At 40.8% G+C, this 144,179-nt stretch overlaps 2 protein-coding genes and 3 long non-coding RNA genes across 10 annotated transcripts in view; all 5 read right to left on the bottom strand.

The window, feature by feature from the left end:
* The window catches only part of myot (myotilin), a 56,318-nt gene extending 6,031 nt beyond the window's left edge, over positions 1-50,287 (bottom strand). For 2 of the 4 annotated variants that reach the window (XM_041797313.1, XM_041797316.1), the window contains exons 1-17: positions 50,129-50,287; positions 36,378-36,428; positions 36,119-36,293; positions 35,967-36,029; positions 35,158-35,299; positions 34,893-34,916; positions 34,672-34,791; positions 34,385-34,589; positions 17,732-17,930; positions 15,222-16,144; positions 12,019-12,169; positions 11,634-11,735; positions 9,244-9,281; positions 5,533-5,671; positions 3,550-3,757; positions 3,279-3,444; positions 2,611-2,744 (exon numbers count right to left, since the gene is read on the bottom strand). In XM_041797313.1, the coding sequence (XP_041653247.1) occupies positions 2,611-2,744; positions 3,279-3,444; positions 3,550-3,757; positions 5,533-5,671; positions 9,244-9,281; positions 11,634-11,735; positions 12,019-12,169; positions 15,222-16,144; positions 17,732-17,930; positions 34,385-34,589; positions 34,672-34,791; positions 34,893-34,916; positions 35,158-35,299; positions 35,967-36,029; positions 36,119-36,293; positions 36,378-36,385 (2,797 nt within the window). In that variant the 5' untranslated portion in view covers positions 36,386-36,428; positions 50,129-50,287. Of the gene's footprint in view, positions 1-2,610; positions 2,745-3,278; positions 3,445-3,549; positions 3,758-5,532; positions 5,672-9,243; positions 9,282-11,633; positions 11,736-12,018; positions 12,170-15,221; positions 16,145-17,731; positions 17,931-34,384; positions 34,590-34,671; positions 34,792-34,892; positions 34,917-35,157; positions 35,300-35,966; positions 36,030-36,118; positions 36,294-36,377; positions 36,429-36,554; positions 36,643-50,128 lie in introns of those variants that run through there. The other 2 variants (XM_041797315.1, XM_041797317.1) reach the window with 2 other exon arrangements.
* An 8,347-nt stretch (positions 50,288-58,634) lies between these two features.
* On the bottom strand, positions 58,635-121,403 carry si:zfos-2326c3.2 (misshapen-like kinase 1). 3 transcript variants are annotated; one of them, XM_041797311.1, is made up of 34 exons: positions 121,112-121,403; positions 118,786-118,851; positions 108,892-108,948; positions 105,261-105,386; positions 105,002-105,112; positions 103,188-103,278; positions 102,908-103,038; positions 100,669-100,723; positions 100,418-100,496; positions 98,503-98,675; positions 90,912-90,984; positions 90,435-90,558; positions 90,085-90,189; positions 89,658-89,792; positions 88,149-88,214; positions 86,036-86,374; positions 85,594-85,728; positions 85,321-85,455; positions 78,463-78,533; positions 77,679-77,758; positions 76,386-76,462; positions 76,214-76,308; positions 75,871-75,955; positions 75,534-75,698; positions 73,373-73,481; positions 73,052-73,207; positions 72,120-72,263; positions 71,720-71,854; positions 71,493-71,593; positions 69,735-69,884; positions 61,445-61,604; positions 61,084-61,223; positions 59,737-59,816; positions 58,635-59,489 (listed from the first exon to the last, which is right to left on the bottom strand). In XM_041797311.1, coding segments are annotated over exons 1-34 (3,807 nt in total). In that variant the 5' UTR covers positions 121,169-121,403; the 3' UTR covers positions 58,635-59,488. The 3 variants fall into 3 exon arrangements, with proteins under 3 accessions (XP_041653245.1, XP_041653244.1, XP_041653246.1); XM_041797310.1 differs by having other exon boundaries at positions 58,635-59,816; XM_041797312.1 differs by lacking the exon at positions 86,036-86,374 and having other exon boundaries at positions 58,635-59,816; positions 121,112-121,399.
* Positions 121,404-134,993: 13,590 nt separating this feature from the next.
* Positions 134,994-138,819, bottom strand: LOC121516676. Its single transcript, XR_005992503.1, has 4 exons — positions 138,735-138,819; positions 136,981-137,346; positions 136,010-136,082; positions 134,994-135,918 (listed from the first exon to the last, which is right to left on the bottom strand). It is a non-coding gene; the product is annotated as an uncharacterized LOC121516676 (long non-coding RNA).
* A 1,002-nt stretch (positions 138,820-139,821) lies between these two features.
* On the bottom strand, positions 139,822-143,037 carry LOC121516675. The gene is made up of 5 exons (XR_005992502.1): positions 142,928-143,037; positions 142,677-142,812; positions 141,589-141,673; positions 141,184-141,460; positions 139,822-139,907 (listed from the first exon to the last, which is right to left on the bottom strand). It is a non-coding gene; the product is annotated as an uncharacterized LOC121516675 (long non-coding RNA).
* Positions 143,038-143,118: 81 nt separating this feature from the next.
* Positions 143,119-144,179, bottom strand: part of LOC121515926 — a 3,617-nt gene continuing 2,556 nt past the window's right edge. The window contains exons 2-3 of the long non-coding RNA XR_005992427.1: positions 143,508-143,592; positions 143,119-143,271 (exon numbers count right to left, since the gene is read on the bottom strand). This is a non-coding gene — a long non-coding RNA (uncharacterized LOC121515926). The remainder of the gene's footprint in view (positions 143,272-143,507; positions 143,593-144,179) is intronic.

Below are 144,179 nucleotides of genomic sequence, written 5' to 3'. Positions count from 1 at the left end.
TGTTTGTGAGATCATCCACCATAAGGTAAAAATATGACCTTTTAAGACCATCCACTGACATGGAGAACACATTTTAAGGGATAAAGCTGCTTCTGTGACCTGTTGAATCCTGACTGTATGATGATGAACTTTGACCTACTTAGTCTCTGTCACTGTCTGTGGCAATAAGGTGTTTCTGTTTAATTGGTGTCAATTCATTATCAATGTAAGTCTTATCAAATCATTCAGGATGCTTAACATTTTGAAAAATACGCTGCAATCAAGACGTCAGAATTTTAGATAATTTATAATTCAATGTATAACGTGCACACGGAAAAGAGAGAGCGAGGGAGAGAGAGCGAGGGAAAGCACCAAAACAGGATTTGAATCGTGAAGCCTGATGGTGTTTTGTGAAACCATCGGGTCAATCAGAGAAGTTTATGAAATTCCCTGAAGTCTGCAGACACAAACTGAGCGCTGCGAGTCAAACAGACAGCGCGTGAACCCAGAGATCTGCGTTTACAGGTGCAGGCGTAGTGCCGTATCTGCTATAAAGCCGCCGCCAGTGGCTGCGTAAAAACGCAGGACGAGTGCCTGTAAACATCACTGCTTCTCTTTCTCTTTCTCTCGTATCATGCATGTTAAGTTGTAGTAACAGCGAAAACAAGGGCATTGTGCCACATAAATAGCTGTCCGTACGAAACACAGCACGCCACACAACACACGACATGGTGTCCAGGCTACAGCGTGGCCATATATGGATACAGGGCCGATTTAAACGACGCAGCGAGGCAGATAATTTGCCTCGAGGAATTTTTTTAATCGAATTACCCGGATAATTCGAGGAATCGTTTCAGCCCTAATCTTCAGTCTGAAATTGAATTATTTTGCAAACCTTCCTGGCCCTATGTGAAAAGCCATTGCCTTCGCTTGTGAAACCATAAATTTACTGTGATTAAACTGATTACTGCCAGACCTGTTGGGTAAATAAATCCCTTCAATAGAACCTGTCTGACAAAGTGAAGTAGGCTAAAAGATCTCCAACACATCATGGAGCCATCTAAAGAAGAACAGATGAGAAACAAAGTCACTGACATCTATCAGCCTGAAAGGGTTACAGAGACATTTCTAAGGCTTTGGGGCTCAGTGAGAGCCATTACCCACAAATGGGGAAAACTGTGAACAGTGGTGAACCTTCCCAGGAGTGGCCGGCCTACCAACATGACTCCAAGAGAAGATGGACGACTCATCCAGGAGGTCTCAGAAGAACCCAGAACAACATCTAAAGACCTGCAGGCCTCACTGACTCAGTTAAGGTCAGAGTTCATGATTCACCAATCAGAAAGAGACTGGGCAACAATGGCATCATGGGAGAGTTCCAAGACCAAAACCACTGCTGAGCAAAAAGAACACAAAGGCTCGTCTCACATTTGACTAAAAACATCCTGATGATCCTTAAGACTTCTGGGAAATTATCCTCAGGACTGATGAGACAGAAGGGGAACTTTTTAGAACCCTAAACCTGCTCCACGACAGTCCCACCCACTGTTCCAAAAGTTTCCAACTATGACCGACTGTTTGGAAAAATGGAGAGAAAAAACGTCACCATGGAACAGGACATCATCTACCTTTGATGATGTCATCGTTTGAAGCCTTTCATGCTTTTTAAAAGAATGACATCATCTTCAAAGGATGATGTCATCTTTGGCATCACCTTCAAAGGATTACATAATCTTCAAAGGATGACATCATCCTTGGCATCATCTTTAAAGGATGATATCATCTACAAAGAATGACATCATCTTTGGCATCATCTTCAAAGGATGATGTCATCTTTGGCATTAAGTTCAAAGGATGACATCACCTTCAAAGGATTACATAATCTTCAAAGGATGACATCATCCTTGGCATCATCTTTAAAGGATGATGTCATCTTTGGCATCACCTTTAAAGGATTACATCATCTTCAAAGGATGACATCATCCTTGGCATCATCTTTAAAGGATGGCATCATCTTCAAATAATGACATCATCTTTGGCATCATCTTATAAGGATGACATCATCTTATAAGGATGATGTTATTGTGGCAAATGCAATGTTTACCATGTTGAATATTTAGAAGTTTGTAGAGGTGCATGAACAAACTGTAGTCTAACTGTCTCTCAGGTTTGCTGATGTGGTCTGAGGTCCAGCTCAGGTGTAGGAGGTGCAGGAGGTCTTCTTTGTTGGAGCTGTCACTCAGCTCCATCCCCACTCAGCAGATGGTGTGTGATGTGATCGTGCAGAAATCTAATAGCTGTGCTGTATTTTCCTCCAGTGAGCTCTCCCTCTCCAGGGGCTGGACCACGTACTTATCGGTGTGATTATGCAGCGGTCCTTAGAGATACCGAGCTGCTCCATGCCTCCTACATTCATCAAGTTTCTGCTCGATCATATAACAGCATTTGTCAGTCGTGTTCTAGGTCACAAAGCTAGATTCACTAGAGCTGAATGGACCACACTCTCCATCTGCTGTTTTTGAGTTTTCCGTGCAACCATGGCAACTACCAGTTAGCTCCCATACTACAGATATCTGAGATAACCCTTCAAAGTAAATCTGCATTACAAAGAAGAACACTCAGCACACTTACTTCCTACATCCAGCCTTGCGTTGCATGTGGACATGCCGGCTTCATTGATGGCAGAGAGAGTATACCAACCCGCATCAGACTTGGTCACCCTCTCTATTAAGAGGCACTGACGGCCCGAACCGTCCTGGTACAGACTGTAGAGAGACAAAGACAGACCGTCAGAGACTAGTTCACAGATTCAACACTGGACATCAGAGGTACAGCTCAAAATACAGAATAAAATGATAGCATAGGAATAGAAATCAAGCAATATGTAACCAATCTAATATAACGCATGTCTGAATCTAAATCAAACCCAAAATTATTTCATTAAAGTTTGTAGATATTTAAAATAGTCAGTTTAGTCATTTATTATTCAGACCAAAGGATGACCTAGTGCTCCTTTTCTCAGGTTACAGTGCCCCCTGCAGGAAGCCCCAGTAGACTACAAAGGTAAGTAGACAGACCATCCGCTAAGCCAGACATTTAATTTAAAAAACACCAAACATGATCGGTTTTAGCCGATCTGACTTGGAGATGAGTGTCAGTATAGGTATCGTCAGTGCAAAATATCATGGGGAATCTCAAGTTTTAATAACTCTAGACATCTTATAATGACATGAGCTATGGGTGCTGAGAGGCGCCATATTGAAGTGCACTATTGGGAGGGTTGGGGTGAAATTCCGTACCTCATTCTGTTCGGGTCGATACGCAGCATGTCCTTGTCTTTCTTCCAGAAGAGCTGTGGTGGAGGGGAGGCATCCACTTTACACTCTAACCTGACAGTGTCGCCCTCTAGAGCTCTGGAGTTCAACATCTTCTGGACAAATGTGGGAGGGCGGAGAACTTCCTGGGCTACAGAGAGGAAAAGAAGGAGGTTTCACAACAACAATGCACCGTGTACACTGACTGAGTCATGATGAAGGATCCCAGCATCTACAGGAAGTTAAGAGGTCTTACCCAGAACGTCAAGCCTCATGGTAAATCTGCTTTCTCCTGCTCTGTTTCTGGCCACACACTCGTACACTCCTGCATGGTGCACCGTCACAATCTCAATGATGAACGAGTGCATCCCCTTTTCACACACCAGCATCTTATGGTAGTCATCAGGACGGATGGCTTTACCGTCCAGGTACCAGCACACATCTGGAGCAGGGAGGCCTCCCACCTGGTTCAAGAGAACACTCAAATTTTATTCCCTGTATAATTTAGAGAAATGACCTCAATACAAGTGCAATGTTTGGTAAAGTTCTACAAGAGATATCTGGACCTTCTAGTTTCGGCTGTTTGATGATGCTTACATGTCAGTGTCACCACAGGTAAAGGTCTAGACCAGGGAAGACAGACTCAATCACAGCAGGGGCCGGATTGTGAATTTGGGTCTAACCTGAGGGCCTAACAGGGTCAAAATTTCCCATAAAGTGTCAACTTCATCTTCACCAGTAACAAACTATAGGGAAAAAAAGACTAAAAAAGTCAAAAATAAGAAAATCATGACTTCTAACCGTTAAAATGCTGGATAAAATTCAAAGTTGAGAGCCTTAAATGTCAAAAGAGTTTAAAAGGTCAACAGATAAGATAAAAATGTAGAATTTTGAATCTAAAAGGTCAACATTTGGGATTAGTCAAAGTTAGGAGTTGAAAAGGTCAAAATATGACAGATAAAACAAGATAATGAGTTAAAAAGGTGAAAATATTAGATAAATTTCAAAACAAGAGTTTTAAAGGTCAAAATATAAGATACAACTCTAAATCATTCATTTTAAATTTCAAGTTGTGAGAAAAAAACTTAAATTAGGAGTTTTAAAGTTCAAGATATGAGATACAGTTTTTAGATTTTAAATAAAAAATGTAAATATTTGGGATTTAAAGTCAGAGTTAGAAGTTGAAAATGTGAATAAAATCGTGACTCTAAACGGTCAAAGTCACATTTATGATTTGAAAAATGTCAAAGCCATCATTTTCAGTCTTAACTGTGAGATGCAAAAATGAAAATATGAAATGAAAATAGAGATTTCTTTTCCAACATTCCTGACTTTTTATCAAATTATCAAAAATCTTTACTCTTTTTAATTCTTATGACTTAAAAATGATATTTTCAATCATTAAGTTTACATTTTTATACGGGAGGAAATGTGCAGACCTCATGCTTGAGGGCCATATATAACTGTACCAAGGGCCGGATTTGGCCCTAGGGCCTTGAGTTTGACAACCCTGGTCTATACAGATGAGGGGAGTCCAGAGTCTAGAGGAGTCTAGGGCCGAGCTAAGAGGCTAGCTGAGCCTCTTTAACAGCTTTTCACCCTAAATAAAACTTGTGAGGGAACACACGGAGCAATGATTTGTTGTTCAAAATGGAGCCAACTCTTGAATATGAATCTCTTATTTAAGAGCCAGTTTTCTTTCTTCTATTTTTGTCATTTAATTCACACTTAAAAAGCCAAACTGGTGCCAAATAAAGAGCCATATAAGAGGGAAAAATACAGACTCTTACTATTTCTTACGATTTCCCATCATAATGATTCAGTTAACACAGACATCAGCTGCAAGATCAGCGTTTACTGGGACAAACTGTGCTCAACCAAACCAGACTGCTTGGTGGAAAAGCGCCATAAAAGAGCCTCGCCCGACACCACCCATCCAGATTTGAGGTGGAAGTTTTCAATCCATGTTTGACACCGTTTTCCACAAAGTTTTTTCCTTAATGAGACAAAAGACTTCCCACAAGTCTTTCCTCATTCTGATGCTTGGCCCAGCTGCAAACAGCACAATACTAAGACATCTGATAGCGTTTCTCCATGCAAAAATCCCTCCCTGCCCCCCATCATCCCTAATACTTTGTTGCGATATTATCTGCATATATATCGAATAAATGGATTGATAAAGTAATGCATGTGAATGCATGGTTGATAATGAACATGAGTGTGATACTAGAAGATTCACCTTAAAGTCAATCCTACAGAAGCGACCCTCCTCTACTGTGAGGTCTTGAGGGATCTGCAGGAAGCGAGGAGCGTAGCATTTCTCCTGGATAGCTGAGCCCTCGTTGCTCCTCTCATCTGTCCCTGAGTGGTGCCTCCCCCTGCAGAGAGACACATTATCTATTCATGACCTCATTTCACCTCATTTTAAATGACTGAATTGGAGCTTTCACAAGCGACAGCACAAACACAAGACACCATATCAGCCCAGTATCTGTCCAAAGCATGCTGACAGCAAGAACAAGGCCAGAGCAATTTCTATCCTGACAGTTGGCATACTGACTCCATACGTCTGAGGAGTCACTGCTGTTGGAAAGCTAAAGAGTGCCTTGTAATGTTTTCAGATCATGAATTCTTGATTTTGGTCTCAGATTTTCCTTCAAACTTTCCATTAAAACCCTCTTTTGTGCTCTTAACGGCCTCCCTGTTCTTAAATTTCCATTGATTGTCCTCTAAATGTCTTCACACCCTTCTCCTCTCAGTCAGGTTGATTCTGCTTGTTTCTGAAACAGCCACTCTGATATTTATCTGTGCAAAAAAATTCTCTGCACTAGCAAAAGACTTTCTCTGTAAGTTGGATGTGTATAGATCTCAACAGTGTGGTTCCAGAAGATCCCGTTCATTTTCTCCACAGCAGATTTGATCGTTGGAATATTGTCAGAAGTATTCTAGCTAGGCTGACCTGAGTGAAACGATGGTTTATGCTCCTGTAGAAGACAAAATCTCCTAACAGGGTTACTCAACCCTGCACAACCAAAGAGCCAAATTGTTGAAACATACCTTTGCAAGAGCCATAATCTATGTGATGAAAACGGCAAAAATGGGTTAAAAAGTAAATAAAAATAAGTTAAAGGGGACAAAATGGTCAAAAAGCAGCAAAAAAAAAGGCAAAAAGGGCAAAATGTGCATAAAATGCCTAATACTGGGTAAAACGTGATAAAAATGAGGAAGAAAAAGTGGGAAAAATTTGGGTGAGAAGTGAAGTGTGTTGCAGGTGGCAAAAATGGTCAAAGAGTGGTAAAAACATGACAAAAAATGAGTGGAAAGTGACTTAAATGGGCAAAAGGCAGAAAAGGTGGGATAATGGGCAAAAAAACAGCAAAGAGTGGCAACAATTTGGGAAAAAAAGTGAAATTTAATGGAAAAGGCAGCTTAGATGGGTGAAAAGTGGTAAAAATGGGGAAAAAATTGCAAATAGTAAAAAGCAGGATAAAAGAGGCGAGAGAAATGGACTTAAAGCAGTAAAAATGGATTAAAAGTGGCAAAAAATTGCAAATAAGGGCAATGGAAATATACAGACAAATTTATAAGATGACAATTAAAACCAACTGTTTTAGCGTGGGAAACAAACTGATTAGTGTGACTTGCACTAATCTAAGGTTTTCTACGGTTTTCTGGGGGAATAATACTTTAAATTAAGACATGAAAGAGCCACAAATCATCACCAAAGAGCCACATGTGGCTCACGAGCCACACGTTGAGTATCACTGTCCTAAGATATCAACTTCTCTTAAACAAAGACAGTTTATTTTACATTAGCCAAAAAATACTACAATACCCATAATCCTTAGTGTCACACTAACGTCTCTGATTGATGGGGTCTTCAGTAACCATGGAAACATCTACCATCCCTGCAAACAAAGACTAGAGTGTCCACTGTGGATGATGAGAGCAAAATATATAAAAACTTCCATATATTACATCATTATCATTCATCTTGTACAGACCTTAATATAGATAGCTGTAGAAAAAGATACATATGCAGTTTGAAAGCTTGAAAAGTATCCTTAATAATACATCGAATGAATCCCAATGGATTGTGGGATATGGAGTTCCTTCATCCTTATAAAGACATGTGAACAGCCTTGTATCTTTGCTTTTTTCTCTATTTCTAAATGCCATTCCTGCACTGACTCAAATGTGTTGTCCAGTGTTCCAGTAGCTATTTGGTTCATTCATTCAAAATACTGAAAAAACGATTTTACAAAAATGTCTCCGCAGGGTTTGAACTGAGAATTTCACTTTTGGAACCAGAGCTAAAAAAGTTGGCGGCACTGTTGAGCTCTACACCCGCTCTTTGAGTTTTTGATAAACCAGCCAATAGGAAACAGGCACAGGACGGACCAATCATGTCTGCTGTGCCCGTTATGCTGTTCTCCAGGACTCAAAGCCATAAAACTCCAACTCAGTTCCTCCTACAGACTTCATTCAGCTTTAGAAAGTAGACTAATCTTCAGCTATAGAGTATGCACTGACATCACTATAAGCAATGCTGAGTTGGCCTGAAACCCTGCCGGCTGCTCTAACAGACTCTTCTCTGCTTCAGTTAGAGATATGTGAACTCCACAGGGATCCATCCCTTTCCCTTCAGACATGGTGGATCACGCACAATTACCATTAATGTACAATAACATCAATGGGGATTCCTGACTTTTATTATGGACCTGATCTCAAGTAAACAAGGCAGAGCCTGAAGGCTCACATCGGCCGGTTCTTCGGTCTGTATGTGAAAGTGAATTAACTTAGAAAAGTTTAGTTATTACAAGCTTTACATCAGTATATCAGTATATCCCTATTATCTGTAATGCAGCAGGCCACAAGGAGCCTGACAACAAAATTAGCTGGACCCCTGAAAATCCTAGAGAACAGGCCCTCTACAATTATGATTTAGTGCTAGTATGAGTTCATTTTTGACAACTTTAATCACTTTTTGCCTCTCTAACCAAATTTTTTCAAGATTTTAACCCTTTTGAAGCCAATTTTCTTGCATGCTTTACCCCTTTGTGCCAATTTTATCAATTTTTGCCACTTATCTTCTATTTTTGCCACTTTTGAACCATTTTTCGTTACATTTTTTTCAACAATTTTTGCAACTTTAAAACCAATTTTTGCCACCTTTAACAGTTTTGCTGCTTTTGCCTCTGTAACACATTTTTTGCCATTCTTTAAAGCATTTAAACCACTTTTCCTGCATGTTTATCTCCTTTGTACCACTCTGTAATCCATTTTGCCACTTTTCTTCTATTTTTGCCACTTTTGAACCCCTTTTCGTTACTTTTTTTGCACTATTTTTTTCATTTGTAACCAATTTTTGATACTCTTTGCCCCTTTTTTCTCTTTCACCATTTTTGCCACATTTTAACCTCTTTTCCCCACTTTTTCTGCCAATTTTTTGTCCCTTTTTGCCACTCCAAAACGCATTTCGCCACTCATCACCTACTTTGCTACTCTCTAACACCTTTTCACTACTTTAACTGGTCATTTTTGCAGTACTTCTGCCAACCATAACCCTTTTTTAAAATATCTACATAGTATGACGGTAAATTTCAGCAAAAAAGATCAAATATTAAGTCATTCTAAAGTTATTTCAGGGATTGATTTAACAGCTGCAGACATTTAAAGCCAAGGGACACTCTTAAAACCACAACATCTATTTTTCCTCCTTTCTGATCTTCTGGGGGCCGGACAGGAAGCTTTGGGGGCCTGATATGGCCCCCGGGCCACCAGTTGATGATCAGTGCTCTATAGAGATTGATCTGTAGTTTTAAATCCGTTGAACTTCAGGGAGAATGTTGGGGTGTATTTTAAAACCATGTCTCTGCAGTGTTAGTGATCTGAAATAAAACCTGGGTTCTCAGTTTAACAGCAAAGCTGAAGCAGGAACTGTATTTACCAGAGTCCGCCCGTGTGCCGTCCTTCTGGTGATTCTGGCTAAAACAGAAAACAGAGGATTATGAACAGAGGTGATCGGTGTTAAACTGAAACCAACAATGACAAACTGCATGATGTCCCGCTGTTGCCGTCCGTGCTCCTGTGTCTGCTGGGACACAAAGGTCCTGTTGTCACCAGTGAAACGGCCTTGTTCTCAGAAAGCAGGCTAGAAATAGCCTCGGAATAATCTGGTAGGCTTCAGAGGACGAGCGCCGTGTGTGCGTGCACGTGTTGTGTGTTTGTGTTTATGAGAGGGAGAGAATAGATGGTGCAAAGCCCTGTGGGTAACGGAGGCTGAAGACAGAACATCCTGCACAGACACAGACACACACACACACACTCAAACTGTGTAACCGGCCATAATGACAGCAGGACAGAGCTCACTGGGGCTGCTGGAGATACTGGCAGGATTTTCAGCTCAGGTCTGGGAGGCCCGTGGAGGGAAACGAGCTCCCAGTCTAACCATTCAAACCCAAAAGACGGCAATAATGAGACGTTTTTACTACCAGCTGAAGGTTTAGACCAGATCATTAATGTCTGTACAGTCAGCACTGCAACACACCTCTGTTAGATCTGAAACACACGGTTAGAGAGGAGAGACTAGGGCTGGGCGATATGGACCAGAAATCACAGCTCAAGAGTTTGAACTGGATTGTGATGTATGTGATAAATGTTTTCACAAAACCAGAATTAACTATGCTGATATGATTGTAGGAAAATTTAAATCAGACTGAAACCTGCAGCAAACATAGAAGTCCTAGACACTGGATACTGGTATTTTAACTTTTTTATTTAGGGATGTACAACATTGGATTTATATTATTATGATACTCTACAGAGCTTATTCACTGCTTCACCCTCAGGCTCACCTGTAACACCTCTGCTCCCCTCACAGCTTCTCCTGCTGCCCCCTCCTCCTCCTCCTCCTCCTCCTCCTCATGATGTAGCTGTATATTGATCAGCGGGACTGCAGAGTCTTTGACCCTTTGTCAGCATCTTGATTCACCTTTTTATAAATTTGACGTTTTTGGGCTTAAGGTTCTTTTTTTCCGAACACTTTCCGTTTCAAGCAGGAGCTAAGTGGGGATGGGGGGGGAAACGGACCTTTAGGAGATGTGAATATATATATATATATATATATATATACACACAGTGCTTAACAAATGTATTAGACCACCCTAACCCTAACCACAGTCAGGTTTCTGCCACAGCTGCCCTAAATTAACAGCACTGGTAATTACCAAAATCATTTGTGATGTTTCTGCAATGGTTAATACACCAATATGTAGAAGCTCTTTAACCCAAATGATATTTTTAATGCTAAAATAGAATTATTTTTGTTATCCATGAATTTTCAAATGTACTGATTTACAAAAAAACTGAAAAATACTACAGCACATTAATATTTCTTGAAAGAGTCTGCATTAAAGCACTTCATGATGCTGGATGGTCTCTGAGACAAATATGACAAGTTGCACTGTCTACGATTTGAAAAGTGCATTATGCCATGTTGCGATTTAATCTCATTTGTGATTGAATGTCCAGCCCTACATTTGAGCCACGGGGTTGTTAATGTTGCTACTTTCGCTTCGTTGTCTTACAGCTGATCTAATAATGGCTCTGATCCGATACATGCGATGGGGATCGGGACACCCCTGGTAAATATCTTCAGAAATTTTCAAAACTGCTGACACAGATATTGTACATCCCTATTTTTATTCAGCAAAAACTCTAAACCCATACACAGTCTAAAATGTAAAAAAAAAAAAAAAAACGTACTAAATATTAGATTAAAATATATTTATATATATATTTAAATACACAGTTTTTCATGCTGTCTATAAAGTGCAGAACCTTAATGATCTTCAGTCGTATTTTTCACAGAGAGCGTTGTCTAAATTGCACAAAAACACTGGCAACATCAGTAAAGTGAGTGGAATGGAGGAAGCTCCTCCCACTCATTTTAATGATAAAAATACTAAATTGACTGGTATTGGGTGTCTTGGGCTTCTATTTTTGTTGCTGTGGTATAAAATAAGTATTCACATTATTTGATTTTTACTAATAATCCAAATGCTTCTGAAATAAATAAAATAGTTTAAATAAAACAAGAGTTCTACATGTAGAATGAACATTTAAGATGAATTCTTTCTGTCAGTGGATCTTTTTAGAGCTGACATCTCTTTTTTTAATCAACATAAACTTTATCGACATTAACACTGTCTTCTATATAATTCATTATATATCATAAACTATGGGTAGTTTTGATATATTGCCCAGTCCTAGCTGAGGCTGAAGGACCTTTAGAGGAAGTGAAGCGTCCCATGGCGGGGTAAAGGTTTGTGGTCGTACCTGGTCTGGCTGTGAGTCTGACAGACTGTCTTGGTCAAACATGTAGTTGGCGTTGTCTGGACCCAGCAGCCTACGGGCCATACGCTCCTCGTAGGACAGTTTCTGTCGAGATTGAAGCTTTAAACCGTTAAAGTGTGTTTCCACACACACAGACAGTGTGCTGTTATTGGTTTAGAAAACAGAGACGTTTTCTGTTAGCTTCAAGCAGGCACAGACTGTGAGGGTGAAGGTGGAGATGTGTGGGGTAGTAGAGGGGAGGTGGTCTTTATTTAGGGGGGAGGATGGAAGGGATGTGGGTTTCCTGCTCTCTCTATGGTTTACACTCACACCTACACACTCTCTCACTCCTTAACACACTGAACAGAAGCACCACACATCCACACACCTGGTTGTTTCTCCTTCTGGCCTCTTTAGAGCGCAGCTTCTTCTCCAGATCCTGGATCAGGGCGTCCTTGGAGCCCTGAATGTCCTCGTCCGTGGACCGAGAGGAGGAGGGACGAGGAGCTATGGACTTCTTCAGGATAGGCTTGGGAAGGCTGTAGGATAGAGGGGAGTAAAGTTTATTAAAAACACAAGAAGAAGACAGAGGAGAAAGATCCAAAGAAAAGAAATCCTATCAAAAAACTAGGTGAACTTTTCAGGAATTTAACTTCACTCCTCAGTCAATGGCTTTATTTCATTTACAACTGTGAAAGGATTTCTTCAATCCTTTTACAGTTTTAGAACTTTTGAGTTACCAACCTGCAGTTTTTAATGAAATATTTTCAAGTTAGAGCTAAACAGTTTGAAACACTGCTGCACCTCTAAAATTGTATGTTTTAATCTATACTGTCACTTCTTTGTAACTGTTCTTATGACATGTCCTGCTGACCTCTTGGCCAGGTCACCCTCGTGAAAGAGATCCTGATTTCAATTGGTTTTTATCTGGTTAAATAAAGGTTAATAAAAATATCTAACTGCAATTATTTTTGCTAATACTGCAAACTCAATAGGAATTGTAATAAGGAGAATGATGATTTTCATGTCACTCATCTTTAATTAGCACTATAAACAAAAATAAAGCAGGGTTTTTGAAAACTACTAAAACATGGACACTTTAATATTTTCATGATGTGTAGAGCATCATCAACACCTTTACCTTGCTACTAAAAAAGTATTAAACTGTTATTTTGACTCAGATTTCAGGTTAAAGAAATATTACACCTTCTGCATTTTAAAAAAGTGGCAGTGGACCATATTGTGCTGTCTGTCTGTGCGGATTTGCACGCCACACCTTTGCTCCGACTGTCCTTGATTCCTCTCAGAAGACTTTTTGGGTGTACTGGTTCAAGACTGGAACCACAACAAAATCATAAATATATGTACAGATTTTCAATAAAATCCCAAAGTGATGCACCGAATCATCATCCTGGGACTTCTGCTGCTTCCCATTAACCTTGGAAGTCTAATGGCAGAGCTGGGAATAATGTCACATCCATGTGAATGTGTTTCATTTGCTATGAGCTCATAAGAAAAAGGGACAGAGTCGGAAAACAACCAGACGTTGTAGAAACACGCCCACAGGGAAACGTATTTGGATTAGACGATAGAACTGCTCCACAATCCCCGATCAAATTTAGGTCTGTTCAAAGCACTTCTCCATGCTCATGTTAAACAATATACACAGGAAATGTGTAAATAAGTCAAAATGCACAGCTTTAATCATCTCTTATTGTTTTGTTGGCCTTTCATTGCACATGTGCACCGGTGTGCAGAGAGGCTGAGCCATTGTGCCGTTATTTAGGAAAAAAAATAAAACCTTTCCATGCAAAACGGAAGCATCTAATGATGAAGAAGGTAACAGCACCGCCTTAATAGAATAAAGATTAGTCTACTGCACTGATCATCAACTGGTGGCCCGGGGGCCATATCAGGCCCCCCAAAGCTTTCTGTCCGGCCCCCAGAAGATCATTAAATTCAGAAAAGGAGGAAAAGGAGATGTTGTTGGCTTTAGCCTAAATGTCTGCAGCTTTTGAATCCAACCCAAAAACCATTAATATTGAAATAATTTTAGAATGACTCAATATTTGATCGTATTTAATAGAAATTTACATGCCAGCCATAAATAGTAAAAAATAAAAAATAAAATAGGGTTAAAGTTGGCAGAAATGTTGCAAAAATGGACAGATAAAGTGGTGAAAAGGGGTTAGAGAGTGGCAAAAATTGGTGTTAAGTGGCACAAAGGGACAAAAAATGGACAGGAAAAGTGGTGAAATAGGTTAAAATGAGGTAAAAGGAGATAAAGAAGTATTTAAAATGGTTTAAAAGTAGCAAAAATACAAGAGAGTTGCAAAAAAGGATAAAAGAGTGGCGCAAAGGAGATAAAACATACAGGAAAAGTGATTTGAAAGGGGTTAAAGAACGGCAGAATTTTGGTTGAAGAATCAAAAAGAGGCAAACATATAGCAAAAACAGCCTGGCAAAGTAGTGAAAAGCGTTTAAAGAGTGGAACCCAGGGGCAATAATTAGCAAGAAAGTTTCAAAAAAGGGTTTAAAGAGCGGCAAAATGGGTGAAAAGTGGCAAAAATTGGTTAAAACTGGCAAAAAATATGGGAAAAGTGGAAAAAAATGAATAAAAGAGTGACGCCAAGAGGATAAAACAGGCAGGAAAAGTGGCTCAAAAGGGGTTAAATAATGTCAAAAAATGGGTTAAAGAGGTAGAAAGTATCTAAAAGAGGTTAAAATATTTATCTAATTTTTGTTTATTTGAAAGTTCGGCCCCCAGAGTTTCTGCCGAGACTAAATCTGGCCCTTGTGCAAGACCTTGATGACCCCTGGTCGACTGTCTCCAAGAACTGATGGAAGTGTGCTTCAGTTTTTATGACATATAAACTTTCCAGAGATCAGGAAACAATTCCACCTCTGTAGACCGTAAAATAAGTGATGATAAATTATATGTAAATATGGTCAGCTCTGGCATTTTCTTATTGTTGTAGCACATTAAGGGCCAAGCTTGTGGAATGTATGAAACTTGGACAAAGGGCCCTTGAAGACCTGGTGCAAAGCATCTTGGTGACTTTCCTGTTTTAAAGTGGGACTTCACACTTTGCATGAACAACGCATCTTTATACATGTTTTGAGATCAGAAATATCTGCCTTGCATCACATGCAAATAAATGCCTGCTGGTTTGAAAAGACTGAATCGATCTAGTTTACAGGCAGCTTCAGGTGCCTTTAGATGTCTATTTAAAGAAAACATGCCAATGATTTTGTCTATAAGCAAATATGGAGGCCATCCAACTCAATGATGAGTTATATGGGTTTTAGATTTGTTATAATTAATGTGAGGCGTACAGTGCCACGATAAAAGTATTCATACCAGCAATCAAAAGTGCACAGGAGTGCTTTCAGGAGTTCAAAGATTTAGTTCTTAGCTAAAAACTCCAGATAATGAAACTTTGGAAGTTCTACTTAAAACCAGAGAGCATGGGTTTAAGAACACATCTCTGTGTAGGATGGTTGGTGAATGGACCCCACTGTTTAAAGGGAGTAAAACTCTCCATCTCCCTTTCTTCCTGTGAGTATGTGCTGACGTGTGGCTGAACTCACGTGTGTGGCGTTCCCTTGTAGCTGGCGGGCAGAGAGACCACGGCAGGCTGGACCCTGCTCGGACTGCTGGGAGCGTTGGGCTGTGGGACAGAAGACGGGGAGAGCGGGGAGCGAGGGAGGGAAGGGGACACTGGCAGAGGCTGCTGAGGCGGGGAGGAAGGAGAGGAGGAGGCCCTGATGGGGAGGAGGGGGCTGGAGGGGAGGAGGGGGGAGCGAGAGGGGGAGATAGAGGGGTAGGGGTGGTTGGAGGTAGGAGACAGCTTGGTGAAGGAGGAGTTAGAGGGCAGCACGGAGCAGAGGTAGGCGGCAGACGCTGACAGGCTGTCCTGATTGGCTGGTAGGGTGGCGCTGCCGAGGCCAGTAGCACTGGGAACACTGGGAGTGAGGGTGATGGTGGAGCGCATGGTGGTGCGGGGGAGAGAGGATGAGGAGTCTGGGAAAAGGGAGGAAGGACTGAGTAAGGGAACAGAAGAAGAAAGAGTGGGTGGGGCAGAGAAGGCTGGGGTGGACATGGGGGAGCTGAGACTGGACGAGGAGGGAGAGGACTTGACTGTCCCGTTGGTCTGGGTCTGAGCAGCAGACTGGACCTGGCTCTGGTCCAAGCTCATGGTCTGAAACTGGGTCTGGGTTTGCGACACAGACTTTGACACTGACTGAGTTTGAGAAAAAGACTCGTTCTGTGACATCTTTGTTTGAGTCTCTGTGACAGTGGGACTACTTAGGGGGCTGCTGAAGTTCTGGGAGTTGTTCTGGTTCTCCTTGGCCTCCCTCATTACGCTCTCATAGCTGGGAGCCTGGAAGGCAGCCTGAGACTGAATAAAATGCCTCGGTCGCTCATAGTTGAAGGCACTGGGAGGGAAAGTGCTGGGAGTGAAGGTTGGCAGGTCCGAGAGGTTCATGTTGTTCCCTCCTGACTGGGAGGACTGGAGGAGAAAAACACATAGATGAACTAAACCGATAAAAACACAGATAAATGTAATAAAGAACAAGCATTCAGAAACGTATAACCCTGTCCATCAATGGCATAAAGTCTACTGCTAGACATCAAATGTCCAAAGGGGTAAAGGTTTTCCCTTAAATAATTAGATTTTTAATGTTATCAAACATGCCTAGTAGGGGTGGGAATCACTAGTGGCCCCATGATACGATATTATCGTGATTTTAAACATTTTGCAATACAGAGAGTATTGCCATACCACATATTGAAATATATTGTGATTTATAACATTTTTTCAACTGTTTAGCTGTTTAAGCATTAGTCTTGCCCTCATGTTTGTCGTATTTCTGCAGTATTTTATTTTCATGTAGCACTACTTGCAAATCTCACGTGTCATGTCCATCTAATTAATGCCCTGCTTGCGTTCCTAACGTCCTTCCCCTGGTGCTGCCATGTTTGTTGTACTCACTATCTCCTGCTCAATGACTGTCACCTCTAACAACCTCACTGGACAAACAACTGATTTTATTTTTCCATTATTATAGACTTCAGTTCATATTGGCAATTAATTTGAAAAAATAAATACTTGGTGGACAAGACAATATGATACATCACCAGACAAAATATTGCGATGCTATGCTGTATCGATTTTTTCTCCCACCCCTAGTACCTAGGTTGACCTAAAAACCAGCCGCCTCCCTTAACTGATTTTCTACGTTGTACATCCTTACTAAAGAATCAGCTTTCAGTGTCCTACAGCATTGTTGTTCTCCTAGGTGAGCTCTACTGTAACTTATGTACCACTGTATAAAAAAACAAAAAGATAGCGCTTAAGGGGGCCGATATAGAAAAAACATTATATCACAATTTTTTAATGGCCATATCAAAATCTCCATTTTACCACCATGATTTTCATTCTAATTTTTGAGACCAATTTGTGAGTTTCAAAATAAAAAAACAAACCTATTTGTCATATTAATGTATAAATGCATAGATACAGAGACACAGGTCAATTCTGGTAAAATCCATGCATGCACTCTGATGACAACTCAGCAGGACTGTAATTGCACAGCTTGGCTCATATATTTAAATGCCATTACTTTCAATATCATAGGCCTGTATTTAAAATCGTGTAGTGGTCATTATAGTATGTAAACTGATATACAACTACTAAACAACTATTTCCATGTAGTCTGATGTATTCTATGGAACACACTGTTTATTTCAGCACCACTTAAAATCATTATTTACTTTAAAATCCATTGTCGTGATCAGCAGACACGTTTTAACACACTGATATTTACTTAAAACTAGGGTCCACAATTAGCACGCTCATTTTTAAATTCTAGACTAATCTCATGTTTATTGTCCTTTTCGTTGGTTAATCTGTGTCTCTCTGCAGCCACAGTGAAGTAAATAAGTCCTCCACTTCTCCTTTATGTCTCATTTAAAACCTCAGACAGCTCAGAGGACAGCTCAGAAATCAGTTACCCTTAGTTTGAGACAGGACAAGAACCCCAAATGAAACAAACCCTTACTCTAATATAAAGCACAGTGATTTTCAGGGTCTTACAGTGAAGCTGAGCTTGCTCGGGGTGAACAGCTTGGTTTTCTTGGGTGTCTCTTGGACTTCAGTGGGTGACTCTGGTGGAGTGGGGGGAGGAGAAGGCGTGGACGAGCAGGCTGTGACGGTGACCTCTGGTGACTTTTGGCTCTCTGGGCTGAGGACCCTCTCTTCCTCGCTGTGGTTATCCTGCTGAGGCTCTGGGAAACTGACGGACAAAAACAGATGCAACATTTTTAAAATACACCCTCAGAGATTAAATCAGGAACTCACAAGGAAGGACCCCCATGTAGACCCGCGATCTCTGGCTGGGACCATCCTATTGAGAAATTATCAGAAATAAACCTGGAGCTTATTCATTCAAATCTTTTTATTTTTAAATATCTAATTTCTGTCTGAAAAGATTGCATAAAACACCAAAATGAAAGCCAAGCAGACATTCATATCACTTCCTCTAATTTTTTGTAGAAACTAGGCTTAAATGTAGTTTTGGTCAGCGTGGTCAGTGGAAAAGACAAGAAGCAACTTAATACAAATACAGAAATAACCTCTATTCATCTGATCATGCCGTTTAGATACTGGCATTTATTCCAGTCTTTCCTCTACAGAGAGAATGTTTGTGTCCTTCTGTAGGATGCATGTAACCATTTAAAACAGGTGAAAGTATGGTGTCTGTTTAGCTAAAGAGACTCAGGCGGAGCAGTTAATGGCTAATTGTTATATTCCTGTTGTGCAGAAATGGACTGTTCCTCTGATGAGACTAACACACATGGCTCTGCTTCCATCAGTATTTTTGCTCCTGTAAGACCAAGCCTGGCTGCTTCTCTACTTTTCTAACAGGAAAGAATGTTGTTCCCATGACAACCACGTACGTCCTGGACCACGTAGGAGTATAATGACAATAGCAGTGCCTCTTTTTATTCATTCATATACTTCGACCCACTAACTTGCTGGGTTTCCTGCATTTATATGCCTCTCCTGATAACACACAGCAGTCAGAACCAACAGGCCTCAGCATGAAATCTGAACTGAATCATAGACCTAGAGTTAACCTCTCTTAGACCCTGCCTCAGATTGGACATGGCCTTTATGAATGGACTGAGGTGAGGTTAAGGTTGGTGAACACAGCTGCTGAGATAGCTGCTCTTCCTCATATCCTAGTCGTCCTAACTTTAACCACACTTTAGCTACAGCTCTGGCCAAAATAGATTATCTTAAGACCTAAAACCTCAGAACTCAAACACACATTGAAGTTTATGGCAAGAAACATGAAAAACACAACACTTAAGCTGATGTACAGTAGATCTGTTGATCCTGTTAAAAATCATACGGCAGATTTTTACAGCCGACACAGGCAAATATTTGCTATCAATATGGACTGATATCCAAAGCTAATATAGGACAATATTTACAGCCAATATACACTAAAATCTACAGCTAATATAGGACAATATTTACAGCCAATATACACTAAAATCTACAGCTAATATAGGACAATATTTACAGCCAATATACACTAAAATCTACAGCTAATATAGGACAATATTTACAGCCAATATACACTAAAATCTACAGCTAATATAGGACAATATTTACAGTCAATATACACTAATATCTACAGCTATTACAGGACAATATTTACAGCCAATATACACTAAAATCTACAGCTAATATAGGACAATATTTACAGTCAATATACACTAAAATCTACAGCTAATATAGGACAATATTTACAGTCAATATACACTAATATCTACAGCTATTATAGGACAATATTTACAGCCAATATACACTAAAATCTACAGCTATTATAGGACAATATTTACAGCCAATATACACTAAAATCTACAGCTAATATAGGACAATATTTACAGTCAATATAGACCAATATCAACAGCTTATATAGGACAATATTACCGGTAAATATAGATCAATATCTATAGCTAATATAGCACAATATTTACAGCCAATGTAGACCAATTTTACAGCCAATGTAGACCAATATCTACAGCTATGATAGGACAATATTTACAGTTAATATAGATCAATATCTACAGCTAATATAGGACATTATTAACAGTCAATATAGACCAATTCTACAGCTTAAATATGACAATATTTACAGCCAATAAAGACCAATATCTACAGCTATTATAGGACAATATTTACAGTCAATATAGATCAATATCTACAGCTAATATAGGACAATATTACCGGTAAATATAGATCAATATCTATAGCTAATATAGCACAATATTTACAGCCAATGTAGACCAATTTTACAGCCAATGTAGACCAATATCTACAGCTATGATAGGACAATATTTACAGTTAATATAGATCAATATCTACAGCTAATATAGGACATTATTAACAGTCAATATAGACCAATTCTACAGCTTAAATATGACAATATTTACAGCCAATAAAGACCAATATCTACAGCTATTATAGGACAATATTTACAGTCAATATAGATCAATATCTACAGCTAATATAGGTCAATATTAACAGCTGATCCAGGCTAATATCTAAAGCTTATATAGCAAAATATTTACAGCCAATGTAGACCAATATCTACAGCTAATATAGGACAATATTTACAGTTAATTTGATGAATATCTACAGCTAATATAGGACAGTTTTTACAGTGGATCTAGGCTATTATCTACAGCTAATATAGGAAAATATTTATATCCAATACAGTCTGACATTTAAGAAAGGGATAACATATTTACAGCTGAGATATGGTTGTACAAATCAGCAGACATTTTAAATATGTCGATACGATAATTAACTTTTTAAGCTAATATATGTCAGAACAGATATCATGATGATAACACGGTGCATCCCTAGTCCAAGGCTGTGCTTCACCTCCATCTACATTACAGTTGCCTTTTTTTAAATGGTCATCTCGTCTGAAATGGCTCTCAGGTTTTCAAGAATAACACCATCTGTAGCAAAATACAGATGTAGTGTTACTCATTAACACATATAAGAGAAAACCACAGAGTTTCACATAATGTGCATCAGCAATACCGTTTATATCCTATATTATTCTACACATTCTTAATATTGGGATGCTACATATATGTTATACTTTGATACGGTTATTGTAGTATATATTGATTTATTTTCTCCAGATGTATAAATCTAGTGAGTTTCTTTGTTTAACACACATGTAAATGACACTAACGTCTTAGTATGAAGTGTTCCTTCTAAAGTCCTGTACATGTTAATATCAGATAAAGTACCTGTCTCTACAGAGAGCAGCCATTAACGGAGATCTATCAGAGTTAAACATGTAATCCTCCTGTGTCTGAGTCTCAGTAGGAGCGTTAGCATGTGCATTCATGTTTGCATCACTAAGTGGGCACAGCTATATCGGTCTTGGAATTCGGACAACAGCCGGCAGGTGCAGACACTCTACTGGCACCCAGACCCTTTAACACACACACACACACACACACACACACACACCCAGACCCTGAAACACACCGACACACACACCCAGACCCTGAAACACACCGACACACACACCCAGACCCTGAAACACACCGACACACACACCCAGACCCTGAAACACACCGACACACACACCCAGAACCTGAAACACACTGACACACACATGAAGACAACGCCGGCTTCCTACGTCTTCACAAGAACAACACTGAGGGTGGTTGTAAAATCCAGTTCTGTGCAGAACCACAACACCGGGGTTACACTCACACCATAAATACAGAATAATTTCAGCAGCAAGTCCTTGTGGGTAAATCTCAGCCTCTTCATCGGTTTGTCAGTTTAGAGCTTTTTGAGTGACAAAACTCAACCGGGATCCTTTTAGAACAGATCTGATGGCCCCTGACGTTCCTGAGGACCTTTCCTCTGTCAACAACACCGTCCAGTGGAGCCGCTCCATTCTGGCTAAAATAAATGAAATAAGGATGAAGAACTTCTCCCCTCCTTTCAAATATAAGAAAATCCCTGACACTCTTGTACTGCGCTCTCTTCTTTATTTTTATATTGTGTAACATTATTTTGATTTTTCTACATTTTTGTATGACTGATGTTTCTTTTTTATATTCAAAATGAATTTCAAATCAAATAAATGAATAAATTAAATTAAGAATAATGGTGATTTTTAGGTAATGATTATGTTCTCTTATGTTTAAAATAAAAAATATTTTCTACACAAGCCAAACCCTCAGGACAAAGCGAGAATAACGCGACCATGACAAAGTAACTATTGATTAGGGCTGAACGATTTATGTGATCTGCGATTGCGATTATTTAGGTTCCTCATTTTGTTTTTTGTTTTTTTTAACAAACATAAGCAAGAAATCATTCTATATTATAACAAGCACAATATTAGATAAGCTAAACTCAGGATAAACAATTTAGAAAAAAATATCTGTGATTCTGGCTCTTATAGCCAATTTAATATCAACTGCTATATTGAAGGGATGATTATTTCTCATATTATTCTCATTGTGATGAAGAAAAAAAAATACATGAGAAAAAAAAGATTTTTGTAAAAAAAAATAAATAAATAAAAGACACTTGAATGTTGTAATAATGTGTAAAGCATAAAAAAGAAAACACTTTTATGATTTAATCTAATTTAAAGATTAATTTCCCAGCCCTACTATTAATCTCATCATCTTGATTTCTTGATGCTGTGAGACAAAATCCTGACTGAAACTGATCCTGATTAATCACACAGAACTTTTTACTCTCTTTTTAGAAACTAGAGAGTTAAAAATTAAAATTATTTCTCTTTACAGAGCAGTTTGTTCTGAAGACAGCCCGCCTGAGTCAAAGAGAGACGAGAGTCTCGGCTGATGAGCTGAGTAACTATACTTTTAGTTGATACTGAAGGAAACGGCAGCTGAATGTTTCGGTCCATTATCTGAGGTTTGTGGGGAACTCTGCTATCACGGTCACATGTGTTTGAATGGAACTAAAGATTTAGTGAAGGCAGAGAGAAAGTCCAAGACCAGGAACGTCCTGGACCATGACCATCAGACACTCTAGAACAGTAGTTTTCAAACTTTCTTCACCCGAGGCACACCTAAGGTTAAGCCAAAATCTCAAGGCACACCATATTCATATCAATACGAAATAGACTTTATAAAGAATATAACAGTCAAGGTGGCCCATAAGGGAGGGAGGGGGTGGCAAAGAGGGGAAAAGGTGCCTGAAAGGTGGCAAAAATTGGTTAAAGTGATGATGAAACATGGCAAAATTGGGTAAAAAGTGGCAAGACAAAGTCAAAAATGGTTAACAACTGGCATAAGGGGCCAAAAATTGGTTAACAGTGGCAAGACATGTTGAAAGTGTCAAAAAGGTGGCAAAAATGGGTTAATAGTGGCCAAAAGGGTTAAATGTTATAAAAAGGAGGCTAAAATGTTATAAAAGTGATTAAAAAATGGGCAAAATTCGGCAAAAAAGTGGCTAGACAAAGTGAGTGAAAATTAGCAAGAAGGTGGCAAAAATGGGTTAGTGTGGCAGAAAAGTGGCAAAAAGGGTTAAAGTTGCTAAAACGTGGTAAAAAGTGATTAAATAATTGGTAAAAAATGTCCAAATAATAGCAAAATTAGGCAAAAACAATCAAAAGGTAGCAAAAATGGGTTAAATGTCGCAAAAGGTTCCAATAAAGTTGCAAAAAATGGGTCAAAAGTATTTATAAAAAGTTGCAAAATTGCAAAAAGCAGCAAAAATGGTTTAAGTTGACAAAATTAGTGGCAAAATGGGTAGAACGATTGGTTAACTGGATTAAAAGAAGCATGAATAATGATCATTTCAACACCAATTTCAACTCAATAATAGCTTGCCAATGAGGTAACTGTTAGCCAGGATGCTAGCACCAATGCTACTGATCCAACACACACACTCATCAATAAATCACGACTGGGGAGGGTCCATTCTCTGGGGGTTTTTCAGGGGTCCAACCAGATCCCCAAGGAACACCTAGACTTGTCTCAAGCTGCACTAGTGTGTCTTGAGACACCATTTGAGGACCACTGATTTAGAAAATTCAACAACCTGAACAAACGTCTGGAAATGATCGACCTCTCGGGATCAGAATGAGAGCAGGCATGGTCCCCACTGATAAAGGGACAGTTCGGTTATTTAGCATAAAAACCTGACCAGGACTGAAGTGTGCTGAAGTTGTCCCTAAACTTCTGAAAAGAAAAAAAAAAAAAAAAAAGCACAACAGAGGAGACGTTCTGAAAGAAACTGAAGGAAACTCACATTTTTAGAAGGAGAGATTACATGAATGAAACTTGGACCTTCAATACGATTAGGCCTGGGAACTTAAAATGGCCAGCTGCACTTTTCAAATCGCAAAAGGTGCAATATTCTTTCACCTGGCGTTTGTGTCAAAACACCAGTTTAAACTAGTTTTTAGCAGCAGAGATGTTATGCATGACATATCATGAAATCATTCAAGTGCTTATTTTTTAGAATAGTTGACAAAAAGTCCTACCTTCTTCATTTTTGTACTTTTTTCTTATTAAATAAACAAAACAAAACAAAACAAACAAACAAAAAAAAAACTCCACAACAACGTATATTTTAGGTACTCTGCCTTAAACTCTACATGGCAGCACTTGCGTCCAATTGGACCTGAAGCACTTGATGGCACTTACTGATGTTGTTTCTTCTTGTCTAGATCGTTGCTTGTGTTTTTCTTGCTCTCAAATGTACGTCGCTTTGGAGAAAAGCGTCTGCTAAATGACATTGTAACATTGTAACATTGTAAATATAAGGATGACAAAAACCCAAAACCCCAAAAATTGCAATCAGATTATATTCCCAAATTGTTCCGCCTTAAATCCTGATACAAAACGTCAGTCAGTGCATGAAAGCAGCATCATCACCCAGGAGGGGGAAAGGTCCACAACGACAGTCCAGATCCAAGACTATGTTGGTGGTTCTGGTTCTGGAGGAGAGGGTGAATCAGCACTATTACAGACAGGTTCTAGAAAAACTGAGAGAAAGTCTGGAGAAAGAGAGCACAGATGAGGAGAAATGGTTCCATTCTTCATCAGGACAACGCTCCAGCTCTCACTGAGCTCTGAGTAAAGACATTCCAGTGACGATCACCTCCCGCTTCTCCTGATCTAGCACCGTGGGACTTCCTCCTTTTTCTTCAGACCAGATCTGAGCTCAGAGGAACGTTTAGAGTCTGAAGTTCAGAACCACAGAGTTTCAGAAGAAGACCGACGGCGCTGATCTGATCAGTGAAGACCTGAATGCAGCGGGAGATCGATGCAGGAGAGGAGACTGAAGAATATTTATGTTTATTAGTCCATTAGTCATGAATTCATGCTCCTCGTATGAATTCATGCATTTTTATGCTGTGTTTGGCTTGTGTGAACATCTGCTGCAAATGAAGTTTCCCCTCAGGGAAAATAAAAACTTTTCTAAAATAACTGAATTTTTCTAAACTGTTCAGCCTTAGTTTAATCTAATACATGTTGTGTTGAATGATTTATTGATATTCACTGAGTTATATATAAGACTAGAGCCCTGCACAGGACTCTTTTCTTAATCCCGCTCCCACTGCACCAGCATCCACTCCAGTCCACACCCACAGCAGGTACCTGCACAAATTCTGACACCCCATGTTAAATATTCAGAATAACAGAGAGTGGGTTTAATTACTGGAACGGCTTATTTAACCCTTACAGGTCCACTGGCTATTTGGCATTTTCACAATTTTCTTTTGACAAAACAAATTGAAAATGTTGACCATGCTCACGTTTGTTATGTTTTTCTGGCACTACCTCAACTTAAAATGAAAACTATAACTTTGTAAGTTTAATTTACCATATTAGATATATGACCTCCAAAAAACACAACACCCGAGAAAAATGGATTTTTAAAAACTGTTATTTAAAATGATATTTTGTCATTTTTAAAAACGATTTACAAAATGCTGAAATTATGAAAAATACCAGTGTTGCTGTACAGCATGGTTTATTGTCCCCTATGTGCAACATTATTTTATACCAAATTAAAATGATCTTATTTCCTGTTTTACTTGGCCTACTGGCATCAAACAAAAACTGAAAGAAAGCTTAAAGATCATTCTTTCCACGAGAAGTGACTGCAGTGCAAATGTAGCTTTGTTTTCATGCTGTCATATGACAATAGTAGCGTATGATGAAATCACGCTGGCGTGATCGTGGACCCCTAAGAGTTAAAGGAACAGTAATATCTATTGTCACTTCAGCGCCACCCTGATTCCTCTCTGAATGAAGGAAACGCGAAGAAAACCACATCCCTATCATAACAGTGCCACATGTGATTTCACTCCTAGTTATGGGTAGCAATAGCAGTGTCACAGTAATATTTACCAACTTTGTTTACACATTAATATCATTATGTTGAAATGCTGAGGCATTCTTCTTCTTCTTCCGTACATTTTTTGGCACTTTTCACAGTTTCCACAGTTAGTCCGATTTTCACCGTTCAACTTTTATCATGTTCAGCATGTTCAGGAGAAGTGTGCTTGTATTTTTCACATTTCTAACCCTTTTACTTTTTACAAAATTTGACATTTTTCACAGTTTTTGGCCCCATTAAAATGAATGGAAGATTTTTGCAGTTCTGCCTAAAACTGTGTCAACTTTGAGATTCAACAGATTCTGCATACTTTCACTTACAGACTTCATTTTTGCTTTAAAACGTAGACAAACTCTTCAGCAATTCAACATACATTCAGCTTTTAGCTTTCTTCTACAGTTTTTGAGATTTCACAGTTTAAGCAACACAAACTTTTGGGGTTTTACACAAAAAAGTCAGACCTTAGAGTGGATGACATCATCAGTCAGAGTGGAGCAACCTGCTGTTCAGACAGAAGACACATCCCGAACAAACATCTATAAAATCCAGTAACTTCACTCCACAGACATAAAAAAGACATCAAAACGGAGGCAAACTTGTCCCGCTACTGTCAAATCAAGAACCAAAGCCATATCATGCACAATTTTGGCTTGAGAGGACCAAATGTCCCAAGTATGGGGAGCTCTCGCTCCATCTGCTGCAATGTTACAGATATTGACACTCTGCTCATCTGAGTCAGAAAGAAGCCCTTTTTTATCGTACTCTTGTAGCATGATTTTTTGCTTCCCAAACATAAAAAACATATCACCATGTTCGTCAGCTTCTGCTGATTCTCACGATACCTTTGGTTTTCTGCTAGGTTTTACAAGTACATTGTAAATTGAGGTTGTCTGAGTGCATGTTCTGAGCTCTCAAAATTGTTTTCTGAGCCCACTTTAACAGAAACTAACAGGTGTGGCTAATTTCCTTTGATCTCAGCTGTGACTTAATTAACGATGATGTAATGCAGGCGCTCGTTACCATAGCAACCTAGGAGCCCTACACAGACACACAAATGAATTCATCAACACTCCTGTTAACTACCACATACATGTGGCTTTTACTATAATGGATTTTAAACTGTAAACCAGTGATATTTAACATGTGACTCTTGAGGGTCTTTTATGTCTTAAATTTAAATATCATTCCCCCAGAAAACCTTAAAAAAGGGAAACTTCTTTGCCCCTTTTTCACAATTTTTCCCACTTTTCATCATTTAAGCTACTTTTTGCCATTAAATAACATTTTTTCCTACTTTTAAACCCTTTTCATTTTAAAGGCTACTTTGAGCTATTTCAGGCTACTTTCGGCCAATCTTATGCTATTTTCAGCTATTTTAGGCTACTTTACGCTGTTCTTATGCTATTTACAGCTATTCTAGGCTACTTTAAGCTATTCTTATGCTATTTTGAGCTATTCTAGGCGACTTAAAGCTATTCTTATGCTATTGTCAGCTATTTCAGGCTACTTTCAGCCAATCTTATGCTATTTTCAGCTATTTTAGGCTACTTTGAGCTATTCTTATGCTACTTTGAGCTATTTTAGGCTACTTTACGCTATTCTTATGCTACTTTGAGCTATTTCAGGCTACTTTACGCTATTCTTATGCTATTTTCAGCTATTCTAGGCTACTTTGAGCTGTTCTTATGCCATTTCAGCTATTTTTTTATTCAATTTAGCTATTTTATGCTATTTTCAGCTATTTTTATGCAATTTAGCTATTTTATGCTATTTTACTGGGATGTTTTTAATGCTACTTTCAGCAAATTTTTTGCTTTTTCACTGATTTTCAGCAGTTCTTTGACAATTTAGCTCTCAGCATCCCCACGCAATTTTAGCTGAAATTGCAATTTTGATCTAGTTATGCCTTCTTATTTTCAGCTTTGTTTCATGCTTTTAGCAGTTTGCTTTCACATTTTCTAATTTTCTGCATTCAGCCTCAGCATTTCAACACATTTGCTGCAAGGAAATGCAATTTCTCTAGTTTATTTTAAAGTCATACAGAGGTTGAATTGTTTCCTGATCTCTGGAAAGTTTGGGTTTCTTAAAAACTGCAGCTCACTTCCATCAGCTCTCACAGACAGTAGACTCATCTCTACTCTATTTATGCCATAATGTGACCGTCCTCATCATTAGATTCTTAATGCAAAAACTTACATGGAAACTAGGGATGGAAGTTTGGAAGAAACCTGCCAACTCAAGCATCTATAATGTAAACCATCAATTAATTTATGAATCCTTATGTATGTATAAAAACATACATGGGCATGCACATATATATATAGCCTATATATTTCCCTGTATAACAAAAACAGGTAACTAATGAGTGTGTTTCTCAATGATTTATTCATTTTCACCCTTCGAAAGCCTAGGGCTCTTAAACATTAACAAGGATGTCATGATGATTAATTGTTCCCATCCCTAATGGAAACGTCTGTTTTTCCCCACATAACTGCACAATGTCTCAGCGTCTCTGCGCTGGTGCACGTGTGCAGTGATTGGACTACAACTCAGTAAGGGGAGCATTAAAGTGGGGACTTTTGACTTAATAGTGAAGTTTTAGTGCACACACACTATTTTTTATGACGCTTTCCCAAAGCATCACACAGGCCACTGCAAAAACCACACTTTCCTTATTTTTGTAATTTTTCTAAATCGAAATGAGAATGCTCATTAACGAACAATTCATATCAAAATTGCAACAATTGCAATCAGATATTTTTTTTAAATCGTCCATCCCTAGTATTAGATCGACTCAGAAACTACAATTTAAAGGTGGAAAAATGACAAAGTTGGTTTAAGTGAATGAAGAAAATCCTCAGATGAAGTTAAAGAGAGTCAGATGACCTCAGCGTGACCTTATACCACCGCCAGCAGCTCCACAACAACTGTTGTTGTCTGTAGCACTGAGGAATAGATTTAGTGAAGGACACAGACGCCATGTCTGAGCTTCATATTAAGGATGAGCTCATAGCACTGGACACTGATACACAGTGGACACATAGCTGAGCCCTCAGCCAGACATACTTCACACAGATCCCAGTGGATTTACACGCCTGACTCTACCAGGACCAGGGTAGAGACGCTGCTGCAGACTAGGAAGGCTCTGTAGACATCTGTGTAGAAATAAAACTGCTTTGTATGAGTCCAGGTTAAAGGTTAAAGGTGAAGGCTGAAGGACCTGGAGCTCGGTTCCTGCCTGTCTACAGATGAGCTAAAGGGAATCAGGCAGAGGAGCTCAGCTTCACACTGATGAAGCTGCTAAAGCAGAGGAACTAAAACACAACAGCATACTGTAGTTTTTAAACCACGCTGTCCTGTTAACGGCATAAATCTCGCGTGATTTCCTCACTGATATTTAACAAAGAACCCACCCTGATGACACTAAAGCCTAAAATAGACGAAGAGCTCCAAACATGGTTGACCTTTCAGAGAGGACAGAGCATTAGCATTAGCATTATTCAGGTGTAAAATAAAGGAGAATGAAGTTTAACCGCTCACATCAGTGTAGGAGAGAGTTAAAGGTTAAAACTGAGGCTCAGAAAGTTCCAGCTTAGAACCACAAACTGACGTTTTTAAGGTAAATATCCGACGGAAGTGACGTTCTTACCTGCTTTTAGAGTCTCTGTCCTCTGTTATCAGCCCTAAACTTTTACTCTGACTGAGTCAAAGTGGACTTTCTCTGCCTGAAGAGGGAATCCGGACTCCGATGAGGAGCAGCGGGAGAAGGCGGGACAGCAACAGGTGACACCGCGCGTTCACGGCGGGTATGTCGCACGGGAGCGCGCAGCGTCCAGCTGATTGGTATAACTGAAGCTCTCCATCAGCATCATAAAAACAGACTAGGGCTGGGCAACGAGGACCAGGAAGCACAGCGCCATATTTCTGAGCTGGAGGGGTCTGTGAGGTAGGAGATAGTTTTATTCTGTCACTAAATGACGAAAACAGTCATTAGTTATTAATCTGGCTTTACTATTTCTGTACATTTTAAAACTCCGCTATTACGGATTTAAAACTGCTTTAGTTTAATTTTGGATTTTTGTACTGTCTTAATGTAAGAGTAAATGACTTCCTGTTTGGATGCTACGACGGAGTATTAGGGCCACACGAAGAGAGAAAAAAAATATATATTTTGACATTAGGAGAATAAAGTCGTAATATTACGAGAAAGAAATATTACAAGAAAGACAGTCTGACGTGGTTTTTTTCTCGTAATATCACAACTAAATTCTCGTAATATTACATTTTTTTCTTGTAATATTACGACTTTATTCTCATACTGTCAAAAAAATATATATATTTTTTTCCTCTTCATGTGGCCCTAATACTCAGTCGTAAGATACACATCTGCTTTTATTTTGAAAGAAAATAAGAAAACTCAGGTGGACTGAAGATTGTGAATTTAAGCAGTGAAAATGAGCTCGGTGTGAATTGAAAATGTGGAGTAAAAAGGTAAATCTCTCCTGACTGTCTGAGGTTTAAAGGTAAATGAGACATGAAGGAGCAGAGGTGGATTTATTCTGCAGGGAGACCCAGTGAATAAAGTGTGTAATAAAAAATGTAATGCACTAATTCTTGACCTTAATTAACCACAATTAATGCATTAACTCTAACTCTATGTAAAAAAGTGCATACTACAGCTGGGAGGAAAAAATATTACAAATTAAAGGACCCTGCTGATTGATATTTTATTTTTCAAGCCAAATTGTAAAAAATTAAGAAAATAATAAAGAAATTAAGGCTGGTGGGTGAACCCTAACCCTCATGAGGGACAGTTTCTCCTGTTGAAAAGCAGGAAGTCCTCTCAGTGCACAAAATTTGACTCTTTTTGGTATAAGTGCCTGTGACCACATATGGTAGTAAAATACAATAACCCTATATGGCAGAGAAATATGATCCGCATCACTAATGACTGAGTCCTGCAGACCTCCTGGTGTCGTCTATCCAGATGAAGGGGGACCAGAGTCTAGAGGAGTCCAGTAAGAGGCTAGCCGAAACCCTTTAACCCTTGTTTTGTTACAAACATACATTTCATGGAGTAGTTATGACATGGAGTCTGGACGATCCATCGGCCCTGCGAGGTTAGCGAAGTTTGGCCCCAGTCTGGGATATTTAACACTTTTGGCTCCGCCCCCTCTGAGTCAAGTCCACATGGAGCGAATGGCAAATGTCTAGTGGCTAAGTGTAAACTGCTAGGTAGGTAAAATGTCATGGCAACAAAGTGACATCCAAATAAACTGGGTAGTTTTGTTTACATTTTTCCCAAATATTTAAATTTAAATCAATTTTTACCTTAATATTAGTAAATCTAAACTAGAAAAGCACTCGGGGAGCATAGACCTCCGCCATTAGCCCTACCTCCCAATAGTAAAGAATCCTTTAAAAATTCCTGGATCCATACGGTGATCCGGATCAGTCCCAAAATCTAGTCAGTTCTTCCTTATGCCATTTCTGACATTTCCTGAAAATTTCATCAAAATCCATCCTTAACTTTTTGAGTTATGTTGCTGACAAACAAACAAACTTACTAACAAACTAGCAAACCCACCTGATCACATGACCTCCTTGGCGGAGGTAATAATTCATTTACCACATAGTAAAAATAATTAAAATTTCCCTTGATTATTATGAAATGTTAATTACTTTTTTACTTGAAAATTAAAATCAGTTATCTTTTTTAGTTAATGTAAATACTTTTTAAAAAATGTAGTTAAATTTACTGAATATTTTATTTTTTAAAACTCGTCTTTTGTGAACTTATGACATAAAAACAAACCTTAAACCTGTTTGTCATTGACATGTACTCTTTTTCTTGTTTAAACTTAATTGAACACATTAATACATTTAAATTAACTTACAGTCTACTCAGTTATATTAAGTGTCTCTTTGTTGCCTTCATTTTATTGAGAACTCGTCAGACTTTTTACAGTGCAGGTACTTCAGTTAACATCCAGCTGCAAAACATTAAAATGACAAAAAAATAAACGGTATCCCCTCTCTTGTTTGAAAATATAATGGTATTCCTTAAAATCTCAATGTCATAAAAACAGAAACAGATCGCATCAACGACTGATAAATAGACTCAGCAGTTCAATAATCTACCAAACTAAAGGGTTAAAGGCTAACAGCCTGAATAAAGATAATTCTACATTCATACACTCAGTGTGAAGTCTTTAAATCCTCTCATAGGCATGGATCTCCTTTTTATCAGTAGGTTTCAGGGTTTCTGGTAGAATAGGACACCTTAGAAAAATGTCCTCTCAGCTTTATAGATTTTTATAAACGTGAACTCCTATACAGAGGAAAATATGAAGACAAATCAAACTCAGAATCAAGGCCTGAATCTCAAACATATCCTGTCCTGAGAGCTTTTAAACAGACGTGAGCAGTAAAACAGGACGGCTTCAGTCAGAATGAGACACGGTAGATTATGTATGAAAAACTGATGACTGATAATAACTCTAACACCAGATGACATGATCAATGATCAATAATCAATCAACATCATGACTGCTACTGTCCAGATCACCAACTATCATCATTTTTATAACCAGCATCTCTCTTATTTTGAAAGTCTGAAAAAGGGGACTTGAGTTTTTTACTTTGTCTTGCATTTTCAGAGTAAGTCAACAGCGACCTCGTGTGGAAGAACACGTCAACTACATCAGCGTTAATATTTCTTTAAATACATTTGGACTGTAGAGGAATTCACTCAGAAAAAGAGTCAGAACAAGAACAAATAAACATATTAGGGGACTGAGTCACTGAGAGTGAATGAGTCAGATAAATAAATGAGTCTCTTTTGGCTGAAATTAAAAACCATCTTTACTAAACATTTAAAATGCTTCAACTGAAAATAACATATCAGGGTTCTATTAAATGTTTTTATTGATTTAAAGCTAAAACTACAAGCATCTATGATAAATATATTTTTAAATATAAATCGTAAAACTCTCAGTTTCTGAAAGTAACAAAAATATATATATATATTGTTGCCTTTTTTTAGAATATAAAGCCTCTCCTCTGATGGTGATATGAGCTGGTGTTTGTGTTAAATTCAAGCTTCAGAAATCTTAGAGAATGTGCAGAAATACAGACGATGCATGAATGCATTAACATTTTTAACGTAGAGCAGTGTAACTCAACCCTGCTCAACCAAACAGCCAAGATGCTGAAAGATGCCAAGAGCCACTAAATGGTAAAAAGAGGCAAAAATGGGTCAAAGTGGCAAAGAAAATAAGTGAAAAGTGGCAAATATGGGGGGGAAGGGCCAAAATAGGCATACAATGGACAAAACTTGGTGAGAAGTGGAAAAATGGGTGCAAAGTCACAAAAAAATGAGTAACTGATCATCTAAGGCATCAAAAAATGAGTAAAAAGTGACTAAAATGGGCAAAAAAGCTGTAAAAAAGTGGGAAAATGGAGAAAAAGAGGCATTTAATGGCAAAAGACAGCTTAAATTGGGGAAAAGTGGCAAAAAATGGGGAAAATTTGCAACAAAGCAGGATAAAAGTGGCTAAAATGGGCAAAAAGTGGCTAAAAGGAGTGGTGAAAATGGGCTAAAAACAGCAGAAATTGATTAAAGTGTCAGAAAATGTTAAAAAAGGGACAGAAAATTGCAAATAAGGGCAATGGATCTTATACAGAGAAAAAAAATAAAGGTTGATAATTAAGTCAGACCGATAAACCTACTGTCTAACCGTGGGAAACAAACGGATTGATGTGAGTTGCAATGGATGGATTTTAAGGTCAAAGTTTCCATTTTTAAGGTTTTATTTATACAATAATAATTCAAATTAAGACGTGAAAGAGCCACAAACCATCACAAAGGAGCCACATGAGACCAGGATCACTGGCATAGAGCATAAATAAGCCTTCAGGACCCTCCAACCCTTTGATTGAAGGGGGCCGAGACCACCTCTACTAGTCAGGGTCCTTGTTTGTGGTTTTCACAGGAACAAACCACTAAAATGAAGAACTGTCCACTTATTTTAGAACAACTTTCCCAAACATCCATCCAGGAAAACACCTCACCTGTACCTCAAGCATAATCACCTGTCTTGTTTCCTATAGGATGAACTGAGCTGGTTATAACTGCCCCTTGTTACAGTTGTCCCCAGTCTCCCCTACATAAATACAAGTGCAGATGTTAACAGCTGCCCTGCTTTACATTGAGAGTGCATGCACAAACATCAGGATATGTTGTAAACGTCTGCAGACTGAACGAGGTTGCAGCACTTGTTTGCTGTATGTTTACACTCCACTCACTTTGCACTGGGAAGGCTATCCTCACGCGGGCTGTCAGGCCACTCAGGAGCGGGGAGGGTCTTAGAGCCGGGCAGGTCAGGGGGAAAGTCCTCTGTGCTCTTTCTGGAGGAAACCATCTCCTCTTGGAACACAGCATGTTCCTCCCGTCTCAGAGACGCTGCCTCCTGCTGACGGATGGCCTCCATCTCCAGCGTCTCCTCCACGTCTGCAACAAAGATTCCCCCTAAAGGTAAGACTCATCATTTTAACTGGTTTCAGGAGTATTTTATAGTGGTTTTACGTCTAACCATCGTAAACTTCCAGGATTGCAGAACAGGAGACGGTCCCGAAGGAGTTGAGGGCCACACATTTAAAAAGACCAGAGTCTTCAGGGAAGGCCTCGGTGATCACTAGGGTGCACAGCTCCTCTGCAGAATGAAAACAGGACACAGGCATGAAAAATACTCCTCAGATTTGATTTGTGTACCTCAGTAACACCACTGTTAGAGAAGCGGCTATCTGAACTCACCGGGCACCGACACAGAGCTGGCCTCTGGAAAGAAGAGAAAGAAGGATCAGCTAGAGTCACTGGAACAAGGAATGACATGTTGAACATGCAGCTTTAATTCTGTCTACACAATAAAGGGAGAAAATCATCTCTGATATCTAGTCCAGGAGGTGAAGAGGGCTGGACTCATGGTGTCCTGTCATACAGGTCAGTTTTTAGTGACTGCACATGAGTTAAAGCTTTCACTGAATCCCGTCAATAATCCCTGATAAAGTCAGACGCTCACTCTTTCGTAGTATCCTGAAGTCATCAGAGTCCAGAATCTGTTCCTCCTCCCGGTACCACATGACCTGGAGCGGAGGAGTTCCCCTCAGTCTGCACTCCAGGACCACCAACTGGCCTTTCTCTGTGGACACGTCATGGAGGCACTGAAGGGGGGGAAGACGGAGAGATGGACCCAGATAAGATCATAAATATTCATTTTAGCTGATTTCTGAAGCAGTTTGTTCCTCAGCTCTGAATAAATACCTGCACAGGTAAGTCAAAGCACTCATAATTTGACCTTTTAAACTCATGCTTTTGTCTTTCTCCCTCATATGTTTACTTATAAAAACATTATTTTGATTTTAATAATGTGTGTTTACCTTTTGAAGTCATTCATTTAATTTTTTAATCTCAGAGTTTGAGCTCTTAAATTTATCAGTTTGACTTTTTTGATCTCTAAAGTTTTTGTTGCCCATAATTCATCGCTGATGAAAATGTTTAGACAGTTCCTGGCTAAATCTTGACCCTGTTAGGCCCCAAGGTTAGACCTAAATTCAGAATCCGGCCCCTGCTGTGAGTTAGTTTTAGCTAAAGCTAATGAAGCTAATGAAGCTAAACAGGTCCATACATAGGCGGGAAATACAACAGGCAAATTACAGCACTTTCTGAGAAAGACAGCGTCTCTGCAGCCAGACCCCTCTCAGAATCTGGTCTAGTCCGATTCCAGTCAGACTCAAAAGTTTTTATGTAAAGTAGAAGTTAATATCAAGTAGGACTGACTCCATGATTCAGCATTTCTGATGTCATGTAAACATACTGAATGTGAGTTACCTTGACAAAAGAAGGAGCCACCCCGTTTCCTGAATACTGCTGAGTGTAGATGGGACTCTGAGTCTGGAACAGACAACAGTACATTTAAATTAACCTGTTTATCATTTTAGTTAAGCATTTAGATGGACATCAGAAGAGTTAGATATGATTACCCTCTGAGGGCTGACACACAGAGGCTGCACCAGGCTGGAGTGCCTCTGAGCGATGAAGGCGGAGGAAGAGGAAGAGGAGGAGGAGCAGGAGGAGAGCTCTCGAGAGGAGGACGCAGACGAGGAAGAGGAGATGGTCAGGGACATGGTGCTAGTCTTCTTCTGCACCCTCTGGATTCTGCAGAGTCACACATCAGCAATCGATCAATACTACCGATCAATATTGATAATCTTAGTTTAGTGTGGTGGAGCTCTGACTTACTGTGCCATGTCTCAGGCTCTCCAGGAGGCAGCGGTCCAGATTATTCTTTCTCTAAGAAACCAGAAATAGTCAGAGAGTTACTTCCTCTCTTAATAGTTTTTTTAAATCAGTGTTAAAACTAGAGTCTTCTACATCTCCTTTTTGCAAATTCATAATAAATAAAAACATAAATCTCACACTGACACCAGGATTCAGACTGTAAATGTAGCTCAGGTTCCTCCATGTCTCTGGTCTGTGCTGAGATGTTTCTACGCCTTGACTGGAGTCCACCTGTGCTAAATTAACCTGATTGGACATGATTCTAAAGCCCCGCCCCACTCTATAGAAGGCCTCACAGCTAACAATGATATCAGAGCAGAAACCAAGGGTCAAAGGTCAGAGGAGCTGCAAAGACAGGATTGTTGACAGGCACAGATCTGGGGAAGACTACAGAAACATTTCTGCTGCTCTGAAGGTTCCAGAGAGAACAGTGGCCTCCAGAATTCTCACATGAAGAAGTTTGGACCAACCAGGACTCTTCTAGACCTGGTCACCACCGAGGGAGAAGGACCTTAGTGAGAGAGGAGACCAAGAGCCTGATGGTCCCTCTGACTGAGCTCAGAGATCCTGGAGGAGATGGGGCAAAGTTCTAGAAGGACAACCATCACTGCAGCCTCCACTGATCTGGACTTTATGGAGGAGAGATGAAGACTCTCCTCTGAGAGAAACACATGAAAGCCTGACTGGAGTTTGCAAAACACTCCAGGTGAAAGCCTTAGCACAGGCGGCTCCAGTCAAGGGGTAGAAACTCTCAGCAAAGATCAGAGAAATGAGGAGTCGGAGGAATCTGAGCCACATTTACAGAGTTTGAATCAGGTTTTGCTGTTGGAAGAGTTCTGATCTGGGATGTAGAATGAGAAATGCTGTGTTCATTAGACATCAGTAATTATCTGGAGAATAATCTGTGGACATTGTGGGTTTGGAAGATGTAAATCCCTGATATGTAATCTGGAATCCACTGGCAGTCATCCAACAAAGAGGGCTGTACAGTACGCTAGCTATCTCGCCACCTCCGCAGCATCACCATGCCCATGCACATGGAGTCTGTAATCACACAGATATGCATTTAATGCACATTTGCCGGATTGCATGTTGAACCGTTTCAGAATAAATTGCAGAACCTGCCATATCATGACAAATGCATTCTTCCATTGTGGCAGCTCCAGCAGCAGGAGCGTTCCCATGTTCTCCTTTAGTTGACAACAGCATGCATATGAGACCGCTCCCAGATCCCGGCCTGCTGCCCTCTGGTGAAGTGGTGGTCCATAGGAGCTGACAGAGGAGGCCATGGTTCAGGTTTCCAGGCTAAAATAAACTCCTGAGCACAGCAGAGACTCTCTGACCTGAGATAAATCTGAGTCTCCATTAGCAGGTCACTCACAGATAAACAGAGGAGGCTAAAAGTGTCCTTCACGTCTGATCCTCTCATCTGTTTGATCTTTCATCCCCTTTATTTCACTTTTCTCACCTTTTGTTTCCTGATGAAGCACTCTGAGAACCAAAGCTCTGACAGCAGCACTGTTTAGACTACTGAGGCATGGGAGATAGACGGAGCATGAACCACATCCAGGTCTACATCCAGATTCTCTCCAGAACAATCACCCTCAGCTGGTTCAAACCTCAGATAAAAGTCTGTTCATGTTTAAATACCTGATTCTCACCCCCTCTTATCAGCTGTCTATTACTGAAGGTTTTTTTTTTAAGATGTAGAAAAAGGCTGCTTTCACTTTCAGGTGTCACGCATCAATCAGTAAAGACAGCAAAAGACAGCTGGATACAGGATAATAAATCACACTGATGCAAACAAGTAAAAAAACATGAGAAGAACACATTCTCTATGTGGAGGACCTGAAAATGGCCGACAGTGTTTAGCAATGCTACCAAAGCATGGCACATTAACTGAGAGAGAGAGAACAATGAACCTACAGAAGTCATCATTATTGGTAAAATAAAGACATGAAACTGTGCTCAGATTAGAAAGACCCATCCTTACTTCTGTCTCACCCTTACTTCTGTCTCATCCTAACGTCTGTCTGATCCTTACTTCTGTCTCACCCTTACTTCTGTCTCATCCTAACGTCTGTCTGATCCTTACTTCTGTCTCACCCTTACTTCTGTCTCATCCTTGCTTCTGTCTCATCCTTACTTCTGTCTCACCCTTACTTCTGTCTCATCCTTGCTTCTGTCTCACCCTTACTTCTGTCTCACCCTTACTTCTGTCTCATCCTTACTTCTGTCTCATCCTTACTTCTGTCTCACCCTTCTGTCTCACCCTTACTTCTGTCTCATCCTTCTGTCTCATCCTTACTTCTGTCTCACCCTTCTGTCTCATCGTTACTTCTGTCTCACCCTTACTTCTGTCTCATCCTCACATCTGTCGCCCTTACTTCTGTCTCACCCTTCTGTCTCACCCTTACTTCTGTCTCACCCTTCTGTCTCACACTTACTTCTGTCTCACCCTTACTTCTGTCTCACCCTTCTGTCTCATCCTAACGTCTGTCTGATCCTTACTTCTGTCTCATCCTTACTTCTGTCTCACCCTTACTTCTGTCTCATCCTTAATTCTGTCTCATCCTTACTTCTGTCTTATCCTTACTTCTGTCTCATCCTTACTTCTGTCTCACCCTTACTTCTGTCTCATCCTTACTTCTGTCTCACCCTTCTGTCTCACCCTTCTGTCTCATCCTTACTTCTGTCTCACCCTTCTGTCTCATCCTCACATCTGTCGCCCTTACTTCTGTCTCACCCTTCTGTCTCACCCTTACTTCTGTCTCACACTTACTTCTGTCTCATCCTTACTTCTGTCTCACCCTTACTTCTGTCTCATCCTTACTTCTGTCTCATCCTTACTTCTGTCTTATCATTTCTTCTGTCTCACCCTTACTTCTGTCTCATCCTTACTTCTGTCTCACCCGTCTGTCTCACCCTTACTTCTGTCTCATCCTTACTTCTGTCTCATCCTTACTTCTGTCTTATCCTTACTTCTGTCTCATCCTTACTTCTGTCTTATCCTTACTTCTGTCTCATCCTTACTTCTGTCTCATCCTTACTTCTGTCTCATCCTTACTTCTGTCTCATCCTTACTTCTGTCTCACCCTTACTTCTGTCTCATCCTTACTTCTGTCTTACCCTTCTGTCTCATCCTTACTTCTGTCTTATCCTTTCTTCTGTCTCACCCTTACTTCTGTCTCATCCTTACTTCTGTCTTATCCTTTCTTCTGTCTCACCCTTACTTCTGTCTCATCCTTACTTCTGTCTTACCCGTCTGTCTCACCCTTACTTCTGTCTCATCCTTACATCTGTCATCCTTACTTCTGTCTCACCCTTACTTCTGTCTTACCTGTCTGTCTCACCCTTACTTCTGTCTCATCCTTACATCTGTCATCCTTACTTTTGTCTCACCCTTACTTCTGTCTCACCCGTCTGTCTCACCCTTATTTCTGTCTCACCCGTCTGTCTCACCCTTACTTCTGTCTCATCCTTACTTCTGTCATCCTTACTTCTGTCTCACCCTTACTTCTGTCTCACCTGTCTGTCTCACCCTTCTGTCTCACCCTTACTTCTGTCTCACCCTTACTTCTGTCTCACCCGTCTGTCTCATCGTTATTTCTGTCTCATCCTTACATCTGTCATCCTTACTTCTGTCTCATCCTTACTTCTGTCATCCTTACGTCTGTCTCACCCTTACTTCTGTCTCACCCGTCTGTCTCACCCTTACTTCTGTCACATCTTTGCAGAGTTACTGAGGTGCTATCAAATCAAACAATCAACATAACTCTCTGACAAAGCTGCCTGAAATATTCCCTCCAAAAGTAAGTGCTACTGTGGCTCAGCCTGCACCAGGTTAGGCCGGGCATACACTCACTCACAGATTCAGACTAGAATTTTGGGTCGTATGGCTCATTTGGAAGCTTTGCAGACTTTCAGTTGGATCGTGTGTCATTTGTTGTGCTGTGTATCGCGACCCAACTACTGCCCAATCAGCTGCTCCCACCTGGCCAGATGGATTTTTGGCATGTTTGACATTTTCTGCATAAAATCCCACAGTGAGAGCAGAACCATCAGAACCACAGACACCTCAACTTTGGGGTAATTATGCTTTGAAAACTGTCAGATAATGTTCTAAATCACCATGAAAACAGCAGGAATAACGTTCTAATCCCCCCATGATAATGGAAATAGATGAGCAGGAAATATTCCTACCCACAGACCTTCAGCTGACATGGATGGTGATGCTGTTTGTGTGTGTGATGGACAGAGAGAGATGACTATATACGACTTTAACATTAGTTAGTCAGACTTTTTCATTAAACTCCATAGATTTCTGTCTGTCAGGCTTCACTCTTACAGCGTGAGTACTCAGACTGTGAACGACCATTGGACTGTAGTGTGAGCACAGAATCATGCAGCAAAGCTAACTTTTCACCATGACTGTTAGAGAGTTGGGTGGAAATTGCCCAGTGTAGACCCAGTTTTAGGGGTAAGATGATCTGGGTTAGGGCTGAGTTGAGCCATCATGGAGTAAACTGTAGACCTGAGTTTGAAGCTGATGATGACAAAGAGACCAACTCACAGATCTGAATGTCTGATTCCTCTGATTAAAGGACAGATCTTGGAGGTAGACTTGGTCTGTCTGTGAGATCTTAACCAATCAGATAATGATTAGAAAAGAGGAAGTGAAAAATACTCTGACTAGTTTAGCATGCAGAGACAGAAATTTATCTTTGATTTGCTCGGGCAAAAACATTTTATTATTGTGTTTGTCTTAATAAAAACTGAACCAAAATACACGTAAAACATGCCACATTCACCAGACAAAGCCAGATCAGCATCATTTCATTACAAGATATAAAAGGCTAAAAGTTAACCTGGTTTGATCTTAGAAATAGCTGCAAATGTAGCAATGAAAATATTTTTTTGTGACGTGTATTAAATCAATCAATACCTTTAAGTCTGGTTAGTATATTTCAAACTTCAGAGTCTTAACTGATCTTAAAAACCTTACGGTGTTGCTCAACTTACTCCAAGGCCTTTGGCTCGCTTTGCCTCATAACTAAAATTTATAAAATAATGTCTAGTTAAGAGATTCAGTAACCTGACACGCAAGATCCACGCTTCCATACAGTCCTCATTCATCTGGAAAAGCTCCCATAGAAAGTGTTTGGGAAGGACAGAACTTTTAAAAATTCTCAGAAGGTGATTGGAGGAAAGCTCTGTCTGTCACATCCATGATGGGCCAATCAGAGACAAGACAAAATAAGGGTTGTACCCATACGCTACATTTGAGCTGACAGGCTACCGCTGCCTTAGATTGTTAACAGCAAAGCTTCTTGGTGAATAAATTCCTTGGCTCTGCGCTCTGGTTTGAAGAGGATGTAGTCCAGTGACGATTAAACTGCTGCTTTCATACAGCTACATCCCAGCTAACGGCTAACGCTGCAGCAGCCCCTGGATACACCAGCAGACCCCACCAAAACGAAGATGAACTCATGCTGGAGCAGACCGGGAAAGAGCGACAACATCTTTACCATCATGAAAAGCTTTTAGTGTTGTTTTTATTCTTTATTTCATACAGAAATGTGGTCCAGTTCTGATTAACCTGCCGCTATGCTGTAGCTACATCTGAGCTAATCACAGCACTGGAGGCAGCCATTGTAGCTAATTTAACTGAACTCCGCCCAGAGCCTCCTCCTCAAATGACTCTGATTGGTCCAAACTCTGAGTCTGAGTTTAAAACTTGAATTGTCGCATGATTTTTTTGTCCCTTTCAGCACATTTTGGTTGATCTACATCAGCATCTCTCTGCAGCCACAGCGGTGTAGAACCAGTCCAGCACTGCTTCCTAACATCTCCTTTACCTTTAAAACTCACAGACGGCTCAGAGGACAGTCAGAAGGCATCACACATTTATTACCTCTGCCAAGGAGGTTGTGTGATCGGGTGGGTTAGTTAGTTAGTTAGTTAGTTAGTTTGTTAGTTAGTTAGTTAGTTAGTTAGTTTGTTAGCAACATAACTCAAAAAGTTAAAGATGGATTTTAATGAAATTTTCAGGAAATGTCAGAAATGGCATGAGGAAGAACTGATTAGATTTTGGGACTGATCCAGATCACCATCTGGATCCAGGAATTTTTTTTTAAGGATTCTTTACTATTGGGAGATAGGGCTAATGGCAGAGGTCTGCGCTGTTACCACTTTACACCAGGAGATGACAGACATGAGTAACTTCAATCCCAGCAGCATTTTTTGGGTGTGTTTCTATTCAAAGTTTTGGAGTTTATAGAGTTTGAAAGACGCACGCCCGGTCCAGGAGACGAGTCGGAGCGTAACAGAGAGAAAGACAGAGAATAGCGAGAATACTCACAATGCTGGGAGGAATAGAGGAATATTCACCCTCTGCCATGACATCCAGTCGTCCGGTGAGACCATGGGTGAGACTGTCAGTGCATCTGTTGGCACCAGCAGGCAATGCTTCCACCATGACAGTCCACCCGTAGCGAAACCAATGATTTACCTCACCGTGTTTCCAAGGGAGTAATTGGCAAATGCCGTGGTGGGGGGCACATGGGGACAGATCCAGGAATTTTTTAAAGGACTCTTCACTGTTGGGAGTTAGGGCTAATAGCGGAAGTCTACACTCTCCGAGTGCTTTTCTTGTTTTGCTGTTGCTATTGACTTTTAAAGTCTTTTTATTTCCTTTTCAGTCCATAGCAGGTTCTTTTTTGTCGTGGTTGAATTTATGTTATCATCTTTAGTCTACCTGTTAAAGCAGGTCTGGATCCAAACAGGAAGTGAGTACCCTTATGGTTAAAGACAGGAGAGAAATACAAAACAGAAATTTTTGAATGCAAAATAGCGGAATTTTAAAAAGTGGTAAACAAAAGGAAGCAAATTATCATGATTAACTACAATTATTCTGAGATTAATTACAATTTAACATTTAAAATATGTGACAGCCCTAAATTAATTCTTTTTTTTTTCTTTTTCTTTATTTAAATTGGTGGAATAATGAACCAGTCTGAGTGAACCATAGTTGGGCGACCTCCTGTTACTTGCTCTATCCTAGGTGGCCAGTCCGTCACTGGATTTACAGCATGAAAAGCTTTCAACACTTTCCTTTAGTTTATGATAACTCCGTAGTTTAAGCAGATTAAATATGCTAAATTCACTGCAGTAAAAGTTTGACTTACACATATCAAACCTGGACCAAGCAGTTTAATAATCTCTCAGTTTGTCTGAAAAGTTTTCTAATGTAGTTGTTAAGTTGAGGTAGAGCGAGCGCTCATAGACGCTCAGAGGTAGAGTAGATGTGCAGCATGACTTGGTTCTGGTTGGTCAGAAGAATGGAGCAGAACTCTGCAGGCCTGTTGGCGTTAGAGGATTATTTAGCCTTAACTTTAACCTCTAAGACCCTGCATCCACACATGAGGACATTACATTTTGACTTTCCTACATTACAGCAATCATTTTTGGAATTAGAACTGATGTCATAATTGTCCAAAATGTCCGTTCAAGTTTAAGGTATTTGCTTGAAATGTTGGGATAATTTACTGTTCAGATATTTTAGGGAATTTGTTTGGAAGTTATCAAAGTATTTTTATGTAAATTAAGAGGATACATTTGTATATTTTGAAAGGTTTCATTCCTTTGAATTTATCTCAGTTTTTTAATGCATTTTCATCAGAATGTGGGGAAATAATTACAAAATTTGGGGGAAATTGGATCAGGAATTTATAGGAATTTGGAGTTCACGATTGTCCTTTGAAATTTTCTGGGTTTTTCTTAGAAAACTTTAGGGGGTTTGGGATGTTTCTACGGAACATGAACGTGTTTTTTTGTTTTTTAAAATACGGACTTGTGTTTTAGTATCTTGCACATGCTTTTTATTGTCTTGCACATGCAATTTCTCAGTATCTTGTGAGCGCGTTTTATTCACGTGATACTGAGAAAGAATAAAGATACGAATAAAACGCACATACGAGATACTAAATCACACGTACGAGATAGTAAATCGCACGTGCGTATTTAAAAAAAAGAACGTTCATGTCACCTCCCAGGCTCCGTATGTTTCCATCATTTTCGTGGAATTTTGGAGGGTGTTTGTGAGAATTTATAGAATTTGCCATGAATTTTAAGGGGAAATTTATTTAAATGTTTGGGGAATTTGCTTGAAATTTTTCAGAAATTTGCATGGCATTTTGGGGATTTTTTTATTGGAATATTCAGGCTTTATGAGGAATTTTCACTGACAGATTTGAGGACTATCTAAAGAAATATTTGGATACTTTTCATGAGATACTTTAAAAACGTGTTTAAGAATTTTCAAAGAAAGTTTTTATTATGAAACTTTTTGGGGTTTTTGAAAAGAAAATTTCCAAGAAATTCCTGTTCAACGTCAAGACTGATATTTTAACTAACCAGGCCGTATTTATCCCACATGAGTGGCTCTCCAAACAAACGCCCAGGTCTCAGGAGGTTAAAGCCATATTTAATCTGTCTGCACTGTTAGAGTATATTTACCATCACAGATTTCTCAGTCTGAAGGGTGATTTGTAATTATTCACTGAAAACCGTGATAAATACTACTGACAGATTCTGTCATCCATACCAGTTCATGAGGATTTCTCAGAGAGGAAACTAACACCTACCCACAATCCTCCTTGGTAAATTTAAACAAACCCCCCTGGGTAATTCCAGCCCTTCATACAACACCACGGAGCCTTCAGACAACAGCAGCTCTCAGCGGCGTTCAGATTTAGCTCAGCAGCAGCAGAAGGACGCATCTGACATCTGGCACTGATCTGTCATTACGTAAGTCTCTGGGGTCTCTGATAAAGTTTAGCAAAACAGAAATGAAATTAGAGGTTTTCATCCTGATGAGAAAGCCTCAGATAAACACAAGAATGATAATATCACGGAGTGAAACTTCTGTGAGGGGACTGCACATTATTCACCAGATCTAACATGCAACACACGATTGTTCATCACGAAACCTGCACAACAAGAACCCCGTCATTTTGATGAGAAGAAGTGGACGCTGCAGTCATTTAAAATGGACCATCACAAACTAACATTTATCTTTAAACCAGATGGAATAGAAAGAGACCGGATCACTGTCAGGGGTTTTACAGTACGATGTCCCGGGACAGTCTGATCACAGCAATGGGGACATTTTAACCCTCCAGGATCATTCAAGTTTTACATCCTAAGACATCAGTCAGAACAACAATGTCCACTGTGAAAGGCACCATGATTAACCATAGATCAACTATGGTTAATCAGTATTCCTGGCTACCATTACATCATGAAGACAAAAGAACACTCAGAAAAAAGGGGATGGAGACAGAAACATCTCCAAGTCTCTGAACATCCCCCAGAGTTCAGTTAAATCCATCATGAAGAAATGAAGGAATATGTCACATGTGTAAATCTGCCTAGATCAGACCGTCCTCACAAACTGAGTGGGCGTGCAAGAAGGAGACTAGTGAGAGAGGACACCAAGACACCTATGACTACTCTGAAGGAGCTCCAAGCTTCAGCAGCTGAGATGGAGAGACTCTGCAGACAACAACTGTTGGCCGGGTTCTTCACCAGTCAGAGCTTTATGGGAGAGTGGCAAAGAGAAAGACACTGTTGAAGAAAACTCAGATTCAATCTGGACTAGAGTTCACCAGAAGGACTGTGGGAGACTCCATGGTCAAGAGGAAGAAAGTTCTTTGGTCTGATGAGACCAGAATGGAGCTTTGAGACCATCAGACAAGACGCCAAACACTGACATCACCACAAACACACCATCCCCACTGTGGAGCACGCTGGTGGCAGCATCATGCTGTGGGGATGCTTCTCAGCAGCATCATACTGTGGGGATGCTTCTAAGCAGCATCATGCTGTGGGGATGCTTCTAAGCAGCATCATGCTGTGGGGATGCTTGCAAAGGTAGAGAGGAAAATGAATATATAGGAGAACAGTCTCATTCAGTCTGACAGAGAGCTACGGCTTGGAAGAAGATTTATTCTCTAGTCAGACAATGAGCCGAAGCATCCAGAGAAAGCTACACAGAAATGGTTTAAAGACAACAAGAATGTTCTGGAGTGGCCGGGTCAAAGCCCAGACCTCAATCCAATAGAGCAGTGTTACTCAACCCTGCTCAACCAAAGAGAAAAATTGTTGGAAAATACCTTTTGCAAGAGCCATAATCTAAGTGAAGAGTGACAAAACGACATGAAGTAGTAATAAAAATAAGTTTAAAGTTGGCAAAAGTGGCAAAAAAACAGCAAAACAATGAGAGAAAAGTGACTAAAATGGGCAAAAAGCATTCAGGAGGGGCAAAATAGGACAACAAAGAGGAAACAAGCTGTATTTAATGGCAAAAGGTAGCTTAACTGGGCAAAAAGTGGTGAAAAGGTGGCAAAAAAATTAGAGTAAAATGACTGAAATGTGCAAAAAGCAGTAAAGAGTGGCAAAATAGGGCAAAAAACAGGAAACAAGTGGTATTTCATTACAAAAGGTAGCTTTAATGGGCAAAAATTGTGAAAAATAGTGAAAAGGGGCCAAAATGGGTAAAAAGTCTCAAAAAGAAGTAGAAAAATAAAAAAAAGTGGTATTTAATGGCAAAGGTAGCTTAACTGGGTGAAAAGTGGCAAAAAATGGGGACAAATGGCAAAACGGATTGAAGTAGCAATAAAAATAAGTTTGAAGTTGGCAAACGTAGTCGAAAAGTGGCAAAAAAAGACCAAAAAAAAAAAGAGAAAAATGACTAAAATGGGCAAAGAGCAGTCAAGAGTGGCAAAAAAGAGCAAGAAAGAGGAAACAAGTGGTATTTAATGGTAAAGGGTAGCTTAAATGGGCAAAAAAGTGGTAAAAAAATGATGAAAAGTAGCAAAACTGGTTAAAAAGTGGCAAAAAATTGAGAGAAAAATGACTAAAATTTGCTAAAACCAGTCGAGTGGCAAAATAGGGCAAAAGAGTAGGAAACAAGCGGTATTTCAGTATAAAAGGTAGCTTTAATGGGCAAAAATTGGGAAAAATGGTGAAAAGGGGCCAAAAGTGGTAAAAACTGACAAAAATGGGGAAAAAGGTGGTATTTCAAGGCAAAGGTAGGTTATTTGGGTGAAAAGTGGCAAAAAATTGGAAATATGTTGCAAATATGGAATAAATGGGAAAACTGACCGTTAATGACTTCTGCTTAAGTCTGGGAAACAAACTGATTACTGTGACTAATTTCTGAGGTCAAAGTTTCCCTTTTAAAGGTTTTCTGGGGGAATAATATTTCAAATAAGACATAAAAAAGCCACAAATCATCACAAAAGGGCCACATGTGGCTCCAGAGCCACAGGTTGAGTATCACTTCAAATAGAGGATTAGTGTCTGGAGTGGACTTCTTTTCACGGGCCCTGTACGTGATTTCTGACAGTTAAGTAAATTCCAGCTCCTCATGTGCTGCCTTGTAACTAAACCAGATTTAGTGTGGATTATCTAGCAGCTAGTTAATCATCATGTACTGTTAGAATCTAACATGGTCTAATGTGATGTTCAGGGTCTGTCAGTAAAAAGGATTTCCTCTCCCTGTAAACTCATTCTGAATCTTCTCTCTTGCTTCATGATGAAAACCCTCCCAACCCTCCCAACCCTCCTCCCTCCACTCTCCAATTCTACCAACTCTTCAACTTGTCTTCTAGAGGGACAGATTTAGCCTGGACCCGGTCAGCTGATCTCTCACTTCACCAATCAGAGCTCAGCAGCTAAACACAGCGTCATAGAGGCATGCCAGGCTTGCACTGTCAACCCCCCCCACTATACCACCCACTCAGCCCTGGCTCCTCTGTCCTGTGTTGCCTCACCCAGCCGCCGATATAACCATTACACTTTTTTCCCACCTTTAAAACTCAGAAACGGAAGTCACAGATTTCTCATAGTCTGCAGCTCTTTAAAGCTGTGGTATCCGTCTGCAACCCCCACAAACAGAAGCTCAGACTCTCTGATGAACCCACATATGCACACGTCACACACCAATGCTGACTCAGACGTTAGCTCTACATGGATAAACAGACACAGGGAGGAAGAAACACACACTGAAGAAGAGGAGGAAACACAGCAGACGTTAGCTTTAGCCAAGATGGACGTAAGAGAGGTACAACGAGTGTTGCCCCCCCCCGATTTCCATGTCTCTTTTTGCATATTTTTCACATTCAAAATCCCAGATCATCAAACTAATTTCAACATTAGATGAAGAAAAGTCATTTTTTAACAGATAATTTCATTTAAGGGAAAAAATCCATCCAAACCTACCTGGCCCTGTGTGAAAGTCAAAGTCTCTTTGTTAAATCATGAATTTACTCTGATTAACCACAGTTTTTATAAAGTTTGACTATCCAGACCTGATTACTGCCAGACCTGCTGGATCCAGAATCCCTTAACTAGAACCTAAAAGATCTCCAACACATCATGGAACCATCTACAGAAGAACAGGGAGAGACAAAGTCACTGACATCTATCAGCCTGAAAGGGTTACAGAGACATTTCTAAGGCTTTGGGGCTCAGTGAGAGCCATTACCCACAAATGGAGAAAACTGTGAACAGTGGTGAACCTTGCCAGGAGTGGCCAGCCTACCAACATGACTCCAAGAGAACATGGATGACTCATCCAGGAGGTCCCAGAGGAACCCAGAACCACATCTAAAGACCTGCAGGCCTCACTGACTCAGTTAAGGTCAGAGTTCATGGCTCAACAATCAGAAAGAGACTAGGAACAATGGCATCATGGGAGAGTTCCAAGACCAAAACCACTGCTGAGCAAAAAGAACACAAAGGCTCGTCTCACATTTGACTAAAAACATCCTGATGATCCCCAAGACTTCTGGAAGGTGTGCGTCCCGTTCCATTGGAGTCAGACGAACCCAGCATTTCATCAGCAGAACGTCAGACCAGCAGTCAGACATGGTGGTGGTAGTGTGATGGTCTGGACCAGGACCTGGACCGCTAGAACCATGAATTCTGCTCTCCAGCAGAAAATCCTCAAGGGGAATGCCCGACCACCAGTCCATGACTTCAAGATCAAGACCACTTGGGTTCTGGAGCAGGACCATGATGCCAAAAACACCAGCAAGTCCACCTCTGAATGGACTAAAGACTACATGAAGGTTCTGGAGTGGTCTAGTCAGAGTCTGGACTTAGATCTGTCTGAGATTCTGTGGCGTGACCTAAAACAGGCCGTTCATGCTGGAAAACCCTCCAATGTGGCTGAATGAGAACGATTCTGCAGAGAAGAATGGGACAACATTCCTCCACAGTGATGAGAAAGACTCACTGACAGTTATCACAGAGGTTTAGGGGCGATGACTGTTTCACAGAGGACCAGGTAGGTCTGGATGGATCAGGTTATCTTTGTCTGATATTCAAACTCGTTTCATGCAGATAGAAGGTCTAAGAAGTCTCCGTCATGACTTACAGCTATGTTTAACCTTTACACAGAATGTCCCTTTACTGAATTCTTCTGCTCCATAGATTTTGTCATTTTCTTTCTGACTGGTTCGAGTTTAAAGTTAAAAAATCATCTGAAGGACTGACCAGGTTTCTCTGCCTTGCATTAAAAGATCTCTGAGTATGAAAGTATTGAGAATGAGTAAAAGTTTGGTTGTAATCAGCCATGTGCATGCAGAGCAGACCCAGCCATGCCTGAAGATGCAGCGGAGAACATGAGGAACGTCCCGCCTTACCTGTCTGCTCTCCTCCAACAACAACAACAAAAGTATTGATCCAAAGTGAAGTGGGACTGATCCAAATGCTGACTATGTGACGGTGCGGCTGCCAGTCATGGCTGGGACCGAGCTGACACACACATTTACACACCAACACATGGACTGGGGCAAGTGTGAGTCTTCAGGGGGGTTGTGACGCTGGAATGGGGTTAGGAGGGAATCTGAGGCTGGGACAGGGGAGGGGAGGGAGTTTCAGTCAGAGGGGTACTAAAGGGACAAATTTAGAGCACGGTTTCATGTTCATCAACAGTGACAAACTCATTTCAGAGAGGAGCATTCAGAGGTAAAGAAGAGCAGCTCCAGGCTGGTTGTAGGACCAGGTCAGTGCTCTCTGTGCACGCTAGAACATGTCAGTGAGAACCAATGAGGGCTGAGCACAACAGAGAGGCTGTTAGGGATCATAAACGTGAAGAATCAGGGTTTAAAACTTGAATAAGTAGAAGAATATGTGGCTGACATGCTGCTGATGCCGTAGTCGGAGACTGGATGACATAACTTTCTCCAAACGTGTGAGGCAGCCAGGAAACCTTCTGCTGGTGCCACTGAGTCTTTGGACGACACATGAGAAGAGCTGGAAATGAGAGCAGACAGAGGAAAGTAGACGGACAGAGACGATCTTTACAACGTTAAAGATCCTTTAAAATGAAATCCAAAGTTTGTATCTGAACACTCTAGAAATGTGTGAATCTGGTTTCTGTAAACATGAAAACTCTGAGATCTACATGTGACTGAATTCTGGATTTAGACTGTTAGAAAGTTTTTCACCTTTTTCCTGACTGGGTTTAATGTGGGCGGGGCCAATAATTGGGGTTGGTGATGTCATCAGCCCACAGTAGGGAATGACCCCGCCCCTCTAACACTCCAATCTAAAACCACAGAGCAGTTCATCTCAGTCCAGTCTGTTGTTAGCTGATGTCTCTGCCTTTATTGAAAGTTAACAGTCAGTTAAATGCTGTTTTCTTCTTCATTGTGAGGTAAATTTACCAAATCTATCAGCCACAGTGGTCTATAGGTCATTGAAAGCAGTGGTTTTCAAACCTTTTTCACCAAAGGTACACCTAAGGTTCAGCCAGTAGACTTTTTAAATAATGTTATAGTCAAGGTGGCCTACAAGGGGAGATAAAGGGGAGAGCTTTCTGGGGCCAAGCCAACTGGGGGATCATGGAGATGGCAAAAGTGGGCAAAAGCTGTAAAAAATTGGTTAAAAGTCATGAAAAACATGGCAAAATTGCGTAAAAAGTGGCAAAACAATGGGGAAAACTTGCTGAACGTGTCAAAACTGTGGTAAAAATGGGTTACAGGTGGTCTAGAAAGGTTAAATGTTGTAAAAGGGTGGTAAAAATGGGTCAAAAGTGATTAAAAAAAGGGCGAAATTGGGCAAAAAAGTGGTCAAACAAAGGCAAAAGTGGGCAAAAATTGGCAGGAAGGTGGCATAAAGGAGTTGAAAGTGTCAAAAAGGTGGAAAAATAGATCAAAATTGGCAAAAACGTGGCAAAAAAGGGTTAAAGTTGCTAAAAGGTGGTAAAAGGGATCAAAAGTGATGGGAAATGGCAAAAAAAATGGTCCAACAATTGCAAAATTGGGTGAAAAGTGGCAAAAGGTAGCAAAAATTGGGTTAAATGTGGCAAAAAAGTTCCAAAAAAGTGGCAAAACTGGGTCAAAAGTAGTAAAAAAGTAGTAAAGAAATAATGTGAGGTACAAATTCCCACGGCACACCTCGACTTGCCTTCAGGCACACCGGTGTGTCCTGCCACAGTATTTGAGAACCACAGGTTTAAAGCATCAGAACAGAGACAGACTTTGTCTCTTCTCTGGCGCTGAGCCAGGCAGCTGTGCTCTGATCATGAGGTCAACGTAAGGTCAGGGGGCGAGGCTCATGTGTTTTTGGTCATTTTTACCCATTTTTAAAAAGCTTTTTTTGGGATTTGTTTTGCCATTTGTGACCCGTTTTCCCCACTTCTTTATGCCACTTTAAACCAATTTTTGCTGCTTTTTCCTGTTTTATAACTTTAAGCCTTCTTTTGCTGATTCTTGCCCTTTCATTCCACTTTTAACTCTTTTTTATCCACCTTAAAGAGTGGCGCAGGAATGAGTCCTAAAACACGGAAGTGAGTTAGCATTTTAGCAATAACTTAGCGTTTATTAGGAATTCACAGCGAAATTTGTAAATATTGATACATTTTTGTAATCACACCTTGTAAGCTGTAAGTAACTAAATAAGGTGGACACTACATTATTCCTAGGGGGTCTACTGCTATCACTGTGGGTGGAACTTCCTGTACAGTAACAATAATAGCAAAACACGATTCTTCCAAGGGCTTACTAAAGTGATTTAGTGTCGACAGTGGTTGTTCTGAAATAAATAAATATTTGCTGCAATCAATACTGCTTCATTTTTGTTAACTTAATAAAGTTAAATGAGCTGAATGTTTGAATAGTATTTTCTGTACCTTATGCTTTAGTCGTGGTACTCATCATGTGACAATGTTAAATTTATGTCTTTGACAACAGTGTTTTAAACATGCTGATCACTGTTTAAATGCTTTTGGGATGTAATTCTTTCAATATTAATTCATCATTAATTCAAAACTTGAACCAAACTAAAGAGTTGACCACTTGAATCCTGGATAGTTTTATTTATATAATTCCCACATTTTAAGAGGGAATGGTGGAATAAGGATTTCAGCGACCCCACAAACTAGAAATGTAATCTGAAGGTGGAGTCCAAACTCATTTAACAAAACGTGATTGTCTATTACTACACGAAGCTGATAAAGTTAGGTTATCTGAGGTAATTTCGTCACTTTGTTCTCTTTAGTAGAGGGCGGAGAATAATAATATTGTCTTGTTTGAGGTGAAACAGACGAACATTACATATTCTAATGTCCAAATTGCTCTAATAATCACGTTTCACATCTCTTATTCAATGCAAAGTCCCGTTTAGATAGAAGGGGCAGGAAGTTGTGCCCATATTTCACGCAAAGAATTATGGGGACTAGGAATAAGGTGGATAAGTTTTGCTAATTTTAGCCATTTCATTTGGCCATTATTTCTATTCTTTTAGCCACATTAACCAATCTTTGCCATTGTGCTTGTTTTTGCCCTTTTATACCACTTCTATCCCATTCCTGCCACAGCTAAACATAATCCTAATGTTCACCTGCATAAATCATTCTATTTTTAGAATATACTGAGGGCCTGTTTAAAATAGACCGCTGGTCCCATTTGGTCTGCGGGCCGTAGATTGGACCCCCTTGGTTGAAGGACTAGCTGAGTACGAAGGTTTTTGCTGAGTCAGCCATTAAAAACAGAAACCACCACGGCTCAGTTTGGCACGTTTATTGTCGTCTCACTGTTTTATGCTCCTCTGAATGGAGGCATAAGTTAGTGTGTGTTCATCTTAAAGCAGGAGGGTACAGTATGATGCATCAAACAATGGTCCAGTGCAAATAATCCAACAACTTTCAAATGTTACACAATCAAACAGGAAGGGGAATACATGTTCTTAAATGCATCTCTATATAATATTTGGTATTCAACTTAGCATTTATGTACAATTCATGAGAACAATAACTGCAGACAGCCGGCCTCGGGAGCAGGCGAGTGATGTAGTCCGTTCAGAACTGATCAGACTGGGGAAGATACCGACGATGTCAGTCAACAGAAGATTACCCAGAGTGCACTGGTGCATGTGTTCAGTAAGAGCTGTCAGGAGGAGGGAATAAAAAACCCTTAAAAGTATATCAGTCATAATAACTCATCATCTACACATTCATTTACCTTCTTCCTATCACTGCCACCATCATCATCATCATCACCAACATCCTCTCTACATTCTAAATTCTCATTTACACTCTGGAACCTTTCCATAAAGCTGGTACTATAATTGGCTCAGTTAGGATGTTAAACACTTGTATTTCTGCTCTAAAGTTCAGTTTGATCGTAGATTATTGTTAACTACATAAAAATAATAAATCAATTAAAAGGCAGAGCCATGGTAAAGTGAACTGTTGGTTTTCAATGTAAATAAACATCCTTATTCCTTCATTTAGTCATAAACCTGATCTTTTACACTCCTCCTTCCATCTCTAGGTTCGAGACTTTCACCCTCCCACACAGAAACACACGCTCTCTAGAGCTGCAGGACTCAGAGACAGACTTTTGTGCAAGACACGCTGAAAATACGGCACTTAAAGCATGACTGGGACATTTCTGAGAGGAGAAATAAATGTTAAAATCACCAGTCACACCTTTCCATAATCAGTCTACATAGACGTTTGCCTCTACAGATGTGTTTCTGAACTACTTTGGATATAAGCTGGCTACTACAGCAAGCTTTTTTTTTCTCAGATGTTTACTGGTTTCCTTTCACCAGGACAAATCCAGAGAGCCTCACGCTGGTAGAACGGCAGCGAAAGAACTCTGGACATTAATGAGCAGATGGAGAGGTGTACCTAATAAAGTGATCAGGCTAACATGAATCCACTTGAAAGAGGAACAGAGAGAGAGCTGGGGGAATAAAAGCAGGAGAGCTGCTGCTAGATCTGGACATGTGAGTCAGAATCTATCATCATTTTAATGAGGGGAAGGTGTAGGTGGAAGAGCACTGATCTCTCTACAGGGAAATGTCAACACAGGCAGACTGAGAGCAGGAGGCAGAGAATTCTGATTCTAATAACCTGCCAGCATGTTCATCAGTCCCCAGGTTCACCTCAGACCGCAGACGTACGATCAGCTTAGACGTTAGTGAGACTCTGCACCGAGGATAGCCTCAAACACAACTGGTTTCTCTTTAGCTTAATGAACCAGGAGGAAAACGATGCTGATTAAACATGATTCTACATGGAAAACAGCAAATATGTGACGTTTTGGTCAGCCTCTTAAACTGCTTGGTTTCTGTCGTATAATAAAAATCTCAGGAGGATGACAGTGAATGAGTCCCAGCGAGAACGTCAACAGTCCCAGGGATCTGTGCTCCCAGAGGTCCAAATATGAGAAACAGACCCACGAAGAGTTCTGAGTTCTCAGAGATGTAAAATAAAAACTCCTAAAGGAACTGTGTTGAACTCCGATGCTCTGATTTCTAGAATTTGGATTTTAAATCAGTAAACAGCATTTAAAGAATAAATCCTCTCTCTGTTTCACTGCATCAGTGATCATGAATCGCACTAATCTCTTAGAATGTGATGGAGTTTACTCTAAAAGCACAGGGAAGGTAGTTAATTCTAATTACACCAAAATAAATACTAAGATCTGACTCTTTAGTAAGACAGCTAAAAAAAAGAAATGTTCCTGTCTGAAATATTTTCACAGAACCAGCTGCAACACTACAGGTATCACTTCAACATGTTTCCAGACTTTTCTGAGTCCCTTCATTCAAAAACACATTTTAATAGTCGATAATTTGATGCATATCCCTGCAAACTTAGCAGTTTGAATAACACTGATTCAATAAAATATAGATTTAATGTAGATGTATACTTCACTTTTTTATTAACTTCCCTCTAAAACATTTTAGCTCTTAAGTATACGAAAACTATTTTATTTATTTACACTTCTGTGATTATTTAGCGAGAAACATCATTCCTGACAGAGCTTTCAGCCCTGCAGCGTCAAATATACAGGATCTGGTTCAGGGAATGTGAAATCTCTTTGTCTGAATCAACTAGAACTTTTAGGGTAAAAATCGAGGGTATAGCGTTAGTTCAGGTACTCTACTCTGTTGCTCCCTCTGCAAGCTGCTTTTGCAACCCTCCTCCGCCCCAGCTCCTCCGCTATGCCAGTGGTTCTCAACCTTTTCAGCCGTGAACCCCAAAATTAAGGTGCCAGAGACCGGGGACCCCCACTGGACCTGAAGGTGGTTGAACACAGCCATGAACATCCTAGGATAGTCATGTGGAGACAAGGACGCCCATAAGGGGGGATAAAGGGGAGAGCTTTAAGGGGCCAGCAAAATCATAGTCCATTGTAAAGTTAAGCTGTGGTATTTTATATTTAACCTGAATAAAAACCACTCTTATCAATGAAACAAGTTTTGATTCACTTGTGTAGTCAGTAGTCCTCTTAAAGATGTAAATCCATTTGTTAAAAACTAAATGAAGATACATTAATAATAGCTAAAATGGGTTAATAATGGCAAAACATATGGGAAAAGTGGTGAAATTGGATTTTAAAATGAGCATAAAAATATGTTGGAAATGCCAAAAATTAGATAACAGTGACAGAATGACCCAAAAAATGGCAAAAACTTGCATATAAAGTGGTAAAAGGGGATTCAAAAGTGGCAAAAATAGGTGCAAATTTAGTGAAATGGGATGAAACTTGATATAAATTGGCAAAAAGGGTTAGCTGAGGCAGAAAAATTCAGAAAGTGGCAAAAATGGGCATATCAAAATGTTAAATGTGGCTTTAAAAGGGCTTAATGGTGGCAATAATGTGTCAACAGAGCCAACAATAGGCAGAGAGTGGCAAGATTTGGTTTAGAAGTGGCAAAACAGGCAGAAAAAGTGGTGGAAAGGGTTTAAATTTGACACAAAAATGGGTTTTAAGTGGCAAAAATGGTTAAAATTGGCAAAATTGGAGTAAAGTGGCAACAGTGTTTAATTCAAAAATGCTCTTAGTTTTTTTAAGGCATCTGGAGACCCCCTTTCAGTGTCTCGCGACCCCAAATGGGGTCCTGACCCCAACATTGAGAACCCCTGCTCTATCCAACATCTGACTTTATCAATCTAGGAACGCATGCATGTTTCTGAATGATGCTTTCCATGTAGGCTATTAGAAGGGCAGAGCCATCCCAGAACAGCCACACCTTAAATATAATAACTGCTGTTAAAGAGAAGTATTTATAACTGCAGTGGACCTGACTGAACTAGATTAATCTATCTATATATCACACCTTTACCTTTGCTTCCATGATTCAAGGCTTATACCAAAATAATTTGGAAAGGGAGAGCTATTCTTGTATTGCATGTCCGTCTCATCTGCATTTTAATTATGTAAAATACATCTATATGGCCTGATAGTTATCAAATAATGCATTTTATGAAAGTGTCTGCATTTCAAGCAGCACAAAATTAATTTAACAGATATTTTAAGCCAGTGTCTGTGAAGTCATTTCACATTTCTGATTTTGACGTCCAGCCAAATGCACCTTTAATGTTTAAGTACGAGGATAAGGTTATTCATGTGCAACAATGGGCCTAAATAGTCCTGTTAGGTGGATTGATCACTGAACTCAGGACCTAAAAGCAACGCTTCCATACGAAACTAAAACATTTCTGCTTATTACCGAGAGATGACGGTTTCCTAAATGAACAGATTTTAGCTCACATGTAGAGCAAATCGCCTTAAGTCTCACATTGTCCTAAAAGTGCCTCAGAAATTTTCAGCTGTAAAAACGGAATAAATTCTTTGTCATACAGCGCTGAGAGAAAGTATTTACTCCTTCCTGATTTCTCATTTTTTCCATATTTGTCACACTAAAATGTTTCAGGACATCAAACTAATTTTAATATCAGACAAAGATAACCTGAGCAAAAACTAAAGTCGGTTCTAAAATGATTTCATTAATAAAGGGGAAAAAGCCATCTCAACCTACCTGGTCCTCTGTGAAACAGTCATCTCCCCCCTCCTTGTTAAATCATGAATGAACTCTGATTAAACACATCTTTATAAAGCTGAGTTCAGTTTGACTATCCAGACCCAGACCTGATTACTGCCGGACCTGCTGGATCCAGAATCCCTTAACTAGAACCTAAAAGATCTCCAACACATCATGGAACCAACTACAGAGGAACAGGTGAGAGACAAAGTCACTGACATCTATCAGCCTGAAAGGGTTACAGAGACATTTCTAAGGCTTTGGGGCTCAGTGAGAGCCATTACCCACAACTGGGGAAAACTGTGAACAGTGGTGAACCTTCCCAGGAGTGGCCAGCCTACCAACATGACTCCAAGAGAACATGGATGACTCATCCAGAAGGTCCAAAAGAACCCAGAACCACATCTAAAGACCTGCAGGCCTCACTGACTCAGTTAAGGTCAGAGTTCATGATTCACCAATCAGAAAGAGACTAGGAACAATGGTATCATCTGAGAGTTCCAAGACCAAAACCACTGCTGAGCAAAAAGAACACAACGCCTCGTCTCACATTTGACTAAAAACATCCTGACGATCCCCAAGACTTCTGGGAAAATATTCTGAGGACTGACCAGACAGAAGAGGAACTTTCTGGGCCCCTAACCCTCAACAGTTCCACCCGCTTTTCCTAAAGTTTCAAACTAAGCACAGACCTCAAGCACACTTGGGTTCTGGAGCAGGACCATGATCCCAAACACACCAGCAAGTCCACCTCTGAATGGACTAAAGACTAGATGAAGGTTCTGGAGTGGTCTAGTCAAAGTCTGGACTTAGATCTGACTGAGATGCTGTGGCGTGACCTTAAACAGGCCGTTCATGCTGGAAAACCCTCCAATGTGGCTGAATGAGAACTATTCTACAGAGAAGAATGGGACAACATTCCTCCACAGTGATGAGAAAGACTCACTGACAGTTATCACAAACACCAAGGATGGAACAACCAGGGATTAGGATTAGGGGGAATGACTGTTGGACCAGGACCAGGTAGGTTTGGATGGATTTACCCTGAATAATGAAACCATCATTTAAACTCTGACTTTATTTACTCAGGTTATCTCTGATAATAACACTGGTCTGAAACACTTTTTCACAGCGCTGTATGTTGTATAAAACTATTAATGCTCTGTAGAAACAATTAAATAAGGGCAGGACACTGACATTTGTTTTGGGTCCTCTATAAATAAAACTGTAGATACTGCAGGAATGATCACAGGAAACATTAGCAGAAATGGGGAAAAAAAGCAACAAAATAAGGAATGACACACAATAACAGCTCTGTTAGGGCTCACGTTTCCCCATACTAGTCTGACCTATCCATGTGAGCCTCAGTACTGTAACGTAATGTCCTCTCTGCATGAAGAAGCTGAACCAGACTGAACACCAGAGAAGGACACCGTTCTCCTCTGGACTCCATTAGGTATGAAGTAAAACACTGCAGAAAGGAACTGTTAAACCTGGTTTGGACTTTCTCAGGGGTCCCAGACGACACAGAAGGAGGTCTTGATTTCTGCCACAGTGACGCAGTGATGGTTGGATTCTTCCCACAATCATAAATGTTCTTTGTGCTTTTCACATTACATACGCTGAGACTGAGTTCTTCCTGCAAATATGTCCATGTGGCAGCTGAATCCAGGTCCTTATCAGTTCCAGATGAAACAGGGATGTTTCAGGCTCCAGTATCTGTGGGAAAAATAAAGGTGTGAAGCATTTTAGCTGACGCTCGAGTACCAGCATCACTCATCGGCGCTCCTTTCCATGGAATTAGAGGAATGGATCCGAGAGGACTCGGCTACTCCTCTCGCTGATTCTGGTATGTTGTCAGCTATCCGTTGTACAATCAGCAGTCAGCACAATATTAAAAGCTTCACTAGGGAAACACATGGCAGGCATGAGCAGCAGATCCCAGAGTCACATGTCCAGTCTTTACCAGTTGAAGAGCGAGTTCTGTCCCAGAGTCATGAAGTAAATCTGACTGCTCCCTCCAGACTGCACCGAGGCAAAGAAGACCTGGAAGGAGACATAGGAGGGATCAGGAGATATGGGCGGTTTTCAGTCATGTGATCCTGATGATGCACAAATGTCAGATGGGGGGCAAGAAGTGACAGACAGCGTTCTTTATGTTTTTTTACATCAGGTATGCTGAGGCTGTGAGACTGGCTGAACCATCACTGCTACGGACTCAAAATCAGTAAGACAGATCTATGTCATCGATCTCTGCTGCTTCTTCCTTTTGATCTGAAACGGTTCTGAACCTCAAAACGGAGATATGAACCATGACCATGTGAAGTCTTAAACCTCTAGCACAGGGGTGTCAAACTCAAGGCCCGGGGGCCAAATCCGGCCCGCAAGATCATATCATATTTGTGTTCAAACTGGCCCACCAGTATGAGGTCTGCAGATTTCCTCCAGTATAAAAATGTAAACTTAAACTTGATTATTTAAAATATCCTTGTTAAGTCATAAAAATCTGATGAAGTAAAGAGTAAGAAAGATTTTATAAAAACTCAAGAATGTGGGAAAGAAATTAATTTGTGTTTTTATTTCATGTTTTCAATTTTGCATCTCAAGATTACGACTCAAACTTTTGATTTTGAATTTTATTTCATACTTTGACCTTTTCAACTCATAATTTGGATTTTATATGTCACATTTTTATCTTTTAGATTCCCAATTTTAAATTTTAAGCCATATTTTGACCTTTTCAACTCCTTACTTTGGCTTTTTTTGATCTTTTAAACTTATGAGTTCAACTTTCTCCTCATATATTTGCTCTTTAAAAACATTATTTTTCTATTTTCAATATCGTGCTCTAACGGTTTGAACTAGTTAGTTGGAATTTTTATCTCAGATTTTGATCCTTTAAATGTATTAATTTTTAATTTTTTGAATTTCCAAATGATTTATCATCAGTGCTGTTTTTTCATATTTTATTACTGGTGAATAAGGTTGACTGTTTCTGGTTAGAACGGTGACCCTGTTAGGCTCTCAGGTTGGACCTAAATCCAGAATCCGGCCCCTGCTGTGACTGAGTTTGACACCCCTGCTCTAGCATTAGCCATTATTATATTAGACACCATTCAAACACACTTACACTGATGGCGAGGCCACTGCGTCGAGCCTCCATCAGGATTTACTAAAAACTCTGATTTATTTACTGAACATATTTAAAAATGTTTAAGGTGTTAGATTTAGATCTTAAATGCTGTAATGAAAAATAAATAACCCTGAACAATGGCATGGTGAGGGCGGTCGATTTAGTCAGTTTCACTCCTACCTTGTCGTTCCTCTCACACAGGAATTTGAGTTTCTGCGCCTTCTTGTGCATGAAAACTCCCTCCAGGTTCCCCGTGTTGGCCGACCTCAGCTCAATGGCTTTCTCTCCCCAACCCATCACCTGGTTGGACTGAAGGTAGGCTGAAGAGAGAATCATAAAAATAAGCTAAAGCAAACTCACTATGAAGAGACACAGTACAGTCTGAGTCCGTAAGTATTTCTTATCATGTTTGTAAATATTTTGATATATCGCAATAAATAAATAAATAATGCTGAGCATGCAAAACACCTCCAGACAACATGCATAAAGAATCTATGCTGATAGACTGAAGGGCTGTAGCAGGAGTGATGGATCTACTGACCGACTGATGCAGGCATCTCCCCCCACTGCAGCACCGTATCCTTAGTGATCCGTCCGTACGTGTCGATGTAGACGCCCTCGTCTTCATAGCAGACTAGAACCTCTGTTCCAGCGCTGTTCGGCAGAATGATGATGGCATGAGGATGGATGGAACCCTGGATCTAAAACAAACAAGCAGACAAACAAACAACAGTGAGGCTGACTAATACGCAAAAAACTGCAGATCAAAACTGTCTGCATGGTTAGGGTTTAGATCAGAGATACTCAACCTGTGGCTCTGGAGCCACATGTGGCTCTTTAGTGATTATTTGAAATATTATTCCCCCAGAAAATCTTAAAAAGGGAAACTTTGACCTCAGAAATTAATCAGATTGATCAGTTTGTTTCCCAGACTTATACAGAAGGCTTTAAATGTCAATAACTCAATAGTCCCATTTTTGCCCTTTTCCACATTTTTTTTGCCACTTTTCACCCAATTAAGATACCTATGCAATTAAATACCACCTTTTTTTCTAATTTTTTCCCATTTATGCCAATTCTGTTTTATACTTTTTCCCAATTTTTGCCATTTGAATCCCATTTTTCCCCTTTCACCATTTTTTTTGCCACTTTTAGCCCATTCAAGCCACTTTTGCCATTTTGTGCTCCTCTTTTCCTATATTGTTTGCCCATTTTTGTTACTTCTTTTTCTCCCTTTTTTGACACTTTTCACCATTTTTCCTCCACTTTTGGCCATATAAGCTACCTTTTGCCAATAAATACCACTTGTTTCCTCTTTTTTGTCCTATTTTGCTACTTTTGTCTGCTTTTTGCTCATTTAAGTCACTTTACACTAGTTTTTTTGCCACGTGTTTGCCACTTTGGACCATTTGTGTCCCTTTTCACAATTTTTTCACCACTTTTTGCTCATTTAGGCTACCTTTTGCCATTAAATACCACTTGTTTTTTCTTTTTTTGCCCATTTTTGCAACACTTTTTAGCCATTTTTATCCCATTTTTGCCCCTTTTCACCATTTTTTGCTCATTAAAGCTACCTTTTGCCATTAAATACCACTTGTTCCCTATTTTGCCCCATTTTGCCACTCTTGACTGCTTTTTGCCCATTTCAGTCATTTTTCTCTAAATTTTTTGCCACTTTTAGACAATTTTTGCCACATTTAATTTATTTTTATTGCTTTTTCAAGTGTTTTTCACCACTTAGGTTGTGGCTCTTGCAAAGGTATTTTTCAACAGTATGGCTCTTTGGTTGAGTAACGCTGGTTTAGATGTTTTCTCCACCTACAGGCAACCCTGGCTGCTTGCCCAGGTAGTTGGCAGTTTTGATCAGGACTGTAATTTATGAAAAGAAATGACTCAAAAAGTGGGGAACACATTTAAAATACTTTTTATGATTGTTTTCAAAGTTGAAATTTTTGTCCTAAATGGTGTTGAAATGCTGCATTTGAATGACGCTGGAGTGTTAGAGTAGGGGGCGCTATGATGTGATGTTTGCATGTGGGCGTGTCCAGAGTGTATTCTTGGCAGGAAGGATAGAAGAACACAGAGTGATGTATACAAATGTCACAACAGGTTAAAGTCATGTGGTACCACCTTATTTTGAAATAGAGGTGAAGCTGGTGGACTCCCTGTTGGGATTTGGGGATGGGTCCAAGAGGCTTTTTTGTAGGTTTCATGATGACCCATATGCAGACCACAAATCATGGGCCTAGGTTGCTATATGGGGGATGAATGTTAAAGGAAAAATTTAAAAATTAGAGGAAGTGTTCAATTGGCAGAAGGGGGCGCTGTGACACAGTGATAGTATTGATGCATGAATGTATTCAGCATTAATATGTGATCATCTGTGTGACATTTGGTGATGACTGACAAAAGCACTAAAAAGTTAGACGGCATTATTGAAGTATTTCTGGGGTGAAAAATGTACATAAAGTAGATGAAGTTTGAGCCCAGTTCACGGCCCTGCCCTATGGTGAAAACTCAAGTTTTTGATAAGATAAGATCTCCATTTTGTCTAGAATGAGGAAAAAAATTCTGAAATCAATCGCATAAAATCCCTCAGAGTAGTTTGTTCAAATGTGCAACCTGTCCATCAATGAAAAAAGCAGAAATCGTACCTTTAGCTATTTATAGAGCTGTTCCAGTAAATTTTAGATAATGGTCCGAAGAGACATTTTTTTTGTCTAGACCAGGGGTTCGCAACGTTGGGGTCAGGACCTCATATGGGGTTGCAAGACACTGAGAGGGGGTCTCCAGATGCCTGAAAAAACTAAGAACATTTTTGAACTTCACTGTTGCCACTTTACACCAATTTTGCCAAATTTTAACACATTTTTGCAACTTAAACCCCATTTTTTGTCAAATTTAAACCCTTTCCACCACTTTTTTCTGCCTGTTTTGCCACTTCTAAACCAAATCTTGCCACTCTCTGCCTATTGTTGGCTCTGCTGACACATTATTGCCACCATTAACCCATTTTAAAGCCACATTTTACATTTTGATATGCCCATTTTTGCCACTTTCTGAATTTTTCTGCCTCAGCTAACCCTTTTTTCCAGTTTATATCAATTTTCATCCCATTTCACTAAATTTGCACCTATTTTTGCCACTTTAACGCCATTTCAGCCATGTTTGAATCCCTTTTTACCACTTTATATGCAAGTTTTTGCCATTTTTTGGTCATTTTACCACTTCTATCTAATTTTTGGCATTTCTAACCCATTTCTGCTACTTTTAAAATCCAATTTCACCACTTTTCCCAAATTTTTTGTCATTATTTACCCATTTAAGCTATTATTAATGTATCTTCATTCAGTTTTTAACAAAAGGATTTACATTTTTAAGAGGACTACTGACTACACAAATGAATCAAAACTAGCTTCTTTGATGAGAGTGGTTTTTATTCAGGTTATATATAAAATATCACAGCTTAACTTTACAATGGACTATGATTTTGCTGGCCCCTTAAAGCTCTCCCATTTATCCCCCCTAATGGCGTCCTTGTCTCCTCATGACTATCCTAGAATGGTGATGGCTGTGTTCAACCACCTTCAGGTCCAGTGGGGGTCCCCGGTCTCTGGAACCTTTATTTGGGGGTCGCGAGCTGAGAAGGTTGAGAACCCTAGTCTAGACATGATTCATACGTGTACCAGTTTTAATGACTGTAGCTCATACCCGGTCCCCTGTCTGTTGTTTGGGGCCACCGTGGGGTCCCTGTGTAGAGGACTTGCACGATTCAAACCAAAATATGAATATTTCACCTGAAGAACAACATCCTGGAACGTTTGGTGAGTTTTTGCATGCTTTTTTTACCAGCACACATTGAGTTTGGACCCACAAGTTAGGGGTCACTTTTCTGCAACCTTTATCTCCACAGTAAAACGGATTTATATTGGAGGTTTAAAACTTCCATTAAAAAACCGCTCAACTATCAGAGCTTCCATTCACAAACATTTCACAGAGCATTTATACTTTACCAAAGTCTGAGCCACCACAATCCTGAGCATCAGAACGGGCATCCACAGCCGTAACGCGATCTTAATCCTCTGCCTGGGGATCAGCATTGTTTCAAAGTTTGCAGGTGAGTGTGCATTCAAGACTGTAAGGGGTGCATTGTGTTTGCAGGTCTGTGTTTGATAGTAATGAAGAATAAAATCAAGCTCCAGTTATCTTTAGAACGATCCTGAGTGCATGTCAGAGCACGGATCAACAGCTCCAGAGACAGTCCAGGATCAGAAATGTCCTCAAAGTTTCCCAAACTAACAGGATATCCAGGAGGCTGAGAGTCTGTAGCTGCGTGGAAGTAAGACAAGACCGACTGTTGTTGTTAGAGAGAGAAAGAAAAAGAAGCAGCAGCACTGGAGAGATAAAACGATATGGAAGCAGCAGTGGCAGCTAAGGCACGAGTGTAGGAGGCAGCTCTGTGCTCACCAGCCTGGTTTACCAGCGGAGCAGAGAGGAGAGTCAAAAAACAGGTCAGGACACAGAGAGTTAATGATCAGCAGAGAAGGAGGACAGCAGGGAGGTATTTTTAGAGCTTTATCAACCACACATTCTCAGCTCCTTCTTGGACTTACTTCTGCCTGCATATAAAGGCAGGTGGAGGTGTTCAGAGAGGCTGGGGCAGTGTGTGGGCGAGAGAGAGAGAGAGAGAGAGAGAGAGAGACAGGTGTGCAGAACATGAATGAGAAGGATGGATCACCTGGTCTATAAGACTAACCAACAGATAGAGAGGACAGACACAAATGAGGTCTTTTTGTTCCTCTCTGCATGTTTCCAGAGGTTCTTACCTAAGCAGATCTTTTTATTTCACATATTAGGACGACTGTGGTGTGAATTATGACTCACTGGAGGCTACAGAGAGCTGAACATGCCCACACACAGGAGAAGAGAGGAAAACATCACACTACTCTTTCACACTGTACTTCTATCAGTGGGCGTTTGTTAAAGTGACACATTTATTTGCACAAAACTTCTCAGAAACAGAAACGGAAGTGTTTTAACAGGGCTGGGGCGTTGAAAAACTTAACTTCATAGACAGAGAAGGTCTGCAGGGTCAGGGTGCCATGCTGAGAATCTGAGGGAGCCGGGGCATTCAGGCAATAAGGGTGGAGACATTTCTGAAACTGGAGTTGGGGATTTTAGAGAAAAAAGCTCAAAGCTGGCATTATAAGGCAGTGGTTCTCAACCTTTTCAGCCCAAAATGAAGGTGCCAGAGACCGGGGACCCCCACTGGACCTGAAGGTGGTTGAACACAGCCATGAACATGTGCAGTGCAGACAGAGCTGCTCATAAGGGGGGATAAATGGGAGAGCTTTAAGGGGCCAGCAAAATCATAGTCCATTGTAAAGTTAAGCTGTGGTATTTTATATATAACCTGAATAAAAACCACTCTCATCAAAGAAGTAAGTTTGATTCATATAGTCCTCTTAAAAATATAAATCCTGTTGTTAAAAACAGAATGAAGATACATTAATAATAGCTTAAATGGGTTAAAAATGGCAAAAAATGGCGGGAAAGGTGGTGAAATTGGATTTTAAAAGTAGCAGAAATGGGTTAGAGAGCCAAAAAAAAAAAATCAATCAATCAATTTTCATCCCATTTCACTAAATTTTTGCCACTTTAACGCCATTTCAGCCACTTTGCAATCCCTTTTACCACTCAATATGCAAGTTTTTGCCATTTTTTGGTCATTCTGCCACTTTTATCTCAGTTTTGGCATTTCTTTTTTTCTTTTTCTTTTCTTTTTTAAACAAAATAAAAAATATATCAAAAAAAAAAAAAAAAAGAAGAAATGACCAAAAAATGGCAAAACTTGCATATTAAGTGGTAAAAGGGGATTGCAAAGTGGCTGAAATGGCATTAAAGTGGCAAAAATAGGTGCAAATTTAGTGAAATGGAATGAAAATTGATATAAACTGGAAAAAAGGGTAAGTTGAGGCAGAAATAGTCAGAAACTGGCAAAAATGGGCATATCACATTGTTAAATGTGGCTTTAAAAGGGGTTAATAGTGGCAATAATGTGTCAACAGAGCCAACAATAGGCAAAGATTGGCAAGACTTGGTTTAGAAGTGGCAAAAACAGGCAGAAAAAAGTGGTGGAAAGGGTTTAAATTTGACAAAAAATGTTTTTTAAGTTGCAAAAATGTGTTAAAATTTGGCAAAATTGGTGGTAAAAGTGATAAAATGTGTTAAAATTGGACAAAATTACATTAAAGTGGCAACAGTGTAAAATTAAAAAATGTTCTTAGTTTTTTTAAAGCATCTGGAGACCTTCTCTCAGTGTCTTGCAACCCCAAATGGGGTCCCGACCCCTACGTTGCAAACCCCTGTTATAAGGGACGATGGCTGAAAAAGGCTGGGCCACTGCCATAGTTGAAGAATGAACTCTGAGCTGATATCTGCACATTAAACCTACAAAACTACAGCTGCAACCAAACAAACTAAACCTATGACTCATTAACACTCACAGAACCAACATGCACAGTGAAGCAGCTTTTTGCCCTTCAGTCCACTTCATTAATTTCCAGTTCAGACAAACTAAATTCAAAGTCTGCTTGCAAATTCAAACAGAAAAGTAAAGAAAAGAAGTGAGAATGAGTCAGAGGTTTCTGCGTCAGCTCTAACCTGCCCACAGACAGAAAAAAGAGAATGAGCAGAGATGTGAGTGAGAGGAGAGATAATCTAGAGTCTGAATGACTGAAATGAGAAGATGAACGTGGAACAAGGAGGGAAAGGAGAACTGGATGGGAAGTGTAAAAGGAGAGAAAAGTGTTACATGCTTGCCAGCTCGATCTCTGAGGATTATCTTCTTTAAAGAGCCACCAAACTATCATGGTAGCTGTTTTATCTAAGACAAAATGATGGAACTGTTTAACATGACTCTCCTACTCTAGCTTATCATTTTAACACTGTAAGACTCTGAGGGACTAAAGCAGCAGAATGGACAGGTAGCAATATTCCCATGATTATTATGTACTGTCAGCACCAAGACAGATGCAGCTAGGAATGGGTTTCTGCTCAGCAGTCTCACTGAAGTAAACTCCTGACTCAGACCATTCAGGAGAAGACAATATCAGTGACAGCAGCTGCATCCCCAACATATCTGAAGATCCCTAAATAGCTGTAGATCTTCTTTATTCCCCTTTTTTGGCCTTTTAAGGGGCTCCAAAACCATACCTTAGACTGAAAATTAAAGGCTGATTGCTTCTTTTCCTTTTAAAATCCACAAAAACTGACATTCAGATTAAGTTATACCAACCCAGGGTCAGGAACAAGCAGGTACCATGCTGCAGCAAACCCAAGACACAAACTGTTTAAACTCTTCCCTTCTGGTAGGTGTAAGAGGGCACTGAACACCAAAACAACCCATCACAGAAGAAGTTCTTCCCCCAGGAGTCCCTCTGATGACCACTCAACAGTCACAGAGTCACTCTGATGACCACTCAACAGTCACAGAGTCACTCTGATGAGTCACAGAGTCACTCTGATGACCACTCAACAGTCACAGAGTCACTCTGATGACCACTCAACAGTCACAGAGTCACTCTGATGACCACTCAACAGTCACAGAGTCACTCTGATCACCACTCCAGGGTCACAGAGTCACTCTGATGACCACTCCAGAGTCACAGAGTCACTCTGATGACCACTCAACAGTCACAGAGTGACTCTGATGATCACTCAACAGTCACAGAGTCACTCTGATGACAACTCAACAGTCACAGAGTCACTCTGATGATCACTCAACAGTCACAGAGTCACTCTGATGACCACTCAACAGTCACAGAGTCACTCTGATGATCACTCAACAGTCACAGAGTCACTCTGATGACCACTCAACAGTCACAGAGTCACTCTGATGACCACTCAGCAGTCACAGAGTCACCCTGATGACCACTCAACAGTCACAGAGTCACTCTGATGATCACTCAACAGTCACAGAGTCACTCTGATGACCACTCAACAGTCACAGAGTCACTCTGATGACCACTCAACAGTCACAGAGTCACTCTGATGACCACTCAGCAGTCACAGAGTCACTCTGATACTTTACTTTTATAGGTACTGACCTAATTCCGCTGCTACTGCCAAGTATTTATTCATGTAAAATCAAACGGTGCCATATTTCAGTACCTAAATCATCCTTGTGACTGTGAGAAAGTGGAAGAGCAGGCGATTTTCCATGCTGCACCCAAACGCAGCATTGCACGAACGAGGGCATAGAGATAAAGCAAGCACGGCGGATAGGAAGAGATCTTCAAAATATGATGCAGATTATGCTGCATATTTGTGACGTGTATTACAACGTCAAGGGAAAGATCAAATTTCAATTTTACGGCTAGCTGGAGAAATATCCTGTTATAAAGCATTACAGGAATTTATTCTACAATGTTGGAGAAATTTGAAAGAAATAACAAAAAAACTCTGTGAGGATTTGAAACTTAGCCAAAGAATATGAGCTACAACAAAAATATCTGGAGGTACAGTTATGCAGCAACACAGCATCAGTCCATAGTGACTACTAGGACTTAACTTAAGGAAAATCTGTGAGGGAAAAATCAAACAAGGAACAACCCTGGAACGCTTTCACCCCATCCTAATCCTTGTGTCCCTGCAGAGGATAAACCCCTTTAACCTGAAGAGTTCTGCTGGGCTCTGAGTTTCCCCAGTGTATTATTTTCCTCTCTTCTTCTCTCATAACTCTTTAATCAGCCTTATACTGTCTTTTTGGACGGCCAGTGAGACAAACAAGCCACTGCACCGTATAAATGAGTGAAAATAAAACATCTTACATGTGTCGGGAGGTAGAGGTCATAGGGCGTGCCTGAGTCAACATCAATGGCATGGAAACCAGACGAGGAGCCGTAGATGACCTTTAACCTCTGACCGTCCTCCACTGTCAGGTCAACAAAGAGCGGTTTCTGAGGCAGCGATCTGAATGACTGAAGGACGGGGAAACAAGGAGAGAGCATTAGTGAGCACAGCCTGAACACTGGAAGGTAGATTTTTAGACAAACATGTTAGAATTAAGACTGCTGCTGATAATCTTCCTGTATAAACACTCAGAGACGTATGGAGCGATAAAGACAGGCATCAGGAGAAAGTCACCCTCATTTCCACACGGTGGGGTATTTTAGGCCTTTCATGTAAAGGGAGGGTTAGCAGAGAGCAGCATGGCGTGGGAGAAAAGTAGCTCAGGCCACAGAGGACGTAAGAAATGGGACACAAGTCTGCTGAGGATCTGCGAGCATGAATCTGAAACCTGGATGTGTCAGGACTGGGAGAGTCTGGTGCTGTGGTGGTGACCCTGATAGGAGGATTTTAGCCTGGTGTGTAGCAGTGGAACGGTGGGTTGTTTTACTGTTTAACTGTCTGAAACGTTCCTAAAAGTGCTCCTCTACAGCAAGGGCTCTCAACCTTTTCAGCCCGCAACCGCCAAAATAAAGGTGCCAGAGACCGGGGACCCCCGCTGGACCTGAAGGTGGTTGAACACAGCCATGAACATGTGCAGTGCAGACAGAGCTGCTCATAAGGGGGGATAAATGGGAGAGCTTTAAGGGGACAGCAAAATCATAGTCCATTGTAAAGTTAAGCTGTGGTATTTTATATTTAACCTGAATAATAACCACTCTTATCAAAGAAGCAAGTGTGATTCATTTGTGTAGTAAGTAGTCCTCTTAAAAATGTAAATCCTTTTCTTAAAAACTGAATGAAGATGTATTAATAATAGCTTAAATGGGTAAATAATGACAAAAAATTTGGGAAAAGTGGTGAAATTGGATTTTAAAAGTAGCAGAAATGGGTTAGAAATGCCAAAAATTAGATAGAAGTGGTAAAATGACCAAAAAATGGCAAAAACTTGCATATAAAGTGGTAAAAAGGGATTCAAAATTTTCTGAAATGGTGTTAAAGTGGTAAAAATAGGTGCGAATTTAGTGAAATGGAGGAAATTGATACAAAATGGCAAAATGTTTTTGTACTTGCTTGTTTTTGTACTTGCTTCTGCACTTGTCAAAGCACTTTGTAAACCCATGTTTTTAAAAGTGCTATACAAATAAAGTTATTATTATTATTATTATTATTATAAATAGGGTTGGCTGAGGCAGAAAAATTCAGAAACTGGCAAAAGTGGGCTTATCAAAATGTAAAATGTGGCTTTAAAAGGGGTTAATAGTGGAAATAATGTGTCAACAGAGCCAACAATAGGCAGAGAGCAGCAAGATTTGGTTTAGAAGTGGCAAAAACAGGCAGAAAAAAGTGGTGGAAAGGGTTTAAACTTGACAAAAAAAAATGGGTTTTGAGTTGCAAAAATGTGTTAAAATTGGGCAAAATTGATGTAAAGTGGCAACAGCGTACTTCAAAAATATTCTTAGTTTTTTCAGGCATCTGGAGACCCCCTCTCAGTATCTCGCGACCCCAAATGGGGTCCTGACCCCAATGTTGAGAACCCCTGCTCTACAGGAACAGTGACCCTTTTATTTCCTGTTATCACCTTTATCTGCTTCAACACCACAAAGACAGAAGCATGTGTGCTTCTCGACGTCTCTAACCTTAAAGGCCATGAATTTGTGGTAGGGTTTAGGAGCCCAGGCGTAAACCTCCACAGCATTCTTCAGAGCAATCACCAAGAACTTGATCTTCTCGTAGCGCACTGAGGAAACAAGACAAAGACAGTCATGACTCTGGCTCTGGGTACTTAAAGAACATTTACAGCTAGTTAAACCACACCTACATCTCTGCAGAGAAACTCCACGTTGAATTAAAACTGTGTACTTACCCACTTTATAGTGCACACAGCCCTCCAGGTCCCCCACCGAGGTCCAGCCCTGTCTCTTCTCCACCTCAGGGTCATTGTGCAGGATTTTATTTCTTAACCAGGAAAGGTAGTACAGCCGCAGCTTGTTCTTTTTACCTACAGCAGAGTGAGGCAGAGAGGTTTTAGGATTATATTTCCGTGAGATGACCCAAAAACAGAGCAGGACGTGGACAGGATGGGACCATTTATGTGTCAGTGGGATAGGACGGGAGTAAAAGAGCCACCCTCTTCTTTATATTAATCAAACTAATCATTGTACACAGATCAGATCATATTTTAAATAAAGAACCAGTGTAAATACAGCCGGTAAAGGGTCCACGGTGCTCTGGACAGCACAGGTGTTAGCATGCTTGCATCTCACCTGATATAGTGATCAGAACGTTGAGTCCCTCCAACACATCCATCTGCTGAAACCGTCGCCTGCTGATGAGGGAGTAGACTTTTCCCTGACCACTTCGATCCAGAAGCCACAGGCCGTTCTCCGTCCCCACCAACAGATTCACTCCTGCAAAAACACAGACGAAAAACCTCAGATTATCATCAAACACAAATGTTGAACCTCAGATTATCATCAAACACAGACGTTAAACCTCAGATTATCATCAAACACAGACGTTAAACCTCAGATTATCATCGAACACAGACGTTAAACCTCAGATTGTCATCGAACACAGACGTTAAACCTCAGATTGTCATCAAACACAGACGTTAAACCTCAGATTATCATCAAACACAGACGTTAAACCTCAGATTATCATCGAACACAGACGTTAAACCTCAGATTGTCATCAAACACAGACCTTAAACCTCAGATTGTCATCAAACACAGACGTTAAACCTCAGATTGTCATCAAACACAGACGTTAAACCTCAGATTGTCATCAAACACAGACGTTAAACCTCAGATTATCATCAAACACAGACGTTAAACCTCAGATTGTCATCAAACACAGACGTTAAACCTCAGATTATCATCAAACACAGACGTTAAACCTCAGATTGTCATCAAACACAGACGTTAAACCTCAGATTATCATCAAACACAGACGTTAAACCTCAGATTGTCATCAAACACAGACGTTAAACCTCAGATTATCATCAAACACAGACGTTAAACCTCAGATTGTCATCAAACACAGACGTTAAACCTCAGATTGTCATCAAACACAGACGTTAAACCTCAGATTGTCATCAAACACAGACGTTAAACCTCAGATTATCATCAAACACAGACGTTAAACCTCAGATTATCATCGAACACAGACGTTGAACCACAGACGCAGAGCTACTGACCCCACAGTCCGGCACAGAGAACCTCAGTGTTGAACTTCTTCTTGTACTTGCGGATCTCAGGAGTGTCGCTCTGCGGTCGGATGTTGGTCGGGTTCACGTTCACCACAGAACCTTTCCGATGGTTCTCCCTCTTCAGCGGTTCGTCTTTGCTGCTCGCTATAGAGGACAGAAACTGATGATCAGTGCACGGTGTAGATAAAGAGCACGCTGTTCGGGATCACTTCACACAAAAACTGACAAACTCCTGGACCTGAATCTGCAGAGATGTGACACAGGACTGTTAATAAAGGTTTCTACTGGTTTGTGGGTAAATGGACTCACTGGGGCTCTGTGGAGGAGACGATATGGGGATCAGCCGTGGATCAATGAAGGAGAGGAAAGAGGAAGAGGATGAAGAGGAGTTGTTTTTGCCTGTAGGACTGCTGACAGCCTGAAAACAAGAAAATCAGCAGCTGGTCAGCACCTTTATTTACACACACTGACAGTTTAAGAGTGACGCTTTCTGATTATAGTCTAACCCAGGAGTTCTCAACCTTTTCAGCCCACGACCCCCAAAACAAAGGTGCCAGAGACCAGGGACCCCCCTATCTGAGCACAGCCATGAACATTCTAGAATAGCCATGTTCAGACAAGGATGCCTGGGGGGGGGGGGGTCTGGGGCCTAGCAAAATCATAGTCCATTGTAAAGCTGTGGTATTTTGCATTTAACCTGAATAATAACCACTCTCATCAGAGAATCAAGTTTTCATTCATTTGTGTAGTAAGTAGTCCTCTTAAAAATGTAAATCCTTTTGTTAACCCTTTACCTACTGAGCCAGCGCTGTGTTTTATATGTCCGGAGTATTATTACCGTAACTCTGTCAAAGTTTGTCTGATCAGAAAAATTCCAACGGTGTTGGAAAGCTGAGAGTTGTGGCCATGCACACATATATGGTTCATTACGGTACTCACAACCATATGACGTGGGCATTCATAGCTAAACACCGGAAGTATTGCAAGACCACTACACGGATTCTCAACACTGTAACTCCTTGAAAGTTTGCTCAATCCAAAAAATTCCAATGCTGACAGAGAGCTGAGAATCTGTGCTTTCCACCAATATAAGATGTGTGGTATATATATTACGGTAATGTCGAACAGTACCGTGAAATCGGCAGCTTTGGCAGAAGATGAGTGAGAAAGGAGAGTGAAGGAAGAGAGTAAAAGGAGAGCGAGCGAGAGTGGTGTTTTGTTTTTCAAAAATAGCGTTAGATAGTGGCATGTGTGCGTGTCTGTCATGTGTAATAACAACATGTTACTGAGAATGTTGAAAATGCATTTTTCCACCTTTATTTGCACTAATTGTCACCTATGTATATAGTTATCTTTTGCACTGTGTTTTGCACACCCAGAGTCCTAGACTCCAAAAATGACTGCTGATTGTTCTAAACATGTATAGGTTCACATTTCAAATGTCAAATCAAAACTTCATGAGCAATAACAACATTTCTTCTCATAAAAGCCATGAAAACAAATCTGTTTTTGTGTTTTTCTTCTTTTAAACTGCTGACAATTCCATATAATGTGCAATAATCATTAACCAGATGTTGAAAAGTCAAGTTCAAGTACTCCTGGGAAAAGGGAGCAAAGCTCTCAGACTTAGGGCATCTCCTGACTATTTTACAGCCAGAATAACAAAATATGTCCAAATCGCCATTTTTAGACTCAGTAAATAAAGGTTAAAAACTGAATTAAGACACATTAAAACTAGTTGAAATCGGTTAATAATGACAAAAATGTAGGAAAGGTGGTGAAATAGGTTTAAAAGGAGCAGAGATGTGTTGGAAATGCCAAAAATTAGATAAAAGAGGCAATATGACCAAAAAAATGGCAAAAATGGGCATAGTAAGTGGTAAAAAGGGATTCAAAAGTGGCTGAAATGGCGTTAAAGTGGCAAAAATAGGTGCAAATTTAGTGAAATGGGATGAAAATTGATATAAACTGGAAAAAAAGGGTTAGCTGAGGCAGAAATAGTCAGAAACTGGCAAAAATGGGCATATCAAATGGTGAAATGTGGCTTTAAAAGGGGTTAATAGTGGCAATAATGTTTCAACAGAGCCAACAATAGGCAGAGAGTGGCAAGATTTGGTTTAGAAGCGGCAAAACAGGCAGAAAAAAATGGTGGAAAGGGTTTAAATTTGATAAAAAAATGGGTTTTAAGTTGCAAAAATGTGTTAAAATTAGGCAAAATTGATGTAAAGTGGCAACAGTGTAATTCAAAAATGTTCTTAGTTTTTTTAAGGCATCTGGAGACCCCCTCTAAGTGTCTCGCGACCCCAGCGTTGAGAACCCCTGGTCTAACTAATACCTGTATGTCCACTAAGAACTGGTCCCACATGCAGAGGGGTCTACCAGAACCAGAACCAGCTCTACTGGCCTTGCTCTCAGTGCAGTCTTTCTCTCTCTCCTGCGTATCTCTGACTCTAACGTCTGATAAACTCACAAACAGCTCCTGGTGCGTGTTGGATCGAAGTGCCGTGGGCGACTGTGAGTAGTTGAGTTCTCGTGTTTGCTGCTGGCCCAGTGCATTGTGGGTCGGACTTGGGGAAGACGCTTTCTGCAGAAGGTCTGGAAGCAGGTAGGTATCATCTGAACCTACCCGAGAAATCTGTGGAAGAGAAGTACAGGGAGGGTATTTATATATATGATTACACCAGTCAGAGTTTGTTATCCCAGCATTAGCTAGAGCCGACCCCCTCTGACAGGACGTCCTGACAGGAAGAGGCTGGCTGTACAAAGACAAGTCTAAAGGTAAAAACAGGTGACAGTGTGTAGGACACCTGGTTGAGGTTGTTGTGAGGCTGCAGCACTATGCCATCAGGGATCCCGCTGAAGTATTTCCTCTTTCCGTTAGACAGGCCAGACCTGAAACAGACAAGCCCAGATTTTAAAGTAAGATTCAGGATTAATAAATCCTCAGGATGTGTCCACGGCTCCGGGGAACATGACCGGAAAAACCCTGATCTAGACAGATGTGAAAATCTATCCCATGTCCTGGATCTGTGAACAGCCTGGCTGTCAGGTTAGAGGAAAGCAGTGTTAACATACAGTGGTACACAATTTCACTATACGATAAGATTAATGGAGATTTTAAGCAATGAGGACAGATGATGAAGATTTCACCTTCTGCTGTCCTCTTCATCACTGCTGCCGACCTCGTCACTGGAGGAAGAGTATTCTGTGGCCTTGTTCAGTCGACTCAGGGCAGATCTTCCACCCTGCATGGTAGACAGAGTTTGTGAAGTTTAATGAAACTGTAGAAATAGCATACCATGAAAAGTGACTTTTAATTTACCTGTGAATGCTTGCTCATCAGGTTGTCTTGTATCTTCCTGTGCTTCTGTAGAAGAGGACTCTCCAGCTTGAAGTAACCTTCAAACACAGAAAAACAAAGCTAGGTTCAGGGACGCAGAGAGAGTCAGCACCAGGGTTTTATCATTAGAGCAGGAACATTATTTATAGGCAGGCCTCGTCTCCACCAGGGGTTCTCAACATTGGGATCGGGACCCCATTTGGGGTCACGAGACTCTAAGAGGGTGTCTCCAGATGCCTTAAAAAACTGTTTTTTTTTAAAATACACAGTTGTCACTTTTCTCCAATTTTGCCAAATTTTAACATATTTTTGCCACTAAAAACCCATTTTTTGTCCATTCTGAACCCTTTCCTACACTTTTTTCTGCCTGTTTTTGCCATGTTTAAACCAAATCTTGCCACTCTCGGCCTATTGTTGGCTCTGTTGACTCACTATTGCCACTATTAACCCCTTTTAAAGCCACTTTTTATGCCACATTTCAAAATGTGATATGCTCATTTTTGCCAGTTTAACCCATTTCTGCCTATTTCTGCCAGTTGATATAAGTTTTTCATCCCATTTCACCAAATTTCCACTTAGTTTTGCAACCTTTATGCCATTTCAGCCACTTTTTAATCCCCTATTACCACCTTATATGCCCTTTTTGCCACTTAAACCAATTTTTGGCATTTGATGGTGATTTTTTGCCACTTTTATCTAATTTTTTGGCATTTCTAACCAATTTCTGCTACTTTTAAAATCCAATTTCACCACCTTCCTGCCATTTTTTTGCCAATATTCACCAATTTGAGCTACTTTCAACCCATTTTTTCTGTGTTTAACAAAAGGATTAACATTTTTAAGAGGGCTACTTACTACGCAAATGAATTAAAACAACACTTGTTTCTTTGATAAGAGTTGTTATTATTCAGATTAAATATGAAATGCCACAGCTTAACTTTATTATGGACCATGATTTTGCTGGCCCCTTAGAGCTCTCCCCTTTATCCCCCCTAATGGACGGCCTTGTCTCCACATGACTATTCTATAATGTTCATGTCTGTGTTCAGCCACCTTCAGGTGCAGTGGGGGTCCCCGGTCTCTGACATCTTTATTTTGGGGGTTGTGGCTGAAAAGGTTGAGAGCCCCTGGTATACACTACCACTCACATAAATAAAACCAGTCACACCAGTGCCACATCTGTAGAAAAAAACTTTAAAATAGAAAAATGTTCCCAACAACCAAAGCTGAAAAACCTGGGTACTCTAAGACCATCAGACCTGGTTTAGCACTGACCTGGACTGTTGCTGCTGCTAGGAGAGACTTCATCAGTAACAGACCTTCCACTCCGTTCTGTCACTGACATCGGGCTGCCACTAGATGGAGACAGAGACACACAAACAGAGATACAGAGGAAGAAACAGTAGCATCAGCATGACTGGCTGTTAGCATGTAGCATGTAGCAGTTAGATATTTGTAGATTCATATTAGATAACATTATCTGTGACTGTGAACTGAAAATGTTCATGCTAATAATTATTTCGTTATAGATCTCATAATCTGAAGAAACTGACTTTTATATAAGAAATGTTTCTTCAACCAAAAACAAGAAAGCTGTAAGAACTGTAAATGTGTGCTCACAATTTAAACTTTTCATTTGAACTGATTTATTTTTCTTCAGATGGAATGTATTCATATACAGTACTGCCCCCTGTTTTTTTATTACTCTTTAATTTTTGTCCTTTAACTTTTTATTCATTGTTTTATTTCTTACATATTTTCTTTTTTTTACTGATTTCTTGCTACATTTATTGTTGCAACTGTAAGCTGTATTTGAATGTATGCATTCATGCATTGTTTGTATATTTTAATTTTGAAATAAAGTTCAGAAAAAAAAGTAGCATGATATGAATGACAACAATAATAAAAGCTCACTAAAGCAGAAGGATTAGGAGGTTACAGTTAAGAATAATGCAAGAATTTTGTATTTCAGTTCAGGTGCTTTTAGGTGCTCTAGCCCATATAATCCACATAAATCTGTGTCTGCTTTTTGACTACTCTGTGCAAAGTTCAGATCTACCTTGAAGCTGCCCTCTTGTGTCCCATCACCAGCTCTCGGCAGTAAAACTTAGAGGTAGTGCGCTCTGGAACCTGAAAAATAGACACGAAAAAGAGAAGAAGAGTCAGAGGCTGTCACGCTCACTGAGACGCTCCCGCTAAGGCCAGCCACACACGACAGGATTTTAAGCCAATTTGGGGCAAGATTTGCCTCCCCTGACGATCGTGGGGGCGTGGACTGACATGAGCCTCATCACAAACGATTATTTGCCAGAGTAGTCTGCATGTGTGCTGTGTCAACACGATTAATTTGCTGCTCCAAATCAACTCCCAAACCCTGGATCGTAAATATCAAACATGTCTGATATTTAGAGAGAGACCCAACTGCAGTCAAGACGGCCGACACGAGCGTCCCTATACATCCAATCCATGCCGGAAGTCCCGAGCGGAAGTTTCTTCTTCGTGTTGGACTCAGCTGCCAGGGTTTGTCAGTCTTTTTCATGCCTAAGTCTAACCCTTGGTGCTGGATCTCAAATATATCACCTTCCCCACTGGCTTACCCTGAACCTAACCACTCGTGTTTTAGTGCCTACGCCTAACCTTAGACGTACGGACTTCCGGTTGAGACTTCTGCTATGGATTGGATGTATGTCGGCCATCTTGTCTGCATCAAGGTACTCTTGGATATTTATGATTCTAGGTCATAGTGCCGCTGATGGAGTACCCACAACAACCAGTGAGAATGAGCACACCGGGTATCGTCACCAGATGAACTGTGCACTTTCACCGCTCACAACCATAAACACAACTGTACCTTAATTCCAGCCAGGATTTCATCCTGAGTCTACCCCTTGATTTATGATTTTTGCTTCACCTGTAACGTATGCTAGGACAGCCTGTTGTGGAGAGACAGCAAGACGGTATCGACAGACATCTGTGTTTGTTTGTTTTTTGAAGTCACGTGATCACGCGAGGTCGTAGGCAAGTCAGCAGGTGTGTGGTCTCCAGTGTTCTGACAATCTGGCTGAGTCATCTAGTGTGTGCGTTCAGAGGATTAAAGATGAAAAATCTTTGGAAATTGTCCTGAAGTCTGTGGTCTCCCACGGCTTTAAAATCATTTCAGATTAAAAAATCATTTAGTGTGTGGCCGGCCTTCGTCTGTGAGGGCTCAGGGCTGTCCCACTGTCAAATCATAAAGTGTGTGAGGGATCTCTCACAGACTTTTTGAGCCCTTCATGCTTCCTTTCCATGACTGGGCATATCTGCAAACTTAGCATTGGGAAATTACCCATGATTCATTGCATTGTGACGTGTGACAGGGTTTCCTTGGGGATGCCCGCTAGCAAACCCTACAAAAGTGAAGTGAAAGGAGCGAAACTGTAAACAAAAAACACATAAGGTGCAAAAAGGGTGGACGTTGCAAAAGAAAGAAGTATTTTTCCTGTAAGTACTTTATATAAAACAGCCTTCAACCACTGAGAAAATAGGTCTGTAGGTGAGGCACGCTGGTTTTTATCTTTGTTTAAAACTCTTCAAGATGCTGACTGTCAAAAACAAAGGGCTGTCCCATTCCTGGTTCTACCACTTCAAGCCCTCGCAGCCTCACTCACTCAGTCACTTTCCAGGTGCAGCTAGTTAAGTGCATGACGGCTCAGGGTTTAGGGAGGAGAGGGAGATTCGCCCAGAGTTCCTACTGTTATGTGGACAAAGATGGCTGCCTCTTTGTAGTCCACGTTTGTTTCACTTGCAGGAAGTTTTTGTTTTTACTTTACTGCCTCTCTTTAAGTATTAACAGGCAATTAACATCACAAAGTAAAGAAAAACATCTTGAGATTTGGCTTCAATCATCATGCATCAATAACACCGACTGCAGACAGAGCCCATATGCACATACAAATCAATAATAATGTAAATAATTTACATAAAATTTGATTGATAAGGGACTGATAGGATATTGAGTAACTGGTGTCCATCGTCTCAAAAAGTTCAGCGTTTTTAGTTGTATCTGTGCAGTCATGTATTCCAGCATTAAACATGCTTCACCTTCTGCAGCCATTGGACAATCGTGGGAGGATCAGGCTTCATCCAGTCAACAGTCATCATTTTCTTTGCAGTCATCAACAAAACATGCAACATATAACCATGATCTCTAGTAAACTGGTGGTTCTGTGGTTTTAGTCCTCTGAATAAAATCTCCAGGAAGGATTTCATCACTGGAGACTCAACAAAGTCTGTTAACCGTATTTAAATGTGACTTTTCTACAGCTCCACTGATTCAGACCCATGTCTGCATGTTCTGTGCTGTGAAACTTTACTCTGTTCACTGGCATAGCACTCATGAGAACCAAACTAGTGAAGCTTGGCACAGCAGCACCCTTTAAGGTTCATTTTCAACATTTAACCCCGCTCCCCCTTCAGCCAACCAGCTGGTGACTTTTTGACCTCTAATCTCCCGGTTCACATGACCCAGTTATAGAGAGGAAGACACACCCAGCAGAACAGGAAGTGAGCTGTGGAAATACCCATCCTTCTGACAAGTTGCCCACATCCTGCATCTGGCTTTTCTGAACAACCACACTAACAGATGCCAAGGTGGCGTCTTATTTCTAGTTAACTATTTCAGCACACGCTTCGATTACAGTCAGCACACGCTTCGATTACAGCCAGCATTAAAGAAAGAACAATCCACCCAGAGGGGATCACAGCTGCAAACTGCACCATGAACTGCACAAAAGCAGCAACTGCTGTCCTCTCTAACGTCAGGTCTGGTTCAAAGAGAACTATTAGTCTGCTACATCAGAGCAAACATGCCAATAAAGTTTAGGCTTTCTTTTGTTTTGCAGGTTTGAGCCTCGCTCTCATGCTGAAAAATTTACCCTGACTTTACCCCAACTTAACCCGACTTTACCCTGACTTTACCCAACTTAACCCGACTTTACCCTGACTTTAAACCAAGTTACCCTGACTTTACCCTGACTTAAACCCAAGTTTACCCTGACTTTACCCCAAGTTTACCCTGACTCTCACCCAAGTTTACTCTGACATTACCCCGATTTTACCCTGCCTTTAACCCAAGTTACCCTGACTTTAACCCAAGTTTACCCTGCCTTTACTCTGACATTACCCTGACTTTACCCTGACTTTAACCCAAGTTTACCCTGACTCTACTCTGACATTACCCCGACTTTACCCTGACTTTAACCCAAGTTTACCCTGACTTTAACCCAAGTTTACTCTGACATTACTCTGACATTACCCCCACTTTACCCTTACGTTACCCCAATTTTACCCTCACTTTAACCCAAGTTTACCCTGACTTTACTCTGACATTACCCTGATTTTACCCCTTCTTTACCCCAATTTTACCCTGACTTTAACCCAAATTTACCCTGACTTTACTCTGATATTACCCTGATTTTACCCCTTCTTTACCCCAATTTTACCCTGACTTTAACCCAAATTTACCCTGACTTTACTCTGACATTACCCTGATTTTACCCCTTCTTTACCCTGACTTAAACCCAAGTTTACCCTGACTTTAACCCAAGTTTACCCTGCCTTTACTCTGATATTACCCTGATTTTACCCCTTCTTTACCCCAATTTTACCCTGACTTTAACCCAAATTTACCCTGACTTTACTCTGATATTACCCTGATTTTACCCCTTCTTTACCCCAATTTTACCCTGACTTTAACCCAAATTTACCCTGACTTTACTCTGACATTACCCTGATTTTACCCCTTCTTTACCCTGACTTAAACCCAAGTTTACCCTGACTTTAACCCAAGTTTACCCTGCCTTTACTCTGACATTACCCTGACTTTACCCTGACTTTAACCCAAGTTTACCCTGACTCTACTCTGACATTACCCCGACTTTACCCTGACTTTAACCCAAGTTTACCCTGACTTTAACCCAAGTTTACTCTGACATTACTCTGACATTACCCCGACTTTACCCTTACGTTACCCCAATTTTACCCTGACTTTAACCCAAGTTTACCCTGACTTTACTCTGACATTACCCTGATTTTACCCCTTCTTTACCCCAATTTTACCCTGACTTTAACCCAAATTTACCCTGACTTTACTCTGATATTACCCTGATTTTACCCCTTCTTTACCCCAATTTTACCCTGACTTTAACCCAAATTTACCCTGACTTTACTCTGACATTACCCTGATTTTACCCCTTCTTTACCCTGACTTTACCTCGACATTACCCACAACTTTACCTGACTATACCCTGACTTTACCTGACTTTACCACCCCTTTAAACCAACTTTACCCAGAATTTACTGACAACTTTACCCTTACTTTATCTATATTTTACCCCAACTTTACCTCAGCTTTACCCAGACTTTACTGACAACTTTACCCTTACTTTATCTATATTTTACCCCAACTTTACCTCAGCTTTACCCAGACTTTGCCCCAAGTTTACCCCATCTTTATCCCGTCTTTACCCCGACATTACCCATGACTTTACCTCGAATTTACCTGACTCTACCCCGACATTACCCACAACTTTATCCTGACTTTACCCCGATTGTACTTTGACTTTATCCCTGCTGTACAGTACTAACTTTTCTCTGTTCCCATTCATTCTTTGTAACTGTCTCTCACTTCCTGACCCCCAACAAATGTTCAGGATCACATGACTGCAAACACCCTTTGGTGCTGGACCAGAACAGCTAATTAACAACCAGAAACACCCCCGTGGATGTGCCTGCTGCTCCTGAAGAACTAGGCTGTATCTACAGTATCTATCTGCCTCCACTGTAGTAAGAATGACTGAGAGCAGTGAGTTATTAACAGCTTTACTGACTCTGTTAGGCTTCCCATTACTGCTGCATGTAATAACTGTTTTATAGTACTCCCCTCCTCCGTCTGCAGCTGGCTTTAATTCTCAGTCAGACCACATGTTGTTCTGTAAATATGGCCAGCAGCATTTTTGATTTTTAAAAACCTACTGAGAGAGAAGAGGTGACAGGCGGAGAGATGTGATGGGGGATGTAATCCACATATCGATCGTTGCACATAAATAACAGTTAGCATGACTTTTGGATTTTTCTTTCAGATTTTGTATTAAAAAATGATGCTAAATTAAGGAAACCTAGAATTATAAATCTGGGGCTTTATGTTCCTTTAATATCAATGAACTGAACCTGAACCGAGCCGTGACCTCTGTGAACCGCTGAGCTATCCAGCCGCCACGCAGGAGAAAGATGTAAAAATGCAAAAGTACCGCGTTACTCTTGCTCATGGCTAAATCTGCTGAGCAGAAAAGGAAAGGTGCTGCCACCTACTGGCTGAACCCTTCACGAAACCCAGTCTCATCTGTTTCATGTGTTTGATTTGAATTTCTCTAAACTAGAATAAACATCGCTGGTTTTATTTATTGTTAAAAATAATGGTTGAAAATGCATGCAATTGAGTAAAATCAAGTAAATTTGCTCTAATACTTAAAACAATTAAAAAATCTTTTTTGACTGTATGGTGATGGGTCAAGAATGAGGTCTGGGAAGGGTTTTTGGTCGTGTGACTGGTGGTATTATTGTTTCTTTGATAATGTAGATCAGGGTTACTCAACCCTGATCAACCAAAGAGCCAAATTGTTGAAAAATACCTTTGCAAGAGCCACAATCTAAGTAGTGAAAAGTGGCAAAAAATGGCTTAAGTAGCATTAAAAGTAAATTAAAAGCTCCAAAACTGGTAAAAAAGAAGCAAAACTGTGTGAGACAGGGCAGAAATGGGGAGAAAAAGTGGAACAAGTGTCAGAAAATAACAAAAATGGGTGAGAAGTGACAAATAAGGTCCAAAAGTGGCAAAAAAATTGGTGGAAATTGACTAAAATAGACAAAAAGCAGTGAAGAGTGGCAAAAATGGACAAAAAAATAGGAAACGAGTGGTATCTAATGGCAAAAGGTAGCTTAAATGGACAAAAAATTGTGAAAAATGGCAAAAATTGGATAAAAGTGGCAAAAAGAAGTTGCAAAAATGGGCAAAAAAATGAGAAACAAGTGGTATTTAATGGCAAAAGGTAGCTTAAATGGGCAAAAAATGGGGAAAAGTGGAAAGAAAAAGTTGCAAAAATGAGCAAAACATAGGAAACAAGCAGTATTTAATAACAAAAAATGGGTGAAGAGTGATGAAAAAGTGGCAAAAAAAAAAAAAAAGGAAACAAGTGGTATTTAATGGCAAAAGGTAGCTTAAATGGGTGAAAAGTGGCAAAAAGGCAAAAATGGGAAAAAAAAAATTGGATAAAAGTGGCAAGAATTGGAAAAGAAGTTGCACAAAGAAGTGGCAAAATGGGCAAAAAATAGGAAACAAGTAATATTTAATGGCAAAAGGTAGCTCTAATGGGTGAAATATGGCAAAAATTGTGAAAAAGGGCAAAAAATTTTTCCTTTAAGGTTTTCTGGGAAAATTATATTTAAAACTAAGACATCAAGCAGCCCTAAATAATCACAAAAGAGCCACATGTTGAGTATCATTGATGTAGATGTATGTTTTGTAATAAATTTAGGATTGCAGAGCTATTTAAACGTATGGGGATTAAACTAATGCGCCAGTAATGACTGTTCTCCAAACCCTCATGTCCAAGAGCAGGTTTGTGCCAAATTTGACAAAAATCTCTCTGTGCATTCTTGAAGAACATCCTCAAAATGTTCTTCAGAAATCAGCTTAGAAACAATGGTTTAACATGAGGCCTAAGGACCTTGACCTTTGACCTCTAGTGTCTGGTCAGCCCATGACTGAGTCCAAACACACGTATGACCATTACAGACATAAAACCCAGGACCCCGTCACCTCTGGTAAACCTCAGACCTGAGGTCTGACGTGTCGTCCAGCAGCTGAGAGGATCATTCTGCTCACCTTAGGCGGCGTCTCAACAGAGTCCATGAAGACGTCATCAATTGGGCAGAGGGACAACGGGGACAACGGGGACAAGGCCATATCTGACAATGAGCTGCTGTGTGGGGCGTCCCGACTAGAGCGGAGATTCGCATTCTGGGAATTAAAAGTACATGTTTAGTCATTTAAGGCTGAAAATCTTCAGCATTCAGACACTGAGAAGAGCAAAACCAATCCAACATTTAAAGATCCAAAGAACTCAGGGTCGTGTGGGATGAGGTTTAAACGGGACACCTGGCTGAGGTGAGCTCTCTGCATGGCTGGAGTACACGGACTAGAGCTGCTCCCAGAGCCCATCCTAGGGTGTAACTGTCCGGGAAGACCAGCAGCCAGAAGGAGCCTGGCTAGGTTTGATTCTTGGAAGTCCATCTGAAACATTAAACACATTTTATTTGAGGATGGGAGCGCCGGAAGACTGACTCAGGGAGGACAAATCAGGTTATTGTGGAAGCTGATGAAGGATAGAAAAAGAATTCAGGAGGCAGTCTGTGGATGCTGGGTGATGGTGCAGTGAGAGTGCAGTACTGATTCAGGACAGAGGTGGCAGTAGCAGAGCAGAGGGAGGGGCTTAGATAGATGGAGGATGTCTGTCAGGTGACTGGATAATGGTGCATGCAGGTGTGAAACCAGCACAGTGAAGAATGTTGGCTGTAGGGGTAGGAAGGCAGGGTTTTACCGCTAAACGCTGGCTGTGTGCAGGGCGGCTGGGCGAGGAAGCAGCAGCGGTAACAGCAGCAGCAGCTGTGCTCCCACTATTAGCTGATAGCTTCTGGAAAGCTGCCACAGGCTTCTCTCTCTGCCTCTGCCACTCTCTCTCCCTGTCTCTATCCCTGTGCCTGTGGTCGTGCTGCAGTGAAAGAAGCTGAGTTTGGTCCTTGGGCAGGGTGCGGTGGGATCTTCTGCCTGCTGAGGGCTGCTGATGCTGAGCCAGAGACTGGGGCTTGGCTTGTGGCTGCTGCTTAGGCTGGGGTAGCTGGGCCTTGTGCTGAAGCAGCTGGTTTTGAGCCACGGCTCTCTATGTAGCGGACACGGAAAGCACACACAAAACTGACAGAGTCTGGAAGATTCTGAATGAAACAAAACATGTATACTGGATTTAAAGACAAAAACAAACATGCAAACGCAGGCTGGAAAGACATCTCACTAGAGAGGGAAACATGAGGCCTACTGATAAGGAAAGCAAGAAAAGCAGAAATCTACAGTCTCGAACAAAAAAAAACATCATCTGTAAAAATATCACAACTATCAGAATCCCTGATCTGCAGGAATATTCATGGCTACCATTACATCATGAAGACAAAAGAACACTCAGAAACAAAGGTTACTGAAAAGTCTAAGTCAGAGGATGGAGACAGAAACATCTCCAAGTCTCTGAACATCCCCCAGAGTTCAGTTAAATCCATCATGAAGAAACGAAGGAATATGTCACATGTGTAAATCTGCCTAGATCAGACCGTCCTCACACACTGAGTGGGCGTGCAAGAAGGAGACTAGTGAGAGAGGACACCAAGACACCTATGACTACTCTGAAGGAGCTCCAAGCTTCAGCAGCTGAGATGGAGAGACTCTGCAGACAACAACTGTTGGCCGGGTTCTTCACCAGTCAGAGCTTTATGGGAGAGTGGCAAAGAGAAAGACACTGTTGAAGAAAACTCAGATTCAATCTGGACTAGAGTTCACCAGAAGGACTGTGGGAGACTCCATGGTCAAGAGGAAGAAAGTTCTTTGGTCTGATGAGACCAGAATGGAGCTTTGAGACCATCAGACAAGACGCCAAACACTGACATCAGCACAAACACACCATCCCCACTGTGGAGCATGGTGGTGGCAGCATCATGCTGCTGGGATGCTTCTCAGCAGCATCGTGCTGTGGGGATGCTTCTCAAATCAAAGCCCAGGCCTGAATCCAACAGAGAATAGAGGCTGGACTTGAAAACCTATCCACACAGACTCAGAGCTGTGATTGCAGCCAAAGGTGACTCTACTAAATACTTACTAGAAGTGGTGAATATTTATTCAGACGCTTGTTTTAAATTACAGATTTTTATTCAAATGACATTACTTTGTAGAAAACTGTTTTCACCTTGACACTGTAGTGAATTTATTAATATTTCTTTTGTTGTCAAAAAGCCAAATTAAACTGACTCTGATTTATTTATAATGCTTTTCGATGATTATTAATGTTTCTTTAGTTTATATAATGTTTCTTCTCTCTTGGGTTCAATGACACAGACCTCACCGAGCTACAATCCTCTCTGTCTCTGGATTCAGGCTTTGGATCACAGAAGATTTTTCTGCAGCGGTATAAAATCTTCTTTTCAATCATCAAAGTGAAGACTCACTATCAAATTTAGATTAAACATGCTTTATTAGCATAAATGTCAGCTGCACAACAGGGCCAAAGAAATCCAGACATTCTCTCAGATGTCTACCCAGACTGAATAAATCTAATCAATGACATGTTTATTTTTGAATGAAGAAACAGAGAAGAGTTTATCCTTTAGAAAAAAGAAAAAAAAACCCAGAAAAGTCCTAAAGACTGGGACGATACTATGACTTGTTATGACTATGTAAGGTTCTTAGTTCAGTACGATTTTTGCTTACTCAGAGAAAAATAACTCTCTTTAGTCAGCACCTCTAACAACAATAACAGTGTCATTTCTCACCAAAACCATCAGAAACTATTAGACGGACCACTCTCACATATCTAAGAAAGAATAACAAATGTCTACACATGTTTATAAAAACGCAGGAATAAGGATAAGAAACATGGAGCAGAGGTTTGTTACCTGTGCTGCAGATGAGTCCTGAGGCCTTACGGACATGTCAGCACTACGCTTCCTTCCACCATGGTCCTGACGCACAAAAACACACAGACACACACAGATGAGTTAGGACATCTCACAGTATGTTAAATTATTCTGGATTATTCTGGTTAATTCTGGTTTAATCCTAAAAACAAAGTTTCAGCTAAACTCGTCCATTCACTGTACAGTCATGCTCATGCATGGAGAGGCTTTCTTTAATTAGGGTAAACTACTAAGGTCTGAGAGGTAGGAACTAAAATATTCAGACTGTGCAAGATGGCACGGAGCTTTCAGCCAACACCCTCAACTCTAAATAATTCATTAAGACCTGTTTTTAAATTTCTCCAGGATAATCCTGTAAAGGTCAGAAGATTAAAGACTAGACATTTAAAACAAATGAGGGAATGCAATTATAAAGAGACGGTCCTGTTAATGCTGTGTCTACAAAAGTTAGAGCATTGGTTCCCAACCTGGGGTCTGAGCCCCCCTAAGAGGGCGCTATAGATCTCAGAGGGGGCGTGAGGCTCTGCCCGCTGGGAGGTTGTCAAATGTCTGGTTGGAGTCAGATCTATTGTGTTGTTTTTATGCTTTAAATAGCAAAGAAAAACACCAAAATCCCCACCACTCGCTCTCTCATAAATAACACTGCCAGCGACACAAGCAGCAGCTAAATAAAGAATATATTCAGCTGCAGGTAGAACAACTTCCTGTTTGTTTAATTTCTTATTATAGTTGGGGAAGGCACATCAGGCAGTCCTGCTACTGTCATGGTGGTTTAAGACAATGTCTAACAGTAAACACAGGAAAAATGCTCCAAAGTTGAGGATTCTGCTCATGGCTCTGCTCACACTGTGCAGTCGTATGACCAAAATATCAAACATGCCAGAAAGCCCTCACACCGGTACCCAGACCCTGTACACGGCATGACAATCACGCTGAAAGACAGCCGGACTTCTAAGTGAGTTGTCAGACCTGCTGTTTCAGCTCCTGTGTCAAGCTGCATCAGTGGGCATTCTTGTAAATTAACCTGCCTATAAATGCTGCCAGTTACTGGAGGACACCACTGAAGGGCTTACTGATAAACCACAAACATGGAGACGCTCAAGGAGGTTACAAAAAAGAAAACAACATTTATATAAGCATAAAAATCAACAGTGACATCAGATCAGATCAGCTGACTCTGTCTCCATGCAGTGGCAAAGATGGGAGGAACTATGAGCTTGGTTTTTTAGTTTGTCTTCAAACTCTGAGCCCTTGTAGCCCCTGCTGTCACACCTCCTCCATGTTTACACTGTATCTTGCGTCCGTGTTGCATTAATTTTTGAGGGCATGCACAGCCGACTGGGGCTGTACCTGCAGAGATGTGTCAGTGAACGCTGTTAACAGCGTCTCATGCTTTATCCAGCCCGTTAAAGAACGAAGCACTGAGAGGTTACCGACAAAGATACGTCCGTGTTTGACATCAAACCGGACTGAGGAGTTCTCAGTCACCTGTCTCTGGTTACTCCTCGGGTTCCTATCATCCAGGATGCTTCTGTTATCGTTGAGATCAGACTCCTCTCCCAGTAAGATCTCCTTAAGCTCCGCCCACTGGAAGGCGCAGTCCGTCAGCTGTCTCCTCTGCTGCTGTAATCAGCAAAAACAACCAGAACTACAGTTAAACAAAGCACAGGCTTCACTCCAATAAAACTTTAATTTTAACAGGATGCTGGCTTCTTTTTCACAGCTTGGAGGCAAACATGAAGTTCAAACATCTGCAGCAGATTCAGGTTATCATGCCGTCCTTTAACAGTCTCCTGAGCTATCAGCGATCACATAACTCCTTGTAAAGAAGGGTTGGTAAAGCTTCAGTATTTAGCTGATTCCTCTGAAAATATACAACTGTCACAAACAGAAATAGTTCCTTTAAGGCACTGACCTCCTCTAACTTCTGCCGCTGCTCGTGCTGCTGCTGGATCCTCTTCTGTCTGTCGGCCAGTAACTGCTGCTTGTACCGCTCCTGCTCCTCCAGCTGCTGTAAAACCTACACATGAATTATTCTGTGATTAGAGTAAAAATACAAACATGAAATATTCAAATCAGGCTTAACACTCAGGGGTGAAACCATTCCAACTTAACTCTGAAGAATGCAACAAAAAAATCAACCCTGGTTAGGACTGTTTCGACAAAGAGTTCTTCAGCTCATCTGTTGTCTCTTCTTTTAATGTGTAAGTCATAATGAATGATTAGAATAATTTTATGTTGTTATAGCCGATTAAAGAGTCCTACCTGTTGTCTCTGCCTGGCCCCGCCTCCTCCCTGGCCTCTCTCCCTGCCCCCTTCGTTGTCCTCCGTCTGCAAACGAAGGAACTCCCGTCTTAACGTCCACTCCCCAGGAACGTTCACTATGGAGCTTCATCAGAACCAGAGAGAGAGAGGAAGAGATGTCACACAAGTCCACACACTGAAGCTCATCCTGGGACGACAGCCTGGCTCCTAGTGCCATCTGCTGTTTGGACGTCCAGGGACAGCAGAGGGGTGAGCTATGGGTGCAGGAAGCTCTGAAGCACCAAACTCCATGATGTAACGAGTGTGGATGCTCATCAGAGTAAAAACAGATTCAGGAAAGGCTTTATGCAAGTGTCTGCATGTTTACCCAGGTCTGTAAGCTGTCTACTATCCTGTTTCACTAAGAAATCTGCAAAAAGAACAGCAAGCTTTCTTCACATTTGAAGAGGAATTTCTAAAAACTCTGATGCCTTTTACCTTGGTTCTCCTTCCTCCTCGGTCATCTCCTCCTCCTCTTCCTCACCATCGCTGTACTCGTACTCTGGACCCTCTGTCACATGGAGGGGAGAGATGGAGACAGATCAATAACAGTTAAAATATTCAATTTCTGTTCCTGCAGAAATTCAGAGATTATAGAGAATTAGATTAACCTCCTGAGAACTGAGCCTTTGTTTGGAGAGCGTTTTCATTTTCTCACACTTATTTGGGATCAATAAGGCCTGATAAGTTAAAATATCAGTCTTGACACTGAACAGGAATTTCTTGGAAATTTTCCTTCCCAAAACTCCCCAAAAATTCCATAATTAAAAAAAATATCTTTGAAAATTCTTGAACATATTTTTAAAATATCTCATGAAAAGTACCCAAACATTTCTTTAGATACTCCTCAAATCTGTCAGTGAAAACTCCTCAAAAAGCCTAAAAATTCCAATACAAAAATTCCCAAAAATGCCATGCAAATTCATGAAAAATTTCAAGGAAATTCCCCAAATATTTAGGTAAATTCCCCCTTAAATATCTTGGCAAATTCTATAAATTTTCAAAAACATTCTCCAAAATTCCATGAAAATGATGGAAACATAAAGAAAAACCCTGAAAAATTTGAATGACAATCATGAACTCCAAATTCCTGATCCAATTCCCCCAAAATTTAGTAATAATTTCCCATATTCCAATGAAAATGCATTCAAAAACTGAGATAAATTCAAAGCAATGAAACCTTTCAAGTATACAAACGTATCCTCTTAATTGAGAACTTCCAAGCAAAATCCCTAAAATATCCAAACAGCAAATTATCCCAACATTTCAAGCAAATACCTTAAACTTGAATGGACATTTTTGACAGTTTATGACATCAATTCTAATTCCAAAAATGATTGCTGTAATGTAGGAAAGTCAAAATGTAATGTCCTGATATGTGGATGCAGGGTCTTAGGAGGTTAAATCTCAGTAAGGCCTGCTGCAGTTTACAAATCACAAAATATTTCTTTAACTTGAAATGCATCACAATACCGGTTTCATACTTTTTTTTGCAACAGAGATTTTATGCACATTATGCAAACATTTAAGTTTGTTTTAGGATAAAAATCCTTGCTTTACTAATAAATATGTTTTCCTTATTCAAAACAAGATCGAAATAAAAATCCTCTTCAATATAGCAACTGATATCAAGTTTGCAATATGAGCCAATAATAATCACAATAAGAGATTTTTTTTAAATTGTTTTGCCCAGTACATTCTATCTAATATGGTTTAGGTTAAAATAATTTGTTTCTTGTCTTTATTGAAAGATAATAACATCTTAAATTGCAATTGCATTATTGGGGGAAAAAAATCACAATTAGATTAGTTTTGCAAATCATATTTTCGTTTGTTCAATCTGCAGAGATGCATCGGTTAATCAACTGGTTGATCTGATAACATACGGCAAACTGGAGCAGTTTCAGTTTAAAGTAAAAACCAGAGATGAACAATAGCGTTAGCATAGCATTAGCATGGGGCAGATATAAAAATTACTGCTCATCTATGATAATATTTCAGTTTTACCCTGAAATTACACATACTCCGTCTGCATGTGCCCAGAGCAGCTGGAGAACTACAAGTTCACACAGGAAGAACATGTCAACCACAGATTATTTAGCCTTTCTGGGGTTTTATTTGCTGTTCAGTTTGACATTATTCCATGATTTTTTTGCTTCTGTTATGAGTGAGTACTTCAGGGACTTAAAAGCTAGAAAGCATGTGCGGTTTCATGTAAATTAGGTGTTTTATTCTCCTTAAAATTAAACTTTTCTTTAACAGTGGAGCTGTAGTAGCTCTGTGACCCACTTACAGACCGGTAACCTGTAGCTATGGCACAGGGTGAGATGTGATGATGACGTAGTGATGAGATTTACACTCCAGAGTCCGTGCATCGCATTGTATTTATGAGGACCAGATGATGATGACCAGATACTTTGAACACTCCTCCTGATTGATCTGCTCCTCATGAGTTGACATGTTTTGGCGACAGCCTCCACCAAAAATAAAGCACTGCAAGGGTCGTAGTTCTTCTGGAACCGCAAAGATTGGCTAGAGAGGGATTTGCAGATAGCTGCACAGGTGTAGCATGTGGAAATAAGGGGTTAGCTCCCTGCAAACAGTCCAACTCAGCCCAACATTCTGCACTCATAGGACAGACGCTTTTTTTCCCCTTTTTTAGTATTAGAAACTTTACATTCAATATTTAGTTTGAGCACAAGTTGGAGAAAAAAGAGTCACCTGCACTTGTACTGGTCATTGGTCAACCAGTTTGTTAAAATCCTGTCCCTCGGCAAAATGCCAAAAATTGACCTTTAGCTGTTGGTAGTGCTTTTTCTCTTGGATGGTCCCAAGAGACTTTTCTTTCCATCTTAACCTGATACACATGTGCACCAAATCTCATGGATGCAGCTCTGACCCAGCCCCACATCTCGCGTTTGAGGCCACCATGGCGCCCCTGCAAGGTGGACTTACATAAAAGCACAAGAATGGGGAAATTTCCACTGGAAGACACGACCCTGATCAATCCTGAGTATTTGTTTTAATTCTAAGTTTCCCTTTAGAAGCAGGATGATAGAAAGAGTCCTGACAACAGCCCCATTAAAGTAACATGAACATTCAAACAGAGTCTCACTTTCACACTGAGGTGTCATTTCCTGTTACTACCTCTGCTGTTAGCTAACAGCTGTTTGACCTCACCTCTGAAAGTGTGAGGAGCAACAGGCCGACCTCAGACAGCTGAGGAACGGAGCTACGCTGAGCAGGAGAGAGGATCAGTCTGATATTTATCACACCAGTCTGTTCAAATCTATTTATAATAAAAACATTAATGCTGGGGCTAATTAACACTGAAGTCTGTAATCATTCAGCTCGGGGGAACTATTTAAAGCCATTTCGGTATCCAGCCTTTAACCTAATAGTTTTAATTGTGCATGGGAAAAATGTGAAGTCTTTTAGCCAACTCATGACCGGGGGGTTTGACTTCCACAGAGCAGGAAAATCTGCCAGTGAGCTTCCACATTTTCCCAACATATGGTGAGAGAGAAGCTCAGCCAACGTTTACTGGACTGACGTGCCGTTAACACCCAGAGAGGTAACGAGAGCCAGGTGTGTTTGGAACGGAGAGGAGCACCGACTCTAACGGAGAGAAGAGGATGGTGAGGGGCTTCTCTAACACAGTGGCTCTCAACCTTTTTAGCCTGCGACCCCCAAAATAAAGGTTCCAGAGACCAGGGACCCCCACTGTACCTGAAGGTGGTTGAACAGCCAGGAACATTCAAGAATAGTCATGTGCAGACAAGGCTGTCCAAAAGAAGTTATAAAGGGGGGAGGTTTCTGGGACCCAGCCAAAAAAAAAGAGCCCGTGGAGGTCAGCAAAACCATGGTCTATTCTAAAGTAAAGCTGTGAAAACCATGTTTTATATTTGACCTGAATAATAACCACTCTTATCAACAAACAAATACCTGTATTCATTCATTTAGCCTTCTTTTGATGACAAAAACTTTTGTTAAAAACATCATTTAAATGGGTTAAAAACTGCTAAAATTGGTTCATAATGGCTAAAAATGGTAAAAAGGTAGTGAAATTGGATTTTTAAAGAACATAAATGGGTTAAAATGGCCAAAATTTGATGAAAATGGAAAAAATGACCAAAAAATGGGTCAAAGTGGCAAAAACAGGCACAAAAAGTGATGGAAAGGGTTTCAAATTGACAAAAAATTGGTTTTAAGTGGAAAAAATGTGCTAAAATGGGCAAAATTTGTGATAAAAAGTGATGAAAGGGTTAACATTTGGTAAAATTGGTGTAAATAGGCAACAGCATAAGTTGAAAAAAAAAATTCTTAGTTCTTTCAAGGCATCTGGCGACCCCCTCTCAGTGTCTCGCGACTCCAAAGGGGGTCCTGACCCCAAGGTTGAGAAACACTGCTCTAACGGACTGCAGTTTTATTTAAATGAAAACATCCTACTCTCCTGCTCAGAACCATGCACACATTTATGATAACGCTGCATAATAACATGTAGTTTGGTCTGTTCACACACACACACACACACACACACAGATGAAAGTTCATGATGCACAAATATGAGAGGAAAATGCTCGAGTCAAAAATGTCCTGCAGGAATCATAAAACAAACGAAAACAGCGATGATGGCTCTGGCTTTCAGTTTTATTTTGTTTGCATTTATCAGGAAAAAAATTCAATTAGGAAAAGAGGCTCACCTCTGTGTGGGACGACTTCAAGATCCAAATAAAAAACTCTATATATCAGCTGATTTTAACCCTAGGATGTTGACAGCTATTTAACTATTTTGTTTAACCTTTTATGTTGAATATATAAACTAAGGCTGGGCAATCGAAAATTAGATTAAATCACACTATGGCCTGCTGCAATTTTCAAACTGCAGAAGGTGCAATATTTCTTTCACCTGAATTTTGTGCTAAAATACCAGTTTAATACGTTTTCTTGCAGCAGAGATGTTATGCATTACACGCCATGCAATCATTCAAGTGCCATGTTTTTAGAATAGTCTACAAAAATTCTACTTTCTTCATTTTTGTACATTTTTCTTTGGGTATTTTTGTTAGATTTGAGCAGGTCTGAAGTTGTTAAAGAGATTTATGATTAAAAAAGTAGAAAAAAATATTGACGTATGCTGATTTAATGGCAGTTTTTCTGTATGTGTACATTTTTGCCTCGAAGGTGTAAAGAGGGTAGTAAATTTGAGGAGGGCTTAAGGGTTAAATATGAGAATGACATTTTATTTAGTATTGTGCTGGTTATAACATAGAAAGATTCATTGCTTGTGTTTATTAGAAAATACATAAGATGAGGAATTTAAGAAATAATGGCATGCCAAATCGCAATGTTGGGGGTGATAATGCAATTAGGTTATTTTCCCAAATTGTTCAGCTCTAATATAAAGTCAGAAAATGTTCACCATGCTCATGTTTGCTATCATTATTCTACACAAACTCAACTTCATGCAATGAAAACTATATTTTTTTAACTTTAATTTACTGTATTAGAATAAGACGTCCAAAAAAATACAAATCCCACAAAAATAGATTTTTAAAAATGATTTAAAACAACATATTTTCGTTTTTAAAAAGAAATTTCAAAATGCTGACTTTACGAATAAAAATATTATCGCCTGTCCTGTACAGCATGGTCCACTGTCCTCTATATGTAAATTAACTTTTTATATCAAATTCAAATGATCAAAGTTCCTGTTTTACTGACATCAAACAAAAACTGAAAGAAAGCTTAAAAATCACACTTTCCACACTCAGTGGACGCTCTGTGAAATGGGGTTTTGTTTTCATGCCATCATGAGACAAAAACAGCACATGATGAAATCATGCCGCGTGATGACCCCTCAGATTAACCAGATAAATGTGCATACCAAGGTAACACATCTAACTGGTTTTATTTCCGTTTCATTACAACCAAATAAACAGAAATATACTACATATCTCAGACAGAAGAAAAACTACTGCAATGTCATTTTTTCTGGAATCATTCAGCTCTAATGTTGAGGTGCCAGAGGCCCCAAAGGTGCTGCTCATCCTCTGAAATCATTTCCAGTTATCTGTCAGGTCTGCCTGCTGTCTTTGATAGAGGAAAAAGCTGGTTTCATCTGAATTAGTGCATATCTGCTGGTTCATGCTCTTACTGCTGATGCATCACATTAACCTGACCACCAGATAGACCGTTTCATACACGCATGTCACGGAAAAACTCACATCATCTGAAAACCTCCCATATGAAGAGTTTGGAAGGGGCAGGACTTTAAAAAAAAACCCTGAAGGGGATTGGATGAATGTTCTGTTTGTTACAGTCATCATGGTCCAATCAGAGCAACACGACAGACGGAGGTAGCAGACATGCTCAGAGCTCAGCAGACCGCCGCTGCTGCAGGTAACAAACAGTGAAGCGTGCTGTTGGATTGAACTCAGAGAGAAGAGCAAAAACATGTGGACTGTGGATCAGTTGTCAGTCGTCTCATGGTCGGAGGTTTGATCCCCATCACCTGCAGGTGAATGTGTGCTTGGGCAAGACCAAGACCCAGGACATCCCCCGTTTGCTCCCACTGCTCCGTTGGCGGGATGTAAACAGTAATGGATGCAACTGAATGGGAATAGCTAATACTGATGGACAATCGCCATAGCAACCATGTCATCAGTGTGTGAATGAGCAGTGAATGGGTACGTGTGACCTGCCGTGGAAAGCTCTTGAGTGTTCAAATGACTAGAAAAGTGCTGCAAGCTCAAGTCCACTCAGAATTTATCCCCGCTGAGTTCAGCTTTTCAGTCAGGCTCCGGGCTCTTGTTTTAATAGACACAAAACTGCCACTGTACTATAGCTACGTCCAAGCTAAACCCCGCCCATAGCCCCTCCTTGTTCTCCTGAAATGATGCTGATTGGTCAGATCCGTTCTCAGGCTTGACATGAGCGTTTCAGATCAGATCTTTGACAGACAGATCAGCCTGATGACGGACATGGAATCTGGACAATCCATCTTTGCAAGCTGTGCAACGTTAGCCCTAATCAAACCCATAAAAAATCAGACTGAGATCCTCCTTTTCCAGCTTCCTCTGTCCCCTTATGTAGTCAGTAGTAGTGTTTAACTAACAGCTTTCAGACAGGTTAGGTGTGAAAACGCCCTGCTGGAGAGGAAACCTCCTCTGCATCATGTCTGAGTCCTTCCACTGCTGCAACAATTCACACTTACCTATCTGCACTTCTTTACTGCATGCATTTCTACACTCAAACAAAGCTTTATTTAAACCAGTAAATAGACACACCAAACACATATAAACACACACAGAAACACACAACAGAAACAACACACGCTGCAGTCATTAGTGTGTTTTTATAAGCTAAGAGAAGATTAGAACCAGATGGGCAATCTGTTTCCTCCTTCCTTCCCCTCAGAGAGACTCTAACTCAGCTGTGGTTCTGTCTCCTTCAGTTTCCCTCTCCTACAGCTGGATTTTAGTCACACACATTAAGATGAAGTAACCTGATGGGAAATAAAAGGACGCCTTTCACTGTCAGAGCTCCAACGTGGGAACAAGGAGGAGCAAACTCATACATATCTGACAACACATGTTCCAAAGAGGACTATTCCTGTTGGCCTGTTCTTGTAAATTATTACTCAGGAGAAGAAGAAGAAGAAGTAGCATCACCTTTACAGATAGAGCTGTTGTTTTAGTAGTTCTGGTCAATAATAAACAAAGGTAGAAAATGAACTGAGTTTAGAGAAGTGCTATTATGATAACTTTAGACCAAAAATTCACACCAGACCGTTTTAGACGGTTGCAGCCGTGTGAACTGAGCCGTTGCAGCTCAGATCAGCCAACTGCTGAGCAGAAGCATCATGTGATTGGACAGCCGGTCCTCTGAGACTAGACAGGAAGTCAGCTGGTGACGATAGCACCGAAGCGGCAAACATTCTCGCCAGCTGTTCAGCAGTAGAACAGCCCGATCAGAGTTAGCTCTTTCCCCGGTGTCATCCCTGCCTCGTCTCTTCATCTCTCCTTACCTTTCTCTCTCTTCTTCCTGGTTCTGTCCAGGTGATCTTTGAGCATGATGCGGACTTGTCTCTCATTAGCCAGGTCTCTGATGAAGGCGTGTCTCAGCAGGGTGTCCGTCGTGGGCCGATGCAAATGGTTCTTGACCAGACAGCTATCGACGAAGGACAGGAAACGCTTTGACCTGAAAACAGGATTGGAACATATGGAGAATTAAAATGCACAAAAGAGCTCCTGTCTTATTTAATCCTGGCTATTGTGTAGGTATTCAGGAAGCTGTTACTACAAAGAGATTCACCTAAAAGAGACTAAAATCAACACAAAGTCATTAATCCAGAATCAACAGCAAACAGACGATCATGATGGAAAAACTTGACAGGTTCCACAGTTAGAGATGTACAAATCCATGAAAGAACATGCCAGACTCACCAAAGCTGTGATAGAAATCACCTGTTTGAGCTGAATCTAAACTAATCCAGTCTACCCTGGGAGGATCTGTTAGCAGAAATCTCAGAGGCGTCTGCACCATGAGCTCTAACTCAAAGAACACTCGGAGGAATACGTGTTGTTCTTTAGTTTTGGGGTCCTTGCTGCCTCCAGGAGGCCCTGAGGTAAAAAGAATGGAAACTAGTCTACACCCCCAACTGTTGGAGCTATTAAAAGCTGTCCTGCAAGCTGTCCTGCAAACCTATCCATAATGTATGGAAGAGAAGAGAAGAAGGAGGGATGGCAGGAGAAGAGAGGGAAAAAGGAGAGAGGGGGGTTCAAGAGGTCATAGTAACTGTTATCCCCTCTCTGTCCACAGGGGGTGTCCCATCATACTTTAAACATGCCGTTATTCAGCTCACATGAAACCAGATGAGATCCTGCTTTACCCATGAACCACAGGACAAAATCAAAACTCCTGTTCATGACAAAAATCTTGGACAAGATTATTAAACATCAACTTCCTGTTTTACTGGAAAGATGGAATGTAAGACTAGTACTATAGGGGACTCCTGGAACAGGCCCAAAACACTGTTTTTGGCTTTTCTGTGAATCTCTCTAAACCTCTCCTCAGACCTCCTCTCTCAGACCTCTGCTCTCAGACCTCTCCTATCCGACCTCTGCTCTGAGACTCCTCCTATCAGACCTCTACACTCAGACCTCATCTTTCAGATGTCTCCTCTCAGGGGGTGGGTGGGTGGATGGAATGATGAATGGATGTATGTATGGATGGATGTAGATGATGGATGGATGGATGGATGTAGATAGATGGATGGATGGATGGACGGATTGATGGATGGATGTGAATGGATGGATGGATGGATGTAGATAGATGGACGGATGGATGGACAGACGGACGGACGGATGGATGTCTGTATGGATGGATGGATGTAGATAGATGGATGGATGGATGGATGGATGGATGGATGGACGGATGGATGGATGGATGCGCCCTAAGGATTAGGGTTAGAAAGTCGTCCACTGAACTCTGGTGCGGTTTGCTTGTGGTGAGACTACAGAAACCATTGAGCTTTTTGGACTAAATCAGCTACCGTAGTCAGTCCAAACCTCAGGCAGACCTGGAGGATCTTCAGAAACAACTATACAAGTGTCTTTGTATTATTACAGTACTGTACATCCCAGTTTATGAAGTGTATGTATACCAACCAATCAGAGGGCATCACACGTTTTGTCCTGTTTGTAAATATCTGTGTGTGACATGATTATCTAACTGATCCCTCCATGATTCAGACCAGAGGAAACACCCTCAGTTTCATTTTCCCAGCAGACCCTGACAGTGAGCCGTCAGGACCAACTGATGACAGGTTTAGTCTGTCCGCTGTGTTAAACCCACAAGAGGAAATAAAACACGTTCAAGCCCTTTTCAGGAGAAAAACCAAAACAACAACCATGCATCCTGCTGTCTGTGTGCAGTCTTACCATTTCTTTGATTTGAGTTTGGGCGGGGGGTTTCGTGGAATCAGAAACAGAGCCCTCATCGGATGCATGTCACACAGAGCTAGGAACACATGAGAGAGGGAGAGAAACAAGAGGGTCATTGACAGATGGAGAGAGGAGAGTAAGAGAGATGTAGAGAGAAACAAACAGGAAGGATCAGAGAGGAGTAAACGGATGGAGGAATAAATGAACACACAGAGAAGGAAAAGTTAACATTTATAAATGAGGCTTACGAGGAGCTCCTTCAGCCATCTCCAGAGCAGTGATTCCTAAAGACCACAGGTCGCTCTGAGAATAAAAACAGAAGAAAGATCAAAAAGGAGCAGAGCTAGCCTGAGTTCTTTCATTTCCTGTAGAGTAGACGTGTTTGTATGAGAGAATCTCTAAACTAACATTTACAAACGAACCCATAAATCAGTGAGTTTATTCGAATCATGTTCTAGGATTCAGCCGTTATTTATAGAAGTTTTAAAAAAGCATAAAACACAGAGATTCAGGTTGGCATGGTTCTAAAATCTAAAAACATCTGATCAGAACAAACAGGAAGTTTTTCATTAATGTGGTTGAAGCATTCTGTGAATCACAGAAGAGTTTATTTTGGGCTTATTTAGTGTAAAACTAAGAATTTCTAACAATGCTTCATCCATGGTTCTGATTAGGGCTGCCAACATTAATCATATTAACCACGACTACGGTCCAGTTAATGCACTAATTCTTTATTTTAAATCACAGTTATTCTTATGCTTTATTGTCCTGTTCAGCACACTCTGGTTAATCCACGTCTTTTTAATATGAAAAAATATAAATTTAACTTAATCAGGGTGGTGCTTCAGTGAACAGATCAATATTAACTTTAATGAAGCACACTCTCTGTCTTGCTGAATATTAAACATGGACTGTTTGTGCGGGATGTGGGCAGAAATGGTCAGAAGTCCAGCAGAAGCAGGCGGCTGTGGGATTGAGAAAACAATCAGGGCTGGGCTCTAGTAATAATAATAGGCCTGTGAAAAGATTTTTGGTTGTGATTAATCTCAGAATCTACTTGTTTCCTTTATATCCTATTTTTAACTATCATTATTTTGCATTCAGAACTGTTTTTGTGCCATTTTGGGTTTATTTCTGTCTTAAACTCAGTTTAACCCTTAGAGCTCACGCTGCACAGATCCATGTCACAGACACATCCTTGGTAAACTGCTTGGAAACTTTTAAAATGTAAATCAGAGGTAATCACTTGTTTTTTCCTCTGAAAGCCATCTGTGGTGCCATTCTAAAGACTCTATCCACGCCATCGTAGCTCTTACAGAATGTTTTCTAGTGAGCCTTTAACTTGGCTGACTTTCCAGGGTCTTTAAAGATTAACTCCATGCCTGTAACTCAGATATTGGATGTCTTTAAATCCACTTATAATCCATGTTTTTCGATCGTTCCTGCTGTTAGCCGACTACACTGGTTAGCCTGCTGCCATGCTGTCTGTTTGTATCCCAGAATGCATTGCGACTGGGCTGTGACCACCAACGGAAGCTGTTCCTTTGTCACATCAGCTTTGCTGAACAGAGCATGTGCACAGACTTAGAAAGTGAAATCCTACTTTCTTCATTTTTGTACTTTTTTCTTATTAAATATGAGAATAACAAAAACCCTGCAATGCAACAATTCATATCCAATTTGCAATACGAGTCAAAATCATGAGAATGTGATATTTTTAAAGAATTGTTCGGCCCTTGTGGTTAATCTTGTCATCCCTGAATGATAACAATGAAATTAATAATAAGTATTGTAAATAAAAATAACTTACATGTTCAGGGTCTCTGCAGGTTTCAGCAAGTCAAATTTAAGACTTTTTAAGACTTTTTTAAGATATACCAAATACAATTTAAGACCCATTTTACAACCATACCGGCAAAAAAGTAAAAAAGACATGAAGGAAAATCGGAGGCCCAGAATTACTGGAAAAGTACATGTAGGGCCCTATGAAATCTGTTTCCGATTCTGTAATAATAATACATTAATAATACATTTTTAAGACCTTTAAAAATCGTGTTTAAGACTTCTTATGAGATTTTAAGAGAATTTTAGACATTTAAGGCCTTATATTCAAATTATAGGATTTTAGACATTTTAAGACTTTTTGAGACCCCGCGGATACCCTGATGTTTGATGCGGATTCCTTTGCTGTTGCCCTGCTGTAATGAAGCTGTTTTTTTTTGTTTGTTTTGGCTTGTACATTTAAAGCAGCTTTCCTATCATGTCCTACTGCTGCTGAATGTGTTTGATTATTTGCTGCTTAGGAACTTTAGTTAATTTTTACCTTCAGACGTAACAGTCAGCATTAGCCTAGCCTTACAGCTGAAGGCTCTGCACAAGCTCTGACTGTTTTAAACTCTGTTGAATACCTCACTTAAACATTCACAAATAAAACCGTGCAGAAGGATTACTCATGAAGAGGTCAAAAACATGCTTATTTGTGTGTACCCTGTAGTCATACGTGGCCTCAGGGTTCTCGTCACAGGCTATGACCTCCGGAGCCATCCAGTAGGGCGTACCAATGAAGGTGTTCCTCCGGCCGATCGTCTTATCCAGCTGTGCCGACACGCCAAAGTCCACTAAAGCAAAACAAAAGTGGGACATTTTTCCTTAACTATCTCTGATTCTTTGGAAGTTTTTATGTGTTTTTGTGATTTATGTGCATGCGAGACTGTGAGACTATTCAGCAGCGTAGCTGGAAGCAGCAGCTCGTGTCGATGCATCATACCCAGTTTGACTTCAGCGTTCTCAGTGAGCAAAACGTTTTGTCCCTTAATGTCTCTGTGAATCACATGATGGGAATGGAGATGGGAAAGACCCTGCAGGGAGACAAACACACACATATTACCACATAGATGCATAGAGTCAGCTGACCACAGCAGAAATGTGAGTCGGCTCCATGCGTGTATTTAAAGAAGACAGACTTATGTTTATTCCACTGAGGTGTGGAAGCTTCTGGTAGCAGGCTGACCTAGTGAAACAGTTTACTGATTAGCACAGTTCCAGAGCATGTTTGGACTCTCGCTTCTTCAAAGGAGGTTAAATAAACAGAGGAAGTGAGTCCTGTTTCAGACAATGGCTTCAGCATGCTGCTCCGACCGTCTGTGGTGAAACAATAAGGAGACAGCGTGGCTGACAGCGGGGACAACACTGGCCACGGTCCAGAGCCGGTTCTCTCTGCAGCTTTTTATAAAAGCTCAAACTGATGTGAGTTTATTTATCGGTTGTGAGTGCAGGTTTATCACCAGAATCACTTCACAGCCCTGGCGGAGCCTCTCTCAGGACCTCCTGATCTCTGAGAGGGATCATACAAACATCTCACAGACGGGTTTTAAGCTCATCCAGTGAGTCAAATATGAACACATAAACAAATTATTTCCTTAGAGTCACAGAGGGAATACATGCAAAGATACGGATCCCTGATGACAAGAGCCAGTTTGACTTTTTCCTTCTCTGTCTTGGGAAAGAAGAAGTAAAGACTCAAACACTCATAATAAACTCATCGACCTCTGGCTGACATCCACGCCACAACTACCTCCTTTAACAGAAAGTAAATAGAATAAGAGAGCTTCAGTGTAGATGTAACATCCCAGAAAAACAAGATAAAGTCCACAGACTCAGAAATCTGCCTCTAAACACAATACATGTGAAGATAAAGCTGCTGTAAACATGAGAAAACACAGAGATATGGGACTGAATTCTAGACTGATGCCCTGTCTGACGTCAGGGTTTGGTGCAGAGCGTTCACAGGAAAAGAGAAGTCTGCAGGAAATCATGAGGGTGCTGCATGGCTGCAGAAATGAAAATGCACTGTGATTTTTTATATTTCTATAGTTCGCGCAAAAAATGCCATGTTGTACACATGGCGTTTTGCAGGCTGATGATCCTTCATGTGTCCTATACAGACTGATAACCAGAGATTAAGATATGAAGATGGCATGCCTTGGGCAAGACACGTTTGAAAATCCCAGTCCTACAGCAGCGGTTCCTGATTTTTTTCCCTCATATTTGTCACTAAGAAAAGAGTAAAAAACAAGTAAAAAAAACACATTGCTGTCAAAAATCAACATCAGTTTTTCTTGCTAAAACTCTAAGAAAATACGTCTGCACATTTTCCTCACTAATAGACCTATTTATAACCTGTGTAATCAGTGTTTTCATTGTTTTTAGTTCTTATTTTCTTACCTGATTTTGACAAGCACAGAGCAGACAGAGCCTAGCACCATCCCTGAGATCTGTGGCACCCACCCTAGGGGGTCCCAGCCCCCAGTGCCCGGAGGAAAGTGTTGCATGCTTTCCCTGCACAAACCTATGGTGGCTGCAGCAGTACAGGTGCAGGCAGATACACCACGGTGCATTTTTAATGTTTCTACCTGATGAATTAGAGACTTTCTACATTTTTCCAACCTTCTTCAGAGCCTGGACCTGAATTGGAATGAGCTTTTATATGATATTCTATATTTAGAAGCCCCTGAATATTACAGAGTAATCATTTCTACTATAGCTGCATGCTGATGGGAGTGTTTTATACGTCAGCCTTACCCTGAGCACCTCCCGGCAAATGTAAGCGATCCAGTCCTCCTTCAGACAGTTCCCTTTGGTCTTCTTCACCAAGTCTGTCACAGAGCCTGCTCCACAGTACTCCATCACTAACTAGAGGAACACAGAAGCACACAGGTACCAGCATAAGCAGGAGTGACTACTGGGATCTTTAAAAAACTTCAATAGAGATTCACCATCTTTAGATTAATTTCAATAGCAAAAAATTAGTTAAAAAAGGACGACAGAGCCGTTTACAGACCCAGAGTTGGTGGTCCTGTCCAGCAGGACCTTTCTTAATAAAAGCTCCATAATAAGTAGCGATATTCCTGTGGTGGGAATAACTCTTCAGCATGTTAATCTCCAGTTTGATCTCCTCTTCTTCCTCCTAAACAAATGAAAGAAAACAACAGAAAAAAAATGTTAGCCTGGCTGAGCTCTAAATCACAAAGCCAATAAAAGTATTCATCCTTTAGCTGTTTTTAAAATCAATCATAGTCAACAAAATTTGGCATTTTGACACAAAAATTACCAAAAAATTTAATGTCAAAGTGAAACAGATTTCAACAAAGTAATGTCAAACAAAAGAAAAATCCTCTCCCAAGCTGTAGTTCTCTCCTTCTCTTCCAGGGCCAGCTCCTGAGAAGCATCCCCACAGCACGATGCTGCTGAGAAGCATCCCCACAGCACGATGCTGCTGAGAAGCATCCCCCCAGCATGATGCTGCTGAGAAGCATGAGAAGCATCCCCACAGCACGATGCTGCTGAGAAGCATCCCCACAGCATGATGCTGCTGAGATGCATGCCCACAGCATGATGCTGCTAAGAAGCATGCCCACAGCATGATGCTGCCACCAGCGTGCTCCACAGTGGGGATGGTGTGTTTGTGGTGATGTCAGTGTTTGCCGTCTTGTCTGATGGTCTCAAAGCTCCATTCTGGTCTCCTCAGACCAAAGAACTGTCTTCCTCTTGACCATGGAGTCTCCCACAGTCCTTCTGGTGAACTCTAGTCCAGATTGAATCTGAGTTTTCTTCAACAGTGTCTTTCTCTTTGCCACTCTCCCATAAAGCTCTGACTGGTGAAGAACCCGGCCAACAGTTGTTGTCTGCAGAGTCTCTCCATCTCAGCTGCTGAAGCTTGGAGCTCCTTCAGAGTAGTCATAGGTGTCTTGGTGTCCTCTCTCACTAGTCTCCTTCTTGCACGCTCACTCAGTTTGTGAGGACGGTCTGATCTAGCCAGATTTACACATGCCTAGATTGAAAGGATCTCTGATAAAAGTATAAACTCTGGACAACCTTTCACCCAGCTCCAGACTCTGCCTGCAGCGTTAGTTAGTGTTTTGTTTTCTTTTGTCCCTGTAACTCCAGGAAACAATGTGTGCCTCCTCTAAAGCAGTCAAACTCTAAATCTGGACTGGGACAGATGTGTTAAAGGAGCGATGGAGGAGCTGTGTGTGGCTGTTAAAACCCCACAGAGGAAACAACGGAGAGCTTCTAGCAGTCAGTGACCTGCTTTAAATCTCACCAGGACGGGAGGGAAGAGAATGACAGGGTAGAGACTGAACTTTCACCTCCATCTGAAACACAAAGCCTCCTACCTCTCCCTCTCCCTGCATGTATATGACCCACAGAGAGTGTGTGTGTTTGTGTGTAAGACAGGGAGAAGGGAGATAATAGCCAAGCATTTCCTGCTTAAGACTTTGTCTGGAACATAGACTCAGACAAAGAGTCCCATCACTACAGAAGAAAAAACATCTAAACTTAGCACAAAAAGTAAGGAGGTCAGTGTTTGGTAGATTATTTCTTTGTTGTAATAATGTTTCTCTGCTATAACTCTCACACTGTTAGAAATCCTGTTTATTTCCCTTTTAAATGGAACCACATTAGTAAGGATCATGCATGTGTGGGATGAGCAGCAGAGCTGAGGATGTGAGCAAGAAAAGCGTTCCAATCCACCATTGACTCTTGTTTTGACACCCTGAGAAGACCGTCTCCTCATCCAGTCAGCTCTTAGGAACCGTAGGCTGTCTTCTACAGATTTACAGTCAAGGTTTGAAGGACGACATGTCCGACGACTCTCTGCCAGACAATCCAGAACAGACCGAACACAGCCATGACTGCCCTCCACCGAGGAAATCTCAAAGCAAAGAGAAATGGAGATGAGATTCTGCAACCAGAGGTAATTCTGTATCTTCACAGGCTGGGCCTGAACTCTCTCCTCCAGGATGACGAGGCTGTTTGGCTCCGCCAGAGAAAATATGGACCGTTTTTCATGGGCACAACCCCGACACTCAGCCAGGCCACCAACAGAACGGTCTGAGCCCCTGATAAACCCAGAGAACGGCCCTCCTCAGCTCTGATTCGTTCATGATATCAGTGTTTGTGTGTTGGATCATTAGCATCGGTGCTAGCATGCTAGCTAACAGTGGCCTCACTGTGGGGCTGAATTTAAAAGATTTTTCATGCTACTTTTTAACTCTTTTCACCACTTTCCATTGCCACCAACAGCCCATTTTTTTCCCATTTTCACCCTTTTTCTGTTATGCTATTTTTCACCTATTTTTGCCATTATTTGCCCATATTTGTAATTTTTAAAACCTTTTTGCAACAACTTTTTGAGACTTCTTCCCTATTTTGGCTGCTGTTATGCTGCTTTTTTCTCATTTTTGCAAGATTTCCACACATATTCTCCACTATTTAAAATTTTCCCCCATTTTTGCCAATCTTATCCCATTTTGCTTGTTTTTGTCCATTTTTTCTGTTATTTGACCATAATTGTATTTCTTCATCAAATTTGAAAACATCTTTTTGCAACTTCTTGCCTATTTTGCCACTTTTTGTCGTTTCCCTGCTAATTCTCTTACATATTTATCACATTTTTGGTTTTTGTTTTTCCTAATTTTGCCACTTTTATCCTGTTTTGCCGCTTTTCACCCATTTTGGCAATTTTTGTTCAATATCTGTACTTATTTTTAATCGTTTTGAAATTTCTTTTTGTAACTCCTTGCCTACTTTGGCCAAATTCTTGCTGCCATTTTATGTTTGGTTTTTTTTTTGCCCATATTCCCCATGCTTTTGTTGATTATTGCCCCCTTTCCCCCCCTTTTTTTGCCAATTTATACACATTTTTGCCTGCACACTCATTTAAGCTGTATTTTTTAAATTGCTTTAAGCCTGTTTTTCCACTTTTTGTCAATTTTTTTGATACTATTGTAACATTTTGCCCTTCTCTACCCATAATTGACACTTTTTTTTTCCCTCATACCTGCAACTGTTTTTGCCCATTTTGCATCTTTACTTCCCTGTTGTCAGCTTTTTTTCTCCTATTTTTTCTCATTTTTTAAGTTCTTCACACATATTTGCCTTTTTTTGTTAATTTTTGCCCCTCTATGCTCAATTATGTCATTTTTTTCTGCTTTTTGCCTATTTTTGCCACTTTTCTTCCCCAAATTACTAATCTCAGTTTCTTCTAGTTCCTCCTCTCTGGTCTGGGGTTTAAACATTGTTAAAGGTCATACTGTACTCCAGTTCATAAATTCATCGTTGTTGTTGCTTTAATCAGAGGGGTTATTATTCAGGTTGAATATAAATATCGTTATCACAGCTTAACTTTAAAATGGACCGTGTTTTTTACCCAGAATGCCCTCAGCTTTTACCCCCGTATGGGTGAACTTGTACTCAGCTCTGCTGCTAGCATGTTCTCACTAGTGTGGCTCCATTTAAAAGAGAAATAAACAGGATTTACTACAGTATCAGAGTTATTGCAGAGAGGGATTGTTAAAACAAAGAATTAATCTACCAAACACTGATTTTGCTACTTTTACTGCTAACTTTAGATGTGTGTAGACAGACAGGATAAATAGAGCTAGAGTAATAAGATGATGAAGGTGTACCTCTGTGACCTCCATGACTTTGATAGCTGCCAGCTGACCCGTCTTAACATGGCGACCCTGGAGGAACACAGGAGAGAAGTTAAAGAATGACCACAACAGCACATCAGCTCCACTGGTCTGATCAGGTTATCCAGTATGGGCCTGTGGGAGAAAGACTCATTAGCAGAGGCTGGTGTCCTCCACAGGGACTTTTCTTACAACTGGACTCCTGAAGAGACCAGATCCTGCTTCTGGTCCAGATTCACCAGGACAAACACACAACTGAGCTGAAACAGACGATGCATTTTGGGACAACAGCTGTAGTGTGCAGTGGATTGCATTATCTGTGTTTCTTGGGACTTGAACATTAGCTGGGTCAGCATTCCAGAAACAGGCTGCTGGCCAGGGATTTCCTTCCTCCCTATTTTAAACTTTCCATTGTCCGACAGACTCTGCTGCTACAGGGAGAGAAGCCCCTGGGTGTGCAGTGGCTCTCATGCATGTCAGCCGTGTTTGAGGTTTGCTGCTATTAGTTTGGTGCTGTAAACATGTACAAACATGTGTAAACACGCGTGACTTCACTGATTGGTTCAGACGAGACCTGCAGCACAGCGACGACACCGATCGTCTGAGACGATAACGCCGGACCACGAAGACATCAGAGCTAACAGCTAACATATGTGGACTTCAATGGATGCTCACTGGGGTTCAGTTTGGTAGAGAAGCGAAAAGAACACAAAGGCTCGTCTCACATTTGACTAAAAACATCCTGATGATTCCCAAGACATCTGGGTAAATATTCTGAGGACTGACCAGACAGAGGAGGAACTTTCTGGAACCCTAACCCTCAACAGTTCCACCCACTTTTCCAGACGTTTCCAACTATGGCCGACTATTTAGAAAAAATGGAGGGAAAAAGCCTCAAAATGGAACATTCCATCTTCAACTTCTGATGATGTCATCCTTTGAAGCCTTTTATGTTTTTTCAAGGATGACATCATCTTCAAAGGATGACATTGTCTTCAATGGTTGACGTCATCTTCAAAGGATGACGTCTTCAAAGGATGACGTCATCTTCAAAGGATGACGTCTTCAAAGGATGACGTCATCTTCAAAGGATGACGTCACCTTCAAAGGATGACGTCACCTTCAAAGGATGACATCGTCTTCAAAGGATGACGTCGTCCTCAAAGGACGATACAGTCTTTAAAGGATGACATCGTCTTCAGAGGATGACATTCCATCCTTGCCTTTTGCACACAGGCCAGTCTAGTCCCCCAGTTCTCATTCCAGTCTAACCAGCACCCTACAGGGTTTGGTAAATGGTACAGTATTTCCTTTAAAAAAGTTGTTCTAAGTTGGTCGAGGTTAGAACAAAACAAGGAAGAAAAGCGGTCAAATCTGGAGAAAAACTAACTCAGCATTTCATCAGAAGAACATCAGACCAATAGTCAGACATGGTGGTGGTAGTGTGATAGTCTGGACCAAGACCTGGACCACTAGAACCATGAATTCTGCTCAAGGTTCAAGGTTCAAGGTTCACTTTATTATCCCTGTGAAGGGCAATTTGTTTTGCAGCCAGCAGTCAAGACAAACTTTCAGATTAATCATAAAAAGGAGCATTGACAACACAATAAATAGAAGCACGAGAGACTGTGTGCAATACAATGCTCTCTAGCAGAAAATCCTGAAGGAGAATGTCCGGCCATCAGTTCATAACCTCAAGCTCAAGACCACTTGGGTTCTGGAGCAGGACCATGATCCCAAATACACCAGCAAGTCCTCCTCTGAATGGACTAAAGACTAAATGAAAGTTCTGGAGTGGTCTAGTCAAAGTCTGGACTTAGATCTGACTGAGATGCTGTGGCGTGACCTTAAACAGGCCGTTCATGCTGGAAAACCCTCCAATGTGGCTGAATGAGAACTATTCTGCAGAGAAGAATGGGACAACATTCCTCCACAGTGATGAGAAAGACTTGGTCTGATATTAAAAGTAGTTTGATGATGTGAAACATTTAAGTGTGACAAATATCGTAGTTCAAGGGTAGCTGTACGTGTTTATCACATCAGCAGCATTTAAAAGTAAAGAGAGCTTCACCTCATCCTCAAACCTCTGACATCCTAACAAATGAAGAAATGACGCTCAGACTGGAGCACAGAGTCGATCAGAGAAACCTGAGGCCCGCTGGGAGCTGCTTTCCTCTTCCTCCTCTATTTTCATCATCTCTCTCCCTCACACTTCCGCTCTTTCTCTCCGTCTCTGTGCCTTTCACCTCTGCCTTCCTCTGGGCTGATCTCTCTCACTTTCCTTTCTTTTATTTTCTCTGACACATTCATAACACCAAGGAACTTTCTCCATATCCAGGATGGATCAGGGTAGTTTTCTCCTGCACAGTTTATCTGCTTGTTAGTTATTAGAGCCGTACAAAAATGAAGAAGCACACATTTATACTGGAGAGACGGTGAGAGCCTCAGATACTGGAACCTGCTGCCAGCTCTGCACGCCGCTCTAACCTCACCCATTACTGGAAAGGGTTTGGTCTGCTGTAGCTGAAGCAGTTATCATCTATCTACATCTGCAAGTTTTTTAGACCCTGGTCAGCATATCAGTCAGCGTGAGACATGAGTAATGTTAAAAAGATAACATGTGGGTCAGGAAAGAGGAAGTGATCCTAAATGCCAGCCCTGTTTGAGGAAGTTGAGAGCTTCACTTGAACTTTGTTAGCACCAGCTGATTTTTACATTCATGATGTCAGCGTGCTGTCACGGTTTAAAGGGCTCTACTTCAATTAATTATTTTAGTTTTTAGTTTTATATGCACTGAAATGTTGCTGTGCAGCTGAATGTCTGCTTTAACCACTGCTGCAGGATTAAAAAGCATAGAGGAAAAAGAAACAGTTCTGCTATGAGGAAATAGTATAGATTTTTAAAAAAATACAGTGTGTTATATGCTAGGGCAGGGTAGATTAAACCAAACTGCAAAAACTGTTGCAATATTCCTTTAATATGACATTTCAGCAGCAGATGTTCTACTCTACACAAAATGTAAACACTAGAGCCCGACCGATATGGGATTTTTGGGACCGATTCTGATACCGACATTGGGGGCTAAAAAAAGCCATGATATATACAGTACCTGAACACAGATGTGGACATGTGAATTAACAGTTGCTTTTATCTTTGTTTTTTTCACAAAGATGCAACTTAGACGATGTTAAACTGCTGTGTAATAGTCTTATACTGTGGCTGTGGACCATGTTACACAGGAAAATGATAAATGGAGAGCCATATTTACATCGCTGCGGCAAATATGCACATAGAATATGTTTACAATGTGTTTCTTGATAACCCTGAGGAAGGCCACAAGCTTAAATGTGCCTGTTTTATAAAGTTGTTCTCTAAAGGTCTACTATTAGTGAAACTTTCTGTCTCCACACTGGTAGAATATGTCACATACAGAGAGACAAACCAATCCTCCCCTCTAATGCAGTCAGCAGGTGGCAGACGCTGCTGCTAACATACCTGAGCATAAAGAGAAGAGAGGACAGTCACCGGTTTTACTGATCACCTGGATGATCTCTTCAGTGGGATTAAAAACAGGCAGTTCTGCTGTAGTTTACTGGAGTCAAACATTCTCTTCTACAGATACGCTTTTAGCTCTGTTATAAATTCAAATGTAGATCAGAAAAGTGCTGATTCAGCAGAGAGAGGGTGACTGAGGTGGAGTTAGACGCTTTAACAGTCACATCTGCAGAAACACATGTCTGCACAGAAACGACACTTAAGGGAGGGGAAGTTATTACTGCAATCAGTGAAACGCCCCGAGAGTGTGTGTGTGTGTGTGTGTGTTTTAGGGAGACAACAACACATTTAACCCACAACTCAACACACACCTCAGTTTATTAGGTCAGGACACTCCTGATGGTTCAGGCCAGCTGAGTGTTTTTTAGTATTCCATTCTTAAACTTTAAAGGTGAATTTGACAGAATCTCCTGCAGAGAAAAACATTCAACAATGCTAAAAACTCCTCTGCCCCTCATCTGCTTTTATTTTGAAAATTATCTGTCAGTATTCTCATTTGACCTCTGAAGAACACCGACCCTATAACCACGACTCATTAATGGAGAAAGTCTGATCAGCTGTTTAATAGGAACCATAAACCATGAAATACTAACATCTGACAACCTTTCTCTGTTTAAGTCAACCCTCTGCAAACTTATTCAACATTTGACAATGTTTTCATCATCCATCAATCCCACACTGAAGGAGCCGTCTGGATCGGTTACTTTCACCCACATGCATTTGATATTTGATATTAAGTTCCTCATCTTATATATTTTCCAACAAACATCAGCAATAACTCCTTCTACATTATAACCAACATAACATTAGATAAAACTAGAGGTTGAAGAATTAAAAAAAAAACATACCTAATAGTGATGATTTAGACTCCTGTTACAAATTGGATATGAATTAGTGCATTGAAGGGAATGATCGTTTTTATGGTATCCTCATATTTAATCAGAAAAATGTACAAAAATGAAGAAAGAGGGAGTTTTTGTAGACTATTCTAAAAAATGGGTCTTGAAGGATTGCATGATATTTAATGCATGACATCTCTGCAGAAATAAAGTTTCAAACCGGTATTTTGACTCAACCTTTAGGGTAAAAATAGATTGCAACTTGTGCACTTTGAAAATTGCAGCAGGCCATAATGTGATTTAATCTTATTTTAGATTAATTGCCCAGCCCTAGTCTTAGACTAGGGGTAACTGACTTCCTGTTTGGATACAGGCCTGCTTTTATTTTCAAAGAAAACGAGTGAAAGAAGTTTGGACCAACCAGGACCGATCCAGAGATCCAGAGAAGGACAACCATCACTGCAGCCCTCCACTGATCTGGACTTTATGGAGGAGTGGAGAGATGAAGACTCTCCTCAGAGAGAAACAGGAAAGCCGAGCGGTCTTTCATGTGTTTATCACCATTCTGCAGCTTCTCTGAGATCACTGTCAGCTGAGAGAGCTTCTCCTTTCCAAATCCTGTCCAATCAGGTTCATTTAGCACAGGTGGACTCCAACCAAGGTGTAGAAACACCTCAGCAAAGACCAGAGACATGAAGGAACCTGAGCTACATTTAAGTATGAAAAATTCAAACTGAGTATCACGCTGCAGGTCTCCAGAGGGAAGGCTACCACATCAGCCATACTAACCTCGTCTCTGTCTTTGAAGTTGGCTCTGTCTTGTTTTACAAGTCCATGTTTGTGTTCTACATAAATGTTTAATAAGAAAAAGACTAAAGAGTGGCATTTTCTCCAGCCTTATGTTGCTGTTTCTACGGTTCCGTGGGGTTACAGTGCTGTTTTTGACAGGAGGTTTTCCAGTTTGGAAACATTTCATCTGTTAATCAATTGAAACTGGAGATAGATATGGCTGTTTTTGTGGAGCTCTGAAGAACTACTGTGAAGATTTAGCTGCTTATAAAACAGTCTGATTCTAGTACAGATGCCTCTTTATGACTAAAAAAGGCAAATAAGAGCATCAGTTATACAACAGACTATTACTGTGTTTAACTTTACTGTACTCACTGAACTGACCTTAGGAAGCCTGGTTCAAACTTCTGCATCAGATCACTGCTGTAGCTGCAGCATGGAGACCTGGTACTACAGCTCCTGATGCTCTGCTTAGACACGAACCAGCATGGACAAGGGCAATAGAAAGTATTCACCCCCTTCAATGTTTTACCACTCTACTGATTTTATGAAAACAGGTTACCCTTTCCACCTCTTACATGTCGCTCTTGCAAAAGTATTTTTCAACATTTTGGCTCTTTGGTTGAGCAGGGCTGAGTAACACTGTTCTAGAATCTGTTCCAAATTGAGGTTTTGGCTTTGACTTCAGAAGCATCCCCACAGCATGATGCTGCTGAGAGGGATGTCACGATTACTCGTTTTCATAACTAATCGTTGTATTAAATTTAACAATTATTTCATTGTTATGTTTCCTAAATACCCTCAATTTCCAGAAAGTGTTATGCAGTGAACAACACTGGTACGTCAGTGCAACTAACAAAAACAAAGTTACACAACAACTGCGTGTCAACACCTCGTTTATCGATTGTTTACACAGCAGATGTGATTTAGTTTTTACTTCCAAATGGGATTATTATCATTTTTCTTGTACTTTTTGGTCACTTTACATTGTTGATATATTATTTTGTTATGAGTATCCAAAGATGGAAATAAATTAAAATTCAAGACCTATAAGGAGTGTGTAGCACCATACTATGTAATAATGTAATAAATCTTCAATTCATTATGTAATAACGCCACACTTTGTAAGCCACTAAGTGGTTAGAGTTAGGGCAAGGTAGTGGGGTATACTCTGGAGCCCACCTCAAGTCCTAGGGTAAAGGTTAGGTGTTTAGTCTGGAGCCCTGAAGGGGGCTTAGGTTTAGGCATGAGTCACTAAGCGGTTAGAGTTAGGGCAAGGTAGTTGGGTAGGGCATTCCTTGGAGCCCACACTAAGTCCTATGGTTAGGGTCATTACATAATGTGGCACTACAGAGTGTTCATGTGATTTTACTTAATCATGGTAGAGTGAAATTAATCAATGCAAAAATAATCGTGATAATCGCAAAATCGCAATTATTTCTCTGACAACTCTCCCATAAAGCTCTGACTGGTGAAGAACCCGGCCAACAGTTGTTGTCTGCAGAGTCTCTCCATCTCAGCTGCTGAAGCTTGGAGCTCCTTCAGAGTAGTCATAGGTGTCTTGGTGTCCTCTCTCACGAGTCTCCTTCTTGCACGCCCACTCAGTTTGTGAGGACGGTCTGATCTAGGCAGATTTACACATGTGACATATTCCTTCGTTTCTTCATGATGGATTCAACTGAACTCTGGGGGATGTTCAGAGACTTAGAGATGTTTCTGTCTCCATCCTCTGACTTAGACTTTTCAATGATCTTTGTTTCTGAGTGTTCCTTTGTCTTCATGGTGTAATGGTAGCCATGAATACAGTTTAAAGTACTGTTTAAATTATATTGACCATGATTGATTGATAAAATCAATAAAGGGGTAAAACATCCTAGGAGGTCGGCACATTTGTGTACAGGAAACCACTGAAAGTGTGTTCTGTTGGAGTCAGTGCTGATAAAGAATAAGTATTGATCGATTATAATGCAGTTATTGGAAAGGAAAAAGGAGTCAGATATCATAGGAGATGAAATGTTCAGTGTCTGGGTGAATAACTGTAATGTAGAAAGCGTTACTGTTGCTTATTATTGCAAAAAAGTGGTGAATAAATCAGGGTGAGTCGATGTTAAATTTTGAATAAAGTCATTCATTCATTCAAACTGTAAAAACAAGAAAACAGATTTTATCAGCAGTACTTCCACCCAATTTCACCATAACGGAAATTCCTTTAAGTCCGCAGTCACAGGGTGAAATTTGTAATTTTCAATTCTTGTGTAAAAGCATCCTCTGTTACGGCAAACCCACGTCTAACTGTCCTGACATCTCTCGCAACATTTCCCCTTTCAGGAAGTCAAACAGCAATCAAGGCCCACTCCCTGTTTCTTATACACTCATGCATTAGAGGACCTCATTCATTCTGTGACCCTATCTTGCTAGCTTCAGCTCTAATCCATGCTTTATCATTGTTCTCTAATCGCTTTCAGTGTTTGAATGTTGGATTTTGTTGACCTCTATTCATGCAGCACTGCATGCACAGACGTAGTTACAGCACCAGTCTGTGGTCTTGCAGCATGATCTGAAGGGCAGAGCCATCTGCACAGACCTAAATAAAATGAAACACCTCCTCAAACCGCAACGCACACTCACACAAACAGATAGAGCGATAGGGAAGTGAGCCCCACCCAGGCCCTTTAAAGATGCAGCTGAAGTTTGACATGTGTGACTGTTTACAGGATATTTCAGCTGAGTGGCAGTTTCACACCAACATCAAATATCTTCAGTAACTTTTACCAGAAGAGATGAGTCAGATTTTGGGTCTGCTTGTATCAAGGTCACTAGTCTGAGCGTCCAGTGAAGTTTATTCAACAGGGAGGCTGAACCCCAGATCTGGTGCATCTACCCTGATATAAAAAACGCCTTCATCAGTGGATCTGGGGGGATGGAGGGTAAACAAACTCACTGACTCACTCATTCTCATCAGCTGTAAAATCATTCAAATCAGCACAAGCTTGATGATGTTTTATGCCCTCAACTTCACCTGGAAGGCACAACCCGCCCTCCAAGCGGCTTCCACTCCTCTGAAGTCAGTCACCATCATAGTGAGTGGGCTTCTCCAGAAAACCATGCTAGCTTTCTGACTGATTGAAACAAACAAGCAAACAAAATCACATTTATTTGGTAGATGCCTTCTAAGATGCTTAGAAACTTATTATCTGGAGTCTGGCTGACTTCAGTGCAGCCAAAGACACGCTAAGGACATGCTAATGTGTTCCCGGCTGCTGATACTGACTTCCTGCCAGGCAGCCCATGGTTGTGGACAACTGCAAGGCCGCTAGGCACAGTTAGCACCTACCTTCCAGGTTACACACATATGCTAGCTACATGCTAGGTAGCCCCTTGGCCCCTGACAGTCATCCACAACCAATGGGCTACCTAGCATGTAGCTAGTATATATGTGCCACCTGGAAGGCAAGCGCTAACTATGCCTAGCTTCCTGTCAGTTATCCACATCCAAAGGGCTGCCTGGCAGGAAGTCAGTATCAGCAGCCTGGAAGACGTTAGCATGTCCTTAGCATGTCTATAGCTGCCTTAGAGTTAGCCGGGCTCTACATGCTAAGTTACTAAGAACCCTAGAAAGCATCTACCAAATAATGAAGCTTCTCTTAATCTGATAGCGAGATTGAACTGGGTTGATTTTGTTTACTTGTTTGTTTTAATTGATGGCATTATTCAGATTTGCTTCAGGTATTATTGGCTAATAGCTAATACTAACAAACTACAAACTTATTCAAAATATAGAAGCTAGCAAGCTAGCTCAGTAGTCTCATGAAGGGGCAAGCTCACTTGTTGAGTCCAAGGTGACTGGTGATTGGATGAGAAGTCCAGCTGATGACTCCACCTGATTGGGAGGCAGTTGGAAGGTGGGAGGGGCCTTCAAGGCAGCAGCTGCCTTCCAGGTGAAGTTGAGGGAAAAACACCACCAAGCCCAACAGAAGCACACACATACACTAAATAAGACCTCTTAGCTAGCTCATGAAGCTTGACTGATGAACCAAGAAGCAGCAATGACATTTTAACCTCAGAATCATCTCTGCATGGCGAGGACGTCTCTCCTCCAGAGTCTCCTCAGATTCGACCACGGCGGTCCAGAATCATCAGTATGCACTGGTGGCAAAAAGCACGAAGTCCTGAGACAGCCAACCAGGGACACAGACGGACGGGGGAGGACAGGGACGTCTCTGATTGGTGAATGATGAACACCAGAGGGTTTGAATGTCAAAGGGTCCAACAGTGGCGTTTCAGAGGAAAGCTAAAATCCCATTATTTTCTCTTCAGTGGGTTTGAACGTGCGCTCAGTGTCATAACCAGGCAGGTAGATTTACAACCGACAACACGAGTGTGAAACTACTGATGAAACCGACACAGCATCACTTCCTGCTCTCGTATGTGTGTGAAAACAAGCTCCAAGCTACAACGGCAGTAGATCGGAAAACATCAGAAATGTGATTATCATTGTCGCGTTTGTGCATCAAATAATAAATACCTATGATCTACCACATCTATTTTTTTATCCTCAGCTGATGAAGACATTTGGTTTCCAGCCGAAAATAAGAATCTGGGGGTGTATTTCCTAGAAACCTAATGATTTAAAACTACAATTTAAACAGAAAGAAAGAGTGCAAACAGGATGTTTCTGACAGACCAGTACCATGGCAGTACTCACCTTGTACACCTGACCGTAGGTTCCATTGCCAACCACCTCCACTAACTCAAAGATCCCTGCAGGGTCCTGAAAAACATCAGTGTCAAAAATAATTAGGGAGACTGATCAGGAGGATCTGTGGCATCAAGCAAGAGAACTCGCTGAAATCAAAAGAAACAGGTGAGCAGAAAACAGCACAGGTGGATAAAAACGCAGAAACAATAAAGGAAATGGTCCTGGACATGTCAGCAAAAACAGCGCATAATTCTCCTCTATCATCCTCATCTTGCTCTCTGTCCCTGCTTTCTTCTCCTCCATCATCCTCATCTTGCTCTCTGTCCCTGCTTTCTTCTCCTCCATCATCCTCATCTTGCTCTCTGTCCCTGCTTTCTTCTCCTCCATCATCCTCATCTTGCTCTCTGTCCCTGCTTTCTTCTCCTCCATCATCCTCATCTTGCTCTCTGTCCCTGCTTTCTTCTTCTCTGTTATCCTCATCTTGCTCTCTGTCCCTGCTTTCTTCTTCTCTGTTATCCTCATCTTGCTCTCTGTCCCTGCTTTCTTGTCCTCTATCATCCTCATCTTGCTCTCTGTCCCTGCTTTCCTCTCCTCTATCATCCTCATCTTGCTCTCTGTCCCTGCTTTCTTCTCCTCTATCATCCTAATCTTGCTCTCTGTCCCTGCTTTCTTCTCCTCCATCATCCTCATCTTGCTCTCTGTCCCTGCTTTCTTCTCCTCTATCATCCTCATCTTGCTCTCTGTCCCTGCTTTCCTCTCCTCTATCATCCTCATCTTGCTCTCTGTCCCTGCTTTCTTCTCCTCTATCATCCTCATCTTGCTCTCTGTCCCTGCTTTCTTCAGGCAGTAGGGTTGAATGATTTTGGAAAAACTCTAGTTGAGTTTTTTGTAATCTATTCTTAACAAACAAGTCTTGAGTGACTGCATGATTTGAAAGGTATAACATAAAGGGTTAACCTAGACTGTATCACTGTAGTCATTTCCCCTTTTCTGTGACTGCTAATCTGTCGTCTTTAGCTCTCTAACTTTCACATCAAGCAGAGTGCATGCAGTGGCTCACTCTGCTCCTCACTTAAATTAATTCAAGAGCACTTTTAGGCCCCGTCCACACGGAAATGAATTCAGGTGTATACATTAAAGTTTTTATGTCGTATCTGCGTTTCATCCACGCAGAAACGGCGTTTCAGGTGACTGTAAACGATACTTTTTTGAAAACGGGTCCAAGAGTGCATAAATCCATAAACAACTACCATTTCATCTCCGTGTGGACGGCTATCTGAATCTTTTTTGAAACGATTACGTCACACATAGTGTGGCTCTCTTATGGCGCCTGCGCGGGTCCGGCCAAAATAATCTTCTTCTCTCTTTTCGTGCATTTCCAGGGCAGCCTTACAGCGCCACTTACAGGTTTGACATATGCACTACATCGTTTTCATTTGTCTCCAGTGGTTCCGTGTTTATGTGCATATTTCCTGAAACGATTCGGTCTTTATAAAAAAACTTTTTCAAAATGAAATGGCAATATATCGTTTTCGTCTCCGTGTGGAGATTGTGTTAGTGGGAGGGGCAGAGGAGGGGCTGACGCTCTTCCTTGACCATACATGACTAAACCTGTTGTTTTGCAACAATCATTGTGATTGCATGATCATGGCAGGGCCAGAAACGATCCCTGAAATCAAATCTCAGAGCTCTGACAGCTAAAATAACACAAAGGCAGACAGAGAAACACGGAGGTATTGGTGATGAGTCTGAGGAGCAGGGAGTGAAGTTACTGAAATCACTGTCATATTAAATGTATGTGTCATAGCTTCACTGTCTGACCAGAATCACTTTAAAATAAATGAGATTCCATTGTATGACTGTCAACATCCTTTACTCTCAAGGGAAAATCCATTTCCTGTTCAGATTTCAAACATGCTCCAGATTTACTAGAATTATGGCAGTGAAGAGTTAAAAACATCAGCAAACTTTGACTAAACCACGAATGAGTGAGTTTAAAAATAAGTAACTCACAGACTAACCACTGATGGGCTTTTTAATGTTAAACTAATGCATGTCAGCTTTTAGGAGGCCAGCCAGAGGAAAACTCTGGATGTGGGTTAAATCTGTAAACTAACACCAAACAGTCCCGGAGCAGACAGAGAGCTCTGTTTTAGTGAACACGGTTAACACCAGACTCACTTTAACGACGTCTTTCTACGTTAACGTAGACTTTCTGCTCACTATAACACCAGGAAATATAAACAACATCTCTGTTCTTATTCTGGCTACAGCCTCCACATCCTCCTGGTCAAACATTTCTCCCCAAACACTCAGAAACAGCCAAACTCACCCTCAAAGCCGCCAGGTCGATGCTGTCCAGACTCCGGGTGGTGTTTTCTCTCGACATGGCTCTCACTAGCTCAGTTTGGTCAGAATCTGTGCTGAAGACATGGACGTTTACATTCTCCTCACTAAAAACTAACGGCTTTTCCTCTTCTCTACTCCATTCTGAAGTTTCGCTCAAAGCGTCAAGCGACTGAGCGCAATGTGGGCTACTTCCGGTTACACCTTTAAAAATAAGAGCATCTGGCAGCAGCGCTCAGCGCGTTTTTGAACCATGAGCGATTTCTGTTTTTCAGAGAGAACTGGTAAAGAAGACATGACAAGGAAAAATAAAAACGAGTAAAACCATGCTTCCTAGTTGAGTTTCTGAACTTCATTTAGCGGGAGTAGAAGTCGGTTTCGTCTTGAATATCACGGACTTTTCACTTCCTTTTCCTCTAAATGTTAACTTGGATGTTTCTTTGACTCTACTCTCGATGCTGCTGCAGGCCAAACCTCTGTCTCCGCTTAAACTGTCACCAGGGGCGATTCTAGAATCAGGACTTTAGATGTGCTCGGCTCCTGAAGACATTAGGGCAGGTTGGGATCTTTGCAAATTCAGCACAATCTATTTAGTCTAAAAATATATAAACTCAGCATATAAAGTAAGGAAATGAGTGTTTGGTAGATTGTCCCTTTGTTTTATTGCTTCATAAATCTTTTACTGTTGTAAATCCTGTTTATTCCACTTTAAAATGGAATAACATTAGTAAGGATCGTGCATTTGTGGGATGAGCAGCAGAGCTGAGGATGAGGCTGGGTCATGGAAATTTAACAATTTCATCACTGAACAAAGAGGAGCCTCACTAACAGAGCCATATGCAGCCACAACTGCATGGCTCCACCCCCTCATGCTGGTCACCACCCTGGCTCCTCCCCCTCATGCTGGTCACCACCCTGGCTCCTCCCCCTCATGCTGGTCACCAGCCTCGATCCTCCCCCTCATGCTGGTGACCAGCCTGGCTCCTCCCCCTCATGCTGGTCACCACCCTGGCTCCACCCCCTCATGCTGGTCACCACCCTGGCTCCTCCCCCTCATGCTGGTCACCATCCTGGCTCCTCCCTCTCATGCTGGTCACCAGCCTGACTCCTCCCTCTCATGCTGGTGACCAGCCTGGCTCCTCCCTCTCATGCTTGTCAACATCCTGGCTCCTCCCCCTCATGCTGGTCACCAGCCTGGCTCCTCCCCTTCATGCTGGTGACCAGCCTGGCTCCTCCCCCTCATGCTGGTCACCACCCTGGCTCCACCCCCTCATGCTGGTCACCACCCTGGCTCCTCCCCTTCATGCTGGTGACCAGCCTGGCTCCTCCCCCTCATGCTGGTCACCACCCTGGCTCCACCCCCTCATGCTGGTCACCACCCTGGCTCCTCCCCCTCATGCTGGTCACCAGCCTGGCTCTTCCTGCTCGTGCTGGTCACCATCCTGGCTCCTCCCCCTCATGCTGGTCACCAGCCTGGCTCCTCCCCCTCATGCTGGTCACCATCCTGGCTCCTCCCTCTCATGCTGGTCACCAGCCTGGCTCCTCCCTCTCATGCTGGTGACCAGCCTGACTCCTCCCTCTCTTGCTGGTGACCAGCCTGGCTCCTCCCTCTCATGCTTGTCAACATCCTGGCTCCTCCCCCTCATGCTGGTCACCAGCCTGGCACCTCCCCCTCATGCTGGTCACCAGCCTGGCTCCTCCCCCTCATGCTGGTCACCAGCCTGGCTCCTCCCTCTCATGCTGGTCACCAGCCTGGCTCCTCCCTCTAATGCTGGTGACCAGCCTGGCTCCTCCCTCTCATGCTTGTCACCATCCTGGCTCCTCCCCCTCATGCTGGTGACCAGCCTGGCTCCTCCTGCTCATGCTGGTCACCATCCTGGCTCCTCCCCCTCATGCTGGTCACCAGCCTGGCTCCTCCCCCTCATGCCTGTGACCAGCCTGGCTCCTCCCGCTCATGCTGGTGACCAGCCTGGCTCCTCCCTCTCATGCTGGTCACCAGCCTGGCTCCTCCCTCTCATGCTGGTCACCAGCCTGGCTCCTCCCCCTCATGCTGGTGACCAGCCTGGCTCCTCCTCCTCATGCTGGTCACCAGCCTGGCTCCTCCCTCTCATGCTGGTGACCAGCCTGGCTCCTCCTCCTCATGCTGGTCACTGCTTCTGATGTCAGAATATTCCTTCAGCCTGCTGAGGGGTAACTTGGCTCTCTCAGGATTTTCTTAAGTTTTTCACAGTTTGTCTGTTTTTTGCAGTGCCTCCTACCAGAACTTCTGCCTGCACCAGCCGACCAACTCACCTTCGTTTACACTTTTTTCATCTGTCATTAAACTCCTTTCACCTCCTTCCTTGGCTTGGGCTCTCCTGGGTCCTAGTCAGCGTGTCCCAGAGAATTTAAACTCTAAATAATAGCTGGGGAATATTTACTAAATGAGAAGTCTGGGTGAGAAATGCCCCTGTTATTTTCACAGAGGTGCTGGGATGAAATGTAAGGGCTCATGTCAGTACTCTAGGATGAATGATGTTTTCACTGGGCTCCACGTTAAACCGTGGTCATACACCGGGGCGTTAGCTCACAACAACCTCTTCAAATACATTTCAAATCACATGGCAGAAACCATTTAGACTTTCAGACATGATCAAGTTGATGCTGGAAAGTTCAAACTGGTCTCATCCCAGTAGGAAAGAAACAGCTGATCCCCTGGACCACAACCTTCTCCAGGGTTCATGGTGAGAAAAAGAGCTGACAGAAGGGCTGAATGAACTCAAACAGCTCATAATGACTGAGGGGTGCAGGAGAGCATCTATGGATGCAGAACTCTTTTAAACCCTGAAGCAGCTGGACTCCACAGCAGGTGTAACACAGGTGACAATAGACCAGGACCACCAGCCAGGGGCGTAGCTAGGGATTTAGGCCCCCAGAAAGACCATTACACAGACCCCTCATAACCAGCTGGTAAATGTTGAGTCATTTTTACAAATATCTATGCATTCTAATGTATTTTTGAACCATACTTTCTCCATTTATGAGTAATATTTTTAATAGGGTTAAATTAAATTTACTTTCATCATTTTGCAGCGCTGGTCTCCACTGTTTGGGTATTTTTAAGGGAGGAGTATTTTATTTTATTTTATACAAATTTTAGTTTGTTGACTGATTCAGCTAGTCTCTTTTGATTCAATAAAGACAATAATAAAGAAAAAAAAGTAAAAACAATCAGCACCCTTTATCCCCCTGTGCTACGCCCATGCACCAACCTGGACACCAGAAGACTGGAACTTTCCTGAGGAGTCTTGATTTCTGCATGTGTGGATATTTGACTGGTAAAGTCATAATTTAGAGTAAAAACATGAAAGTTTCTGATTTAACTTCAGCACATCATCTCCACCGTGACTACAGGTGCATCTCAAAAAATGAGAATTTCATGAAAAAGTTCAATATTTTTGTCACTCTTTTCTGAAAGGTAAACCCATATATTATACAGACTCATTACACAGAGTGAAATATTTCAAGCCTTTATTTCTTGAAATGTTGATGATTATGACTTACAGACAACAAAACCCAAAATTCACTGTCTCAGAAAATTAGAATATTACATAAAAAAGGATGTTTTACACAGAAATGTCAGGCTTCTGAAAAGTATGTTCATTTCCATGCATCAATACTTGGTTGGGCCTCCTTCTGCATGAATTACTGCATTTGCATTTTTTGCATTAATTGCTTGTGTTTCTTTTTACTTTTTTGTAAAGCACTTTGTGACCTTGCTGTTCTTGAAAGGTGCTATATAAATAAACTTATTATTATTATTATTATTATCAGTGTGGCGTGGCATGGAGGCGATCAGCCTGTGGCCCTGCTCAGGTGTAATGAAGCCCAGGTTGCTTTGATAGCGGCCTTCAGGTCATCTGCATTGTTGGGTCTGGCGTCTCTCATCTTCCATAGATTCTCTTTGATAACTCGTTTCTTTAAAGCATTTTGCCACTTTTTACCAATTTTTTCCCACTTCTGACTTTGTTTTGCCACCTTTTGCCGTCTCCATGATCCCCGGTTGGCTGGGCCCCAGAAAGCTCTCCCCTTCATCCCCCTTATGTACCACCTTGACTGTAACATCATTTAAAAAATCTATTTTGTATCGATGTGAATATGCTGTGCCCTGAGATTTTGGCTTAACCTAGGGTGTGTCTTGGGTGAATAAAGTTTAAAACCACTGCTCTAATGCTATGAGATGCTCCCTAGTGCATTTTTAAATGTTTTAACTTTGGTCTGAGCTCTGACCTGCTGAAAAGTGAGCGTTTGCTCTGACAGTGGTGTAAACCAGACTCTGGTCTTTTATGAGTCACAGGCGGCGTGGTCACACCAGCGCTGGGACAGCCACTTGGGCGTGAGTTTTAGTGACAGGCCGAGCAGAAAGCAGAGAAGAGCGAGCCTATGTGGGAGCTGTGTGTCAGTGTGAGAGCTGCAGAATGAGAGAACCATGAGAGTGACTCCTTTGCACCCTCAGCGTGTTTCTGTGTCTGTTAGTGACAAATGAAGAGCCAGGGAGGATGTCTGTGAGGGAGAGTTGGTGCTGCGCTGAAGAATGGCCCCTCTGTAGGGAGACACAGTGGTCCCGTTCACACCAGGGTCAGCTGCCTCAGCGCGCTAACACACGCACATACACACCACAAACACACACTCTGCTGGACTGGTATCCAACCCAAACAAGACAACATTCACAGAAACAATTGGATAAGAAAATTCCAGACTCATAGAGGCCGTTTGTCCGTCTTTCTCTGGCAGCATCATTTCTTTCTTGTGTGGCTGCAGATATTTCAGGTTTTCTCAGAGGAAAGAGGAGATTCCCACATTCAGGAGAGAGATGGGTTTAGATTAAAGAGTTGGTATTTTTGAAAGAAAGCAGATCTAGATCTCCGTCTCTGCATACTTTTAGAATTTTAGAGGCCATTTTTGAGTTTGTGCATGATATAAGTCTGTCCCTCTTTAAGGACCTTTACACCCATCAGAGACTGGATAACTACTGAGACTAAAAACCAGATCCACCAGAGCAGTGGTTCTCAATGTTGGGATTGGGACCCCATTTGGGGTCGCAAGACACTTAGAGGGGGTCGCCAGACGCCTTAAAAAAACAAAGAATATTTTTTAAATGTTTTTTCTCTATTATTTTCCACCCATTTTTATCAATTTTCGCTACCATATGTTGCTCTTTTAAACCCATTTTTGTCATTTCTAATCCATTTCCAAGACTTTTTTCTGACTGTTTTTCCCTCTTTCAATCAAATTCTTGCTGCTTACTTTCTATTGTTGTCTCTGTTGACCCATTATTATGGATATTAACCAATTTTTACCCCTTTTTGCCATTTTAACTACATTTGACTATTCGTTATGCCCATTTTGTAAGTTTTACCCACTTCTGCAAAGTTCCCTGCCTCAGTTAACCCATTTTGCCAGTTTAAAACACTTTTTCCCACTTTTTACTTCCATTTCAACAAAATTTCCGCCCATTTCTGCCACTGAAATCCCCTTTCACCACTTTTTATTCCTGTTTTTGCCATTTATTGCTGCCTCTCTTATGTATTTTTTTGCAGCCTAACCCTTTTCTCCTACTTTTAAAATCCCATTTGACAACCTTTTCCACCATTTTTTTGCCATTTTAACCCATTGTAGCTATTTTTAATCCATTTTAATTCTGTTTCTAAGAAAAAACGATGCAGATTTTTAAGAAGACTATCCACTATAAGATGTTTGTTGCTTTGTTAAGAATTGTTTTTATTCAGATTTAATATAAAATATGGTTATTGCAACTTAACTGTAGAGTGGACCATGATTTTGCCTGACCTAGTTTGCCCCTAGTTTGGCTGGGCCCAAGAAAACTCCCCCCTTATCTCCCCTTATAGACGGCCTCGTCTCCACATGACTGTTCTAGAATATTCATGGCTGTTCAGACACCTTCAGGTACAGTGGGGTCCCCGTTTTCTGGCACCTTTATTTTGGGGGTCATGGCCTGAAAAGGTTGAGAACAACTGCACTGGAGACCAAACCTTTAGAGAGGTACGTTAAAAACAGGGGTTTTGGTTTAGAAGTGGCAAAACAGGCAGAAAAAGTGGTGGAAAGGGTTTAAATTTGACAAAAAAAATGGGTTTTAAGTTGCAAAAATGAGTTAAAATTAGGCAAAATTTGTGTAAAGTGGCAACAGTGTAATTTAACAATGTTCTTAGTTTTTTAAGGCATCTGGAGACCCTCTCTCAGTGTCCTGTGACCCCAAATGGGGTCCTGACCCTAATGTTGAGAACCCCTGTTGTATGGAGCAGAATTTATGACAGGAACAAAAGACAGGACAAGTCTGACATGTTTTACACCCCTTTCCCCATGATGATGTGTAAATTTTAGCCGGTTTTCCAAAGATCTTGAGACGTTACTTCATCAACATGGTAAAGCAGCACTAATATTGTAAGAAAATGAGTTAAAATATTGATTGAAAAACATTTATGTTACCCATTAAAACAATACAACAGTAAAATAAATGGTATGGCTGCATACAGGGGCGTAGCTCGGGATTCTGGCCCCAGAAAGAATATCACACAGCCCCCCCTTAACTGGCTAGCCAAGCAACAAATGTGGCATCATTTTCTTACCATATAAATGCACGTTCATGTAGTTTTGAAGCATAATTCCCTCATTTATGAGCAATATTTTTACCATGGTTAAATTTTCGTGCATTATTTCGCAGTGCTGGACTGAACCATTGGACATTTTTACGGGTGGAGCTGAGGCCCCCTAGTATTTATTTTACTCTGTTTGATACACGTTTGAGTCTGTTGACCCGTTCATTTTGTTGTTTTTGATTCAATAATAACACTACTAAGAAAACATGTTCATTGCAGGCTCCTCTCTACCAGGTAGTCAGCTGTGCTACGCCCCTGGTTGCCCATTTTTTTCCACACATTCGTGACCCACTGAAAACTGCCCCACGACCCACTTTTGGTTCCCCACCCACCAGTTGAGAACCACTGACCTAAAATATAGTGTAGTGGCTATCTTTAGACCTTACTTGGCCATGTTCTACGTGTTGAGTCGGCATATGGCGACACACGGCCATGGTAAAACAACCATGTTGCTCCGCCGCCGTCACTCGTTTATTGACTTTGGCAGCATTTCACAATAAAACACTTCACTTCCTGTGTAAGTCACATGACTACAGAAGTCTTAAAGCATAACAACAAAACTTCAAACTAAGATATTGGAATAAATTATAGTAAATTTTCAACAATGTTCTTCTCATCTCACTGAAATTAAATATAAACACAGCTATTACTGGGAAATGGCGCTTACATATAGGTTGTTTGCAATCACGTGATCCAGAACATCCTGGGGGGGGCAGCCTTTAGGAATGAATGGGAACAGAGGAGAGCTAGTCCTTTACACTCTCCACACTTTATAAAACAGTGATTTTTACCACAGCTTAGACTGTTTATCTGGCCTGGAGACGATCAGGATCACAGTCCTGCAGATCTCCTACCATCCAGCATCATGTAGTCAGAAGAAGGGAGGCCAGAGTCTGGTCCAGAGCTCAGAGGCTAGCTGAGCCTCTTTAGCATATTGAAAAATACTCCTTTTGTCACAAACATGCTTTTAATCCGAACAGTGACAGACTTAACCTGAAAGCTTCGATAGGAAACATTTGAGAAACGGAAGAGGCTTTGAGACAAAGTCGGAGTGTGATTGGATGAACATTCTGTCTGTCACATCTCTGCCGGCCAATCAGAGCAACAAAACACAGGATGTAGCAGCTATCGAGCTGCGCGTGTGCAGGAATAACGGTAACTATGGCGACTGTAGACATGTCAGTACTCGACTTTGTGGTTTTAGAAAAGAAAACAACTCACTGCTGTTCTTCGTTCTTCTTTTAACGAAGAAATGTCGTCAAGTTCTGATCAAACTGGCGCTTTAGCAGCATCCACGCTAATCTCTTCCTCCATAACTGCACCAGCTCTTGCTGCTGCTTGTTTACGTCACGACTCTGCCGTGCCTGAAAGTACCGCCCCTCATCGCTGATTGGTCCTGTCACCTTCTAACCGGGCCCAAACGGTTCAGACGGGAGCTTTGAAGATGGATTTACCAGTGAGAAACAAGGAAACGGCCGTATCCATCCGCTTTGCAAGATTATAAAGTGTCACAGTGAGGCCCATTTTTGAGTTTTGTGTAAATTAATGTCAGTTTTGGCTTTTTTCTTCTGCTTTTTTGTTTTGTTCCAATGCACATAAAGGAAATAAACACGTTTATACCAAAAACATTTATTATTGCAACAATTTCTGGGAGAAATGGTGTATTTTCTGGAAAAATTACAGGGGTGCCGATACTTCCGTCCATGGCTGTAGACGCCTCATTGACTGGCTGGCTGTACGTTGACATAGCCGCCATATTGCAAGAGGCAAGTCCGCTAGTAAGACAATACAAGTCGACGAGGAGTACGTGAACTGTTGGAATAAGCACAGACGATTACATTCATTGATTTAAATGCAAGAACTGATACTAAAAACAACAAATGAACAAGACTTTGAGTAAGAATCTGCATTTTTGATCCAAAATTATTCAATTAGCACTTAAATTTCATCTCCACTTTCAGTGTCTTGAAAGAGACATTTAGTTTGATTTCCAGAAAATTGTCCGTTAAAAAGTCATCATTTAATGTTACTGCTCCTTTTAAAATTTAAAGGCAAGATAGAAATTAGATTAAAAACGGGTAAAAAAAAAACAAAAACAAAATATGTTCAATGGTGGATTTGATGTGGATTTAATTTTAATTTTTAAAGACCTTGACAAGCCACCCAAACCTCGGCTTGACAAGCTTCTGTCAGGGCTACTGGTCAGTCAAGAATAAAACGGGTAAAACCTCATAAAAATCTTTACTTTAACTCTTAATTATTAAACAATCACAACAGAAGCCTCATGTTCTCCGCAACATTTATTACACAAAAACAAAACACACAATATGCAAGACTTTTGACAAACAGGAAACTCATTTTTATTTTAAGTTATTTTATTTCAAGTCAACAGAGGAGGACACCTCAAAAATGTGGAGAAAACAAAACAAAAATGAAATGAGTTGGAATGAAGGCAGTCTATAAATCTGAACAATTTTAAACCAGTCAACAGGTTTGAGATTTTTAATTTTCAATATTTTTGGTTGGAATTTGTTATTTTGAACACCAAATTCTGAGACTACAGATTCTACCATTTGATTATTAAACACTGTACAAATTAATACAATATTTCATTGATTATCAAGGTTAAGATTTATTTTGATCTTAAACAGGTCAATAATTAGAGCTGAAATCTTCAACACTGACAGAACAAAGACGAGGAAGTGGTCAAGCCGCCATTGCTGTGGTGGTAACCCGTTCGAACATAGAAGTGTGTTTGAATGAGAGCATGTTGGCAACCAGTTACGGGATAGAAAAGAGAATCAGTCGACTTCTGAGCTGCTCTAGAAGTCATGAAGTGAAAGCACAAAGCTTTTTTCAGACCACAGTTACATTCTTTAAAAGGACAAAATGGCAAAAATATTTCCAACTGTTCTGTTCTGATCTGTAGAGGATTACTGGGATGCATGACATTATCGTCTGATATCAGTATGAGCAGATAGAAAGTTTGACATCTGCTGGTATTTGCTGTTTTTTAGTTACTGCTGGTATTTTGGCTGAGAATATCAGCATATTTTGACTGTAAATTTTCGACATAATCTAAAAAATTAGTGGATTTTTAGGTTTGTAAAACACGTAAATATTGGTATCCATACTGCTATCAGAATCTATCTGTAAACATCACCATATCAGCAAAAACCCACTATCATGCATCCCAAGATGTTTCCTAAAGTAACCTCATATCTACTGTTCTTGCAGGCATAGTGAAGTTAAAACTGCATGGACCAATAGATAGCTGGATTGAAACTGTTAGCTGCTGGTAAAGCTACCAGAATCAGATCATTTTAACTAAAGTTAGATTTATCAAATTACAGCCAACATTTTTAATCCAACAATCTCTGCTGCTGTCACAGTCAGCAGGCAACAGGAGACACCACTGTAGTGTAAATCCTGCAGCCATATAATGGCTGCAGGATTTACACGACAGTTACTGACTACTCAGGATTATTGGTCAATACCAGCAATTAGCAAGACTGACAAAAAACAATCTAGAGATGAGAGATTATCCAGTTGTCAATTAAAGTTCATTGTGATAAGACTTTATATGACAACTTCAACAAAAAATAACAGTGAACCAAAGATTAAACGTTAAATTGAGGAAATGCCATTAAGGCATTGTGACAAGGAAACCAGGCAGTTGGACCAAAATGGAAAAATTTAGAAGATAATAGAAAAGCAAATTATCAAGACAGTAAAACTCTAGACTCCGTAGAACAAAATACATTATGATAAATTTTCCCAAATCCTTCAGCTCTAGTTTGGTGCAAAATTATTCACTTGCAATTTTTTCCCCAAATTTTGTTTGCCATTTAATATGGGATTTTTAAATCTGTCATCTTGTGTTTTAATAAAACAAAGCAATAAATAATTCTGTATTATAACAGTTTATAATTATGCTTGCAAAATGTTGTATTAAAATGGTATTTGACACATTCAGGTTGAATAAAAATTGCACCTTTTGCAATCTGATATCTGCAGTGGGCCAGGCTGATTTCATCTAAATTTTGCCTACACCCAACTAAAAATCCAGAAAAAGAAAACAAAATAAAGAGTTAATGAAAATAAAGATAAATCCAAACAAAAATAGGCCTAACATTTTTAACAAAGTTAGTCATCGAATCCTGTTGTTTTGCCCCTGCTTCAGGGATAATGTGGTTATCTGTTCAAGACACGAGTCTATACTATACGAGTGTGAGACTTTATCCCCCAACACTGAGCAGTCTGAAGACGTTTGTTCAGGCAGACGTAGAGATATAGTAGTAGCAGAGATCAAGCACACTGGCGAGCTGGCACTCATGAGGTTTCATTGTAAAAAAAAAAACAAAAAAACCCCAGTTAATTCAATGAGATGACACTGATATGCAAGACCAAGCAAACAAGACATGCTGCGTTTCACTGTGTGCACACTGAAAGTGAATCCATGTGGTGGAATTCACTCTTTCCTTGTATAATTAAAGTAGCATTGTGTTTTAAAGGCAGCTAACAGACTGTGTCCTGACTCTACCACTCCATCTTTTTGTCAACCAGTGTTTCAGCACCAGTTCTTTGAATCCTGAGTAAATGAAGGCTGTGAGGTTAAGGCCAACCCTTCCTAGATCAGGAAGAGCTTCCTAGAAGCTCTTTCAAAGGGATCGGCTAAAGCCTTTAGCCAATGAAGTGGATGGCCCTCAAGCCAAGAAAACTGGGGGCCATTTTGGTAGAAGGCCCTCATGGCTCTTTGGCCCCCTGGCTGAGGTAGCTGGGGGCCGTTTTAGTAACGGCCCCCAGCTACCTCAGCCCTTCAGTCGAGGAAGCTGGGGCCATTTTAGTAATGGCCCCAGCTTCCTCGGCAGAAGCTGCTGGTGAGATGGTGGATGTGGCACCCCGTGTTGTCCAGTCCAGGCTGCAACAGGAGGACCGAGACCCCATTGTTGCTGCCTGTAGAGCCTCTGGCCACGTCCAGCAGAGAGGTCAGGACTACACCTGTACGTCGAGCTGCTGAGGAGCGCTTTAACGATCACTAGAGGCAACACCACCCCGAGCTTAATATCAGCAACAATGTGGCTTCCAGATGCCAGGAAACAGCCAGAGATGGAATTAAACAGAAATGAAAAAATGTGATGTCTGTAATGGGATGCTGTCAGACCATCACACAACCTGAACAGTGCAGAGCACAGACCCCCGAGGAGGTCTTCACCATGACACATAGTTACTGGCCTCAGATTCGCCAAGTCCAGGCCTGTCACATGATCACCAGTGGACTTGTCAGACACACAGAACACAAAGGCATTGTGGGGCTGCAGTTTCAACTAAACTCCCTCACTCAAATCCAATAATGCTTACAAAACCTAAAAGTCAAACAGGTTTCAATCTACACCAACACTGTCTTGCAAGGCCAGTAAAGCCTTTATCTAACCATCTTGCTGCTTTGAAAACGGCAGGTGCAGGTGGCATCTGGTCATCCCACAGGCTCAGAATCCCGAAACCTTATAAAGGTGTACCTAACAAACCCCTGAGCCAGCAGGACAACCAGACACTACCCACAGATGCTGCATGCAAAGGGCACAAGATGCTACTCTACCAGTCCGGCACTTATGTGCCAACACTACACCCTGTGCTACTTCCCCTGGGGAAAGACCCTATCACCTTACCTGAGACACGACTTAAACAGCTGACTACACCTGTCCCACTGGATCACACAAGATCCTAGCAAACAAACATCCCACCTGTGAAAATTTGAGTTCCAGTGCACAGTGAAAAGACCCATCTCTGGCAAAGATGTGATCAACCACAGCCTGGTAGTCTGATTCACATTCAAGAGTCAGAATCAGAGAACCATGCACACTAATCAGTCAGCCATCTGTCTACAGGTTGTCCTGAAGAGTCTTCTCAAACCCAAATCCCCATGCCTGGTGTCCACAAGGCCTGCGAGGCTTAAGGGAGAGTCCTGCGTCTCAGCATACAGCAACCACAGAACCATGATGCACCGAGAGCTCAGGGGTTTGTGTAAAAGGTACACAATTATATGGTTTCGGGATTCTGAGCTGTCAGGACACCAAGGCATTCTCTGCAGTCACAGTACGCCCAGACTCAAGATTCTACACCTCAAGCCTCACTGGCCCTGTAAAGCACCATGCACAGGGACAATGGGCGTGACAAGACCCTCCAGGATAACCCACAGACAGACAGCTAATGATCAGTGCAGATGCTTCTCTCACCCCAACTCTGAATGTAAATGAAGACCAACCAGGAAGCAGATGATCACAAGTCTGTCTGAGACGTTTCTTTCACTGTACCCAGGAAGTCAGCCTTCCACAGGTGGACGCCTAAACACCTGACTACACAACCACTAAGTTACAGTCAAACCTACCCGTGGCCACTCAATGACCAGCACAAATCAAACATCACATCATCCAACACGTTTGTGTCCTGTGGTTGTGACAGTGCCGTGGATGACCACGCCACAGGTCGAGTCAGGACAAAAATGAGGCCAGGAACTCTACGCCCTGGCTCAGACCACCTCGGTGTCTACAGTTGCAGCTGCCCAGGCTGTGAAACAGACTGAGGACACAGACAGGAAGCAGCTGATGAAACCTCGGCAGTGTGCTGCCTTCTGTGATCGCCGCGATCACACAGCGGCGCGAGGTACAGGCGTAGCCCTGGCCTCCAAGCTGAATATGGCCGAAGGCTCAACAGGCAGCACCAATTTTTGGTCCCGGCCATCCTGTGGCAGCCTGGGCGGGCCCTACTGATGGTGCCACACCCACCAAATCTCCACTTCAACCTCACCAGCAGCTTCTGCAATTTTTAAGGAAATTTAATTTTGTGTACGGTTTTATCTTTTTTTTGTTATCAAACTGATTAAAGTGATATTTTTTAGGTTATTAGACAAAGGACTTCATTTCATGTACTCTTTAATATTGGTTATTAAAATTTGCCCTTGTGAACATTGAGAGCCTTTTGTGAGCCAAGGAACCATGTGGACTGTATGAATGTCTAGAGTTTAGGGCTGACAGCCTCAAGTCGATTGGTCGAATAATTGGTCGATGACCTCATGTTCAACCAAAATCCAATTGGTCGAACAATCGCATGTGCCAATTTAATTGGAAGAACTCATTTTTTTGCAGGGGTGAGAAGGGAGACGTCATGTGTTTTTATTTTTTCAGTTATCTACTGTTAAAAAATATAATTTACAAAAAAAATAACTATGAATATAACTACTCAAATATAATTTACTTGTGCCTTTAAGGGTAATTAATTACAGGTTAAATACCCAGAAAGTCCAAACAACGTCACTAGGACCCTCCCACCAAAGCCTGTGAAGCACGTTTATACTCCGTTTCCCGTTAACTGACGACATGTCAAAAAAGTCAGTGGTGTGGCAACATTGTTAAAAAGGATTATTTAATTACAACATAAGATGGTTATACTGCAAAAATTGTAAGATTTTTAAGTTCATGTTGGGTTCATTTTGAATTTTAATTACCACTTAAATACAGTGACTACAATGTCAGTTTTAAGTTTGATGTAAAAATGACATGAAGGTTTTTTTTTTTGTCTGTCCCACGACCAATCGATTAATTGATGATCTGGTGCAATTTCAGTCGACCAAGTTTTTCTTTGGTTGACTACAGCCCTACTAGAATTTTCTTATTTGGGTGGCCTACATGGAGGAACATTTGAATGAAGCATTTTTCTATCTCTGCTACCAGTTCCTACCCACTTACTGACCTCTGATATCCCCCAGATTTTCTATTTCTGTGACATAACTTTTAAAGGGCTTAACAAAACTGTGCATGCCCAGTTTATGCTGCCATTTTTAATGCTACTTACTTTTTCTAAGTGCACACAGTTACTGCAACAGTACATTTGGCCTGCTGGGAAACCAGAGTGGACGTCTGGCCTTTTTAAAAAGAGAGAACCATGCCCTCCTAGTCCAGGCAGTCATTCCATAGATATTCATGAGGAGGCAGCGTCCTCCTGGCCAGACTGGTTTCCCTTTTGTCTTGTTTTTTTCTTGAGTGTAGTATTCTCAAAGAAGCACTACACTTCCAGAGGACGCTTACTGATCTGAGTGTGTCAACATCATAGATCACCACTCCATCCTCTTCAAAAGAACCTAGTAAGGGGAAAATGAAAAAAACATTTTAGAATAAAGAAAACATTCCAGTGTTATTACAAATATCTTGAAGTTCAGTGTAACCACTAACCTGATATTTCATCAAGGTTCACGGCACAAGGTTCTTCATTGCTGATGTGTGATGGACTTCATGTGACAAAGTGCTAAAAAAAAAAAAAATAGGATCAGAATATCTCAAATACACCTGCAGATGTTTAGCATTTAATTTCATTCATTTACAGAAGTTTGAATGAAAGTTTGACAGTTTAAAACTTCACCTTCTTTGCTAAAAATAAGAAATTGCACAGCTTATTGTAAGCAACTGATTTGGTTTGTTGCAGGGACAACTTTTCACGTCTAGAGCTGCTGCTACAGGTAAAGCCTCTTCTCAGTGCCATTGGTCATACACCAACAATAATCAAGTTTCATTTACGATTTTAGCTTTGCACAATCATGAATAAGAGACAACAGTGTGTTAAAGTCCTGGTTGTCAGCAGTACTGAGAGCCCATGCATGGCTAACTTGGCTTGTACACATGTTTAAAACCTCTGAAAGGATGCAAACTGCCCCTTATAGTCCAATTTTCCTCAGGCACTCTCAGTCTCACGGCTGTGCCTCCACATTATTTACTATTCAGTCAATTCGGAGATATGACGATAACCAAACCGTTGTGATGTCATCTGTGTTAACTCTACATTAAGGTTAGACCAGTATGGATTTTTGGGGGCCGATACCGATATGAAGGAATAAAAAATACTGAGTGTTTAAAAGACAGTTTTACAATATCTCAATTGTTTACAGTTGGGCATGGGCCAACTATCTTAGGCCAGGCTTGTTTTTAATTAGCTTTGCCAAGAAGTTAACTGTAGGAGGGATATAAGCAGCTGTATAGTTGGAGATATTGCAAAAGATAGCATGCTTACATTGGGCATAATTTACATTTATTTTAAGAGAGTGTGGCACATAAAGGATTACACTATTCATTTGTCAAGCAGACAACGTCACAGCTTAGTGCACAAAACTGAGCACATGTATAGCGTGAAAGTCAGACCCAGCAATTACATCATTGGTTTTGTCGTCCAGTGCCTGTATGTGGGCCAGGAGCGGAGTGTTTTCCAGACCTCAGCTTGGACAAAGGCCTCCCCCGCCATCCTTGGTGTCTCTTCCTCCTCTGAGTTGAAGGACCCATTGGCAGGGGAAGTTCAGGGCTCCAGATGCAGCTCTGGTAGTGGAACTCCAGGAGAGCATTTAGGGATAATTCCCAAAATGTGTCACTGTGATGAGAAGAATCGCAGCGCTGCAGGAACTCTGGACAGCATGAATGCAAGTCAAGGTGGCCTTGGAGGTCACTTCTTATCAAGATTGTTGCTTTTCCTCCTTCATGTGCTCACAGGTTTAAAGGGCAGTCTCCCTCTCTGTGTCAATGGTCTGCAAAACACAACAGAACTGACTCATTACTCTCTTACTAGAACAGAGGAAAGGATTGCTGATGCACATGGTGCCTTTGTTTCGTTTCCTCCTATAGTAGGGCTGAACAATATGCAAAAATAATCTAATTGCAATTTTTTTCCAGCAATATTGCGATTTGAAATGTGATTATTTAGGTTCCTCATTTTTTCTGTTGTTCAACAAACATAAGCAAGAAATCACTCTATATTATAACAAGTACGATATTAGATAAGGTAAACTAGGGCTAAATTTAGAATAAATGTGTCTTACTTCCATTTGGCTCAAATATAAATTTTGATATCAATTGCTTAATTAAAGGGGATGATCATTTCTCATATTCTCATTCTGATGAAAAATAAATGCATGAGCAAGAAAAGTAAAATTTTTGTTAAAAAAAAAAGATACATGAAGGTTTGAATGACGTATAAAATATTGATACTCAACGCATGGCTCGAGAGCCACATGTGTTTTTTTGGTCTTCATTTTAAATATTATTCCCCCACAAAACCTTAAATAAGGGAAACTTTTTTCCCACTTTTCACCCTTTTGCCTTTGAAAACCACCTTTTTGCCTATTTTTGCCTATTAGGGCTGTCTTTTGCCATTTTGTAACATTTTCCTTACTTTTTGCCCATTTTGACACTTATTTGCAACTTTTTGGCCCTTTTTGTCTTCATTTTCACATATTTAAGCTATCTTTGTCATTAAATACCACTTTTCCTAGTTTTTGCCCATTTTAGCCAATCTTAACTGCTTTTTGCCCATTTTAGTCACTTTTCACTCTTTTTTCCACTGTTTTGACACTTTTGGACCATTTGATGCCAACTGTAACTCATTTTTTGTCACTTTTCACCCATTTTTGCTACTTTCTGACCCTTTTTCCACTTCGCACCATTTTCATCCCTTTTTACCCATTTTGGTTGCTTTTTGACCATTTTTGCCACCTTTCACTAATTTTTATTGCTACTTCAAGCCGTTTTTGCCACTTTTCGCCTCTTAGATTGTGGCTCTTTCGAAAGTATTTTTCAACTATTTGGCTCTTTGGTTGAGCAGGGTTGAGTAACACTGGTATAAAGGATAAGAAAAAGAAAAAAGATTGTATCAAACTGATATTTTCACACTTTTCAGGTTAAAGAAATATTGCACTGTCTGCGAATTGAATATTGCAGCATGCTATATTGCGATTTATTCTAATTTGCGATTGATTGCCCAGCCCTACCTCCTGGTATAAAGAAAAGGTACATTTTTCTAATTCAGTTGCTCATTTTTATAAATCAGTCACAACAACACAAAATACAAAGATTAATAAAAAATCTGCATAACTTTTAAATGTAATAGATAGAAAATTGCCATTTATTCTGTTCTTACCTTGGAATGCAGATGGGTCATCCCATCTCTGCAACAAGACAAAAGTGGTTGACTCTGTCCTTGACATGCCACAATGATGTCCATCCTGCAGAAGCAACAAGAGGGTACAGTGCAGTTAACCCTTAGAGCTCACTGCCATGTCTCGTCTGGACATTTTATCTTAAAAAGCTTGTAAAACATCAAACCTGTGGAGCACAGTCAAGCTTTTAACATTTTTTTCTCAGGACAACCTGGGATTTAAGAATATATCTACTACAGTAATGTTAATTTAATTTTTAACAAGTTACAGAACTCTAAAGACAAAAGAAAAAAACAATTGGAATTTGAAACCCAGCGATTTTTTTTTTACAACAGAAAACATTAGTGACTAAATCTTTTCTTAGCACAGACTTGTTCTCCATCTCTTGGGGACAAAACAGTAAAAAAAAAATTATGACTAACACTTTTCAAAATATCTATCCTTATCTTTGGACAAAGAAAGGTCGATACATTTTTTTGCACTTATATTTGTGCCAGTCCCAAAGCAGCAGAGACGCAACTGGTTGACTACAACTCCCACAATGCATTGCGGTAAACAACATGGCAATGCCCCGGGCAGAAAGCCGAAGTAAGTGATCGAAAATGGATTAAAAACAGCATCCTTTAGGGCTACAGAGACATTGAGGTTAGCAAACAAATGACAGGAAAGTCAGCTTTCAGAGGCTATGACTTATTTTTCAAAAGTTATCAACGTTTTTATAAACTTTTCACTTCTTGTTATTTACGACGACACCGACCTCAGAGACCCTGGAAAGTCGGCCAAGTTCCGGGCTCGCTAGAAAATGTTCTGTAAGAGCTACGAATGCACGGAGAACACAATCAGAAAGGCATAACGGAGAGCTTTCAGCCCTGAGCAACATCAATATACAATCTGAAATCTAATGTAGCATCTATTTATGTTTTCTAGGCTTTGTGATTCGGTTGAGTCATCCGTTACTTCACACAAAGAAAGAGACTGTGGACTCCTGCACAATACCATCTGCACACAACAACAATCAATAATAGAAACACATTTTACCTGAAGTTCAGGTACTTGGACATCTTTAGCCCCATGTGTTAGTGAGGGTGAAACTAGTCCTGGTCCCTGCAGGGCAATTATGCTCATTCCAGCAACATGGAGGAGGTCCAAAGGTCCTAAAATAAAAGAAAAGCATATTTGCATGCTAAATATCAGCCCCAACCACACAAAAAATACAAATAAATAAAATCTGAATCACTTTGTATGCAGGGTCCAAAACTAACTTTTTCACTTACCAGCCAGGCAGATATTTTACCAGCCAACCAAATAAAAATTGCTTTAAAGTGTTGTAATTTGCAATCAGTATTATTTAACATGTCATTTGGGTCTTGTATGCGATTCTCAATCAATATTTTAATAGTACGCACTAATACTAGCAATAATGTATGCTAAAAGAGACAAAAAGTGAGTAAAAAGACCCTTATTATGTGTAGAACAACAAATGAACTTGCTTCTGTCGATTCTTGTTTCTATAACGTCACAATTCCAACTCTTCTTCATCTGGGCTGGGCAAAATGACTCAAGAGAAACTCTGGTACAGTTACTTTAAATTTTATTTTTGATTTAACATTTATTTATTATTCTATTTTTCTTAGAAGTTTACTTTTCTTATGTTTGGTTTAGTTTTAAACCTTATGGTCCACTGAAGAGCCTACAACCAATCAATTTATTTATTCATTTTGTATACAGTCTTCATTAACAATCTACATGGACCAAAAAGAGACAACAGAAAAAACTGTCTAGGCGCCTTCACAGTGTGGTTAATCTGTAGTCTGGACATGGAGGCGTGAGCATCTCCTGCTCTGACCGCAGCTGAGAGTGACTGCTGCGAGGAGCTGGCTACCTGTCAGTGCTTTGGGATGGGGAGAGGCCCACGGCAGTGCCCACTGCTCACTGAGAGGCGCTACAACGATACGTGCTTTCACGTCAGAGTCTTCAAAGATCTCCAGTAATACCAGAAAAAGTCGCTAGATTTGTCGTTAGTCGCTTTTTTGAAAAGAGTCGCTAGAGGGGTCTGAAAACTCGCTAAATACAGCAACAAAGTCGCTAAATTGGCAACACTGCAAGGAGGTAAGAGTACAGTAACAACCAGCTATCCACCTCGGCGTGCTGTGAATGACGTCATGACTGACGCACTTACGTGACCAAAGATCGTCTCGGCCTGAAATACACATTACTCTGTCAGGAAACCAGCTGATACCAGCATCATTCTCCAGTAACAAACAAATGAATTTTTCGCTGGTAAAAAAAAATAACTCGCCAGAGTGGCAAGTGGTCTTAAAAATCTACCAGCCAGAGACAAAATCTACCCGTAATTGGCGAGTGGCGAGTGTTAGTTTTGAACCCTGTTTGTATGTCATTGATAGAAAAATGCAATTTTCCTGTTCCTACCATGAAATGCAGATTAGTCATCACATCTCTGCAACATGACAGTCTGGTTCACTCTGTCCTTGACATGCCACAATGATGTCCATCCTGCAGAAGCAACAAGAGGGTACAGTGCTGACCAGAACATCAGCAGTCTTCCACTTATACAGGAGTGGTGTATGGGCCAGTCTGGGTCGTACCACAAGAGTAGAGAGAGTCTGCTCCCTCTCTCAGCCCAGGTCTTTGTCCAACTGCAAGGCAATCATGCTCATCACAGCAACAAGATGGAGGTCCAAAGCTCCTGAAAAATACAAATGTATTTATTTGCATGCAAAAAAATCTGCCCCAACCACATTAAATTTAATAACCGTCTGTTTTTAAATAACTTAGTTTGTAATGGATACAAAATTGCTATTTTCCAGTACGTACCATGTAAAGCAGATAGGTCATCACTTCTCCGCAACATGACAAGAGTAGTTGACTCTGTCCTCGACATGCCATGGTGACATTAATCCTGCAGAAGCAGTAAGAGGGTACAGTGCTGTTAACCAGAAATTCAACAGCCCTCCATTAAAAAAAACAAAACAAAACAAACAAATAAAAGTACTGCGAGTGTTAACCCTCAGGCATCACTAGGGACATTTTGTCCATTTTCCTCTTTCTCTACTCTTCATTCTGGCTGTGTTAGTGCTGATGGTCTAATTGTTTGCAACAAAGTTTCTTTCGAGGAAAATGTTTTAATTCAAATTTCAATATCTCTAATAGGTCAGGGGAACACTGAAACAAATTCACCACCCTTTAAAGCCATTAAAGACAAAAATGTCCTCTTCCAAAAATTTGTTATAAAAACTTAACAGATTCATATTTTTTCTGCTTTTTTTGCATAAATCTCTTAAACAACTTCAGCTGTGCTCAAAACTAACAAACATTCAATCATTTGTAGGATTTTAACCCTTTAAATTTTGGTCAAATCTTTTGATCAACTTCAGGTCTGATCAAAATCAATTATTGAATAATTTTCAGGGTTTTAACCCTTTAAATGCCAGTTTGATTACAGGAGGGTCATATTTTTTCCAATAAAAAAAACACACTAAACAGTAATTATTTTCCAGATAACTACTGTTGGGGGGGCTAAATCAGTCCTGGGTATGTCAATATTAGCCAAAATATTGACTTTGATGCATATATAGTTTTTGCGTAGCATCCGATTTCAAATTTACCATCCTTTCAAGTCACTCGTGGACAAAAATGTCCAACTGACTCCCATTCAAACCACATTTTTTGATCTTCAAGTAATCAAACTGGGTTAAAGGGTTAAAATCCTCAAAATGATTAAATGTTTGGTAGTTTTGAGCACAGCTGAAGTTATTTAAGAGATATATGCAAAAAAAAGGCAGAAAAAATATAAATTGTTAAGTTTTTGCAGCAGTTTTTTGGAAGTGGACATTTATGTTAAAAAGACTAGACTCCTGCATCAATACCATCTGCAAACAACAACTAAAATGAACAATATTTACCTGAAGTTCAGGTACTTGGGGGCATAGTGCATGGTGAGGGTGTAGCAAGTCCTGCTCCCTCTCTCAGTCCAGGTCCTTGTCTGACTGGCTGCAAGACAACCAGGCTCGTCAGCAACATGGAGGAGGTCCAAAGGCCCTAAAATATAGAAATATTTTTTTTGCATGCCCAAAATCTTCCCTAATCACAGAAAAAATATACACTAAAAAATCTGCACTACTTTGTAGAAAATTGGTATTTATCCTGTTCTTACCATGAAATGCAGAGGAATGTTTTCCAGACCTCAGCTTGGACAAAGGCTTCCCCCGCCATCCTTGGTGTCCCTCCCTTCTCTGAGTTGAAGGACCCATTGGCAGGGGAAGTTCAGGGCTCCAGTTGCAGCTCTGGCTGTGGAACTCCAGGAAAGCATTTAGGGATAATTCCCAAAATGTGTCACAGTGATGAGAAGAATCGCAGCGCTGCAGGGAACTCTGGACAGCATGAATGCATGTCAAGGTGGTCTTGGAAGTGGCTTCTTATCAAGGTTGTTGCTTTTCCTCCTCCATGTGCTCACAGGTTTAAAGGGCAGTCTCCCTCTCTGTGTCAATGGTCTTAACTCTGCAAAACACAGCAGAACTGATTCATTACTCTTACTAGAACAGAGGAAAGGATTACTGATGCACATGGAACCTTTATTTTGTTTCCTCCTGGTATAAAGAAAAGGTACATTTCTCTAATTTAGTTACTCATTTTCATAAATCAGTCACAACAACACAAAAATACATAGATTAATACAAAATCTGCATAACTTTAAAATGTAATAGATAGAAAATTGCCATTTATTCTGTTCTTACCTTGGAATGCAGATGGGTCATCACATCTCTGCAACATGACCGCAGTGGTTTACTGTGTCCTTGACATGCCACAATGATGTCCATCCTGCAGAAGCAACAAGAGGGTACAGACCTGTTAACCATTTGCGATATATACCGTGAAAAAAACTTTCCAGAATGAGAAAACGGCATTTAGATAACAACAACAACTGCGACGCACTCGTAACTCGCGTGCAGAAACATAAAAAACATGGCTGAAGGCGGAGTTGAAACAGAGGATGAGTTTGTTGCTGAATGAGGAGCTACCTCCATTATCTGGAAATGGTTTAGTTAGAGGAAATCAGACGTGCAGCAGACAACGGTAATTTGCACAGTGTGCTTTATTTTATGATCCCCTATTCCTCAGTTTTACAGCTGCGGTGATTACGCACGGCCCCAGCGTTTATACGAGGAAATAACGGAGCGCTTAGTCTAATATTTAGAAAGATATGAGCAATAAACTCGCATCTCATGTAGATTTTCTGTAAGGTTAGCATAATTAAAACATTTACAACAACACAGAACAGTGATCATCAACTGGCGGCCCGGGGGCCATATCAGGCCCTCCAGAGCTTCCTGTCTGGCCCCTGAAAGACCATCAAATTCAGAAAAAGAGAAAACAATTAATATTGACATAGTTTTAGAATAACTTAA

This window comes from Cheilinus undulatus, linkage group 10 (genome assembly GCF_018320785.1).
Source record: "Cheilinus undulatus linkage group 10, ASM1832078v1, whole genome shotgun sequence".
Lineage (NCBI taxonomy): Eukaryota > Metazoa > Chordata > Actinopteri > Labriformes > Labridae > Cheilinus > Cheilinus undulatus.
The sequence above is the reverse complement of the archived record's forward strand: the minus strand, read 5'-3'. Positions and strand labels throughout refer to the sequence as shown.

What these genes read in the sequence shown, in the direction of transcription:
- si:zfos-2326c3.2 (XM_041797310.1), bottom strand. Translation starts at nt 121,168, where the DNA reads ATGTCGAGAGAAAACACCACCCGGAGTCTGGACAGCATCGACCTGGCG. An exon ending in TGATGAGCAAGCATTCACAG is followed by an intron (nt 76,309 to 76,385) that starts GTAAATTAAAAG and finishes TCTACCATGCAG; the next exon opens with GGTGGAAGATCTGCCCTGAG. An exon ending in TCTCTGTGCCGGACTGTGGG is followed by an intron (nt 72,264 to 73,051) that starts GTCAGTAGCTCT and finishes GTGTTTTTGCAG; the next exon opens with GAGTGAATCTGTTGGTGGGG.